Source organism: Parambassis ranga, chromosome 2 (genome assembly GCF_900634625.1).
Source record: "Parambassis ranga chromosome 2, fParRan2.1, whole genome shotgun sequence".
Classification (NCBI taxonomy): Eukaryota; Metazoa; Chordata; class Actinopteri; family Ambassidae; genus Parambassis; species Parambassis ranga.
Window position 1 is genome coordinate 36077137 of NC_041023.1, and position 114736 is coordinate 36191872.

At 42.4% G+C, this 114736-nt stretch overlaps 7 protein-coding genes across 18 annotated transcripts; 4 read left to right on the forward strand and 3 right to left on the reverse strand.

The window, feature by feature from the left end:
* Positions 1–844: 844 nt before the first annotated feature.
* Positions 845–7436, reverse strand: LOC114427967 (ubiquitin-protein ligase E3A). 2 transcript variants are annotated; one of them, XM_028396228.1, is made up of 11 exons: positions 7172–7436; positions 6520–6564; positions 6089–6393; positions 4760–6012; positions 4528–4672; positions 4256–4461; positions 4014–4178; positions 3772–3927; positions 3604–3677; positions 3368–3511; positions 845–1381 (listed from the first exon to the last, which is right to left on the reverse strand). In XM_028396228.1, coding segments are annotated over exons 2-11 (2571 nt in total). In that variant the 5' UTR covers positions 6522–6564; positions 7172–7436; the 3' UTR covers positions 845–1260. The 2 variants fall into 2 exon arrangements, with proteins under 2 accessions (XP_028252029.1, XP_028252020.1); XM_028396219.1 differs by having other exon boundaries at positions 7120–7436.
* A 483-nt stretch (positions 7437–7919) lies between these two features.
* ddx4 (DEAD (Asp-Glu-Ala-Asp) box polypeptide 4) lies at positions 7920–14285 on the forward strand. 2 transcript variants are annotated; one of them, XM_028396242.1, is made up of 21 exons: positions 7920–8165; positions 8816–8873; positions 8991–9024; positions 9111–9161; positions 9264–9284; positions 9370–9432; positions 9517–9567; positions 9661–9702; positions 9774–9812; positions 9885–9920; positions 10016–10060; positions 10849–10991; positions 11068–11220; positions 11289–11443; positions 11536–11665; positions 11755–11921; positions 11990–12135; positions 12233–12332; positions 13158–13428; positions 13503–13610; positions 13688–14285. In XM_028396242.1, exons 2-21 carry the CDS (start codon positions 8853–8855, stop codon positions 13763–13765), a joined length of 1854 nt encoding a protein of 617 aa, XP_028252043.1. In that variant the 5' UTR covers positions 7920–8165; positions 8816–8852; the 3' UTR covers positions 13766–14285. The 2 variants fall into 2 exon arrangements, with proteins under 2 accessions (XP_028252043.1, XP_028252053.1); XM_028396252.1 differs by lacking the exon at positions 9774–9812.
* Positions 14286–14557: 272 nt separating this feature from the next.
* On the forward strand, positions 14558–16929 carry ccdc14 (coiled-coil domain containing 14). Of its 7 annotated transcripts, none has more exons than XM_028396278.1 (11): positions 14558–14693; positions 14761–14804; positions 14867–14939; positions 15042–15114; positions 15203–15292; positions 15382–15765; positions 15845–15968; positions 16043–16128; positions 16201–16336; positions 16405–16503; positions 16581–16929. In XM_028396278.1, exons 1-11 carry the CDS (start codon positions 14670–14672, stop codon positions 16849–16851), a joined length of 1404 nt encoding a protein of 467 aa, XP_028252079.1. In that variant the 5' UTR covers positions 14558–14669; the 3' UTR covers positions 16852–16929. The 7 variants fall into 7 exon arrangements, with proteins under 7 accessions (XP_028252079.1, XP_028252113.1, XP_028252064.1 ...); XM_028396312.1 differs by having other exon boundaries at positions 16405–16507; positions 16581–16800; XM_028396263.1 differs by having other exon boundaries at positions 16201–16507.
* A 34-nt stretch (positions 16930–16963) lies between these two features.
* Positions 16964–20163, reverse strand: LOC114428026 (ankyrin repeat domain-containing protein 10-like). Its single transcript, XM_028396337.1, has 6 exons — positions 19857–20163; positions 19266–19418; positions 19017–19108; positions 18083–18273; positions 17939–18007; positions 16964–17857 (listed from the first exon to the last, which is right to left on the reverse strand). The coding sequence occupies exons 1-6, from the start codon at positions 20058–20060 to the stop codon at positions 17547–17549; spliced, it is 1020 nt and encodes a 339-aa protein (XP_028252138.1). The 5' UTR covers positions 20061–20163; the 3' UTR covers positions 16964–17546.
* hsf2bp (heat shock transcription factor 2 binding protein) lies at positions 19789–22785 on the forward strand. The gene is made up of 11 exons (XM_028396327.1): positions 19789–19914; positions 19990–20062; positions 20396–20491; positions 21017–21152; positions 21237–21340; positions 21403–21552; positions 21621–21765; positions 21840–21951; positions 22029–22132; positions 22400–22599; positions 22721–22785. Exons 3-11 carry the CDS (start codon positions 20441–20443, stop codon positions 22748–22750), a joined length of 1032 nt encoding a protein of 343 aa, XP_028252128.1. The 5' UTR covers positions 19789–19914; positions 19990–20062; positions 20396–20440; the 3' UTR covers positions 22751–22785.
* Positions 22786–23476: 691 nt separating this feature from the next.
* cryaa (crystallin, alpha A) lies at positions 23477–38932 on the reverse strand. Of its 2 annotated transcripts, XM_028421183.1 has the most exons (4): positions 38792–38932; positions 25416–25601; positions 23870–23992; positions 23477–23779 (listed from the first exon to the last, which is right to left on the reverse strand). In XM_028421183.1, the coding sequence occupies exons 1-4, from the start codon at positions 38921–38923 to the stop codon at positions 23570–23572; spliced, it is 651 nt and encodes a 216-aa protein (XP_028276984.1). In that variant the 5' UTR covers positions 38924–38932; the 3' UTR covers positions 23477–23569. The 2 variants fall into 2 exon arrangements, with proteins under 2 accessions (XP_028276984.1, XP_028276993.1); XM_028421192.1 differs by lacking the exon at positions 38792–38932 and having other exon boundaries at positions 25416–25691.
* Positions 38933–40212: 1280 nt separating this feature from the next.
* Positions 40213–107945, forward strand: LOC114445865 (diacylglycerol kinase zeta-like). Of its 3 annotated transcripts, XM_028421147.1 has the most exons (38): positions 40213–40457; positions 48100–49115; positions 53644–53752; positions 53853–53948; positions 54553–54630; positions 54885–54947; positions 56061–56117; positions 56197–56265; positions 56363–56434; positions 56513–56629; positions 56710–56781; positions 59775–59873; positions 59967–60049; positions 60145–60205; positions 60739–60852; positions 60926–61063; positions 61137–61215; positions 61931–61986; positions 62069–62131; positions 62205–62278; positions 63600–63711; positions 63966–64052; positions 64151–64263; positions 64342–64442; positions 84454–84533; positions 84661–84705; positions 92631–92697; positions 94849–94889; positions 95668–95819; positions 96482–96535; positions 99827–99919; positions 99991–100044; positions 100929–100978; positions 103633–103673; positions 104167–104287; positions 104388–104424; positions 104998–105097; positions 106389–107945. In XM_028421147.1, exons 2-38 carry the CDS (start codon positions 48196–48198, stop codon positions 106503–106505), a joined length of 3885 nt encoding a protein of 1294 aa, XP_028276948.1. In that variant the 5' UTR covers positions 40213–40457; positions 48100–48195; the 3' UTR covers positions 106506–107945. The 3 variants fall into 3 exon arrangements, with proteins under 3 accessions (XP_028276948.1, XP_028276961.1, XP_028276971.1); XM_028421160.1 differs by lacking the exon at positions 84661–84705; XM_028421170.1 differs by lacking the exons at positions 54885–54947; positions 84661–84705.
* The last annotated feature ends 6791 nt before the right edge of the window (positions 107946–114736 follow it).

Genomic DNA, 114736 nt, shown 5'->3' on the forward strand with positions numbered 1-114736 from the left:
CCGGTGCTACAGTATATTCGCGTTTTTTTACTCAAGCGATCTTGAACGCAACGTGGATGTTGCGTGGGAAAATAACTATGTGAACGCAAAGATTTATGGGTAAAAAAAGCAAACACAAAAAACAAATCTGGCGAGAGGGGGTAAGGGGGAAGGAAGAGGAAGGAGAGGGTGAAATGGGGGAGATTTCACAGTCTTAAGACTTTTATTTTGAATTTTTTTTCCCATCCGACTTGTTGCCTTTAGATAAGACGGTCAGGGTGCATTGTGGGTGGTGGGGTTCACAGTCTTAAAACTTTTATTTCGAAAATCTTTTCCTATCTGATGCCATGTCGCCTTTAGATGACAGTCAGGATTCATTGTGGGTAGTGGGTGGGGCAGTTTACAGTCTTAAGACTTTTATTTTGAAAATCTTTTCCCATCCGACGCCTTGTCGCCTTTAGATAAGACAGTCAGGATGCATTGTGGGTGGCGGTGGGGGGGTTTCGGGGTTGGCACTAGAACACTCTCATCCTCCAAATCCAACAAGCGACTACTGATAATATAAATATACGGTTGTTTTGTTTTTTTTTTATTTAGAATCGTCAACACAACAGGAAGACAAGGAGGTAAATAATAATAAAAAAAGAAAAATCATCTCGGAAAACAATCGTGGCGACCGTGTGTCGGCCGGACAGAAACGAACATTCTGAAAATGTCTAAGTGCACTTTACACAGCTCATCATGACAAGTCTAACCTGCGGCATGCCCCCCACCCCCTTCCTCCCCCAAAACACACAAAAATTACAAAAAAAAAACTACAAATTCCAACGAGCGATGGCTGTGAGTGGAATGGTCCTTTTTTTTGTTGTTGTTGGGGATACAATAGTCTGTCACTCTAAAAACTACTCTCTTTATTTATGGGCTAATTCATTTTTAACCCCTTCCCCTCCATTGACAACAGGCAGACGTAAAAAAAAAAAAAAAAAAAAAAAAACCCTTCGAAATAAATAATACGGAAAAATGATTCTCTCTGTACACAGACAAAAAAAAGAAAGAAGGGGGCCTGGGGCTGCGGCACATTCACATTATGTGATCATGTGGATGCAAGGGGGGGGTCTCTCTCTGCTGCTCTCTATTGGAACCGTTTTTCGTCCTTGTTTATTATTGATGCGCTGTTCGTTTAAAACATAATCTGCTCTGTCGCTTGTTTTTTAGATTGTGTCTAATGAAGGAAGTCAGGAGGTTAGGGTGGATGGGGTTGGATGGAGGTGGGGCACGGGCTCAGAGCATGCCAAACCCTTTGGCATAGGTGATGGCTTTCAGCAGTCTCTCCCTCAGCTTCTCCTTGCTGCCGTACTCGGGCAGCAGCAGCACATTAAAGCAGGTGTGGGATGTCGGTAACCTGTGGGACAAGGACAGTAACACACACACACAATTCTTGCACATTTTTAACTTGAAACATGTTTTTTGGAGCAATCTCACAAGTCGGCCATTGTTTATATGGTATATGTGTGGTGCGTTCAATGACGATGGGAAATTTTGAGGTGCAAACGAAAGATCTATTAAAAACATTACTTTAAAACAAAACTGTATGTGACATGTGATGCATTTAAGGACCATTCGATCTTTTTTTTTTTAACGTCACCTTGCATTTTCTGTCACATGACCTGCAGGTCCCATGATTGTGATTTTTTTTCCAGATTCTTTTTAGTGTGTACAGTTTATTTTAAGCACATTTTTGAAGTATTTATTTTGTTTATTTAGAGAAATGTCATATATTATCACATTAAAAAAAATGCAGATCAGCCAAAAACTTGTTGAATTTTGTGACATGACCACTGGTCACATGATAGTGAATCATATTTTTCTAGTTGCATTAAAAAATGTGGAATATTTAGTTTTTTACAGAATCTTATTAGCGTGTACAGTTTATTCTTGGCACATTTTTAAAACCGATTTTTATCAGTTTACTCAAAATTTACAGTATACGTGGTGCATTTAAGGATGATGGAAAAATTCAAGTCTGACAATTCTACCAGTTTCTAAAGCTGATTATTATTTTAAGAAGCATGCATTGCAAAAAGAAGTGGTTAAATATTTTTTTAATCCACTAATATCAATTACAGTGGATATAAAAAGTCTACACACCCCTGTTGAAATCGCAGGTTTTCGTGATGTATAAACATGACAGCAAGAGAAATAATTTCACAACTTTTTCCACCTTTCATGTGACCTATAACCTGTACAACGCAATTGAACAACAAACTAAAACCTTTAAAGGGGAAAAATATAAAATAAAAACCTTACAATAACCTGGTTGCATAAATATGCACACCCCTAAACTAATACTTTGTTGCAGCACCTTTGGCTTTTATTACAGCACTCAGTGTTTTTGGGTAGGAGCCTATCAGTGTGGCACATCTTGATGTGGCAATATTTGCCCACTCTTCTTTGAAAAACTGCTCCAAATCTGACAGATTGTGATCTCCTCTGCACAGCCCTCTTCAGATTTAGATGTGCTTTGGGTCATTGTCGTGCTGAAAGATCTTCATCTTAAGCTTTCTAACAGAAGGTCGAAGGTTTTGTGCCAGCACTGACTGGTATTTAAAACTTTCATAATTCCCTCCACCCTGACTAAGGCCCCAGCTCCAGCTGAAGAAAATCAGCCCCAAAGCATGATGCTGCCACCACCATGCTTCACTGTAGGTATGGTGTTATTGTGGTGATGTGCAGTGTTGTTTTTGCACCAAAGATACCAATTATGTCAAAAAAGTTCAACCCTGGTCATCAGACCATAACACATTTCCCACATGCGTTTAGGAGACTGCAGCTCCTTCAGTGTTGCTTCGGCCTCTTGGCAGCCTCCCTGACTAGTTTTCTTCTCGTCTTATCATCAACTTTGGATGGATGTCCTGTTCTTGGTAATGTCACTGTTGTGCCATATTTTCTCCACTTGATGATGGCGGTCTTCACTGTGTTCCATGGTGTATTTAATTCATTGGAAATTCTTGTCACGAAAACCTGCCATTTTAACAGGGGTGTGTAGACTTTCTATATCCACTGTATGTGTATCACTTCATCAAAAGTGTCAGCAAAAATAATTTTTGTCACATGGCCTGCAGGTCACATGATAGTGAATCATAGTTTCCTAGTTGCATTGAAAAGTGCAAAATTATTTATTAAATTCTTGCAAAATTTTTTAAATGAAACATGCTTTTTTTTCGGAGCAATCTCACAATTCGGCCATTGTTTGTGTTGCATAAATATGGGACATTATGTGGTGAGAATGTCTAGACTAGAAAAATGTAAAATTTTTATTTTATTTTTTTAAACCAAACGGTTTACATTTACAGAACTGTATGTGACGTGATGCATTCAAGGACCTCACCTGTCTGTGTCGGGCCCGTTTTTGGCGATGATCATCTTCAGCTTGCCCAGCCCCCCTACGGGCGCTCTGTCGGTGCCGGTGGTGAACTGTAGGAAGAGGCGCTTCTGCTCTTCGCCAAACGAGTGCAATGTCTCCCAAAACTCCCTGCGGTACATTTATGATCATTATTAATATTAGGAAACCTGCTCGTTGCTAACGGCGATGGGGTTGTTTGTGATGTAAACACCCTCTCTTACTTGATAATTCTGGAATCTTTGTTATAACCGCCGTCGTATTCTGTCGTTTCTTCAAGTGCTAAAAAGTCCAGGTTCTGGTTTGGGGGGGGGGGGGGGGGGTACATTAATACATTAAATATGTAACAATAATTTCTGGTGACATTTTTAAATATTTTGCACAGCTCTCACCCTGCTTCCACAGATCAGGAGCTCTATTTCCTCTGGTCTGAACAGGTATTTGAGTGGCGACTCGTTGGTGACCATGTGAAAGCCTCTCCTGAAGGCTTTGAACTGCTTCTCAACACTTTTGTTCAGTATATACTCGGAATACTGTGCAACAAACTCCTGCTTGCACGCACACAAACACAACAAAGCAAGCACATTAGCAGCTGAACTGCTGAGTTTTCAACAGAACTACGAGTCCGACTCACCTTTCTGTTTTCATTTGTGACGGGAATCTTGTCCCCGTTTTCCCTTAAATCGTACATAAGCGGGTTCCCGAACAGATCCGTCTGGGAGATCTGAAAAGTGATCATCATGTCCTCCTCCACGCTGCCCTCATACTCCAACAGCTCCTTTAGACTCTGGTGCAAAACCTTTCCGCCAAAGAAACATTTGTTAGCATTAGCCGTCACATGTACTTTTCCAAGCATTTATTTGAATGCTAGCTTACCGGGTTAGCATCTGCTAAGTCCCTGAACGTTCCTTTCTTGCCCATTAGCTTCCTGTACACCACCATAGGGAAGTGGACATCCAGGATGCAGTTGTTGTAGATGGCCAGGCCTAGGACTATGCCGATGAGGGTGTACTGGCCCTCGTTTTCGAACGACGATGGGTTAAACCAAAACAATTTGGTTCGCTCGTCATATGTGAACATGCCTGGAGGAGGTAAAGCATATTAAGAGCACAACATTAACATAAATCCTAGTTATTGTACCGTCTTACCGATATCTGGGTTGAAGATCTCCTCCACCACCAGCTGAAAGAACTCTTTGGAAACACCTCCTTCATCAACGCCTTGCTCTCCTTCAAACTCCACATACAGCTGCTTCTTCAAGTCTGCGGGATTCTCCATCGCTATCATCTCCAGCTACGAGGAAATGACAAAAAACAATCAGTGTGATGGTTCCCAGAATAATAACGGGGCCCTTAAAGAGTGTGTTTAGGCTGCACGTACCCTGACCAGAGCGTCGTCGATGATGTGATCTCTGCGCACTTTGAGTCTAAGGTAAGGGTTGAGCTGCTGGCCCTGCACCAAGCTGTAGAGGACCGTGATCCGCCGCTCGCTGTACATGCGGATGCGGTTGTCGTAGTACAGGCCCAGGTTCTTGGTGACAGCGTTAAGGATGAATGGGCAGGTCATAAAGGAGAACTTGTTTTCGGTTTCGACCTTAAAGAATGTGTAGTCCTTGTCCATCTCTAAGACCTCGTTCAGAGGCTCGTTAACAAACTCCTCGAAGGGGACAAGCGGCCGCCGGCAATCGTTGGTACGGATTCCCAGCTCCGTCTCCAGTGGGTCCACCCGGGGGCCCTTCTTGTTCCGCCTCTCCTCGCCCAGGAGCTCCTGAAGTGTGAGATCGCTGGACTCCGGAATGGGCTCCTCATCCTCTTCCTCATTGTGCTCCACGTCCAGGTCGCCGCCCAGCACGTTTGCATAGTAGATGATCTTCAAGCACTTGGTGGACGCCACCACCGCGTCGTCGTCGTTGACCAGGTTGCGGCTGTTGAACTCGTTGCTGATCACCTTGTAGGTAATGAGCTGCTGGAAGGTCTCCACCATGCGCCGGATCTGCTCGGCACCGTAGCGCGACCACAGGCGCGCCAGCTTAGCTTGAGCTGCCAGCGGTAGTTTGCTCATGGCCTTACAAAACTGCGGGAGAGCGATCTCCAGGTACTCCGGACTGTGAAGGTTGCTGTTTTCCATCACTATAACAAATAGATTTAGGTAGTTTTGGTCTCGTGAATACACGTTGTGGTACGTCAGGTCACACTCTACGTTAGGTGACAGGTACACCAGTGCATTCAAGAAGGCAGCTTCTATCTTCTCATTAGACAGGAGGCGCCTGTAGACACGTCGCACAGCTTCAATGTCCACCGACACCTCATCGGGGGCCAGCTTCTGGACATCGTTCTCCCCCGATGAGCTCTCTCCGAGCCTCGATGATGAAGACGACGTGGGCGAGTCCTCCTCCATAGCGGTCGCAGAGCAGGCGGCTGCCTCCTTCTCGTCCTCATCTTTGTCTTCATCCTTACCTTGGAGGGACTTTAGCTCCTCCTTAGTGTGAGGTTTGGACCTCCGGAAGCTCTGCACCAGGCCCTCGGCGCTTGAGAAAACCCGGCCTATTACCCGGATCAGAGGGGAGTAATCCTCTTTCTCTCCACAGATGTCCAAGATTTCATACACCTTTTCCTCCGTCAGGTAATTTACATCTGCACACAGAATCAAAAGACACAGTTAGAATCAATAACATGCTAACTATTAGCGCAAACTATTAGCACGACCCACCTTTGAAATTGTCCCGTACGGAGTGGACATCTTTGTGGTTCATCTTACTGTTGCCACAGGCCGAGTTGCTGTTGGCGCTGCTCTCCAGGTAGGTGGATGCCGTGCCCTTTTTCGACGGGTGTGGGTCACACAGCTTGGCGTTAACCTTGTAGAGTTCCAGGGCTTTGACGGCCGCTGCGTTGTTATCCATGCGGTTGAAGCCCGCCGATGAGGCACACCATGAGTTGGAGCAAGACTCATTCCCGCAGCCCTCTGTTAACTGGTGGTAGTAGCGCTCTATTAGATGTTTGGCGGCTGCTCGCTTCCTGCGTTCAGAAAACGGAAAAGTATGCATATGACAGCCCGCAACAACATGAGCATATGGATGAATAACTGTTTAATAGGATCACATGACATAAAAACAGGAAGTGAAACTAAAGAGTTTGACTTACATTCGGCTTGCTTCTGGGTTTTCTACTTCAGGCTCCTCGTATTCTCTAGTTGAACAACAAACAAGCAGAGGTCACGATGTGCTGACATCATCACAACAACAACGCTGCATTAAAGCCTCTGGAGTGTATTCCCATTCACTTAATACTAAGAATATGACGTGCTAAAGCTAACATATACATCTCCTCCATTCACTGGGTTTGCATTAAGACAGCTAAATTTAAAGGGACAATAAAATATCTATACGTTGTTTATGTTTTAAATGTTATTTACGAAAGCCTTTAAACTATACAAGAGAAACGGGAATGAGCACAAGCAGCAGAAATGTCAGGGAGCACTCTGACGCTGACATGGCAAGCTAATGTAGCAATACTAGCTAGGCTGCTAGCCTTATTTTTTACGTAAACGTTATGTTTAAAAAGTTACGTACTGACACACAGCACATATTGTAAGTCATGCTTCCCGTGAACTTATATAGTGACTATAATAACAGCGTATTTGTATTAAACCAGACCCCATAAACGGCCAGCTAGCCTTGCTTAGCTCTGTCAGTGCCTATCACCCCCCCGGCAGCCCCGACTATTTCCTCATAACTCCCCCACCTATCGGATCCTCTCGCGGGGCTAGTTTCGGCCTGTGGTGGCGCACACTCACAGTCCTCCTTCTCGTCGGAATTCATACGAGACTTTATCCTCAGTTGTTTGTTATTCCGTTGCTTGTTTGTGGAATATTTCAAGTGCTCCGCGTGGTGTTTGCAACTTAAGCAGCGCGATCGTTCAAGTCTGTCCGGGAGGCGACGAAGGATTTTCTATTCAAAACTTCATTCACGGCCTTCCTACTGCAGGCTCTTTCCCCTGCTTGAGGTTCGCAGCCATCTTGACTTCACCATCAACCCACAGTCCCACAATGCATTGCGCTCTAGCTTCGAGACCTACAGGAATGGATCAAAACACTAGAGGGAACGGGATTATGTTATGTTACGTTAATTAATAGTAGTATATTGTTTACTGTTAATTTTCGTAGTGTAAATGTTTTCATGAAAAAGTTTGTGTGTATTTATCATTTTTATATAGTTTTTTTTCCTATCGTAACAACGCGGAAGAAAATGTATACTTTTATATCATACCATTTTTACGTCATAAACAATAGCAAACAAGGAAATAGAAGCGAAATTTAATTTGAACACTTTTTTTTAAAAAAAAAAGGTTTTTAACATTGGATTTATGGTTCGCACTTTAATATCTAATTAAATACATTATGTAACTAAAAATAACGATAAAAATGAAAAGGCACAGTTTTATAATACTAAACTTGTGCGCGTAAGGAAAAGTAGTCCCGCGGCAGTACAAAAACCCCTCTACTCATCACCGCCCGATATTTGATTTCAGTTTAACAGTTTACTAAAAACGTTTAAAGTTAATGCAGCGACAGATGTAGCAGGTCGATTTAAAGACTATATGATCCATATCTGACGGTATTGTATAATTATTCGTGACTTTTACTTGTCAAAGTTGACAAGGTGAGCGGGAAAATAGCGAAACTGGCAACCCAAACACGGCGCCTACGTGCGCACAGCACACCAGACTCTGGACTCTAGATGAAGGAGCAGAGCTACGCCACGAGGCAGATATCACCGCTTCGAATTTAGGTTCTTCTACTAAGTAACGCCATTATTCTGTTTACTCATGGTTTTTAATGACATCATTGGATATCCTATTTTAAAATACCGGACAGTGTATTCCCCCAATTATGTGTGTTTCATTTCAATTTACTGTTAATGTCGCGTAAGCTATGGCTAGCTAGCGGCACAGCTTGCCTCGCAAAGGCACAGCCGGTAGCATTAGCATTTGGACGCTGGGTTCACCTTCAAGGTCTTGGTTGTTGAGATAAATGACATAAAATATGTTATATATATATATATATACATATATATATATATATATATATATATATATATATAATATATATATATATATATATAAAAGGCTTTCGTGAGCATTTGTGGTTGTAAGCTAGGCGCCAAGTATGATGTGGGATTAGCCTAAAATGCTAGTATTACACCTTCAAAGCCAATGCTACTGTGAAGGTTAGCACTGACAAGTCCTAGGCAGTTGTCGTGAGTTTGTTAGCCGAGACCGGTACAGCAGAGTTGATGTGTTACGAGTAGGTCGTGGTGTGATAATGCTAATTTCAGCTAACGTTAGCATAAGAATGCAGATATCAAGTCATGCTAGCGCTTGCAAAATATCTTCTTCACAATATAATAAGTGTATTAAACGTCACTCGTGACACTTATAGGGTTCACGTTGTTTCGACTGCTTTCATCTGTCAGAAAATGGATGAGTGGGAAGAAGAGGTAAGAAGCTAACTTTTCATACCGCCATTTTTTAGCATGATTTATGGTGTACAGCACGTCTTGACACGGTTCCACACAGTTAAGTCACCTGACTTGTGTATTTCCTCATGTTTCCAGCCGAGTGCTGCAGTTACCTGCATCTCAAACGGAGGTATATTCTGAATAAATATTATTTATAGTGGTTTGGGTGTAGAAACTAGGACTAATCATTTTTTTCAATATTTTGTCTGCCCCCAGATCGTGGTGGAAGAGGCAGAGGAAGAGGGTTCAAAAGCTCATTTTCTTCAGGTGACCTCACAGTACATGTCATGTAACAAAATATATTGTTTCTATTTTATTATAGTGAATAATATGAACTAACCACAAAAAACACTTGGTATGTGCACTTAGGTGGTGACCAGAATGGAAATGGTAAGCACTAAGCAATGCTACATTGCAACTGCTGTCTCTCTGTTTTGTGTCTCTACTGATCCTGTGATGTTCTCATGCATCGTAGATGGGGAGAACAGCTTTTATACAGGGGAAGAGGGAGGCGGTTTCGGAGGGAGAGGACGCCGAGGTGCACTGGATTTGATCATCTGAACAGTAGAGCAGCAGTTTGTAGGCACTCATACCTGTGTGTGTGCGCGTGTGTGTTCCACAGGGGGTGGCAGAGGATTTGGCAGAACAGATCAGAGTGAAGCGAACAACAATGGCAAGTTTGTTTTTCTGACAGAAGGACATCCTTGATGCTTTGCGAACGTTGCGTTCGAATGCCTTCTGTTTTTTTTTTTTTTTTTTTTTACAGGGTTCAGAGGAGGCCGAGGTGGCAGAGGAGGTTTTGGAAAAGGTAGGAACAGATTGGATTTTTAGTAAGTAGGAATGTGAGTGGAAGGTGACGCTGATGCTTGGTTGTTGAAGGTGGATTTGAAGGAGGAAAAGGAGGAGGTTTCGGTGGAGGTACAGTGAATGAGCAAGCACAAAAGTTTGGGAAGTGTTACTGTTTGTAAATGTGTATTTTTGTCTTTGCAGGCTACCGTGGGGAAGACGAGGATGTTTTTAGTCAAGGTAAAGATAGCCTTTGAGGGACAGATAATAGATTTTCAGTGTGAATTTTTTTTTTTTTTGCAAGCAGTGTGACTAACATTGTGTATATACTCCAGTGGATGGAAAAGGTCAGGAGAAGAAGGACGAAAAGGACGGTGAGAGTAAGTATGTCTCCGTCAGAATATAGTCCCAAAATAGCTCAAGCTAGGAGACTGCCGCGTGTTAATCTGCATTTTCATTTGTGCTCGTTGTGAATACGCAGGTCACATGAAGTACTTTTTCGTTTTAATCAGGATGCTAGTTGAATAGAACATGTGTTCTCAGTAGCTGCGCACATGCCTGACTCCTGGACATGTGTCTGTATGAGGAGCGACAACACATCAGACAGTAATGCTTATGTCTCAGAACAGGTGACTGTTCTAAAGGAGGCCCTGTGAATTTACTATCACCTTTCTCAGATTAAAGGAGATTATACGCCCTTCTAATTTACTTGTAAATAGCCCACTAGGTTAATAAAAGATGTTTCTTATGATTAATATGCAACAGCTGAGCCAGTGAACAATTCATTTTCATGTTAAAGCAGCCTACATATTATATTTAATTTCTATTCACAATTGATTTTTTTATTCTAGCCTACATAAATGTCATTGTCTGTACTGTATCCCCAATGGTACAGCAAATCACTCATTAAGGAATATGACATGCAATTTTTATTTAGTAAACAATGTTTAGCTTTTAATCTTAGTGAAACTGAGGGAAATTTAGGCCCAGGAAAATCGCTGCTTATCAATTAATCGACCGATAAGGTCATTCAACTATTGAATAATGAATTAATTGATAATTTGCATCCCTAATTGGGATGAATAGAGTACTCTTTAAAAAAAAAAAAAAAAAAAAAAAAAGAGCTCAGGAACAGTCCACATTTTAAGTCCTTTTTTACCATGTGCAGGACCCAGAGTCACATATATTCCACCGACCTTGCCCGAAGATGAGGACTCCATCTTCTCCCACTACGAGTCCGGCATCAACTTTGACAAGTATGATGAGATCTTGGTGGATGTCAGCGGCACCAACCCCCCACTTGCTATCATGGTAATAAGTAAATCAATGAGCTTGTGTATACTTTTTAAAATCTGTTTGGAAAATTAATCAGACTCTTACCCCACAGACTTTTGAGGAGGCAGCTCTGTGCGAGACCCTTAAAAAGAATGTCAGCAAGTCCGGTTACGTGAAGCCGACTCCCGTGCAGAAGCATGGCATCCCCATCATCAGCGCCGGCCGGGACCTCATGGCCTGTGCCCAGACTGGATCTGGAAAAACGGTAAGATGCTGCAGATTTCACCCCCATGTCCTGCAGATTTGGTCATAGTGGAGTTTTTTTTCCTGCAGGCTGCGTTCCTGCTCCCAATCCTGCAGCAGCTGATGGCAGCTGGAGCGGCAGCCAGTTCCTTCAGTGAACTTCAGGAGCCTGAAGCAATCATAGTGGCTCCAACCAGAGAGCTCATCAATCAGATTTACATGGAGGCTCGGAAGTTTGCCCATGGGTGTGTCTTTTTTTTTTTTTTTTTTTTGGACTCCTAAATTAACCCATACATGCCTTCTGCTGGTGCTATAATCTTGGTCTCCTCTGTTGCAGGACGTGTGTGCGCCCAGTAGTGGTTTATGGTGGAGTCAGCACCGGATACCAAATCAGAGAGCTCTTAAAGGGGTGCAACGTGTTGTGTGGGACACCCGGGCGGTTGTTGGACGTGATCGGACGAGGAAAGGTGCTGTGACCATGCCATTTTTTTTTTCATCAGACTTGTACAGAGTTGAGGAGAAGGCTCACATGTTTGCATGGTTGTCTGCGCTGCAGGTCGGCCTGAACAAGGTGCGCTACTTGGTGCTGGACGAGGCCGACAGGATGTTAGACATGGGTTTTGAGCCTGACATGCGCCGCCTGGTAGGCTCCCCGGGAATGCCGGCCAGGGAGAACCGCCAGACCTTGTTGTTCAGCGCCACCTTCCCGGAGGACATCCAAAGGTCCGGCTACTTTATTTTACCCAGACAGCAGAGCTCACATTAACAGTTTTTATTCTATGTAATTGCAGGCTGGCAGCAGATTTCCTCAGGACAGACTATTTGTTCGTGGCTGTGGGTATTGTCGGTGGAGCCTGCAGCGATGTGGAGCAGACATTTATCCAAGTAGCCAAGTATGGCAAAAGGGAGCAGCTCATCGATGTCCTCAAGACCACTGGTACAACCTGAGCCTCAGTGTTTCCAGGCAACAGGAGTGGTTTTGCTTATTAAAGCACTCTGGTTTTTCTGGTTTTGATGACTGTTGTTTGTCGCAGGGTCCGAGCGCACCATGGTGTTCGTGGAGACCAAAAGGCAAGCTGATTTTATCGCTGCCTTCTTGTGCCAGGAGAAGGTTCCAACTACCAGCATCCATGGGTGAGTAATGTTTCCTGGAACCAACATCACACTTAAGGCTGTTCCATACTCCGCGAGACAAACAGCGGAGAACGCACTCCACGGGTGGTAAGAGATAAAAAAAAGGTCTTTTCCGCAGGAGGTACCATACTCCGCGAGACGCGTGTGTGCAGAACTCCTCATACGACCCGCCCACTAAACTATAAGGAAAGACTTTACTGAGTTTTTTAACACACCACAAGGACTTGTGCCATGGCAAGAGGGCATTATACAGAGAGGGTGCCTGCAACAGCGTGAGATGTCCGGCGATGAGTTGTGAAAATGCAACATTAAAAGTAACAATAGCAAAGATATACAGACATTGTTAACGAGCCTATTATGCCCGGGTATGTAGGAGTATATAGAATGGTAACAGTCACCATCTGGTATGTGTGAATGGCTGTCTGGAGTTATTGGTGACAAATCACCCTAACTTGCCTTTCTTTCTTTCTTTTATTGCTCATCATGCAAAACCGGTATGGTCTTATCTAAATCTGTTGAATCAGTGCTGTTTATACACCTACCTATATACCTGGAGAGGCTCTTGCGCTTCTCCACTTTCATCACGCCCACAATAAATTCCGACCAATCACAGCATGGTTGCCGCACAGCCTTGAAAGACAAAGTTCGGCCCGGACCCTGTGCACAGAAGTGCGGATCAGCGGGCGGTCAGAGACAAAAAATGACGTCATTTTGTGGGCGTAACGTCTGCAGGGGGGGGGAATGTCTTTGTCTCGCGGAGTATGGATCCAGCTTTAGCATTCACGTAGGTGATTATTTTTTTTTTTTATTGTGCTGTGTCGACAGTGACCGTGAGCAGCCAGAGCGAGAGAAAGCCCTGGCAGACTTCCGCTCCAGCAAATGTCCCGTCCTAGTGGCAACCTCCGTTGCTGCCCGCGGCCTGGACATCCCAGACGTGCAGCACGTGGTAAACTTTGACCTCCCCAACAACATCGATGAGTATGTGCACCGGATTGGGAGAACCGGCCGCTGCGGCAACACAGGGAGGGCGATATCTTTCTTCGACCCAGACGTTGACGGACAGTTGGCCCGCTCACTTGTCACCATTCTGTCCAAGGTAAGACTCCAGCATCTTTATTAACTTGAACTACATGTGACAAGACGCATAATTTTGTTTGGCTGATTTGACAGGCGCAGCAAGAGGTGCCCTCGTGGTTAGAGGAGTTTGCCTTCAGCAACCATGGTTCCATGGCCTTCAGCACCACCAAGAAGACTTTTACATCCACCGACTCCAGAAAGGTAACACGCTCTCCAATCGTCAGCTTTTTACACTTGTCCGTGTTTGTGCATCTCACGTCGTCCTGATGTGTCCGCAGGCTGGCTCCTTTCAAAGCGGCAATGGGAATGACCAGCCCGCACCTCAGCCAGCAGCAGAAGAGGAAGACTGGGGCTAGAAGGAGCAAATGAAACGGCACACCCACACTGCACTGATCCAAGTTGTTTTTTCTTTTTTTTATGTTTATCATGTATAATGTGGGTAAGATTTAAAAAAAGAAAAAAGGTTTGTTAAATAAGGCAAATTGGGCTTTCTGTAACCTAAGGTTAAGTTGAAGAATGTGTGTAAAGCGCACACAAGTTATATGTTTGCAAAATGGTGGCACAGCCAAAAGTAAACTGTTCAGATGTCTTGGTTTCTCATAGTTGTTTTTGTTGAAATAGTTACAATAACACAGACAGGTCCAGGAAGTAGTTGTGGGTATACTTAAGGGGCCAACACCTAATGAGCACATTGGAAATACAGTGTTTGCATTTTGTCTCTGGCAGCAGTGACACACACACACACCAAACCTGCAGATGATATACATGGCAATACAAGGCTGATCTGTAAATTCATCACCTGAGAAATGCTTATCAATATGTGTGATCACATGGGAAATGTGTTTAATTTAATATGTATCAATAAAGTTATTTTGATTGGACATGAGTAATGTACAGTGTTCGAAATATTTTTTTAAGTAGAAAAAAATATTTTTTTTATGTTTTTTCCTAGTATTTTTGAGAATTTACGCAAAGACAAATGAAACAAAATGTTTTAAAAACGTTTTTTTTTCCTCTAAAATAAGGCGATATGGTTTCCCCTTTGGTTGCGCTCGGCTCCTAGTACCGTAGTTGGTTTGTGCGCATAAGCGCGTGGTCACAAGATACAGGCTTTCCGCCAGTAGCAATTTTGATTGGCTGGCCGAAGCTTTCTCCGTTTCAAATCGTTTTCACCCGGAAGCTATGGACATTTAGCTAACACGAAGCTGCTGTAAACACTTAAAAAAAAACAGGCGCAGGTTTGTCCGGCAGACGATAAACATGAAAGGAAAAGTTAAGCGAAAGGTATGACTGGTGGTATGACACTTTCAAACACAAAAATAGAGACTTAAAGCTTTGTTTACCGCTCCAGGTGGTGTCGTCGGGGAGGCTAACTGGAGCAGTTGAAGCTAATCGGTGAGTACATCATCTTTAATATGGCAACTCGGTCAATGTATCTTACAGCTGTTGTATATTAGTGTAACTTTAGGTGCAGCAGCAGCCAGCACTGAACCGGCCTATTCTCTGTACTCCACAGACTCCGAGGATCAGGTAATGAAGTGAGTAGTAGGTTATTGTGTGATTTAAAATCCTTTGAATGGATTCACCTGCTTCCTATGACGTCAGCTTGTTTGTGTGTGTTCTTACCCTCAGGTCACCACGCTCCATAAAGGTCTGGACAGATGTGCTGTGCTGCTCAGTGGCATCCTCCAGGCAGAAAAAGCAGGTTGTTATGACAGCAGAGCAGCCTCTGTACAAACAGGAGGTGAAAAGTTAAGGTTTTAAAATATTAATATACGGTATGTTTTTGCTAGGTTCGCCAAGTTTTCCCAGGATGGTGAAAAGCGTGAAAAGTTCTGCCTCTCTAGGAAGGAACATTATTAAGGAACCGCCTACAAAGACGGGTAGATAGACACGTCCCCTCACAAACCAGAGGGCTGCTGGGAAAAAACCTGGATAATGTCTCTAATATACATCTGTCCTCCATCTTTAGCTCCAAACCACCAAAAGAGCTCCCCGTCAGCCACCGCGACTCCTGGAGTGAAGCTGCATCCGCCTCAGAAACAACCCCATGCTCTACCAGTGCAGGGTCCTTCGCGTGGCCTCTCCCGCACCGTGCCTCCACCCCAAACCTCCGTCCTTCTGTCTATGCACCAGACATCCTCTCTGCCACTGCATCACCCCAATAGCCCGAGGTCACAAACTAAGGCAGAGCGTGACGGAGAGCAAGAGGCTGTTCATGTGAGAGATGTCAAAATCCAAAGTCCAGAGGCCGACCGCAAGGGTGCACGTGGCGGGGAGGAAAGCGGCGTGGACGCCAGAGTAAAGATGGTTCAGTCTCTGCTGTCAGAGCTCAGGACTCTTATCACTGGACAAGGTAACCTCACAGTCTGTCTAAGTAGAAGTGACACATGGCTGAGGCTTCAACACTCACAGTTGAGTGTTTTTATGCGCAGGCAGCGTCACGGAGAAGCTGCTCAGTCACCTGGAACAAACTGTGTCCTCACCACAGACCAACATCCAGACTGAGTATGCACAAGAGCTATCATCGCTGCAGAGCGAGAACGCTCAGCTCCGCCGGTAACACACATACACACACAAAGACACATTTGCTATTTGCTCTTGTGTTAACCCTGTGTGTGTGTGTGTTCCAGGCGTGTGAAGATTCTGAACCAGCAATTAAAAGAGAGAGAAAAGGTGGAGAAACATCAAAACCTGGAAATACTCTGCACCTCAGATGGTACGTCTGTGACTATGTGGAAGGAAGTAGGTAAAAAAAGCTGACCAATAAGAATCCTGCATCTCTCCACAGCACTTAGTCTGCAGGAGGAGCTGTTCACGGCTCGATCCAGACTGCGGGAGCTCCAGGACGATCTCGCCGGACTACAGAAATCCCTTCAATACACGCAGAGCCAGCTGAGAGGCAGAGAATGCACTCTTGAAGAACGGTATGCAATTGTGCAGTGGTGGTGGATAGTGTGTGTTTGTCATGTGACGCAACGTTTTGTGCACCTAGGATTGGAGGCCACTCGAAGCAGGTTGATGAACAGCGAGCAAGAGAAGAGCGAGCCAGCTTCACTCAGCCAGCAAAGACCAGAGGAGATCAGAAACCTGAGCAGGTTGGCCTTTTTCTGCCAGGACGCACGCAGCAGATGATCGTTCAGCCTTTCACGTGTGTCTTCTGTGTCTCAGGCTTTTCCAGAGCTCATCGGTCCATTGTCCCAGCCACCGCCAGCGCGGACAGGATCCTCCATCAAATCCTGGCATCACAACTCAGCCAGAGGTAGAGTTTAACTCCACGCTGTCCCAGTGCGATGTGGAGTCAATGTGCTCCGATTGGAGCATGAGGTCAGAGTCCAGCTTCAACACCAGAGACGAGGCTGCTTTCAGGGACAGCCTGGCAGCTCTGGACGCCAGCATAGCCAGTCTGCAGAAGACTATTCGACTGGAAGTGAGGAGGTGAAGCAGTGGCCTGTATTAGCAACTTTTTTTAAACTGTAAAGCTATGTTTAAGATCTGAATAAAGTGCTTTAATATATAATTTGGAGACATGTTTATTAAAATACAGGACACTATTTGTATGAAAATGTAAAACGGGTTTTATTAAAGCCAGAACGGTAGAAAAGCGGCTGTCAAGAAGGCACACATTCCCACACACCTGACATAGTGTTTACAAAATGTCATCTAGCACATTTACAATAACAAGAAGACTTCATGAAATGTACAGTACAGCTCTGATTTTAAGACATTCACCTTTTCTAAAACAAATAAATAAACACTTTCCCTTTGGTAGATCGAGGCTGGCAGGATTTCTAAGAAGCTTTTAAGGTGTGTAGTATGGATGGAGTGTTTGTGTGTGTGGACAAACTACAGTGGTGCTAACAGCTAGGAGTTAAACAGTAAATAAATCTTAGTGCAAAGAAAACTGACTTTTTTTTGTTATCGCACATGCTGCATTCAAGTACCATCAGAAATATACATTTTCTTTATGTGATCATTCGTAAAGTCATACTCTTTCAAGAAGGTAACAGAATATGGCAATAAGAACATTTAATTACACTATGTTTTTTTGTGGTAGGGACTTTGAATGTATTATTTCCCCAGATGTCAGTGAAGCGTGAAAGGTGGTGTGAAGGCACGTGACAGAGAGTCCCTTCCCTACGAGCCGTGGTAGAGGTGGATGGCGCTGGCCACAGCCTGCTTGTATCTGTGCTCAGCTTGGATGCTGCTGCTGTATTCCAGCTGGCTGCTTTCGCTTAGCTCTTCCGCCGTGTCTCCAAACCCGTGGTAGTGTCCGTAACGCAAGGAGTCGCTGCAGTCAGCCCACCATGCCGGCCGGTGGGAGACATAGCTGCTGGGGCTGCCGGTCAAATGCAGCGAGCCACACATGTCGGCCGAGGAGCGCTGATTGGCTGGAGGGGAGGACTGGGCAGCAGAGGGGAGCGTGCCATAAGGTCTGCGTGAGTCATCTGCTTTTCAAAATAAAAGTCAAATTTACTCATGAGCAGATCACACAAAAAATTAATATAAGCTGGAATAAAGAAACTCACCTGAGCTGAGCTCTGTGTTCATGCTCTCCGCCTCTTCACATGCACTGTTTTGCAGCTGCACCATCGCACCTGCAGGAGGAGATGTTTAGATTTTTCACGGCGTTTCAGGGGCCTTGTGTTTCTTACCGTGTGTGTCTTTCTTACCGTCAGCTCTCCTGGCTTTCTTCATGTGACCACTGTCCATGGCAACCAGCTGCCTCTTCCTGCTGAGCAGCCCCTGATTGCTACCGATCTGCTGCAGGTGTTGCTGGGCATCGGAGATGAAGCCGACGCAGCCATGGAAGCCGTGAGCGAAGGCCAGATCCGCCGCCGTCTGCCCGCTGGCGTTCCTTAAGCTGTGCAACAAGGTGAGAAGTGAGACTACTTCTTGTGTCTGACGAAAAAAAAAAGTATGACCAGTCTGACAAGCTACGCATGCAGGCTTATACATGACTATCATCATCATCAGTGCTTTCTTAGCATTGAAACCAATCACTGGAAATACCTCGCCAGTCTGCCAGATGCAGAAGCTGTAGGAAGCGATAGTGAGCACTCATTCATTGATCCCTCTTTCTGGCATTACTCGTGAAAATCATGTTCATATTTCAATAGCTGGAAAACACGAGAACGGTGCAGGGTGTTTGTCTGTGCCGGCTTCAAACACTGCCTTCCTCATTCCTAGGCTGAAAAGCTCATGAAGATGTGTCGGTGACTCAAATTTTTGAAGCCAGATTCAGTCATACTTAAGTGTAGTATCAATATTTGGCCACTTGTGGGCAGTGGTGTCGTAATATAGATCATTTAGGTGAAGTACAATGTTTACATGTTTGCTTATATTGTTGTGTAGCTACATTCCAGGTGTATTATAGTCTTAGCTGATGTGTAGTGTGTTTAAAAGCCAGAAGTTGTGTGGGAAATTTGTGATACAATCCTGTTTCCTTCTCAATCTGACTTCCAAAATATTATTTCCTGGCAGAAATTGTTTGATTATATATAAATACAATGTGTGCCACATGATCACATGAGCTTTTCGCCACAATAAATCTACACTGTATACAATTTGAGTCACTTGCCACATAAAGGCTGCAGTATAACTCACTGTGGCTTAGCACCCGCTATCAGGAGGACCTGAATACACTCCAAACTACCTGACCGGGCTGCCTTATGGATGGGAGCCTCACCAACAAAGTCCTAAAAACACAAAGAGTAGGTAAAGTTCATAATTATTATATTCAATGTGCTTTTATTTTGAAGGTCTGAAAAAGGACGTTGGTTGTCTTAAGGCATATATGTAACCCAAAAGTCACAAAACACCTTAAACGCTTAACCAATCAGATTCCATATTGACCTGCGTGTTGACGTCAGCCCCGGCCTGCGTCAGCCACAGCACGCAGTGAGAGTGTCCCCCGAACGCTGCGGTGTGCGTCGGCGTCTGGTTGAACCGGCTGCTCGCCGCGTTCACTTCGCAACCAGCCTGCGCTAAATGCATCACACACTCCAGCTGTGGACACACAACACAAACACACAATAAAAATAAAGTAAATAGTACAGAGTACTGTTGTCATCTATTTTGACTTCGGAGTATCACGTTTAAAAATAACTTCCTTGTTTTTTTAGCTCGGATTTGGCGCCTGGTTGCTGATTGGCTGCGCTGGAACCAATAAACACGCCGCACACCGTTACTTTATTTATATATTTTTTTTTTCCGCCCATAAGAACTTTATACAGTAACGCCCATATATGACTGTAACCATAATAAACAACACAACACTAATAAAAGTATATGGTTTAATATTTGAAAACATTTTAAAATATCGGAAGTCTGACTGTACTTACTGTACTACGGTTAAAACGTATTAGGAGCACAAATAGCTAAAGTTAGCTTAACGCAATGCTTTGTAGCGGTGTGTGGCTAACTTTAGCAGGACTTTATCCTCACCTGTCCGTAGTGAGCAGCCCAGTGTAAAGGGGTCCATCCGTAGCAGGAGTCCTTAGCGGTAAGCAGATGAGCGTGGTTTGACATCTGGTCTTCTAACAGAGACGTCAAAGCTCCAACATCTCCATCCCGGCAGGCGCGGTGAACGGGAAACCGGCTCACAAACACCTCATCGCTGGACAAGTCGGTTTCCGCTCCTACAGACATGGGTAATATGATAGAAATAGTTTCCAGCCACTACAGGACAGAGTACAAAAAAGAGGTTTGAACACAAAGGAAGAGGAGGTAAGCTCCTCTGTGCGACCAGAGAAGCGTAAAAAACCCGGACTGGAGCATCTGGCAGCGGAGTCTCCTTGTATGTGTGCCGGTCTGGGCTAAAAACCGGTGCGGAAGTTCTGCTGCATCCGTCGCGTACTGTTAACTGTGTTGTGATGTGCTAGTCCGCGGATGTATATTTGATTGTATGCGGATGCATATTAGAGCGATTGTGGCTGTTTCTACGATAAACACTGAAAACACTGTGTTATTTTTGTTAATTACAGATAATTGCAATATCACAGAAGGATATTTAACAGAGCAACCAGAAGATGGCGGCGTTATCAGACGAAAAGCTTCTGCTTCACAGCCGCGGAGCTAAGGTGTGTGTCCAGGCAGCGCCAATCTAGCACTGCTAGCAAGAATGCTACAAAATATATAATAAACTGTGCTGTTATTTAGGTTGTCATGCACTGTTATGTTGTAATATTTATGTTTTTATGTTGCATGACATTATTACATGCCAGCAGTTGTAGCAATAGGAGGCTGAACATAGCTCATGTGTGATCTGAAAATGTCTAGCATGTTGTTAGCTTGCTGCTACTAGCCTGTCTTTGCTAGTATTTTGCATAGCAAGCTGTAGCTTAGCAAAACAGCACATAGGTAACTAGCGGTGTTTACTACCTGTGACGTTCGCTTGTTTACAATCAGCAAGCTAGCAGATTTAGGGGCTATTTAGAGGCTATATTATTTAGCAACAGGCTACAAGCTAACAGTCTTGTTGCAATGTGTACAAAAACACACAGGAGCACATTTTTTTTAAATTGTAGCATTTTTAGTGAAAGATTCTATTCACTGTACACAGAATTTTAAGCTAATTTAATGATTTGTCCATTTTTTTCTTCCAGGATGGCTTCGTCAGAGTGAGGAAACAAGATTTGGACAAATTAACCACAGAAGTCATGCAGCTCAGAGAATTCCTGCCCAGAGTTTTGAACGGGGATCTGATTGAAATCCTACAAAAAGCCAGAACAGCTCAGACAGGTATACTCCCCCATTCGTGTCCATTCTGTGTAACCCACAGACCTACATAGACATGTGAATGTGTGTGTGTGTGTGTGTGTGCAGTGAAGGAGCAGCTCTTGCAGGAACAGGAAGTGCTGCGACAGGAGTGCCTTCACCTTCAGTCCCGACTGGATACGGTGCAGAGCGAATGTCAGAAAGAGAGAGAGGTTAGAAAGCAATAAATTTCATACAAATAATAAAAATAATAATAATACACCTGTGCATGTAGGAGAAGCTGCTGTTACGTGAGAAGCTGTGGCAGAGTGGAGAAGAGCTGCAGCGGCAGGTGGACTTCTGTTCCGGTCTGGGATCTGCGGCCTGTGGTTTGCTGTGGAGCAGCTCAGCCCAGGAGGACGCAGTGATGCAGTGGTTGGCCGACGTGAGTAGGAACGAGTCAGATGTATAACATCTTAAGTTTATTTACAGTGTTTGATACTGTGTGTGTAGGGGAAGCTACAGTCCTTTCTCACAGTAGCTTCTCAGACTCTGGAAAGCTTTGTTATGTCTCTGGATGATGAGGTGAAAGGTCAAACCGAGGACCACAACTCCCATGAGCACCAGTTCGTGCTGGCTCTAGCGGGGACGATTGCCAGTGAGTTCCAACAGAAGTGAATATGATTCCTGCAGCACCTGAATGCAACATAAACCCACTTTTTCCCTCCTCAGACATAGCTGCAGTAACCTGGGGGCGGGACTTCCTGTCCACACATGCGCTGTTGAAAACTTTAATGACTCTCCTGCAGCTGATAAAGCCTGGCGTTTTCCCTAAACTGAAAGTGTATGCATGTATCCTGGTGCAGTAGTTACTATGTGCGTGCAGCAAGTGGCAGTATACTGATAGTTTTTATATTGCAGGTTGATGCTGATGGCTCTATATAATGTGAGCATCAGCATCAAAGGACTCAAGAGCATCAGTGAGAATCGAGGACTCGTGCCCCTCATCCAGACCCTACTGGATGGTAAGGATTATGAAACTGTAGGAATATTGGGGCGTAGGTCAAAGGTCACAGACCTCACAAAGCATGGTTATAGTTCAAGAACTGAATATGGATAAAATGGTGACTCTTTATATCCAAAATCATAATATCCTGCAGTTACTGGGACACTTTAACCTTTTAACCCTCGTAAAACAGAGCAGGGCTAAAGTTGTTTAACATATTTATGCAGGGGGAAAAAAGCAGAAACTGGCATTTAAAGGGTTTACCCTTTAAATCTCACGTCCGCAGATGGACAGTGGGAGGTGCACCTCCACTCCCTGCGTCTCCTGCAGTCGGTGTTGCTGGATGAGGAGGAGAAGGGCAACGCGCTTTCGCGGCTGGACAGCAAACTCGAGGCACGGGTCGGACGGCTCGCCTCCAGCGCGCAGCAGCCTAGCCTCAGGCTGACCGCCCAGCAGACCCTGGAGGACCTGCAGGCCCTCCAACAGGTAAGAAAAAAATGGCGGAAAAACCATTAGTATGAGTCAAAATAGCACATTTATGCAGAAATATGCATCACACTAACAGGAAGTGAGGTCTAATGGTGACCTTGGGTGTTTGTTTTTTTAGGGTCAGGGATGCAAACAGAGCAGCGCCTGATGTGGATCCTGTTCCTTAGCAACACCTTTTGTTTTTTTTTGTCCTGTTGTTTGTGTTTTGTGTGCAGAACAAGGAGCAAAAGGTAAAGATTTTCCTCAGAGTTGTAACATTGTCTAATACATTTGTTATGTGTTCACAAATGGTGCCTGCACACAGTTAATTTGAATTAAAGGTGTTTTTGAAGATAATTCAGTTGCAGATTTTTATGGTACATTACAGCATTCGCCGCTTTGATTTGAGTTGCACCGTAAAGACTAAATATGACTTTCTATGGCAATGAAAAAACGAATTCAGTCGCACCTTTTTATGGAACATTACGGTATTCACCATTTTGATTTGAATAAATATGACTTTTCATCGCAAATTTACAAAGAAAATAATTCAGTTGCACATTTTTATGGTACATTATGGTATTCGCTGTTTTGATTTGTGTTGCACCATATTATCGCAAACTTACTAAGAAAAGAAAAAATTTTTGCATATTTTTATGGTACATTGCGGTATTTACCGTAAAGAATCAATCCAGAGCCGAGTTGTGTTTTTTTTGAAGTGTTAGACCTTTATTAGATCTTTAGTGGACTTCTCAGTAATGAGCAGACTACAGAACAGCATATATGTGAAGACAAAGACATGACAGACCTCCATCTTAACCCCTAACCGCCAAACATCAACAAGGATGAAGCGCCACCTCCACAATGATACTACTAATAATAATAATACGGCATTCTAAGAGGGGGGTGGGAACTACAGAAATGAAGCGAGATGAATCATCCAAGATGGCGGAGGGTCGATTCACCCCTGACCTCCAACCACACCCCCTTAAGAGGTGGCGGAGGCGTTGGTCTTGTCGTCACGAGCGACAGGGATGCTGCGCTCGCCACGTCCCGATTCGCTGACCCCGCCCACCTTTGGCCCGGTCAAAGTCAGCAGGCCGTCACCGGACAGGGTGCAGGTGATTGCTGATTGGTCAACGCTGGAGGGGAGGCGGTAGCGGCGACGGAACTCACGAGAAATGTAGCCGTGGTCATCCTATAATAATAAAAAAAAAAGACAAGACAGGAAGTGAGTATCTCTGTGGAACTGTGTGCCACCTGCTGGTCAGTGCCGGTAGGACCTCACCTGTCTCTCTCCGTGCTTCCCCTGGATCTCCACGCAGTCGTCCAGGACCTTCACGCTCAGGTCTTCAGGGGAAAAGTGCTTGACGTCCAGGTAGATGGTGAACTTGTCTCTGTCGGACCTCACCTGACCGGGGGGGGGGGGGGGGACGCAACACGACACAAACACCATCAGCACAATATAAATAGAAAATAATAGGAAATAAAAATGAACAATCGTCAGAAATTATGAAACATCTAAAAACAATCTAAAAAATTACATTAAAAATTATAAAAGTAAAAAATAAAAGCTGAAATTTTATTTTGAAAAAACATGAAAAATTGTCTTTTTTATTGTTCATGCACACATTTAGATAAAAAAACATAAAATAATTTTAAAAAATTATAAATAAAAATTTTTAATTAATAAATAAATTAATAAATAGTATGAAACAAATCAGAAAAATTACATTGAAACATGTATAAAAATACTATTTTATATGTAAAAAAATAACTAAATTTAATTGTGAAAAAATGAATGTATAAAAAGTGTATTTTTTATTGTTCATGAACACATTTAAGTTAAAATAAAATTTAATGAATACAAACAAATTTGACTGAAATTATACAAAAAAGGCTGGAAAATTACATTAAAAAAGTGTATTTTATAAGTAAAAATTAAAAACTGAAATTTTATTTTCAAAAACTTATAAAAAAATTCTATTTTTTATTGTTTATGTACACATTTAAATTAAAAAAATGATAAAATGAAAAATACAAATAAAATTCGCCCGACATGAAAAAAATTACAGTAACATATTTGAAATGATTAATGTTTTAGTGTAATTTTTAAAAAATGTATAATTTCAGGCGAGTTTTGTTTTATTTTTTTTAAATAATTTCAACAAAATCATTTTTTCATCATGTTTTTTCAGATTTTTTATGGTTTTTATTTTTTATATTTACTTAAAATATAAGTTTTATAATTTTTCATAAAATAAATAAAAAATACAAATTTGCCTGAAATTGTGAAAAAAAGTCTTAAAATGTTTATATAATTATATTTTATATAGTACAAAACATAAAAACTATGAAATGTAATCTGAAAACACTTATTATTAAAATTATTAAAGAAATTCAATACAAATTAATATAGTAGATTAATAAATTACAGGAATGTATTTTAATTATTAATTTTTAAAATTAATAAATTAATAAAATATTATTGTTTGTTTTATTGTTCACGCACATTTAAATAATAAAAATCATAAAATTAATAAGAAAAGAAAAAAAGAAAGAAAGAAAAGAAAAAAAATAATGGTACGTATTTTAAATATATTAATAAAAAAAATAAAATTATTTTAAAAAATTACAGGAACTTATTTTAAATATTTAAAAAAATATATTATATAGTTATATTTTTAAATATTTTTTGTGTATTTTTTTATTGTTCACACACATATTTTAGGTTACAAAAAAATCATTAAAACTCTGAAAAATTACATTAAATAATAATGAAAAAACTATGAAATGTAATTTTTCTTTTTTTTTTACAACGTTGTCATGATTACCTCAGAGACACCGGAGTTAGAAGACAGGAAGCTGCGGAACAGCGACTGCCTGTAGTATGGGCTGATGGTGGAGGAGGCAGCGGCACCATAGGGGAAGAGATCGTAGTCGAAGATGCCCTCTCCGAAAAGCTGGTCCAGGAGTCGGCTCGGGTAGACGGAGCCCAGGGCGCGTCTGAACCAGGGGTGCTGGATGGCAATATCCATGGTGTGGAGAGAGAGAGAGAGAGCAACGAGATGAATAAATGAATGGATGAATTTTCCCAGAGTGCTTTGCGGTTTTTTCCCCCGAGGCTCCACCAACCGCCCAGGCCCTCCTCTTTATATACAGAGGGGGGCTTTAGACAGCAAATCCCTCTGGAATGGCATTATGTCATGGTGGGGTCAGCAGAATCAGCTGGCGATGGTGGGGGGCAGGGGGGGCACCGCTAGCTCCGGACACCATGGCTGCCAAAACAAACCACCCAGAGCTGACCGAGAGACGATGAGGTCACACGGACACACACACATATCTCTTCTGTGACATTATCCCAGAAGGCAGCCAGGATTTATAGTATATTAGCCGTGTTATCTGATGTTAGCTGTTGACTTAGCAATGTTTTTGGATTTTAGCTAGTATATTAGCTGTGTTAGGTAGTGACAGCAATGTTTTTGGATTTTAGCTAGTATATTAGCTGTGTTATCAGATGTTAGCTGTCATAATGATGCCGTGTAGTCCTATTTAGCAAACAGGAAGTGCTGTTTAGCTAGTGTGTTAGCTGTGTTATCTGAAGCTAGCGGTTGATATAGCAATGTTTTGGGATTTTAGCTCGTGTATTAGCCATGTTAGCTAATGACTTAGCAATGTTTTTGGATTTTTGCTAGTATATTAGCTATGTTATCTGATGTTGCTGTCATAATGATGGCGTTTGTAGTCCTATTCAGCAAACAGGAAGTGCTGTTTAGCTAGTATATTAGCCGTGTTATCTAATGTTAGCTATTGACTTAGCAATAGCATGTTTGCGTCTCATTTCTTAAACGTTACTGTAAATATAAAAACTAGCTTCAAAAAATCCACTTTGTTGAAATTATTAAAGAAATTACAGAAATGTATTTTAAATATGTAATTAAAAAAGATGTATTTTTTGTGTGTGTTTTTTATTGTTCACACACACATTTAAGTAAAAAAATGAATTAAAAACAATAAAGTCGTAGAAGTAAGAAAAAATAAACTAAATATTTAATTTAATATAAAAACTGTGTATTTTTTTAATTGCACAAATTTAATTAATAAAAAATGAATACAAAAATAAATTTTTGCAAGAAAGTATGAAAACCTGAAAATTACATTAAAAATAATAACTATGAAATTTAATCTGAAAAAACATATTTTAAAAATAAAAATTTTGAGTAGAGTCTAAAAAATTGCATTAAAAAATATATTTTATAAGTAAAAATAAAAAATATGAAATTTTATCTGAAATTATTTTGTTGTAATTATTAAAAAAATAACCCCTCCATTGTAGGTTTACAGTAGATTAATACATTTTAAATATATAATTTAAAAAGTTATTTTTTGTGTATTTGTTGATTGTTCATGCACACATTTAAAATTAAAAAATTATATAAATTATATTTTATAAGTAAAAAAAGAAAGAATGAAATAAAATTTGAAAAAAGCTATAAAAAAATTACACTTTGTTGAAATGGTTAAAGAAATAATCCCTCTACTGTAGGTAATTAATTATAACAACTCAGAAATTATGAAAGTCTAGAAAATTATAAAAATAATATTTTAAAAGTAAAAATATAAACTATGAAAATTTTATTTTGATTTAACGTTACACAAATTAAACAAAAAATATACAATTTAATCTGAAAAATGTATTAAAAATAAATAAAAACTCGCCTGAAATTATGAAAAAAAAGAAAAATTATATTGAAAAAAATATAAAAATGATATTTTATAATATAAAATTATGAAAGTAATAATCCCTCCGCTGTAGGTGTGTGCCCTGTGTCTCGTTTGCCCTCTACTGGGCATGCTCAGAATGCACTGAGCCGGACTTTGTGGTTAACACTGAACCAGGAAGTGCGGCTAAGGGTCACTTCCCATGGCCGTTGTCTCATCTTAATTCATCTAATCCCACATGGATTTGGCCGACCGAGCACAGGGGGCTTAGCCGCTCTCTGTGCACCCGCCCCGCAGGCCAAGAGCAACTGGTCCAGGCAGCTGTCCCAGGGTCCCGGGGATGTTTTGGAGCTGTCCGCTGTTGCAGACTGGACATACATGAGATTTAGGCTGTCTGCGGTTCAGCACAGTCAGCAATTTTTTCATGTCACCTCCTTTGACACAGTCAGAAATCCAAAACACACCAACGCATACTAAAGGGTTAATGCAGTCTAGAAAGGTAAAACTTTATGCTAGCAAAAGAAAATATCAAAAAGAAAAGAATGTTAGCTTAACAAAGGAGACTGTTTGCTAAAACCTTATGCTAGCAAAAGAAAATATCAAAAAGAAAAGAATGTTAGCTTAACAAAGGAGAGTGTTTGCTAAAAAAATGTTAGCTTAACAAAGGAGTGTTAGCTAAAAATGTTAGTTTAACAAAGGAGTGTTACCTAAAACAATGTTAGCTTAACAAAGGTAGAGAAGATTGAAGCAAGGTGTCTGGACTTGTAGAGTTTTCTTGAAGATGTGCTCATCCAAGCAGCTTCATCAGTTCTAACTGTTTGGTGGGGAAACATGGTTTATATGTGGTTACAGACCTCAGTGGGTGGGTCTGGGTCAAACTAAAAAAAACAAAAAAACAATAGCACTAAATGTTTCAATACTATGATCTGGCTGACTAGGCCAGGTGTGTCTAACAACTATGAAACTGCCAGAGGGGGACTGGTTGACAGCCCTTTGTTCTTGCTGTGAGTATGCGCAAACTTCCTGGGAATGGATGGAATCACTGCATTGTATGTGGTAGAAAGATGATGTCTGAGGCCACCACCTCTGTTAAGGGAAGGTTTTTCCAGCTTAACATAGATGGCTTCCTTGACTCCTCTTTCAAACCACCTTTCCTCCCTGTCTAAAATGTGAACATTGTTGTCCTCAAAGGAGTGTCCTTTGTCTTTGAGGTGGAGGTGAACAGCTGAGTCTGGTCCTGAGGAGGTGGCTCTGCTGTGCTGAGCCATTCTTCTGTGGAGTGGTTGTTTAGTTTCTCCAATGTACAGATCAGAGCATTCCTCACTGCACTGGACTGCATATATCACATTGCTGTGTTTCTCCCTGGGAATCTTGTCCGTCGGGTGAACCAGTCTCTGTCTTAGTGTTGTCATTGGTTTGAAATGGACCAGGATGTCATGGTTGTTGAAGATCCTGCGGAGTTTCTCTGATACTCCTGACACATATGGAATGGAGATGTTCTTTCTCCGCCGGTTGTTGTCCTTCTTCATGTTGTTGGGGGGTCTTGTTTTTGTGGCTTTGATGAGTGCCCACTTGGGGTAGCCACAGGTTTGCAGGGCCTTCTTGATGTGGTGTTGCTCCTTCTTCTTCCCCTGAGCTGGTTGGTACAGTTTGTGCTCTGTGCTGCAGGGTCCTGATGACTCCCAGTTTGTGTTCCAGTGGGTGGTGTGAATCAAACAGCAGGTACTGGTCCATGTGTGGGTTTCCTGTACACTTCCACAATGAGGCTCCTGTCCTCCTCAATATGTACTGTGCAGTCCAAGAAGGCCAGATTGTTATCCCTGGTGCCCTCCCGAGTGAACTTGATGTTGTTATCCACTGCGTTGATGTGTTCTGTGAACCGTTCCACTTCATTGGTCTTGATTTTGACCCAGGTGTCATCCACATATCTAAACCAGTGGGGGTGGTTCCAGGAAAGGAACTCAGGGCTCTTCTCTCCACTTCTTCCATGTAGAGGTTGGCCACAATAGGAGACACATGTGATCCCATCGCACAGCTGTGCTTCTGTCTGTAAAAGTTTCCATTGTACTGGAAATAAGTGGTGGTCAGGCAGAGTTCCAGCAGGTCACAGATGTGGTCTGGCATGAGGTTGGTTCTCTCCTTGAGTGTGCTGTCTTGTGTGAGGCACATCCTTACCATCTCTGTGGCTTCTGATGTAGGGATGCAAGTGAACAAGGAGGTGACATCAAATGAGACCATGGTGTTGTCTGGGTCCATTCGGATCTTCTCCACCTTGTTCACAAAGTCCTGAGAGTTGTGGATGTGATGTGGTGTGTTACCTACCAGTGGTGTCAGGAGTTCAGCCAAGTGCTTAGCCACGTTGTATGTGACTGAGTTTGTGCTGCTGACGATTGGTCTGAGGGAGACTCCTTCCTTGTGTATCTTGGGGAGTCCATACAGGCGTGGAGTGGCTTCCCCAGGATACAGTCGGAAGTAGAGCTTGCTGTTGATGACTTTGGAGTGGTAGTCCTGTGTGTTGAGGACTACTGGGCATCTTCCTTTGTCTGCCGATAAGATGGTGATGTCCCGGTCCTTTTGTAGTGCAATCAGGGCCTTCCTTTCATCACTGGAGAGGTTGGATGGCGGTGCTTTAGTAGTGGAGAGTGTGGCTGTTGTTCAGCTTCTGTGTCTGTCAGGTTGTTGTTCTTGATGGCTGACTCTGTGGCTGCAGCTAACCTACACACATGGAGGAGGGAAGACCACTCACCGCCACAGTAGGACACCCAGGACAAATGGGTAAAGAACCTTTCAGATGGGATCACCTGTGTCTCCTATTGTGGCCAACTTCTACATGGAAAAAGTGGAGAGAAGAGCCCTGAGTTCCTTTCCTGGAACCACCCCCACCCACTGGTTTAGATATGTGGATGACACCTGGGTCATCCACATATCAGACAGACACAGAAGCTGAATCAAGACCAATGAAGTGGAACGGTTCACAGAACACATCAACGCAGTGGATAACAACATCAAGTTCACTCGGGAGGGCACCAGGGATAACAATCTGGCCTTCTTGGACTGCACAGTACATATTGAGGAGGACAGGAGCCTCATTGTGGAAGTGTACAGGAAACCCACACATGGACCAGTACCTGCTGTTTGATTCACACCACCCACTGGAACACAAACTGGGAGTCATCAGGACCCTGCAGCACAGAGCACAAACTGTACCAACCAGCTCAGGGGAAGAAGAAGGAGCAACACCACATCAAGAAGGCCCTGCAAACCTGTGGCTACCCCAAGTGGGCACTCATCAAAGCCACAAAAACAAGACCCCCCAACAACATGAAGAAGGACAACAACCGGCGGAGAAAGAACATCTCCATTCCATATGTGTCAGGAGTATCAGAGAAACTCCGCAGGATCTTCAACAACCATGACATCCTGGTCCATTTCAAACCAATGACAACACTAAGACAGAGACTGGTTCACCCGACGGACAAGATTCCCAGGGAGAAACACAGCAATGTGATATATGCAGTCCAGTGCAGTGAGGAATGCTCTGATCTGTACATTGGAGAAACTAAACAACCACTCCACAGAAGAATGGCTCAGCACAGCAGAGCCACCTCCTCAGGACCAGACTCAGCTGTTCACCTCCACCTCAAAGACAAAGGACACTCCTTTGAGGACAACAATGTTCACATTTTAGACAGGGAGGAAAGGTGGTTTGAAAGAGGAGTCAAGGAAGCCATCTATGTTAAGCTGGAAAAACCTTCCCTTAACAGAGGTGGTGGCCTCAGACATCATCTTTCTACCACATACAATGCAGTGATTCCATCCATTCCTAGGAAGTTTGCGCATACTCACAGCAAGAACAAAGGGCTGTCAACCTGTCCCCCTCTGGCAGTTTCATAGTCGTTAGCCAGTCGTTAGACACACCTGGCCCAGTCAGCCAGATCATCACAGGTAAGTATTGAAACATTTAGTGCTATTGTTTTTTTTAAGTTTGACCCAGACCCACCCACTGAGGTATGTAACCACATATAAACAATGTTTCCCCACCAAACAGAACTGATGAAGCTGCTTGGATGAGCAGCGAAACGTCTTCAAGAAAACTCTATAAGTCCAGACGCCTTGCTTCAATCTTCTCTACGTATGATGACCTGGATGACTGAGAATCTTCCTCAACATGTAGCTTAACAAAGGAAAGTGTTTGCTAAAAAAATGTTAGCTTAACAAAGGAGTGTTAGCTAAAACAATGTTAGCTTATCAATGGAAACTGTTCGCTATTATGTTAAAATAATAATGTAAAATATAATATCAGAGTGCTAAAACAGACATTAGCCCTGTTATCTGATGTTAGCTGTTGATATAGCAATGTTTTGGGATTTTAGCTCATATATTAGCCATGTTAGCTAGTGACTTAGCAATGTTTTTGGAATTTTGCTAGTATATTAGCTGTGTTATCTGATGTTAGCTGTCATGATGATGGCATTTGTAGTCCTATTTAGCAAACAGGAAGTGCTGTTCAGCTAGTATATTAGCCGTGTTATCTGATGTTAGCGGTCATGATGATGGCATTTGTAGTCCTATTTAGCGAACAGGAAGTGCTGTTTAGCTAGTAAATTAGCTGTGTTATCTGATGTTAGCTTTCATGATTATGGCATTTGTACTACTATTTAGCAACCAGGAAGTGCTGTTTAGCTAGTAAATTAGCTGTGTTATCTGATGTTAGCTGTCATAATGATGGCGTTTGTAGTCCTATTTAGCAAACAGGAAGTGCTGTTTAGCTAGTATATTAGCCGTGTTATCCGATGTTAGCTGTCATAATGATAGCGTTTGTAGTCCTATTTAGCAAACAGGAAGTGCTGTTTAGCTAGTATATTAGCAGTGTTATCCAATGTTAGCTGTCATGATGATGGCATTTGTAGTCCTATTTAGCAAACAGGAAGTGCTGTTTAGCTGGTAAATCACCCCATGTTATCTAATGTTAGCTGTTGATTTAGCTGTGTTTTTTGGATTTTAGCTAATATTTTAGCTTCTTGCTAGCTTCTAAAACTACTGTGGGGGTGGGGCCTTAGTTCTGCCGGCAATTCGCCACCTGATTGGTTCAACAGACTGACAAGTGATTGACAGCTCATTTAAACCAATTAGACACGTTCTCCTGAAAGCACCCTTTAGCTGTCTTTAATTGATGTTGTTTAATATAGAATATTATATATACATATTATATATTTAAAGTACTGAGCAGCCTAGTAAAATTATTATTATTGTGCTGGTTGACTATATTACAGTCACGTGGTAGAGATAATCTAATCACTACTGTTTAATCTGTAGGGGGCGGGCTTTATACTAAACAGACCAATCGCAAGCCGGATGTGAACATGCGTTTAAATGTATTGAGAGAGAGAGAGAGAGAGGGAGAGAGGGAGAGAGGCCCATCCAGCTCGGCTCTGCTGCGGGCTTTTGGAACGCAGAGCGCCGTTGGGACGCTCCGGGGATGTCACGGAGCCGGTGCTGCGTTTAAAGACGCACAGAAATAAGCAGCTTCGGGGGAGGCGGCGGCGGCGGCAACGTGGATCTTGTTAAATCGTAACGGAGAACATGATGATGATGACGGACTCCGATTCGCCGGTGGTGGTGGTGGTGGAGCGGCCTGCGCTGGAAGACGTGGACGAAGAGGAGGACGCGTTCGTGGAAGAGGAGAGGAGCTCCGAGCGGGCGCTGCAGGTGTGTGTGTAAAAAAACAATACAACAACGTCATCACTCTGACTCATTACTATTAAATATGAATTATGATTTAAGGAAAGGGATGAGGAGGAACGCCGGCTGTCCCACATGGAGGCAGAGTTTCTCCAGTTAAACTTCAGGAAGCAGGTGTCTTACAGGTAGGAATGCAGCCCCCACTTCCTGTTAACCAGTTCAACCACAAACTGACAGTGCGTGTGTGTGTGTGTGTGTGTGTGCGCGCGCGCGTCTCATGATGCGTTCACTGACTCTGACAGCGACAGTTGTTTTTGGATTTTATCTAGTATATTAATCATGTTATCTGATGTCTGCTATTGACTTAGCTATGTTTCCTTTTTACTTTAGCTAGTATAGTAGCCGTGTTAGTGACTAAGCTATGGTTTTTGTTTCTAGCTAGTGACTTAGCCATGTTTTTTGGATTTTAGCTAGTATATTGGCTGTGTTAGCTATCGACTTAGCTGTGTTTTTGAATGTTAGCTAGTGTATTAGCTGTGCGATCTGATGTTAGCTGTTGATTTAGCGATGTTTTATGGGTTTTAGCTAGCTAGTGACTTAGCTATGTTTGTTGGATTTTAGCAAGTATATTAGCCGTGTGATCTAGTGTTAGCTAGTGACTTAGCTGTGTTTTTGGATTTTAGCTAGTATATTAGCCGTGTTAGTTAGTGACTTAGCCATGTGCAACGGTTGGTCTGTAAAATATAATTTTTTAAATCACTTCATGTATTTAATGGTTACTTAACAAATTTTTTATATTTAAATTTTTATAACATATTATAAATTCATTATGATGATAATACTTCATTTTTAAATTAGTAAATAATTTTTGAAATAGTGAACTATTTTAAATTTGTATTAGTTTTTATTAGATTTCAGTTTTTTAAAAACTATATAAAATAATTATAGCTATTTATTAAGATAATGAATAAAATAATATAGCAAAAAACTATATTAAATAATTGTAGCTATGTTTTAAAATAGTAAATGAAATAAAATAGCAAAAAAATGATTAAAAAATAAATACATTTCATTAAATATAAACCCACTCTTCAGATATGACACGTGTGTTGTGGCACAGCACCCCCACCTCCTCAATTTGCTGCACATGTGTTACAGTAGTGCTCTAAATCTAGAAAAATTACTAAACTAGTAAATAAAATAAAATACTTAAAAAAAATGAAAAAATAATTATAACTATATTTAAAAAAAAATCAAAAAAATATAAAAAATAATTGCAGCTATATATTAAAATAATAAACAAATATATAAAATAATTTTAGATATATTTTAAAATAGTAAAAAATTAACAAAAAGTAATTATAGCTATATTTAAAAATAGTAAATGAAATTATTAATTAATAAATAAACATTCCCAGCAGCACGTGATGATCTTTGTTGGTAGCAGTAATCCTGCTGGTCCTGCTGGACCCGGCGTCAGATTACAGGTGTAACATTTCAGAGCGTTCTGTTCCATCATTTGTCAGAAAGGTCAGAACTGGCATCTTGTCTCACTGCCAGCATCATCTTAACAACATCTAGTACAGCCAGTAATCCAGATGGGATTATGTGTGTGTGTGTATGAGAAGCAGGATGGGGGATGGGGGGTGGGGGGGGTGCAGGCTGCTGCCATGCTCGTCAATTCTCCTGACTCAGACAGGTTATGTAAGGATCATCTGTAGAAGTGTGTGTGTGTGTCGTGAAGCAAGTACTATTGAACAGGAGGCTTTAAAGGAACACTGTGAGACACTGAATGCATCACGACTACGCCTCCGTCAGCAGAGAGATAAACGAAGGACATTCATCCTCTGGAAAAAAAAAAGAGATTAATTCTTTTAATTTTGGTAAGACTAAAATTTGGTAAGATGATACTCCACATAGAAAATGAATTAAAAAATTAAATTAAATTAAATATACTTACCATTTATATGTTGAGCAATAACATTAAAATATCAAAATAAATAAAAAAATAATAAACAATATTACAACATAAATAAAATAAAATACATTTTACTTACAATTTATGTTGAGCAGTAATATTAAAAGAGCTGATTAAAAATAAATAAATAATAATACATAATTAATAGCAATAAAATAAAATAAAACTAAATTAAATGTAATTACCATTTATATGTTTATCTATAATATTAAAAAAATTAATTACAAAAAATACAATTTCTTTACAATTTATATGTTGAGCAATATTAAAAGAGCTGATTTTAAAATATAATTTAAAAAAATATAAAAATTAATAGCAACAAAAATTAAATTAAATTAAATTACTATTTAGATGTTAAGCAATAATATTAAAAGAGCTGATTGAGAAATAAAAAACAAATTGAAAATATAAAATAAAATGTACTTACCATTTATATGTTGAGCAATAATATTAAAAAATAAATGACAAAAAATAAAAAAAATAATAGCAACTAAAATAAAATACAATAAAATAAAATCGTCCAAATATTTCCATTAATAAATATATGTAAAACAATGTGCAGAAACAAACTTGTATTAGTTATGATTGTGCAGCACAGAATGAACCGTCAGTGTGTTTGTGTGTGTGAGCTGTTAGTCTGCGGGGACAAACACAAGAAGTAGGTTAATCAATGAGCACTGATCACTGCTGCACCCCCACAGTTGGATAAGAGGGTCACTTAACCCTATGGCCCCGTTCACACTGGAGAACGTCATTCCAGCTAGAGTAGGATTGAGCCCAGACAGCCTTTAAGCTGGATGCATTCAGACCTATTTTCAAATCTGGCTAGCACACAGTTGTGTCCGCACTCAATCCGGCTTCATCCAGCGTGTTTGCTGTTCTCCAAACCACTAGGTGGCGCCTCGTAATATGGCTAATAATGTGGCTAGCCGGATTCACTAGCCACATTTGCGTTCACACCTGAGCCACATTTGAGCCAATCCTGCTAGATCCACCTCTCGAGGGTGGATCTAGCCGGCTTGAAATCAAACTGGATTCAGCCGGATTGGAGGTGTTCACACTCGGAAAAAAACACATCTGGATTGATCTGGATGCGGCCAAATCCTGCTTAAGCCACATTTTTTTCCCCAGTGTGAACGGGGCCTATGTGTACACGTTAGCATCGCTACGACGCCACATAAAATCGGAGTCCATCGCCAGGCAGAAAGTGGGTCAGCTGTGGGTGCCGAGGAGTTAAAAAAAATAAAGCGATCAGTGTGAGTGTGTGCGAGTCGTGCTGTCGAGCGCCTGCTTCATTTGTCATGGAAATAGAGAGAGAGAGAGTGGGCGGACGAGTGAGGGGGAAGAGACAGGAGAGGGAGAAGGTGTGTGTGTGTACGCTGTCTCTTTCTCTGTGGGAACACACTGTACCTGTCCTATATAGATGCTACATAAAAACATATAGATTAAGATTAAGATTAAGAAACCTTTATTAGTCCCACAATGGGGAAATTGCATTTTTGCAACGGCATACAGACAGCAAGGGATAAGTTAAGAAAAAGATATATACATTATAAAATAGACTACCAATAAAAAGATATATACATTATAAAATAGACTCAATCAAAAAACAGTTTACATATTAACAGTTGTTGCACAGGTGAGTGGAGGTAGAAGTGGTTTATAAACTGTACATAGTGCAACTAAATAAATAACAGTAAATAAAAGCACACTGTGGTGTGTGAGTATTGCACCTATCAGAAGTGTTTATTATAGAGTCTGACAGCAGCAGGAAGGAAAGACCTTCTGTATCTCTCCTTCACACACCGAGGGTGGAGCTGTCTCCCACTGAAGCTGCTCTGCAGTGCTGACAGGGTGTCCTGCAGGGGGTGGGACTCATTGTCCAGCATGGATGTCAGTTTTGCCAGGACCCTCCTGTCACCCACCTCCTGCACTGAGTCTAGAGAGCAGCCCAGGACAGAGCTGGACTTCCTGATGACTCTGTCCAGCTTCTTCCTCTCCCTCACAGTGATGCTGCTGTTCCAGCAGACCCAGGAGTGCCCCTTTCACTCCAAAAGACCGCAGTCTCCTCAGCAGGTAGAGCCTGCTCTGGCCCTTCCTGTACAGTGCGTCTGTGTTGTGAGTCCAGTCCAGTTTGTTGTTGAGGTGAACACCCAGGTACTTGTAAGAGTCCACCTGCTCAATGTCCATTCCCTGGATGTTCACCGGTGAGGGGGGGGCTGAGTGTCATCTGCAAAAGTCCACCACCATCTCCTTGGTTTTCCCTGCATTGATCAGGAGGTGGTTTCGCTGACACCAGTCCACAAAGTTCTGCGTCAGTCCTCTGTACTCCGCGTCGTCAACATCACTGATGAGACCAACAATCACAGTGTCATCAGAGAACTTCTGCAGCACACAGCCGTCAGTGTTGTGTCTGAAGTCCAACGTGTAGAGGGTGAAAAGGAAGGGGGCCAGGACAGTCCCCTGTGCTACAGGTAAGCAGGTCAGACACACAGTTCTGGGCTCTCACAAACTGTGGTCGGTTTGTGAGGTAGAAATAGGAAATAGAAATAGGACGAAATATAGGAGAAATATTTCTGCAGTAAGGGTTAATGATGAGGAATAATAACCATCTAGTCTGTAACTGTGTGATATGACCAGTCATAACTGTGCAGATGGCCTCACAGCTGATTCAAAGTCTGTTTGTCTTTCACTCTCTGGATGCATTCAGAGCTCCGGCCTCGGGTGATACAATAGGCAATATAACAGTGATGTCTCCCCGGCAACACCGACGCCAAGTCATTTTAGGCCAAACTCCACACGCTCCATTTGTTGTGTTGTTAGCAATAATATTAAAAGAATTGATTTAGAAAAAATATAAATAAAAGATTATAGCAACATTTAATTTAATTTAATTTAATTTAATTGTTGAGCAATAATAGTAAAAGAGCTGATTAAAACAAAAAAGTAATAGCAACTTAAATTAAATTAAATTAAATTATCATTTATATGCTGAGCAATAATATTAAGAGCTTATTTAAAAAAATAAATTAAAAAAATAAAAAATAATAGCAACAAAGACTAAATTAAATTAAATTACTATTTATATGTTGAGCAATAGTATTAAAAGAGCTGATTAAAAAATAAATAAAAAAATAATAATAGCAACAAAAACAAAATAAAATAAAATTTACTACTTATATGTTGAGCAATATTATTGAAAGAGCTGATTTAAAAAAAAAATGAACAAATTTATTTAGAAATTTAATAGCCGGCATGTCCTGTGCTTGTTACACAGCACCATCTTGTGGTCATTTTCAATACTTACACAGAGAATGCTTTTTGATTTTACAGCTGCTCAATACTCAAGGATAAAAATATAAAAATCTGCTTTTTAAACTGAACATAATATGTAATAAGGATAGAAAAAAAACGTCATGATTTAGCAACAGTAAGAAGAAGTCAGTAATTTCGGTCAGGCATGTGAGAGGGCAGCTCACAGCGAGGTCCTGATTGTTATTATCCCACTTCCTGGTTATGTAGCCGGGCGGGTATAGTAGTAGTAGTAGTAGTAGTAGAAGAAGGGATAAGTGTATGTGTGTGTAGGTGTGTGCTTCACACGGAGTGTAATTAAAACTAAAGAAGAAGAAGGAGGAGGAAGTGGAAATGCAAACTTAGTGAACAAAGAAGAAAAAGAAGAAGGAGGGGGAAGAACAAACTGCTCTAACACTGACAGCAATACTGCTGATTGGAGACAGAGAGGAATGCTGGGAAGGATTATCTCAACACTAATCTCTCTCTGTACACGCACACACACACACACACACACACACACACACACACACACACCTTGTGTGTCTTGTAAAGGACCTTTGGCATGTGGATTATTGACTTTGTAGCCTCTGCGAGGGCGGCCATGTTTGAAGTCCTTGAGTGTAGAATGAGTGGAGGACTCTCCGTTTGAGTGTGGAGTTGTGTCATCTTTAAAAGAAGAAGAAGAAGAAGAACAATGTGAGAAGAAGAATGGATTCTACAACAGGAAGTGATCTAGAGGAGGTTTCTCTGGAGGTTTGTGCACCTGAAGAAGAAGAAGGAAGAGGCGGAAGAGGGTCCAAGAACGCAAAAGGACGCAACAGAGACTTTAGCTCCGCCTCCTCTTCATCGCAGGATGAGGAGGAGGAGAGGCTGACGGGCTGCTCCAAGTCTTTCACCGGACTCAAGCTGTTCACCAGGAGGTAAGATTGTTGCTGCTGCTGCTGATGATGTAATGTCACGCTGTCGCCAGCAGGTGGGGCCATTGCGACACCCACATTTTGTGTGTGTGTGACTCAGTCTGTGTGTGTGTGTAACCTTGCCAGTGGGTCACTATAGTCATCATGTGGACAAGGGAGGGGGAACCATTCCCACGGCAATGGGAGGAGGGGGGGCTGCAGTTGCCATGCCGACAGAAACGATGACAACTGCGCCCCTACCTCCTGGGCTCGGCTAGACTCCCCACTAAACTGTCAGAGAGGGGACATAAGAGAGCGAAAGGCGCCAGCGGCTAGCTGCTAGCTGTTGAGCTAAAGTTGAACTATTATTAGCTCGCCACATGCTATCATGCTATTATGAGTAATAGAAAGGAAGTGATGGCTAACAAAGAAAGTTGTAGTGTAACATACCAAATATTATCCCATAATTAAAAAAAACTATTATATTGCAAAAAACAGATCTATAGATTTTTCCATCTGTGCAGCATGGCGGTGGTGGTATCATGGTTTGCGGTCATTGACGGAATAATGGTATTTTTAGATGTGATGTGGTGATGGTTTGAAGATATTTGTTTAGGAAAAAGAAACAAAAAATAGAGAAAAATCCCAACGATCCCAACTCCTTCCTAAGTCATTGTTGTGTGTCCTTGGGCAAGACACTTTACCTGCCTCCAGTGTACTCACTGGTGTGGCGCGTCTTGCTGGTCATTGTATGACACTGCTTGGTAGCAGCCTTAAACAATTTCCCTCTGGGATTACTAAAGAATCGAAAATAACATATACCAAAAAACCAACCAACCAAATAAATAACAAATAAATAAACATAAAAAAATGTGTTAAAATTCTATGGAAGCACACTAAATTTATTTGATGATAAAATTCCCAAAAATGTATGGAAAAAGAATAGAAAAAATAGATAATACCAGAATTAAATATTAATTCTGGTATTACTGTGACAGGAAGATGATGTCTCTCACCTCATTTTGTAATGCAATAATCTCTCTATCGTTTCCTCTCTCTCTCTCTCTCTCTGCGGCTGTCGTGTGTGTGCATTTGTGTGTCTGTGTACGTTCAAGATCAGACATATCAGCCTGTCAAGGAAGTAGACCCCGGTTATTTTTGATCAGCTTTCGCTGTCTCTCGGCCACACCTACCCCTCTCTCTCTCTCTCTCTCTCTCTCTCTCTCTTTCTCTCTCTCGCTCGCACACCACTCTGAGCTGAGAGGAAGCATGGATGGATAGTTTTTTCGTCTTCCTTTTAACAGGTCAGCTCCTGATTCTTTTATTTCTGAACATGTTTTAGCATCCAAGTTAATGTTTTATTAGCATTTTATGACTTAAAGTTGTAGCTCGGGGGGCTGATGCAGTGCTGCATTCTTCTTAGTCAGACATCAGACTTATTGCACAAATAAGGAAATGCAAGCTTGGAAGCAGGTGGAAATGGCACAAAAACTTAACTTGTTAGTTTAGCCGTCTGTGTGTGTGCGTGTGGACATCCTGTCCAAGAGACAGCTGGTAACATGGAAATTCCAGGAAGTAAAATGTTTGTATGAATAGCTGCTTTCTTTGGCTTCACACACACATACACACACACACACACACACACACACACATTAGAGGAAGCTGTTGTTTAGAAAAGCTGGATTAAGCTTCTGTGACATCACCATGCATGTTTTGGAGCCTTTAGGTGCCGCCATCTTGGTAGTAACTTGGTATTTTTTTGGCTTGAATGCCACAATAAAACCCATATTAGTGCCTCCTCCCATTTTAGTGGATGGGAAACGGACATAGCTTTATGGCTAGTTAGCTAGCTCGAAGGCTAAAAAGGGGGAGTAATAATGGGAACAGGAAGAATTGTCCAATTTTTTTGGTGGTCCTTGAATCCATCATGGCAGCGCCCGTAAGCGAGCTAATTCGGCGTTGTTTTTTTTTGTAGGAGCCTTGTCCATCTTTATTTACGTCTATGTTTAAAATAAAAAAATCAGATTTTTTGGTGGTCCTTGAATGCATCATATCGGGTTGTACAAACTGTGTACGACCAAATTTTAGTTTATTTTGGCACGTTAGACTGTATATAAAGTTGAAAGATGACAGCGAACCCATATTAGCGCCTCCTCCCATGTTAGTGATTGGGAAACAGACATAGCTTTATGGCTAGTTAGCTAGCTCGAAGGCTAAGAAAGGGGAGTAGGCAGCAAACAGAGCAGCGAAGGTACGCAGGAAGGGGTTCAAGATGGCGTTTCCAACATGGCTGCACCCTTAAGCAAGCTAATTCGCTAATAGCTTCGTCATCCATCTTTATTTACAGTCTATGATTTTTAAAAACATCATATCGGGAACAGATGGAATTGTCAGATTTTTTTTGGTGGTCCTTGAATGCATCATTGCATTGCTACGCACGGCTCAGACGAGGATTTGCTGTGTGAGCTCGCTTGCATGTTTGCATAGCGCTCCACTAATTTTTACATGTAAATATTTAACCCAATGCCACAGGGCACTGGATAGTGTCTCTCACACACACTTATAAAAACTCTTTAGTCTTTTTCCAAGAAGCTGCTCACCTGCTTATTCAAAACAGTTCTCTACAGATATATTTTCCAGTATCGACATGCAAATTTCTGTCCTCTGGGTGTGTGTGGTGATTGACAAGTCCATAGCCCGCGTAAGAGGATGGCGTCAGAGTCATTTCCTTATATAGGCATGGAATCAACTGAGCATGCTCAGACTCCTGCTGCTCTTTTCAGCACATTATACACATTAAACAGGCAGCTGTTATCATAATACAGCCACATCTAGGCTAGGAATTGTATTATTTAATCACATCTACTTTGAAGATTAGCTTAAATTCAGTGATTTTTTTGTATATAAAAAAATTGCAAAACTGTAAAAATGAAAAAATTCTGCACACTTTAATACAGCTGTGAAGCCATGGTTCACCTGTGACCAGCAGTTGCTTGGAAAAAATTTTTATATTTTTTTTTAAGAAATAGTTTTTATATATTATTATCATTATTATTATTATTATTTATGCTGCAATATTAAAAAAATTCTACACACTTTAACGGAAAGTTGAAAAAAATAATTTTCTAAAAAAAAACAATACAAAAAAGAAAAAAAAGAACAAGGAGCATGGAACAGTGAGCAAGTCAGCGATTTCTATGTATAAAAAAAATTGTAAAAATTCTGCACAACGCAGCTAGGCAGCCATGTGGTTCACCTGTGACCAGCAGTTGCTTGGAAAAAGCATTAAAAAAAAATTATAAAAACAATACGAGTGGAAAAATAGCTTTAGGGTTTTCAGAGGTATAAAGAAGCCTCCCTGTGCTGACATGCAAAATACACATCCTGAGTAATGTATCAACTATGCCTCACCTCCTCACCCCCCCCCCCCCCCCGTTGTGGAAAAGGATTAGCTATGCAGTTATATAAACACACGGTCAGAGTCAAAAGACATTTGTAGCGTAAATATCACACTTCTGATTATATATATGTACATATATATGGATAAAAGACCGGGCATTGAGCTGACCTCTGACCTTTGAGATGGATGCATTAATAGGCAGCGCTCTGTTGAGTGGGGATTAGCGAATAGCGGTGGGCTAATGATTGTCAGCGAGAGGATTTCCTGTTGACACACACACTTATCCTCCTCTTCTCATGATGTTCAGCTTTTTACAGTAAGATATCACGTGACACATTCTCTGTGTTTGTGAGAAAAAAAAGGAAAAAAAATTATTACTGTTAGTTGCCAGAATTGTCTAATTTTTTGTAATTTTTTTTTTTGTAAATTGTGGCTTATTTTAAGCGTAAGGTTTTGCAAGGCTGTTTATATTACACACGCTTTACCTTATATTTTGTAAACATTTTTCAAACTTAAAAACGTAAATTTACATGGTCACAATTTACAATAAAATACAGTAAATAAATAAAATATATATTAAATTAAAGCTGCAAGCAGCGATGATCGGGCCCTCGCACTCAGCGCGACCGCCCCCTCCCCGTCACGCCGTCCCTTCCCTGCCCCGATCCCCCTACGAGCTGCAGCGATTTTGCCAGTGGTGGGAAAAAGCCGGCAGACAGAAGCAGAGATGTGTCAGTGCAACAAATCTCTCAATATATGTAAAAATTGTTAGTGTGCAGTAACCTCCTCTTTACAGTAGGTGGCGCTGTCCACAGATGTCCACACGTGGTCGGGGTCGGGTCTGTATCACATGTAAAAAATTTGAGGATTTTAGGAGCATCCATGGTGGAGTTATATCAGTTGCAGTACCGTATGTGTCCACTGGGTGGAGCCAGACACCATGAGAATAGTGGAGACCCGTCTGTGCATCAAACCTCAAAAAACATTTGATTCATACATGAAAAATGTCCAGAAGCAGTTACTTCCGGTTTCCTGTAGGTGGCGCTGTGCAGGTGACTCATGAGCATGCAGACGTGTGGGGGGACGGACCGTTAGGACATGAAAAAAATTTGAGGACGCTAGGACGATGCACGGCGAAGTTATAAGCAGTTGATGTTTCATGGCGAACAGTCGCCACCGCCACGGGCAGCATGATACAGAAAACCACACAGGTGTCTCTGTGGGACGTCAAATCTGTGATCCTCATTTCGCTGTGTAATGACAGGGAAGGATTAAACAGAGTGCATGTCAGTGAAGAACATGGCACTTCCTGTCTCCACCACAAGGGAGCGCCATAGATCATGATGACATAGAGACGTTCAGGGAGGGGCTCTGACCATGTGCAGAAAGTTTGAAGCCGTTTGGAGCAAGTATGTAGGAGAGAGAGTTGTTCGTGTATAATTGGCGAAGTGACGCCACAGCGGCCACGCCCTTTAACCTAGAGAAAAGCTTTTGATAACTTTTGATCAGCATGGTCTCTAGGTGACAGCGACCGAATATGAAGTCAATCGGTCGAAATCCCTAGGAGGAGTTCGTCCGCATACCAAAGGTGGAAATCGCTGAAATTTGACCGCCTAAATCAAAATGGCTGACTTCCTGTGTGGTCTAGATCAATGGTGCAAGAGACTTTTATGTGCGCCTGGACGTGTTCTTTGTGTGTGCCGATTTTTGTGTTCCTACTCCAAAAAAACCCCTATGGAGAAGAGTATTTTAAAAATTCAAGGGGGCGCCATTGAGCCATTTTGCGCCGCCCACTTACGAGACCCCCATCAGTTGCTAGTACATGCCCCCGAGAATGTGTGTATGAATTTTCATGATCATAGAAGGTCGTTAAGGTCATTAAATACTCAAATGTAATCTCACGGCGAAGGATCGACAGTTGGCGCCCCGCCACACGGACACCATTGCACGCAGCTTCACGGCCTTCATAGTGTAGCTTCACCAACTAGTTGGGAAGGTTCTAGAGGTGAAATGAAGTTGATGCTGTCAACTATGTAGGAGCAGTACACGTCAGAGTAAAAAGAGGCCATTTCCTGTTACCAGCAGGGGGCGCCACGAGTAAGTAAGGGTTTCAACATATGGAGGTTTTCAGGGCGGAGCCCTCGTCATGCTCATAAAGTTTGAAGACGTTTGGATAAAGTATGCAGGCGTGAGAGCCGTTCAAAGTTACATGGCGAAATCATGAATCGTCGCCAGACTTTGGCGAGCCACAGAGGCCACGCCCTTTAAGTTAGAGAAAAGCTTTTGATAACTTTTGATCAGCAGGTCCTTTAGGTGACCTCCAGCAAATTTCAGGTCAATCGGGCTACAGCTCTAGGAGGAGTTCGCTCACATACCAATGGTGTAAATCGCCAAAATCGCCATTTTCCATCCAAGATGGCGGACTTCCTGTTGGGTTAAGGTCATGGTGTCAAGAGACTTTTTGGTGCGTCTTGGTATGATAAACATGTGTACCGATTTTCGTGCACCTACTCCAAATTAAGCCAAATGCGAGGGGTGTTTTGAAAATTTCAAGGGGGCGCTGTAGAGCCATTTTGCCCCGCCCCTTTGCAGCGACCACAAAATATCAAATTTTTCGCCACCCCTGATGAGTGTGCAAAGTTTCGTGAGTTTTCGTGCATGGCAAAGGGGTGAAAAATGCAGTTAAACAGGCAGGCAAATAATAATAATAAACACAGCAATTACAATAGGGCCTTCGCACCACTCGGTGCTCGGGCCCTAATTAAAGCTGCAAGCAGCGATGACGGGCCCTCGCAGCCCTTGCGGTCGCGGGACCAGCAGCCGCCGCCTCCCCTATCGTCCCACGACCTCTCTCCCAGCTGTACCGGCAGGAGCTGTGGTCTGCAGGGCAGAAGAGTACAGCAAAACACACATGTACAAAAGACAGGTCCTCCGGCCAGTAGGTGGCGCAGTGACCGTAGCATGTCAGCATGTCAATCTGTGCAGCGTCCGATGTCCGAAACAGTAAAGTTTCATCCACATAGGATGAAGTGTGAGGGAGATACAGCCAAAAATACATGTATTTCCTGTGCGTTGGCGAAGGGTCAGCTTTGTGGCGGCACCACGGCCAGACCGTGTGACGAAGTGCTGCGTTTTTGACAACTTTTGGTCCCTAATGCCTTAAGAGTAAGCAGACCAAGTTTCAGGCCGATTGGAGAAATCCTCTAGGAGGAGTTCGTAAAAGTGCGGGGAGTGAAAAATGCAAAATGGCGCAGGTATTGTAAAATGCCGGACTTCCTGTGCGTTTTAGAGGATACCTCCAAGAGACTTTTTTTCTTGTCTAGAGGTGATACATATGCGTACCAATTTTCATGTCTGTAGGTCAAACAGGGAAGCAGATCTCATTCAAGGGGTGCTACTGAGCCATGTGGCCACGCCCAAATATGACGATGAGGTGATATGAAAAGGTGTACAGGGGCTGATGTCATAATAGAGTAAGAGGCAGGTAGGATGAACAAATCAAGAAACACAGCAGCTTTCTCTATGGTGGCGAAGGGTCACCTTTGTGGCGAGGCCCCGCCCACACGGTGTAACATCGAGCTGCGTTTTTGATAACTTTTGCTCAGCCATGTCTTTAAAATCAGGTGACAAAATCTCAGGTCTGTCAGAGTATTTCCCTAGGAGGAGGAGTTCAAATACGAGGTGTGGAAAATGGATATCGGACTGAACACAATTCATACCGCCAGTAGGTGGCGCTATGAGAGTTTCTGGTCATTAGCATATCAATCTGTTCAGAATGACAGGCTCAGCATGCCTGATTTTTCTCATCCACATTGGATGAAGTATGTGGGAGATACAGCCACAAACACATCCATTTCGTGTGCGTTGGCGAAGGGTCAACTTCCTGGTGGCGCCACGGTCAGACCGTGTGAGGAAGTGCTGCGTTTTTGATAACTTTTGGTCCCTGACCCCTTAACGGCAAGCACACCAATTTTCAGCCGTATCAAGCAATTCCCCTAGGAGGAGTTCGCGAAAATGCAGGGTGTGCAAATTGGAACATGGCGTGGTTTTTCCAAGATGGCCGACGCCCTGTAGGGGGTGGAATTTTATTTCCAAAGGCATGTTTCCTGGCATGAGGCGATACATCAGCGTACCAATTTTCATGGTTGTAGCTGTTACGCTGAATATTTTCAAATTCCAGGGGGCGCTGTAGAGCCATTTTGCAAGTCACTGTCGTGGCGACAGTTTCAGATCGCCATTTTTCGCGAACCAGACCTGTGTGCCAAATTTGGTGAGTTTTTGAGCACGTTCAGGGGGTCAAATTTGCGTCGAATGACGCGGAAGAAAAAAAGAGAATAATAAACGCTTGCATTTCAATAGGGCTCTTGCACCATTCGGTGCTCGGGCCCTAATAATACCAGCAATTACAATAGGGCCTTCGCACCACTCGGTGCTCGGGCCCTAATAAACACAGCAATTACAATAGGGCCTTCGTACCACTCGGTGCTCAGGCCCTAAATATAAATGTATAGTGAAACCTTCAGTAAGATTAACTGCTTTTTATACATGGACAGACCCAGTGGTCAAATGAACTGCACTTTTTTATGGTAATAGACTGCTGTAAAAAGCTACGTTTATGCACAAAACATCGTTATTCCGTAGCGTTGATGTCATTCGGTTGTTGAATGTGGGGGGGCGACTGCCAGATATGGTGTCAACAAACGGTTGCGATGGACAGATAAACTTTGGTACGACGTCAAGTTTGATGCATTTAGAGTCGGGTAGGGTCTGCTAGGGTCGTAGCAGCCGTCATAGTGTGAGATATTTTATCTTGGGTTCATCTTTGGTCGCAAGACGCCATCAACGGCCATCCTTGAACCCGTCACAGTGCGACCAAAGATATCTCAACAATGCAGCCTTGATCGACGGTCATCTTTCGTCTTATAGTAGCTTATAGTATAGTAGCTTGTCTCTGTATAGGTCAACAATGTGACAAAGGCTACAAAATCTGCCCCTCAAAGTGTCTCCACAGAACCAATCTGACCCTTGGACACATGTAGTTGACCCCTGCCATAAGTGATTGCAGTTGAAGTGTGTTTGCAGCAGGAACACAGCATGCATACATGCACACATTTGACCTTTTCTGTCTTCACCCCCTAACCTTCCTTTGTTTTTTTGTCTTCATTCATCTCTGCCTAAACTTCCTGTATAGGTAACGCTTTAGTATTCTTGACTGAGGCTTGCCAGAGACCACATTTCCTTTAAGCAGTCCCACGCAGTGACATGACATTTTCCCACAGCAGATTGTCTCGCTCGCTGGTGTGGAGCGAAGCTACAGAGTTGTCTTCCACAGAGCATTCTCACTTTACCTTTTTTTTTTTTAGCTTCTGCTTGGGTCAGCATAAATTGATACTTGCAGTGTCACCCGAAACCCTATTTATACCCTATGACTTTGAAGAAAACAGCACTGCATCTATAGTCTGTTGATCCAATGAAACATCTGGTCACGTTCTTGTTGATGTCTATGTATGAGTTTATTAACAGAGCAAGCCTGTTTGCCCCTTCAGTGATGAAGTAATGAGGTCGACTAGTGGGTGCAGTAGCCGGACCGTCATCTGGGAGGGAACCCGTCTGCTTGCAGCAACATTTTATTTCACGTTGCAATGATGGATTCCTTCTTCTATCATCATTTTGGTCGACGGCAAAAGCACCAGAAACAGGTGGTGGCGCATCAGCCCGGCCCGGCCGTCCAAGCCAGCAAAGCCAGAAGGCGCTCCAGCATCGGCCTGCCCTCTGTTACACTAGTGCAATCCAGACGCTCCTCCGTCGGCCTACCTCCGGTCGGCGCGGACCAGTGCAGGCGGCCAAGCGCTGGCTTGCTGGTAGCTAGTGGGCAACGGCGGCAGTCCATTATAGAAGTGACGAACACCATTGAAGGTGAGGTCAAGAGAGGAAGAGGGGCCTTTCAGAATGACCCTCTATATGCCAGACGGTCTTCCGGTACAGTCTCCTGCATACACCGCGGGCTAGCAGTGCGGTACAGACGTCTTTCTAAAGTAAAATCCATTGAACCTCACCTGCTTGGGTCGTCCATGTTGCTCGCAAGCGTCATCCAGATGGGGGGAGGGGCTAAAGAGGAAGAAGAAGAGGAGGATTTTTCCCAGTGTTCCAGCTCCAAGTCCGAGGAGAGCAGCGAAGAAGAAGGGTGGAACATCAGAGGTGCGAAAGAAGAAGGGAGCATGTCTACGAATCTAATGCGGGCGGTCATCATGGAAAACATCAAAGTCCGCCCCCTTCCCCGCGCCCCCCGTTGCCTGAGACGCAACTCATCCCACCTGGAGATAGGGATTTATGGTCGGTACAACCAACGAAGGTCCAGTCACAAACCCATCCAGATTTCCGTGACGAGCCCCAATGTGAGCAAGCTGGCTTTGGCAGGCCTGAACTCCGGCGGCGGCGGGGGGTCGACAGACGCCATGAAGGATGTGGCGACACTCCACAAGAGCAGTTCGTCATTGCTGGATGGACAAGAGGGAACTATATATTATGACCCCTTTCTGGATACGTGGGAGAGCTTCCTGTCGTATGTAGCACGCACACACACAGACACACAAGGAAGTTGTGTTTCCCTAATTTTATGGGTCATTTATGTCCTGCAGAAGTACTCAAAATGTTAATCTGATGCTAACCCCTTTAACCCTACTGTTTTCATGTTAGACTTTTTACCTTAAATCCTGTATAAAAAGGTCATTTTAAAACAGGATTTTCTTAATCTAAGAGGCAGATATGTAGTGCACAACCGACTACCACTGCTTTAAAAATTAGGGGTCCATCTTTCTCACGGCAAAACGCAAAGCTGCATGCAAAATAACACAGCAGCAACACAGATCAGCCGTTTTCTATATATAGAAATGGCTTGTTCAGGGTCTGTTTTTACAGTTTTATTTGTTTAAAGTCATGGTCTCATATTTGCTGCTGGAGATCAACAATTTATGTGTGTGTGTGTGTGTAGTGCAGAGTAGTGTAGTGTGTGTACACTGTCAAACGGCCTCCACATTTTACCTCCGGTGTACGTGAATGCCGTGCCGCGCGCTGTGCACCCCCCGCCCCCGACAGTCAAATAAATTACAGGCAAAGACAGGTGTGCTGCAGCTACAGCCCCACTCATAGATGCCACAAGTGCGCAACAATCCTGCAGAAACAAAACAGAAACACAGTCCCGATGTGTTTCTGTTTGTTTTTTAAATTTTATCATGTTAAGAGTGTTAATTGTGCAGTATTTATGTTAGAAGTTACACATGGTAATAAAAACAAAACACTTGTCCAGTAAACTGAAAACCTGCCGGTCATGTTTTCCGTTGCCAAGTTTTTTTAATGGAAACAATTAAAATTAAAGCTGCAAGCAGCGATGATCGGGCCCTCACACTCAGCGTGGCCGCCCCCTCCCCATCACGCCGTCTCTTCTCTCCCCTACTCCCCCCCACGTGCTGCAGCGATTTGGCCAGCGGTGGGAAAAAGCGGCAGACAGAAGCAGAGACATGTCAGAGCAACAAATCTGTCAATATGTGTAAAAAATGTTAGTATGCAGTAACCTCCTGTTTGGGTCTGTATCACATGTAAAAAATTTGAGGATTTTAGGAGCATCCGTGGTGGAGTTATACCAGTTGTAGTACCCTATGTGTCCACTGGGTGGAGCCAGACACCATGAGAATAGTGGAGACCTGTCTGTGCTTCAAACCTCCAAAAACATTTGATTCATACATAAAAATTGTCAAAAAGAAGTTACTTCTGGTTTCCTGTAGGTGGCGCTGTTCAGGTGACTCATACGCATGCAGACGTGTCCGGGGATGGACCGTTATGACATGAAAAAAATTTGAGGACGTTAGGACGATGCACAGCGAAGTTATAAGCAGTTGATGTTTCATGGCGAAGGTTCGACAGTCGCCACCCCTACGGGCAGCCTCATACAGGAAACCACACAGGTGTCTCTGTGGGACTTCAAATCTGTGATCCTCATTTGGCTGTGTAATGACGGGGATGAATTAAACAGTGTGAGAGAAGTGCATGTCAGTGTAGAACATGGCACTTCCTGTCTCCACCACAAGGGAGTGCTATGAGCGACACAGATCATGATCACATAGAGACATTCAGGGAGGGGCTCTGACCACGTGCAGAAAGTTTGAAGCCATTTGGAGCAAGTATGTAGGAAAGAGAGCTGTTCGTGTATGTATGGCGAAGTGACTCCACAGCGGCCACGCCCTTTAACGTAGAGAAAAGCTTTTGATAACTTTTGATCAGCATGGTCTCTAGGTGACAGCGACCGAATATGAAGTCAATCGGTCAAAATCCCTAGGAGGAGTTTGTTCGCATACCAAAGGTGGAAATCGCTGAAATTTGACCGCCAAAATCAAAATGGCCGACTTCCTGTGTGGTCTAGATCAATGGTGCAAGAGACTTCTATGTGTGTCTGGACGTCTTCTGTGTGTGTGCCGATTTTTATCTTCCTACTCCAAAAAAAACCCTATGGAGAGGGGTATTTTAAAAATTCAAGGGGGCGCCATTGAGCCATTTTGCCCCGCCCACTTACGAGACCCCCATCAGTTGCTAGGACACGCCCCTGAGAACGTGTGTATGAATTTTTATGATCCTAGAAGGTTGTTAAGGTCATTAAAAACTCAAACGTAATCTCACGGCGAAGGATCGACAGTCGCCGCGCCGCCACACAGACGCCATTGCACGCAGCCTCAAGGCCTTCATAGTGTAGCTTCACCTACTAGTTGTGAAGGTTCTAGAGCTGAAGCAAAGTTGATGGTGCCAATTATGTAGGAGCAGTACACGTCAGAGTAAAAAGAGGTCATTTCCTGTTACCAGCAGGGGGCGCCAGGAGTAAGGCAGGATTTCGACATATGGAGGCGTTCAGGGTGGCGCCCTCATTATGCTCATAAAGTTTGAAGATGTTTGGTTAAAGTATGCGTGCATGAGAGCCATTCGAAATGTCATGGCAAAATCATGAATCATCGCCAGATTTTGGCGAGCCACAGAGGCCACGCCCTTTAAGTTAGAGAAAAGCTTTTGATAAGTTTTGATCAGCAGGTCCTTTAGGTGACCTCCAGTAAATTTCAAGTCAATCAGGCGAAATCCCTAGGAGGAGTTCGTCCGCATACCAATGGTGTAAATCGCCAAAATCGCCATTTTCCATCCAAGATGGCGGACTTCCTGTTGGGTTGAGGTCATGGTGTCAAGAGACTTTTTGGTGCGTCTTGGTATGATAAACGTGTACTGATTTTTCTGCAGCTACATCTAACGAATTTTTTTAATTGATACCCTATCAATTAAAAAAATTCGTTGTAGAGACATTCGCTGTAGAGACATTTTGCCCAGCCCATTTGCAACGACCCCAAAATATTAAATTTTCCGCCACCCCTGATGAGTGTGCAAAGTTTGGTGAGTTTTCATGCATGGCAAAGGGGTAAAGGGGTGAAAATGGGCGTTTAATTGTTCAAATAATAATAATAACACTTACAAATACAATATGGCCTTCGCACCACTCGGTGCTCGGGCCCTAATTACAAATACAATAGGGCATTTGCACCACTCCGTGCTCGGGCTCTAAAAACATTACAATTACAATAGGGCCTTCGCACCACTCGGTGCTGGGGCCCTAATAATACCAGCAATTACAATAGGGCCTTCACACCACTCGGTGCTCGGCCTCTAATTATAAATGTAGGCTCGGACAGTGGCACCAAACTGTTGGCTTGTGCCTACTCCGTTCAGAAAATAAATACCATCTCAGCTCTGGCTCGTCAAGCGCAGCAGTGTTCTTCTAAGGGACCAGGTCACAGGTGCGACTACAGCTCTCTCTCTCTCCCTCTCTCCCTCTCTCCCTCTCTCTCTCTTGTTCGCGTCATGTTCATTAACTTTATCAAAGGTCTCCAAAAGTAAAATATATGATACTACTGAAGTGAAACTGAAGATTCAACCACACAAGGCATCAAATAAAATATGTTTAATATTTGATCCTTATCTTCTATATAAGTACATTGCATTTTTTTTATTGACGGTATTAAAAATGATACCATTGCTACCTGTGCTCCCCGCTGGTATACCTTAATACCGCCCAACCTTAGTGTAGTGTGCATTAAATCACACATGACAAACATGATCTGTCACACACGTCATTATCGGCACATGTCAGCAAGTTATACCTATGCTCAGTGTGTCCCCCAGTAGATATAGCATAATCTGTATTCTGTGTGCATATTAAAAGTGTGTGTGTGGTGTGGCTTTTAGTCTGCACCCACAGTTGTAGTTTAGTGAGACACTTCATTATAGAAAAAGCTTCATATTCTCTGCAATTTATATATATATATATATAAAATATATATTTGTGTGCGTTACACATGTATACATACACATCGATAGCTACCGTTTGTTGACTATAACGACTATATGTTCTGGCTGCCGGATACATTTCATTGGCCAATCAGAATTGATTGCACACACACTTCTTACACAGCTTACACAAAAGTTATTGAAATTTCAAGAACACAATCCTTTTTGCAGATCAGAACCATGTCCATAACAACGGTTTTGTTCTACATAGCAAAGGTCTGTTTATCACACATAACACACTGCACAGACAGAATGAAGTATTTTACATAGTTCTCCTGCTAATCATAATGCTGCTCGCTAATGTTTATACAATTTCTGTCCCTATAGAAACGGTCTGTTCTTCACCAGCCAATCAGAATTGAGCGTTTAATAAAGTCACCCCCACTTATTAAACATCTAGTTGCTTGTTTTAACCTATATCCGTTGGTCTGTTCTGCATAGCAATGGTCTGTTCTCATAGCAACGGTCTGTTCTGCATAGCAACAGTCTGTTTGGCCAATCAGAACAAGGAATACTTGCAATACCATTGCCCAGAAACACTTGTCCATAGCAACGGTCTGTTCTACACAGCAACGGTGTGTTCTTCAGAAATAATTGACCACAGCACGCTGTGAATATTGATAATACTGATGATGGGATGTGCATGGTGTGTGTGTGTGTATTTTTATTAGCAAACAGAATACAAGAACAGCTTTCTGTCTCTCTTGTCTTTCCAGGAAAGCAATAGCTAAGTCTGGCCTGCACCAACTGCCCTGTCAGCCCAGTACGTCGTCTCTAGGCAGGACTGACCCTGAAGCAAATATCCGCAGTACTGTGGACTGGACTGTAAGTCTGTGTATTGTGTATATACGACAAAGATGTGCTTTGACCAAGCCTGTTTCAAGTAACAGTCACATTGAAACTTCCTGTATGTGTGTTTCTGCAGGAGTCCGCCGTGTATGGCGACCACATCTGGTTCGAGACTAATGTATCCGGCGATTACTGCTATGTGGGAGAACAACATTGTATCGCCAGAGCACTGGTTAGTATGTGATTTTCTTTGATTTAAGATCGGGAAGTTAGCAATTGAGATGTAACAAGCTCTCTGATGGGTTGTAGGGACACACCTGCTCTATGTTATCAATTACATGCTAATTGCTTTGTGCATACATGTTAGAAATTGCAAGATATTGCATCTAGTGAGCGCATGCTAAGTTCAATTAGCATTGGCTGCTTCGGTTAGCATCATTTAGGACTGCTTTAAAGGCCACTGCAGTGACAATGTCAAAGCATGGATGAATGATTACTTTCAGTTTGTTTGTTTAGCAATGCTTAGCTGTGTTAGCATCGGCTCCTCTTTTAGCTTACTGAGCTAAACACAGCAACCAACCTCGTTGTACAAATATTTAGCTCAGTAAGCTAAACATTTGTAGCTCCGTAAGCTAAATATTTATACATACAATATTCAACATTTATTATTGTGACTCAATACTGCACTCGGTGGGTCACCCCCCACCACCACCATCTTTGTTTGTCTGTGTGTAAGGTCAGAACAGCAGTGATCTTATTTAAATGCAACAAAAATAATACATCACATCACTTATTTTTATTTTTTGTTGTAATATTGTGTTGTTTTTTTTGTGTAGCAAAAGTCTGTCAGCCGCCGGAAGTGCGCCGCCTGCAAGATAGTCGCTCACACCATCTGTATAGAACAACTGGAAAAGGTAATTTAATCTAATCTAATCCAAGATACATGTGTGAGTCCTCATAAGACATTAAAAAAGGTGGTGAGGACAAGATTATTAAAGGATGTTTAAAGCGTCAGGGGACAAAAGGTGATTTTGGGATGGATAAAGCAGGATTAAACTTTCAGTCCTCAAGACTGAGGATTACTTTAAATCCTTGGTCATGATGGAAATCTAAATCTTGCTTTTCAGCTTTTTATTATTTATTATTGTCCTTCCTGTCTGACCTGCAGTTCCCCAGCTCTAAAGCCATTCTCTTGGATGCTACCCTGCCTCTCAGTGAGCCCAACTTTAGAGTGAGACACACATTTTTTCCCCCTCTCCTCTCTCTCTAACCTCACTCTGGATGGAATTACACAAACCGGGGAAGGGGACTCACTAAAGGTGCTAATATGGGTAAATGGTGTATGAATGACTCGGTGGTGGTAGTCGGAGAGGCCGTCAGTCTCCCCCCTGAGGTGTGGCTACATTTGTAGTCTACCCCCGCCATACAAGACCAATGCATTATTTAATAATAATGCATTAAATAATGCAATATTGTTATTTTTTAGCACTTTTAGCATTGTTAGTATTGCGTTTCCATGGCAACCAACCTCAGTTTTGTGACGAACAAGGAAGCAGTGTTGCCACAGCAACCGACCTCATGGTTGTGTAATGAACTAGGAAGAGGCCTAGCCATGGAAACCGACCTCATGGTTATATAGTAAACAAGGAAGCAACGTTGCCACGACAACCAACCTTCGGGTCAGACGCCATCAGGTAACGCCGATCGATAGTTTATTGCTCCGGCAACTGCCACGGCAACTGACCTCATCGTTGTAGTGAACGGAACGGGAGGAACGAGGAAGCGGCGTTGCCACAGCAGAATTTTGAGCTCAAAATTCGTACAACAATGAGGTTGGTTGCTGGGGCATAGTAGTAGTAGTATTCCGTCATGGAAACCACCGGAGCCGTCGATGCCATTTCCTTATTCACTCTACCTATGCCACGGCACATATCAGTTAAGACCTTTTTAGCAGAAACTATATGTATATTGTGATTGGCATGTTGAAGGTGGTAGCCAATCACAACACAGAAAAATGATCCTACAAGCTCCTCCCCCTTTTCTCTTCTCCTTAATTTGATGGAAGTACACAAATCAATATTAACAATCTATTCCCAGGATCATGGACACACACTCTCATCATTTTAATGAGCCATTCAAGTACCAATAATAATGACGTAAATAACAGTTATGAGTGTGTAATTGCAATAAAACGTTTAAAAAAATGTCCTTCAATTACACTGAACCATCTGTATATTTTTCCTTTTCTGGTGTTCTGACATTTAGAGATCTCTTGATTTAAAGGGTTAACAGTGTGTCTCTGAGCTCATTTATTTACACCTTTCTTCCTCCCGCTCTCCTCTAGATTAACTTCAGATGTAAACCGTCTTTCAGAGAGTTGTGCTGTCGGAACATTCGGGAGGTGAGTCCTCTTAAGAAAGAGGCGGTCATATTTGTAGTCTTTTCAAAGTGCTTTAACTCAGTGCCATTTTTCTGTTCAGCCCATCGTGGTGCGTCATCACTGGGTGCATCGCAGGCGGCAAGAAGGCAAATGTAAACAATGTGGGAAGGTTGGTAGCGTTTTAATTTTTTCTTCACTTTTTATAGCGTCGGTTTTTATAGCGTCCAATCAGCTTTATTAATCAACGTTTTTATTTATTTGTGCAGGGTTTCCAGCAGAAGTTCGCCTTTCACAGTAAAGAGATCGTTGCCATCAGCTGCTCCTGGTGCAAACAGGCCGTGAGTGCACATTTTTCGCACGTTTTTTCGCAAGCTCTTCAACGATCATAATGCTTTTTTTTCTCTCTCTCTCTTTAGTACCACAACAAAGTTTCCTGCTTCATGCTGCAGCAAATTGAGGAGGCTTGTCCAATGGGAGCTCACGCTGCCCTCATAGTGCCGCACACATGGATCATTCGGGTCAGGCGCCATCAGGTAACGCTGATCAATCGATCATTTATGAATTAGCATTAGCAATCGGGACGCTCTATATCTATCTTTTCTGTCTCCGGCAGTCATCTTTGAAGTCCAGTAAGAAGAAGAAGAGAACATCGTTCAAGAGGAAGAGCAGCAAGAAAGGAGCTGAGGTTTGGACAAGCTAGCTAATGTGCTAGCCTGATAGCAAGCAAATGTGAGCCTCTAGTGGCCCACATCTAGATCACTTCATATTGGTGGAGATGTGATCTGGCCCACTTGTGGCTCAGGTGTGAACCACTCAAGTAAATAGACCCCGTTCACACTGGAGAAAGTCAATCCAGTTTAGAGTCGGATTGAATCCGAATAGCCTTTAAGCTGGATACATTCAGACTTATTTTCAAATCTGCGCTCAATCCAGCTTAACCCGGCTTCTTTGAAAATAAACTCGGGGCAAAGCTGTCGTAGTTCGACAGATGTCCACACATGACTTTTGTATGCGACCCGGACACTGTCCCAGAAGACCGGGAAGTATCACGTAGCTAGCGGGATTCTAGCTAGCCGCATTGTTGTACAAATTTTTACTTAGCTTACTGAGTGAAACATTTGTACAACAATGAGGGCAGTTGCTGTGGCAACAAATGAGAAAGCGGTGTTGCCACAACAACCCACCTCATTCGGGTCAGACGCCACTCAGAAAAAAACTGGATATATCCGGATACAGCCCGAATCCATTTCCCGTGTGTGAACAGGGTCTAATAAGTGGGCCACATAAGGGGGTAAATGGGGTAGAATTCAATTCAATTCATTTTTATTTATATAGCGCATTTTACAATTTTGTCTCAAAGCGCTTCACAGAAACTCAGAGCGTGAGACCCAGAGCCTGAACCCCCTTAAGAGCACTGTGGCAAGGAAAAACTCCCTTTAAGTGGAAGAAACCTTGAGCAGGACCCATCTACTTAAGACCAGTCCTGCTGCTAGTCGGCCGGGTAGAGGAGGAGAAGAAGAGGGAGACAGGACAAAGAGGATGGAGAGAGAGAGAGAGAGAGAGAGGAGCAAACATGCAGCAAACATGATACAGTACAGAGCAAACATGACAAGCAAGATGAAACAGTGATTATATTATAATGTATATCTATATATATTGTCAGTCCATAAGTAGTAATAGTAATTTGATAGTAATCAAAGCAAAGATGAGCAGCAGGGGCTGAAGTCAATGAGCACAGGAGAGTTCAGGGGCTGAACTGCAGGTCAGCATGCAGGTCTTGAGACCTGCAAACAGAGAGCGAGAGAGCAAGAGCGAGGCACAAAACTACGAGGAAGACAGTAAACATAGATTATGAGACGATATTACCAGTATGAGCCAGACTAAGGAGAGTAGAGGAGAGTTCAGAGGGTGAGAGGGAAACTGCTCAGTGGATCATGTTTGTGCCCCCCGACAACGTAGGCCTAGAGCAGCATAGCTGTGCTAAAAGTTAAGTTTTTATTAGCCCTATGACACCTGTTATACCTGTGGCTGAGGCGACTGTAACTATACCTACCAGCTCTACACACTAGGTCTAAGGCTAACTATACACCTTACTAAACAGAAAAGTTTTAAGTCTAGTTTTAAAGGTGGAGGCAGTGTCTGCCTCTCGGACCCAGATTAGTAACTGGTTCCATAGTAGCGGTGCCTGGTAGCTAAAAGCTCGTCCTCCCATTCTACTTTTATGAATCCTAGGAACTACAAGTAAACCTGCACTCAGAGATCTGAGTGTCCTATTAGGAACATATGGTACAATCAAGTTCTGCAGATACAATGGAGCAAGTCCATGAAGAGCCTTGTAGGTTAGAAGAAGGATCTTGAAGTGTATTCTTGAGTCCACTGGGAGCCAGTGAAGAGATGCTAGAACAGGAGAGATATGATCCCTTTGGCTGCTTCCTGTCAGAACTCTAGCCGCGGCGTTCTGTATCAGCTGCAGACTGTTGATGGAGTAATGTGGACATCCAGACAATAAAGAGTTGCAGTAGTCCAGTCTTGAAGTGACAAAAGCATGGATGAGCTTTTCAGCATCACTCTGAGAGAGGATGCTGCTGATCTTAGCAATATTACGCAGGTGAAAGAAAGCGGTCTTGGAGACCTGTTTAATATGAGAGACAAACGACATGTCTTGATCAAAGTTAACTCCGAGGTTCCTCACAGTCGTACTGGAGGCCAAAGTAATTCCATCCAGAGAGAAAGTATTATCTGATTATCATCCAGTCCTTTATGTCCTTTAGACATGCCTGTAGTCTGACTTGCAGGTGGTCATTTAGCTGACTTACAACAGCTCTTTCAAGTATTTTAGAAATAAAGGTGAGGTTGGAGATCGGTCTGTAGTTTCCTAAGACGTCCGGGTCCAGTGAAGGTTTTTTAAGTATCAGAATGATCACAGCAGTTTTAAAAGCCTGCGGTACATATCCTGTTTCCAGAGACAGGTTGATTTGTCCTAATATAGAGTCTCCGATCAGAGGAATAGCATCCTTGAGGATCCGTGATGGAATCGGATCCAAAAGAGGTAGTAGGTTTAGACTTGCTTATGCTGGTGGTCAGCTCAGGGAGGCCGATGGGCACAAAGCAGTCCAGAGTTAGATCAGGATCTGTTTCCAGAAGTAGCGGTGTATCCTCAGCGTATACAGAGAGATTGTGGTTGCTTAGTCCTCTAATAGTGGTAATTTTATCGGTGAAGAAGCTCATGAAGTCTTCACTACTAAGAGCTGCAGGAATGCGAGGCTCCAAAGAGCTGTGGCTCTTTGTCAGCCTGGCTACAGTGTTAAAGAGAAAGCGCGGGTTGTTCTTGTTTTCTTCTATTAGTGATGAATAGTAGGCTGTCCTAGCTTTACGAAGGGCCTTCTTATACGTTGGCAAACCGTCTCTCCAGGCCCTCTGGGAGTCATCTGATTCAGAGGACTGCCACTTCCTCTCCATCCTTCATGTAATCCGTTTCAGTGATCGGATATTTGAGTTGTACCATGGAGCTAGCCTCTTCTGATTTGTAGTTTTCTTCTTCAGTGGAGCAATGTTGTTTAAGACTGAGTGTAATGTGTCTGCAGTGTTGTTGACAAAGCAGTCCATTTCTGCAGGAGTAATATTTAAGTTGGTACCCCCATCACCATAGAAGTAGGTAACGTTCTCTTTGTCTGACAGGAAGGACGGCAGTTTAAGCCATTCATAATCCGACCCATCCCAAGTCCGCTGATGAAACCGCTGCTTGTGTTCGTCAACCCTAAAAGTGGAGGAAATCAGGTATCCGCAACCCTCGACCACATCCATCCCTACAAATGCAATCTACATTGTGTTTAGTTCCGGCAACCCTGTTTCTTTCTCTTTATCTGAAAGGGCACTAAGATCCTACAGTCCTTCATGTGGTATCTGAACCCAAGACAGGTGTTTGACCTGAGCCAAGGAGGACCAAAGGAAGGGTAGGACAAACACACACTAACATTGGTAAATATATACCATTGGTGCTAAATGCATGTTTGCCGAGACTGACCGAGAACGCCTCAAATTTTCTTAGCTTGGAACTCTATCGGAAAGTTCATAGCCTGAGAATCCTGGCCTGCGGAGGAGATGGCACTGTGAGGACTAACTTGCACTTTCACTTCCACACACACAAATTTGAGCATAATACTACCGCCACCATGCTTCACAAATGGGTATTTATTTTACTGAAAATGCATAAAAAAACACAGAATCAAAAACATTTGTCAAAAACAAAAAATTCTACATTAATCATAGCAACTATCAAGCCATGACTCATGCACATGTGACCATCAGTCATGTGAGAAAAAATCAGCGAATATTTAGTTGATCTACCACCACCATGCTTCACAAATGGGTATTTATTTCACTGGAAAATGCATTAAAAACACAAAATCTGACTTAAAAAAAAGAAAGTCAAAAACAAAAAATTCGACTTTTCGATACTAAAAGATGCCTAAAAAAACACAGAATCTGATTCTATAAAAAATTGTCAAAAACAAAAAATTCTACACGAAAAAAATATTTAGTTGATTGAGTGGAAAAAAATATTTCCTGTAATATTTACATATTATTCTATATATTTTTTTACAGTGTATAGCATTTTTTGTGTGTGTGTGCATTAACCCAGGTGGGCTGGATCCTGTCTTGTTTGGACGACCTGGCGATAAACCCTCAACCACCCGTAGCCGTGTTACCACTTGGGACAGGAAATGACCTCGCCAGGACTCTAAACTGGGGAGGGGTGGGTGTACAAACACTCGCACACACACACACACATTGCGTTGTGTATGTGATTCACCTTGCATGTATCCCAGGGTTACACCGACGAACCGTTGTCCAAGATCCTCTCCCACGTTGAGGATGGGACTGTTGTCCAGCTGGACAGGTGGAATCTACGGGTGGAACTGAATCCTGGTTGGGGAGCTGAACCGGATGAACAACAAGCCGATAAGGTCAGCGTGTGTGTTAAAATTCTGTGACTGATGATTGATCATGTGTTCATATCTTCCGTGTTTGTAATCTCAGCTTCCTCTAGATGTGTTCAACAATTACTTCAGCCTCGGATTTGATGCCCACGTGACTCTGGAGTTCCACGAGTCAAGAGGTACATCACCTAGTGGCGGATACATAAACATTAGCATTAGCATTGTTAGCATGGTATGTTGACCTGACTTGGGGAGGCCTTAAAGTTTCATTTCCAGCCAGATACAGTGGGTACGGAAAGTATTCAGACCCCCTTATATGTTTACTTTACTATATGTTTGATATATTTTGGGATTCTCATTACTTCCTGGTTTGTCCCACCCTCTGTTTTTCCATTGGCTGTTGGGAACACATGTTTGCAAGTTGGGGGGTGGGGGGGTCGGCGATCAAGTTCCCACTTGCAAACCGAGACCAAGCGTCAATCTCCGGGGGCTCAGACTTGAAGCCAATGTGGAAGTGTGGGGGGAAAAAAAGTTGTAGTTCACATCACAACCACTAGGGGTTAAGCTCCAAAAAAGTGAGTCAATCCCCATAGACTCCCATGTTAAAATGAGACTCCCATAATTATCCAACCACCGTCCGACCGCCTCAGACTTGTGATGGTGCAAACATGGCGACATCACAGAAGCTTCGTCCATCATTTTTAACTGTTAATGGTCCAGACTAGGCACACACCGACAGGGAATTGTGGGTAAAACAATCATATAGTGTGTCCCCAGCTTTAGATTTCACTGGTACAAATGCATGAAAACCATAATACTACCACCAGCATGCTTCAATTTAATAGGCTGTGGGGTTCAAAGGGTTAAATGTATGTGTTGATTTTGTTGTTCCAGAGGCTAACCCAGAGAAGTTTAACAGTCGATTCAGGAATAAGATGTTCTATGCTGGGGTGAGTGCACACAATACATCCGTGTGTGTGTGTGTGCTGGGTTTTTACTGACGTGTGTAACCCTTGTGTGTTCATGTGTCAGACGGCATTCTCAGATTTCCTGATGGGAAGCTCCAAAGACCTGTCCAAACACATCAAAGTGGTGGTGAGTAGCTGTCATTCAAAGCAGGTCAGTCATCCCGTGCCTCAATTCTTATCAGTTCTTTCACTCCGTCCAGTGCGATGGGACAGATTTGACGTCCAAAGTTCAGGACTTGAAGCTGCAGTGTCTGGTCTTCCTCAATATCCCCAGGTAGATATACTTTTTTTACATAAAGTATATTCCACCACATTTAGGATCATTAGTAATGCACTATAACATGCTGGTACTTTTGGCTTCAAGGAAATTGCAGTAAACATAAGTTCGAGACCAAAATGAAAGTTGATTGGATAACAGGTAACAGGACACAGGTTGGAACAATTAGGGCTTGTTTCTGTTACCATGGCAACCAAGTCAATGAAGGATAACCTCGTTGGGAACAGCTGTCTCTTGAGTTTGGCATGTGCACCATAAATATGTAAAAAAAAAAATAGAAGCCATATTTAATAGATGACTGATATTATTGGTCGCCATGGCAACAGATGCTGACTTTTCCATGCTAGAAAAAAGGAACTATCAATCATACAAATTTAAAAACATATTTTTACATAGAAACTAGCATAGTGGTGAAAAAAGTCTTTTAAACTCCTGCAAGGGAAAAAAACAAAAACCTTGGCAGCAGATCATAATAAGGTGTGTAAAATAAGTTTAATTATGCGTGACATGATATATTTTTATTATATATATATAATAAAAATAGTAATAATAAAAAATAAAATACATATTATGTTTCAAACTCTGATTGCACGAGGCATCTGTTGCCATGGCATGTAGTGTCCAGTGCTGTTGATGATGTATAAATAATAAAAAGGTAATTGAATGAATGAATAAATAAATAATTTTTATGTTTAGTTTTACAGTAATTAACCAATTAATTAACAATTAATAAAAAAAACATAAATAATAAAATGAAATAAAATACATTTTAGCGTTATTTTATTTATTAGTTTTTAATATATCATATATTATATATGTTTGTATATTTTATTGTATTTAAAAAATAATTTTATAATAAAATAAAATGCTATATATATATATATATATATATATATATATATATATATATATATATATATATATATATATATATATATATATATATATATATATATATATATATATATATATATATGTGAACAAGATGTAGCATGGGTTAACAGGATTAGAAGAATAAAAGCTGATTGGATAATGAGACACAAGTGGGAACAATTAAGGCTTAGCTCTACCAAAAATAAAACAGGAAGTAAAACAGCCAGGCCTGAAAGAGACGTTTGTTGACTCTCATGGGTTAATTAGCAAACACAACACCGGAGCACCAGAAGAGCTGGAAGAAGTGTCTGGTGAGAGGGAAGTTTGGGTGTCCCTGCTTAGACTGCTGCCCCCGCGACCCGGCCCCGGATAAGCGGTAGAAGATGGATGGATGGATGGATGGAACACCGGTAATAATGACAACGTGTTGCATTGTGTTGTTCAGGTATTGCGCAGGCACTACACCCTGGGGGAACCCCGGCGAACACCGCGACTTCGAGCCTCAGCGCCACGACGACGGGTGCATCGAGGTCATCGGGTTCACCATGACATCACTGGTATACTGTAAAAAAACAATAAGAAAAAAATACATTTTTTTTTATAGTTGTGTAATTATGTAGTTTGGCAACCACACGTGCCTTTATTGTAAAAACACCTACATGTTTTGTTTATAGTGTCGTCATGGCAACCAAGTTCTAATCATGTTGGCAGAAGCTACTGTCAATTTTCATTACGTTTGAGTGAGCCGCCATGTTTTTATTTGCAATTTAAGGAACATAGTTAAAGTGTGTGTGTCTCTGTGTGTGTGTAGGCAACGCTCCAGGTCGGAGGTCATGGCGAGCGGTTGAACCAGTGCAGAGAAGTCACCCTCACCACTACAAAACCTCTGCCAGTACAGGTACAAACACACACACACTGGAAAAACACTTGTCTTCATCAATCGATTGACACTTCGATTATTGATTGGCTGTTTTGTGCTGCTGTGTGTATCCTCAGGTGGATGGCGAACCGTGCAGACTCGCCCCCTCCGTCATTCACATCAGCCTAAGAAACCAGGCCAACATGGTTCAGAAAACCAAGAGGCGAACCTCACTGCCACACCTCAACGAGTGAGTTACACACACACACACATACAATCCAACACAACAATATATAATTAATATTTCATAATAATGCATGTGTCTCAGTCAGCAACCCGTCCCGGAGCGGCTGAGGATCAGAGTCAGCAGGATCAGTATGACTGACTATGAGACTCTGCACTATGACAAGGACAAACTACGGCAAGCATGTAAGGACACACACACACACATTGTGTCATCACCCTGGTAACACAATGGGATGTAAGCTAATGTTTGTCCCATGCTATCCACGGACCACAGACTGTATATACTCTATCTATAGTTGATGCGCCTGTGATATCATCCATCAACACTAAATGAATGTTGAGTGCAATGCATGATGGTACACGAGCCACCATCTTTTGTATGCTGCCGATGCAATACTGATGCAGAGCGTGATACACGGTCACCCAAATAGGATTTAATGACTTTACAACATGGTCAATACACTGTCAAAAGGGTGTGTATTTTTTAGGGATGTCCCGATTCGATCACGTGATCGGAAATCAGGCCCGATTACGTGATTTCAGACTCAACCGGAATCGGATGTTGCCTCCCGATCAGGACTCGGATATGTATTTATTAGGGCTCTCAAAGTTAACACCTTCTGTGCAGGGTGGCTCTGTGTCCTGTAGTGTAGGGGTATGACAGTTGCTTTTGGTGCGAGAGCTCGATGAGCTGCTGCGTGTCTGAAATCACCTAGCGTGGCACTCTGGACACGCGCACGCACACACACACGTTTTGCTGCATCGAGTGACTTGCTATTTGCCGTCTTTATCGAGAATCTTGAAAGTATCAGATCGTGACTCGGTATCGGCAGATATCAAAATCAAATGACTCGGACTCGGACTCGAGGGCAAAAAAACCTGATTGGGACATCCCTAGTATTTTTATTATTATATATTTTAAATATTATTAAATATTTTAATATAGTTTAATATATCTTGTTTGAATTAAAAAAAACATTTAGTAGAGATTTTTACATTTTTTGTGGTTAGATTTTTTAATAATAATAATAATTATTATTATTATTATTATTATATCATTTTTGTATATTTTAAGCAATAATCAGGTGACAAAAATATGATTTTCTTTAAAAATAATATTTCTATATATTTTCTATTTTTTATATTATATGATATACTTTATTATATTTAGTAGAGATTGTTACATTTTTTGTGGTTGGATTTTTTAATATTTATTTTTTAGTTTTTTATCTCATACAATAATCAGGTGACATTTGCCGGATTATTTCTAAATTGAAATTGCAGAAGTTAACAAATTTATACTATACTAATAAATAAATAATATTTCAATATTTTTTGTGGTTGGATTTTTTTAATAATATAAAAATTATATTTGTGACATTTGCACTAAGGATTTTTTAAAGTTAAAAAAGGCAATATAATAAAAATGTTAAGGAATAATATTTCTTTATATTTTTAAAAAATTTAGATTATATATCATACTTTTTTTACAGTTTTTTGTGGTTGGACTTGGTAATAATAATATATTTTATTATTATTTTTTACATTTTAAGCAATAATCAGAGGTGACATTTGCACTAAAGATTTTTTAAGCATAATTCTAAAAAGTAAAAAAGGAAATAATAAATATAAATAATAAAAATATTAAAAATATAATATTTCTATATATTTTATTTTGTTATTATTTTTATTATTTCATATTATACTTTATTATACTTAGTGGATTTTTTTTACATTTTTGTGGTGGGATTTATAAATAATAATAATAATGATATTGTTTACATGTTAAGCAATAAACAGGTGACATTTTCACTAAAAATTTTTAAATTAATTTAAAAAACGTTAACAAAAGGCAATATAAAACGTACAATTGCTATATATTTTTAATGTTTTTTTATTTTGTATGATATTATATTTAGTAGAGATTTTTACATTTTTTGTGGTTGGATTTTTAAAATAAAATAATAATAATAACAATATTATTTTTATTATTATTATTTTTATTATTTTAAGCAATAATCAGTTGACATTTGCACTAAGGATTTAAAAAAAAATTTAATTTTAAAAAGTTGACGAAAGGCAATATATTAAAAATTAAAGCTGCAAGCAGCGATGATGGGCCCTCGCAGCCCTTGTGGTCCGCGGGACCAGCAGCCGCCACCTCCCCTATCGTCCCACGACCTCTCTCCCAGCTGTACCGGCACAAGCTGTGGTCTGCAGGGCAGAAGAGTACAGCAAAACACACATGTACAAAAGACAGGTCCTCCGGCCAGTAGGTGGCACAGTGACTGTAGCATATCAGCATGTCAATCTGTGCAGTGTCCACACGTGGTCGGGGTTGGGTCTGTATCACATGTAAAAAATTTGAGGATTTTAGGAGCATCCTTGTTGGAGTTATATCAGCTGCAGTACCCTATGTGTCCACTGGGTGGAGCCAGACCCCATGAGAATAGTGGAGACCTGTCTGTGCTTCAAACCTCCAAAAACATTTGAGTCATACATGAAAATTGTCCAGAAGCAGTTACTTCCGATTTCCTGTAGGTGGCGCTGTGCAGGTGACTCATGAGCATGCAGACGTGTTGGGGGATGGACCGTTAGGACATGAAAAACATTTGAGGACATTAGGACGATGCACAGCGAAGTTATAAGCAGTTGATGTTTCATGGCGAAGGTTCAACAGTCGCCACCGCCATGGGCAGCCTGATACAGGAAACCAAACAGGTGTCTCTGTAGGACTTCAAATCTGTGATCCTCATTTGGCTGTGTAATGACAGGGAAGGATTAAACAGTGTCAGTGAAGAACATGGCATTTCCTGTCTCCACCACAAGGGAGCGCCATGAGCGGCACAGATCATGATGACATAGAGACGTTCAGGGAGGGGCTCTGACCACGTGCAGAAAGTTTGAAGCCGTTTGGAGCAAGTATGTAGGAGAGAGAGCTGTTCGTGTATGAATGGCGAAGTGACTCCACAGCGGCCACGCCCTTTAACTTAGAGAAAAGCTTTTGATAACTTTTGATCAGCATGGTCTCTAGGTGACAGCGACCGAATATGAAGTCAATTAGTCGAAATCCCTAGGAGGAGTTCATCCACATACCAAAGGTGGAAATTGCTGAAATTTGACTGCCAAAATCAAAATGGCTGACTTCCTGTGCGGTGTTGTGGAAACTTTTCTGCTCTGGTGAAAAATGAAATAGAGACTTCTGCCGGCCGACAAGGATTTATTCCTTTGCAAAGAAGGTCAATCAAAAACACTCTAGCGGTCAGAATGAATGAAAGACCCCGAACATGGGGAACATGTCGCAGTTATAGCTGCATCAGCCTCCCCCCTCCTAATCAAGTCACACCCTCTTCTAGCTGGTCACAGACCCACTGTCTCCTGGTTATACTTTGAAGTTTTGAGTTGGCTTCCTGGAGTGTGAGATGTTAATTCACATCTTAATGATATTTTCCTGGAGTCCCATAGGTCACGGAGCCATTTGTCTCCTGATCGCACCTTGAGGCTGACCTCCTGTAGTGTGGGATACAGCTGAGGGATTTGGATACAGTATCTCCTCCTGGAGTCTGTTGTGTGTTGGAAGGGCCTAGCCATCAACATGGAATGGCAAAAGGTGGGGGAACTGTCACATTGGTGAGAAACAATAGGTGGGGTGCTGCAGGGAAGTGAGCTCAAAGATTAAGGGAGGCTATGATATACAGGGACAGGCACAGATGTTTCAGGGAATTAACAACAAGGATTAAAGATTAAAGTAACAACAAATATTTAGGATAGACTGCATATACAGAGATCAAAATTTCCATCACAGCGGTCTAGATCAATGGTGCAAGAGACTTTTATGTGCGTCTGAATGTGTTCTGTGTGTGTGCAGATTTTTGTTTTTCCACTCCAAAAAAACCCCTACAAAGAGGGGTGCCAAGGGGGCGCCATTGAGCCAATTTGCCCCACCCACTTACGCAACCCCCATCAGTTGCTGGGAACGTGTGTATGAATTTTCATGATCATAGAAGGTCGTTAAGGTCATTAAAATCTCAAACGTAATCTCACGGCGAATGGTCGGCAGTCGCCGTGCCGCCACACAGACACCATTGCACGCAGTTTCACGGCCTTCATAGTGTAGCTTCACCAACTAGTTGGGAAGGTTCTAGAGGTGAAATGAAGTTGATGCTGTCAACTATGTAGGAGCAGTACAAGTCAGAGTAAAAAGAGGTCATTTCCTGTTACCAGCAGGGGGCGCCACGTGTAAGTCAGTATTTCAACATATGGAGACATTCAGGGCGGAGCCCTCATCATGCTCATAAAGTTTGAAGACGTTTGGATAAAGTATGCGAGCGTGAGAGCCATTCGAATTTTCATGGCGAAATCATGAATCATTGCCAGAGTTTGGCGAGCCACAGAGGCCACGCCCTTTAAGTTAGAAGAAAGCTTTTGATAACTTTTGATCAGCAGGTCCTTTAGGTGACCTCCAGCAAATTTCAAGTCAATCGGGTGAAATCTCTAGGAGGAGTTCGTCCGCATACATAAGAGACTTTTTGGTGCGTCTTGGTATGATAAACATGTGTACCGATTTTCGTGCACCTACTCCAAACTAAGCCAAATGCGAGGGATGTTTTGAAAATTTCAAGGGGGCGCTGTAGAGCCATTTTGCCCCGCCCTTTTGCAGCAACCCCTGATGAGTGTGCAAAGTTTGGTGAGTTGTCATGCATGGGAATGGGGTGAAAATGCAGTGTAAAGTGGTACAATTAATAATAATAAGAATAAGGATAAACATTACAGTTACAATAGGGCCTTCGCACCACTCGGTGCTCGGGCCCTAATAAACATTACAATTACAATAGGGCCTTCGCAACACTCGGTGCTCGGGCCCTAATTAAAGCTGCAAGCAGCGATGGCGGGCCCTCGCAGCCCTTGCGGTCCGCGGGACCAGCAGCCGCCGCCTCCCCTATCGTCCCACGACACCTCTCCCAGCTGTACCGGCACGGCAGGGCTGAAAAGTACAGCAAAACACACATGTACAAAAGACAGGTCCTCTGGCCAGTAGGTGGCGCAGTGACTGTAGCATATCAGCATGTCAATCTGTGCAGTGTCCGATGTTCAGCATGACTGTAAAGTTTCATCCACATAGGATGAAGTATGTGGGAGACACAGCCAAAAATACATCTATTTCCTGTGCGTTGGCGAAGGGTCAAATTTGTGGTGGGGCCACGGCCAGACCGTGTGACGAAGTGCTGCGTTTTTGACAACTTTTGGTCCCTACTGCCTTAAGGGTAAGCAGGTGGATTGGAGAAATCCTCCAGGAGGAGTTCGTAAAAGTGCGGGGAGTGAAAACTGCAAAATGGCGCAGGTTTTTCAAAATGGCGGACTTCCTGTGCGTTTTAGAGGATACCTCCAAGAGACTTTTTGTCTTGTGTAGAGGCGATACATATGCGTACCAATTTTCGTGTCTGTAGGTCAAAAGGGGAAGCAGATCTCATTCCAGGGGGCGCTGCTGAGCCATGTGGCCAGGCCCACATATGACGATGAGGTGATATGAAAAGTTGCACAGGGGCTGATGTCATGATAGAGTAAGAGGCAGGTGGGATGAACAAGTCAAGAAACACAGAAGCTTTCTCTACGGTGGCGAAGGGTCACCTTTGTGGCGATGCCCCGCCCACATGGTGTAACATCGAGCTGCGTTTTTGATAACTTTTGCTCAGCCATGTCTTCAGAAGCAGGTGAAAAAATCTCAGGTCCATCAGAGTATTTCCCTAGGAGGAGTTTTTTCAAATAGGAGGTGTGGAATTTGTATAATCAGCCTGAACACAATTCATACCGCCAGTAGATGGCGCTATGAGAGTTTGTGGTCATTAGCATATCAATCTGTTCAGAATGACAGGCTCAGCGTGCCTGATTTTTGTCATTTACATTGGATGAAGTATGTTGGAGATACAGCCACAAACACATCCATTTCCTGTGCGTTGGCAAAGGGTCAACTTCGTGGAGGCGCCACAGCCAGAACGTATGACGAAGTGCCGCGTTTTTGATAACTTTTGGTCCTTAAGCCCTTAAGGGCGAGTGCACCAATTTTCAGCCGTATCAAGCAAATCCACTAGGAGGAGTTCGCAAAACTGCAGGGTGTGGAAATTTGAAGAAGGCGTGGTTTTTGCAAAATGGCGGACTTCTTGTTCTTGTACATGGTGGAATTTTCGCTCAAGAGGGTTTTTTTGCTTGTCATGAGGCGATACATCAGTGTACCGAGTCTGAAGTCTGTAGCACTTGCGGTGAATATTATCACACTTTAGGGGGCGCTGCAGAGTCATGTGGCCACGCCCGCCAATAGCGACATTGTCAAGTTGCGATTTTCGTCGGGGGACAATTTTGTGCCAAATTTGGTGAGTTTTTGAGCACGTTCAGGGGGTCAAAATTGCGATACCGGAGCCAGACCAAGAATAACAAATAGTAAACGCTTGCATTTCAATAGGGCTCTTGCACCATTCGGTGCTCGGGCCCTAATAAGAATAATAAACACTACAATTACAATAGGGCCTTCGCACCACTCGGTGCTCGGGCCCTAATAATAAACGCATGCATTTCCATAGGGCTCTTGCCCCATTCGGTGCTCGGGCCCTAATAACACTTACAATTACAATAGGGCCTTCGCACCACTCGGTGTTCGGGCACTAATAATAATAATAAGAAACGCTTGCATTTCAATAGGGCTCTTGCACCATTCGGTGCTCGGGCCCTAATAATAAAACATAATATTTCTATATATTTTATTTTTTTTAATTTTATATGATATTATAGTTAGTTAAAATGTTGGATTTGGTAGTTGGATTTTTTAAATAATGATAATAATAATAAAAATTTTAAGCAATAATCAGGTGACATTTGCACTAAGGAAAAAGTTTTTAAAAAGACAATATAATAAAAATAATAAAAGATAGTTTTTCTAAATATTTTAACGTTTTTATAACATAATTTATTATGTTCAGTAGGTTTTTTTAACATTTTCTGTAGTTGGATTTTATTATTATTATTATTATTTTTATTAATAGCAATAATAATAATAGGTTTTTAATTTTTTTACATTATTATTTTTATTACATTACAGTACTAGAAAAGGGCATTTCCTGAAGAAAATGTAAGTTTGATTGCTGCAGCTAAAGCATTGCTTTGAATGCTTATGTGAAGGATTGCTCTAAATTGCAACGTAGCAACGGCAATCAAACTAATTACATAATCAAAAGTGACATTTGCACAATTATTTTTATGTTATGTTATGTTGTTATATATATATATATATATATATATATATATATATATATATATATATATATATATATGTGATATATATATTATATATATATATATATATATATAATATGTTGCCACTGGGTGGCACTGTTATCTTTCACAAAGTTTGGTTGTAAAGAGATGTAATGCAAATGCAGTTGTGGTGGTATGTACCCTGGGATTAGGACTATGCATGTTTTGTTCCAGATGGGGATGCTCCACCCTAAACAGAGAATAACACACACTGCTTAGTGCTTGTATGGATTGTTATGCGCATAGGATCAGTAAAAATAACATGCACATGCACGCCAGAGCCATTAGTCACTCTCTTTGAAAATGATCCAGATCACTCAGCTAATATGTTGCTACAAATTAAACAGCTTTGGTTAGCTTAAATCTGTCAGATTCTTAGTGGAGCTCTGTTGGGGAAGCTCCTCGCTTCAGTTGTTTAGCATCAATGAGAGGTGTGTGTGTGGGTTTAAGAGCTCCTCACTCTGATTTGATGGCTCTTCCATCACAATGGGCTGTGTGATGTTTAGCCAGCGGCGATGGCGGTGGCAGACTGGTCTGGATCGCTTTGTTGTTTCTAAATCGGCCTCACCGATGGCCGGCAGCTGTTAGAATAAGTCACACTGATGCCGGCTTGGTGCTGCCAAGGTGAAAAATCGTCAATAGTCATGTTATGTTTTTACAGTGCGTTGCCAAAATAAAAGCACCCTCAGACAACACAGCGGTTTACTAAAGTTTGGTATTTCTGCTATTATTATTCTTTTATTTACTATTATATTAAAAAAATATTAAATATTTTTTATTTTAATATGTTTTTGAAAAAAAAAATTGTGACATGTCCACTGGCATTATCAGTACAGATGTCTCTATTTATGGCTTAAATGTGTTAAATTAAGATTTATTATATACTTTATTATATTTAGTAGAGATTTTTACATTTTTTCATAATAATAATAATAATTAAAGCTGCAAGCAGCGATGACGGGCCCTTGCAGCCCTTGCGGTCCGCAGGACCAGCAGCCGCCGCCTCTCCTATCGACCCACGACCTCTGGCCCAGCGTTGGGCCAGAGTATTTCCCTAGGAGGAGTTTTTTCAAATAGGAGGTGTGGAATTTGTATAATCAGCCTGAACAAAATTCATACCGCCAGTAGATGGCGCTATGAGAGTTTGTGGTCATTAATTCAATTCAATTTTCAATTCAATTCAGTTTTATTTATATAGCGCATATTACAATCAGACATTGTCTCAAAGCGCTTCACAGGAACCCCCCTAAGAGCACTGTGGCAAGGAAAAACTCCCTTTAAGAGGAAGAAACCTTGAGCAGGACCCGTCAACTTAAGGGGGAACCAGTCCTGCTGCTAGTCAGAGAGGATGAGGGAGAGAGAGAGAGAGAGAGAGAGAGAGGATGAAGGAGAAAGAGAGAGAGGGAGAGAGGAGCAAACATGATACAAACATGATACAGTACAGAGCAAACATGACAGCAAGATGAAACAGTGATTATATTGTAATAGATATCTATATATATCGTCGGTCCATAAGTAGGAATAGTAATTTGATAGTAAAGATGAGCAGCAGGGGCTAGTGAAGTCGATGAGCACAGGAGAGACTGCAGGTCAGTATGCAGGTCTTGAGACCTGCAAAGAGAGAGAGCGAGAGCGAGGCACAGAACTACAAGGACAGTTAACACAGATTATGAGACGATATTACCCAGTATGATCCAGACTAAGGAGAGTGGAGGAGAGGTCAGAGGGTGTTCAGAGGATCGTGTTTGTGCCCCCCGACAACGTAGAGCAAGAGAGACTTCACGGGCCGGACTGCAGGTCATCATCCAGGTCTTGAGACCAGTGTGAGCCAGACTAAGGAGAGAAAAGGAGAGGTTAGAGGGTGAGAGGGAAACTGCTCAGTGGATCATGTTTGTGCCCCCCGACAACGTAGGCCTAGAGCAGCATAGCTGTGCTACACACTAGGTCTAAGGCTAACTGTACGCCTTACTAAACAGAAAAGTTTTAAGTCTAGTCTTAAAGGTGGAGGCAGTGTCTGCCTCTCGGACCCAGATTGGTAACTGGTTCCATAATAGCGGTGCCTGATAGCTGAAAGCTCGTCCTCCCATTCTACTTCTATGAATCCTAGGAACTACTAGTAAACCTGCACTCAGAGATCTGAGTGTCCTATTAGGAACATATGGTACAATCAGGTCCTGCAGATACAATGGAGCAAGTCCATGAAGAGCCTTGTAGGTTAGAAGAAGGATCTTGAAGTGTATTCTTGAGTCCACTGGGAGCCAGTGAAGAGACGCTAGGACAGGAGAGATATGATCCCTTTGGCTGCTTCCTGTCAGAACTCTAGCTGCTGCGTTCTGGATCAGCTGCAGACTGTTGATGGAGTAATGTGGACATCCTGACAATAAAGAGTTGCAGTAGTCCAGTCTTGAAGTGACAAAAGCATGGATGAGCTTTTCAGCATCACTCTGAGAGAGGATGCTCCTGATCTTAGTAATATTACGCAGGTGAAAGAAAGCGGTCCTGGAGACCTGCTTAATATGAGAGACAAACGACATGTCTTGATCAAAGATAACTCCAAGGTTCCTCACAGTCGTACTGGAGGCCAGAGTAATTCCATCCAGGGAGAAAGTATTATCTGATAAACTAGTTCTGAGATGTTTCGGTCCAAAAACAATGACCTCAGTCTTGTCCGAGTTTAATAGTAAAAAGTTGGAGGACATCCAGTCCTTTATGTCCTTTAGACACGCCTGTAGTCTGACTAGCGGCTCCGTTTCTTCAGGCTTCATGGATAAATACAGCTGGGTATCATCAGCATAACAATGAAAGTTTATGCCGTGCTTCTGGATGATGTATCCTAGAGGGAGCATGTAGAGGGTGAACAGGATCGGTCCGAGCACAGAACCCTGTGGAACACCGTGGTTAACCCTTGTACCTGTGGAAGACACATCGTTAGTGTGAACAAAATGAAATCTGTCAGATAAATATGATTTAAACCAGCGCAGTGCTGTTCCTGTAATCCTGATCTCGTGTTCCAATCTGTGTAGCAGGATGCGATGGTCTACGGTGTCGAAGGCAGCACTGAGATCCAGTAGAACGAGTACAGAGACGAGACCCCGGTCCGATGCCATGAGGAGGTCATTGGTGACTTTAAGCAGTGCTGTTTCTGTGCTGTGATGGGCTCTGAAACCAGACTGGAAAGCATCAAACAGACTGTTACTACACAGGTGGTCGTTTAGCTGACTTACAACAGCTCTTTCAAGTAGTTTGGAGATAAAGGTGAGGTTGGAGATCGGTCTGTAGTTTCCTAGGACGTCCGGGTCCAGTGAAGGTTTTTTAAGTATCGGAATGATCACAGCAGTTTTAAAAGCCTGTGGTACATATCCTGTTTCCAGAGACAAGTTGATCTGTCCTAATATAGAGTCTCCGATCAGAGGAATAGCATCCTTGAGGAGCTGTGAAGGGATCGGATCCAGAAGACAGCATATCAATCAGAATGACAGGCTCAGCGTGCCTGATTTTTGTCATTTACATTGGATGAAGTATGTTGGAGATACAGCCACAAACACATCCATTTCCTGTGCGTTGGCAAAGGGTCAACTTCGTGGTGGTGCCACAGCCAGACCGTATGATGAAGTGCTGCGTTTTTGATAACTTTTGGTCCCTGACCCCTTAAGGGCGAGTGCACCAATTTTCAGCCGTATCAAGCAATTCCCCTAGGAGGGGTGTGCAAATTGGAACAAGGCGTGTTTTTTTCAAAATGGCGGACTTCCTGTACATGGTGGAATTTTACAAAGGCTTTTTTTCTTATCACTAGGCGATACATCAGTGTACTGAGTTTCAGGCGGAACGAGAAATACGTATAATAATAATAATAAACGCTTGCATTTCAATAGGGCTCTTGCACCATTCGGTGAATGAAGAATAATAATAATTAAAGCTGCAAGCAGCGATGATCGGGCCCTCGCACTCCGCGCAACCGCCCACTCCCCCTCACGCCGTCCCTTCCCTTCCCTGCTCCCCCCACGATCTACGGCGATTTTGCCAGCGGTGGGAAAAAAGCGGCAGAGAGAAGCAGAGACGTGTCAGAGCAACAAATGTGTCAATATATGTAGAAATTGTTAGTGTGCAGTAACCTTCTGTTTACAGTAGGTGGCGCTGTCCACAGATGTCCACACATGGTCGGGGTTGGGTCTGTATCACATGTAAAAAATTTGAGGATTTTAAGGCCCCGTTCACACTGGAGAAAGTCATTCCAGCTAGAGTAGGATTGAGCCCAGACAGCCTTTAAGCTGGATGCGTTCACACCTATTTTCAAATCTGGCTAGCACACAGTTGTGTCCGCACTCAATCCGGCTTCATCCAGCGTGTTTGCTGTTCTCCTAACCACTAGGTGGCGCCTCGTAATATGGCTAATAATGTGGCAAGCCGGATTCGCTAGCCACATTTGCGTTCATCATGATGACATAGAGACGTTCAGGGAGGGGCTGTGACCACGTGCAGAAAGTTTGAAGCCGTTTGGAGCAAGTATGTAGGAGAGAGAGCTGTTCGTGTATGAAGCGGCCACGCCCTTTAACTTAGAGAAAAGCTTTTGATAACTTTTGATCAGCATGGTCTCTAGGTGACAGCGACCGAATATGAAGTCAATCGGTCGAAATCCCTAGGAGGAGTTCGTCCACATACCAAAGGTGGAAATCGCTGAAATTTGACCGCCAAAATCAAAATGGCTGACTTCCTGTGTGGTCTAGATCAATGGTGCAAGAGACTTTTATGAGCGCCTGGACGTGTTCTGAGTGTGTGCCGATTTTTGTCTTCCTACTCCAAAAAACCCCTATGGAGAGGGGTGTTTAAAAAATTCAAGGGGGCGCCATTGAGCCAATTTGCCCCACCCACTTACGCAACCCCCATCAGTTGCTAGGACGCCCCCGTGAACGTGTGTATGAATTTTCATGATCATAGAAGGTCGTTAAGGTCATTAAAAACTCAAACGTAATCTCACGGCGAAGGATCGAGAGTCGGCACGCCGCCACACAGACACCATTGCACGCAGCTTCACGGCCTTCATAGTGTAGCTTCACCAACTAGTTGGGAAGGTTCTAGAGGTGAAATGAAGTTGATGCTGTCAACTATGTAGGAGCAGTACACGTCGGAGTAAAAAGAGGTCATTTCCTGTTACCAGCAGGGGGCGCCACGAGTAAGTCAGGGTTTCAACATATGGAGGCGTTCAGGGCGGAGCCCTCATCATGCTCATAAAGTTTAAAGACTTTTGGATAAAGTATGCAGGCGTGAGAGCCGTTCAAAGTTACATGGCGAAATCATGAATTGTCGCCAGACTTTGGCGAGCCACAGAGGCAGGAGCAGGTCCTTTAGGTGACCTCCAGCAAATTTCAGGTCAATCGGGCGACAGCTCTAGGAGGAGTTCGCTCACATACCAATGGTGTAAATCGCCAAAATCGCCATTTTCCATCCAAGATGGCGGACTTCCTGTTGGGTTAAGGTCATGGTGTCAAGAGACTTTTTGGTGCGTCTTGGTATGATAAACATGTGTACCGATTTTCGTGCACCTACGCCAAACTAAGCCAAATGCGAGGGGTGTTTTGAAAATTTCAAGGGGGCGTTGTAGAGCCATTTTGCCCCGCCCCTTTGCAGCGACCACAAAATATCAAATTTTTCGCCACCCCTGATGAGTGTGCAAAGTTTCGTGAGTTTTCGTGCATGGCAAAGGGGTGAAAAATGCAGTTAAACAGGCAGGCAAATAATAAGAATAATAATTAAAGCTGCAAGCAGCGATGATCGGGCCCTCGCACTCCGCGCGACCGCCCCCTCCCCGTCACACCGTCCCTTCCCACCCCCGTTCCCCCCACGAGCTGCGCCGATTTTGCCAGCGGTGGGAAGAAGCAGAGATGTGTCAGTGCAACAAATCTCTCAATATATGTAAAAATTGTTAGTGTGCAGTAACCTCCTCTTTACAGTAGGTGGCGCTGTCCACAGATGTCCACACAGGGTCGGGGTCGGGTCTGTATCACATGTAAAAAATTTGAGGATTTTAGGAGCATCCGTGGTGGAGTTATATCAGTTGCAGTACCGTATGTGTCCACTGGGTGGAGCCAGACACCATGAGAATAGTGGAGACCTGTCTGTGTATCAAACCTCAAAAAACATTTGATTCATACATGAAAAATGTCCAGAAGCAGTTACTTCCGGTTTCCTGTAGGTGGCGCTGTGCAGGTGACTCATGAGCATGCAGACGTGTGGGGGGACGGACCGTTAGGACATGAAAAAAATTTGAGGACGCTAGGACGATGCACGGCGAAGTTATAAGCAGTTGATGTTTCATGGCGAATGTTCAACAGTCGCCACCGCCACGGGCAGCACTATACAGAAAACCACACAGGTGTCTCTGTGGGACGTCAAATCTGTGATCCTCATTTCGCTGTGTAATGACAGAGAAGGATTAAACAGAGTGCATGTCAGTGAAGAACATGGCACTTCCTGTCTCCACCACAAGGGAGCGCCATAGATCATGATGACATAGAGACGTTCAGGGAGGGGCTCTGACCACGTGTAGAAAGTTTGAAGCCGTTTGGAGCAAGTATGTAGGAGAGAGAGCTGTTCGTGTGTGAATGGCGAAGTGACGCCACAGCGGCCACGCCCTTTAACTTAGAGAAAAGCTTTTGATAACTTTTGATCAGCATGGTCTCTAGGTGACAGTGACCGAATATGAAGTCAATCGGTCGAAATCCCTAGGAGGAGTTCGTCCGCATACCAAAGGTGGAAATCGCTGAAATTTGACCGCCTAAATCAAAATGGCTGACTTCCTGTGTGGTCTAGATCAATGGTGCAAGAGACATTTATGTGCGCCTGGACGTGTTCTGTGTGTGTGTCGATTTTTGTCTTCCTACTCCAAAAAAACCCCTATGGAGAGGAGTATTTTAAAAATTCAAGGGGGCGCCATTGAGCCATTTTGCCCCGCCCACTTACGAGACCCCCATCAGTTGCTAGTACATGCCCCCGAGAATGTGTGTATGAATTTTCATGATCCTAGAAGGTCGTTAAGGACATTAAATACTCAAACGTAATCTCATGGCGAAGGATCGACAGTTGGCGCCCCGCCACACGGACACCATTGCACGCAGCTTCACGGCCTTCATAGTTTAGCTTCACCAACTAGTTGGGAAGGTTCTAGAGGTGACATGAAATTGATGCTGTCAACTATGTAGGAGCAGTACATGTCAGAGTAAAAAGAGGCCATTTCCTGTTACCAGCAGGGGGCGCCACGAGTAAGTAAGGGTTTCAACATATGGAGGTGTTCAGGGCGGAGCCCTCGTCATGCTCATAAAGTTTGAAGACGTTTGGATAAAGTATGCAGGCGTGAGAGCCGTTCAAAGTTACATGGCGAAATCATGAATCGTCGCCAGACTTTGGCGAGCCACAGAGGCCACGCCCTGTAAGTTAGAGAAAAGCTTTTGATAACTTTTGATCAGCAGGTCCTTTAGGTGACCTCCAGCAAATTTCAGGTCAATCGGGCAACAGCTCTAGGAGGAGTTCGCTCACATACCAATGGTGTAAATTGCCAAAATCGCCATTTTCCATCCAAGATGGCGGACTTCCTGTTGGGTTAAGGTCATGGTGTCAAGAGACTTTTTGGTGCGTCTTGGTATGATAAACATGTGTACCGATTTTCGTGCACCTACTCCAAACTAAGCCAAATGCGAGGGGTGTTTTGAAAATTTCAAGGGGGCGCTGTAGAGCCATTTTGCCCCGCCCCTTTGCAGCGACCACAAAATATCAAATTTTTCGCCACCCCTGATGAGTGTGCAAAGTTTCGTGAGTTTTCGTGCATGGCAAAGGGGTGAAAAATGCAGTTAAACAGGCAGGCAAATAATAAGAATAATAATAATAAACACAGCAATTACAATAGGGCCTTCGCACCACTCGGTGCTCGGGCCCTAATAAACACAGCAATTACGATAGGGCCTTCGCACCACTCGGTGCTTGGGCCCTAATAATTAAAGCTGCAAGCAGCGATGATCGGGCCCTCGCACTCCGCGTGACCGTCCCCTCCCCGTCACGCCGTCCCTTCCCTCCTCTGCTCCCCCCACGAGCTGCGGCGATTTTGCCAGCGGTGGGAAAAAGCCGGCAGACAGAAGCAGAGATGTGTCAGTACAACAAATCTCTCAATATATGTAAAAATTGTTAGTGTGCAGTAACCTCCTCTTTACAGTAGGTGGCGCTGTCCACAGATGTCCACACGGGGTCGGGGTCGGGTCTGTATCACATGTAAAAAATTTTAGGATTTTAGGAGCATCCGTGGTGGAGTTATATCAGTTGCAGTACCGTATGTGTCCACTGGGTGGAGCCAGACACCATGAGAATAGTGGAGACCCGTCTGTGCATCAAACTTCAAAAAACAGTTGATTCATACATGAAAAATGTCCAGAAGCAGTTACTTCCGGTTTCCTGTAGGTGGCGCTGTGCAGGTGACTCATGAGCATGCAGACGTGTGGGGGGATGGACCGTTAGGACATGAAAAAAATTTGAGGACGCTAGGACGATGCACGGCGAAGTTATAAACAGTTGATGTTTCATGGCGAAGGTTCAACAGTCGCCACTGCCACGGGCAGCATGATACAGGAATCCACACAGTTGTCTCTGTGGGACTTCAAATCTGTGATCCTCATTTGGCTGTGTAATGACAGGGAAGGATTTAACAGAGTGCATGTCAGTGAAGAACATGGCACTTCCTGTTTCCACCACAAGGGAGCGCCATAGATCATGATGACATAGAGACGTTCAGGGAGGGGCTCTGACCACGTGCAGAAAGTTTGAAGCCGTTTGGAGCAAGTATGTAGGAGAGAGAGCTGTTCGTGTATGAATGGCGAAGTGACGCCACAGCGGCCACGCCCTTTAACTTAGAGAAAAGCTTTTGATAACTTTTGATCAGCATGGTCTCTAGGTGACAGCGACCGAATATGAAGTCAATCGGTCGAAATCCCTAGGAGGAGTTCGTCCGCATACCAAAGGTGGAAATCGCTGAAATTTGACCGCCTAAATCAAAATGGCTGACTTCCTGTGTGGTCTAGATCAATGGTGCAAGAGACTTTTATGTGCCTGGACGTGTTCTGTGTGTGTGCCGATTTTTGTCTTCCTACTCCAAAAAAACCCCTATGGAGAGGGGTATTTTAAAAATTCAAGGGGGCGCCATTGAGCCATTTTGCCCCGCCCACTTACGAGACCCCCATCAGTTGCTAGTACATGCCCCCGAGCATGTGTGTATGAATTTTCATGATCATAGAAGGTCGTTAAGGTCATTAAATACTCAAATGTAATCTCACGGCGAAGGATCGACAGTTGGCGCCCCGCCACACGGACACCATTGCACGCAGCTTCACGGCCTTCATAGTGTAGCTTCACCAACTAGTTGGGAAGGTTCTAGAGGTGAAATGAAATTGATGCTGTCAACTATGTAGGAGCAGTACACGTCAGAGTAAAAAGAGGCCATTTCCTGTTACCAGCAGGGGGCGCCACGAGTAAGTAAGGGTTTCAACATATGGAGGTGTTCAGGGCGGAGCCCTCGTCATGCTCATAAAGTTTGAAGACGTTTGGATAAAGTATGCAGGCGTGAGAGCCGTTCAAAGTTACATGGCGAAATCATGAATTGTCGCCAGACTTTGGCGAGCCACGGAGGCCACGCCCTGTAAGTTAGAGAAAAGCTTTTGATAACTTTTGATCAGCAGGTCCTTTAGGTGACCTCCAGCAAATTTCAGGTCAATCGGGCAACAGCTCTAGGAGGAGTTCGCTCACATACCAATGGTGTAAATCGCCAAAATCGCCATTTTCCATCCAAGATGGCGGACTTCCTGTTGGGTTAAGGTCATGGTGTCAAGAGACTTTTTGGTGCGTCTTGGTATGATAAACATGTGTACCGATTTTCGTGCACCTACTCCAAACTAAGCCAAATGCGAGGGGTGTTTTGAAAATTTCAAGGGGGCGCTGTAGAGCCATTTTGCCCCGCCCCTTTGCAGCGACCACAAAATCTCAAATTTTTCGCCACCCCTGATGAGTGTGCAAAGTTTCGTGAGTTTTCGTGCATGGCAAAGGGGTGAAAAATGCAGTTAAACAGGCAGGCAAATAATAAGAATAATTAAAGCTGCAAGCAGCGATGATCGGGCCCTCGCACTCCGCGCGACCGCCCCCTCCCTGTCACGCTGTCCTTTCCCTGCCCCGCTCCCCCTACGAGCTGCAGCGATTTTGCCAGCGGTGGGAAAAAGCCGGCAGACAGAAGCAGAGATGTGTCATTGCAACAAATCTGTCAATATATGTAAAAAATGTTAGTGTGCAGTAACCTCCCCTTTACAGTAGGTGGCACTGTCCACAGATGTCCACACATGGTCGGGTCGGGTCTGTATCACATGTAAAAGATTTGAGGATTTTAGGAGCATCCGTGGTGCAGTTGTAACAGCTGCAGTACCTTGTGTGTCCACTGGGTGGAGCCTAACACCATGAGAATAGTGGAGACCCGTCTGTGCATCAAACCTCAAAAAACATTTGATTCATACATGAAAAATGTCCAGAAGCAGTTACTTCCGGTTTCCTGTAGGTGGCGCTGTGCAGGTGACTCATGAGCATGCAGACGTGTGGGGGGACAGACCGTTAGGACATGAAAAAAATTTGAGGACGCTAGGACGATGCACGGCGAAGTTATAAGCAGTTGATGTTTCATGGCGAATGTTCAACAGTCGCCACCGCCACGGGCAGCATGATACAGAAAACCACACAGGTGTCTCTGTGGGACGTCAAATCTGTGATCCTCATTTCGCTGTGTAATGACAGGGAAGGATTAAACAGAGTGCATGTCAGTGAAGAACATGGCACTTCCTGTTTCCACCACAAGGGAGCGCCATAGATCATGATGACATAGAGACGTTAAGGGAGGGGTTCTGACCACGTGCAGAAAGTTTGAAGCCGTTTGGAGCAAGTATGTAGGAGAGAGAGCTGTTCGTGTATGAATGGCGAAGTGACGCCACAGCGGGCACGCCCTTTAACTTAGAGAAAAGCTTTTGATAACTTTTGATCAGCGTGGTATCTAGGTGACAGCGACCGAATATGAAGTCAATCGGTCGAAATCCCTAGGAGGAGTTCGTCCGCATACCGCATTTAAAATACTATATCAGGAGTCCTATTTAAAATACGGATTTATTGCAACAGGTGATTCTCACACACCAAGTCCGCTCTGAGCGATATGTGGCGACAGACTCGCAAATGAGGCAACGAAGCCTTCAAAACTGCGAGACCGAGCACCCTGCATTAAAAGACGAGCCATGGAAGAAAACATGAACAAGAACGACTGAAGCAATTAATGACGGCCAAAACAAAATTACGGAGTGGACTGGACATAAGAAACACACTTCGGGTGTCATGTCTCCCATTATCCCCAGATGGGACCGCCTCATTGCTGGGAAAGCTCAAAGGCTCCCACTAATTAAGCATAAGAGTAAGAGTCTGTTTATGCACTTTGTTTTTTTTTTTTTTTTTTTCTGTGCCGGTCCGTGAAAGTATTGTTTTACATGATACCGGTCCGTGGTGCAAAAAAGGTTGGGGACCGCTGGTCTAGATCAATGGTGCAAGAGACTTTTATGTGCGCCTGGACGTGTTCTGTGTGTGTGCCGATTTTTGTCTTCCTACTCCAAAAAAACCCCTATGGAGAGGGGTATTTTAAAAATTCAAGGGGGCGCCATTGAGCCATTTTGCCCCACCCACTTACGAGACCCCCATCAGTTGCTAGTACATGCCCCCGAGAATGTGTGTATGAATTTTCATGATCATAGAAGGTCGTTAAGGTCATTAAATACTCAAACGTAATCTCACGGCGAAGGATCGACAGTTGGCGCCCCGCCACACGGACACCATTGCACGCAGCTTCACAGCCTTCATAGTGTAGCTTCACCAACTAGTTGGGAAGGTTCTAGAGGTGAAATGAAGTTGATGCTGTCAACTATGTAGGAGCAGTACATGTCAGAGTAAAAAGAGGCCATTTCCTGTTACCAGCAGGGGGCGCCACGAGTAAGTAAGGGTTTCAACATATGGAGGTGTTCAGGGCGGAGCCCTCGTCATGCTCATAAAGTTTGAAGACGTTTGGATAAAGTATGCAGACGTGAGAGCTGTTCAAAGGTACATGGCGAAATCATGAATCGTCGCCAGACTTTGGCGAGCCACAGAGGCCACGCCCTGTAAGTTAGAGAAAAGCTTTTGATAACTTTTGATCAGCAGGTCCTTTAGGTGACCTCCAGCAAATTTCAGGTCAATCGGGCTACAGCTCTAGGAGGAGTTCGCTCACATACCAATGGTGTAAATCGCCAAAATCGCCATTTTCCATCCAAGATGGCGGACTTCCTGTTGGGTTAAGGTCATGGTGTCAAGAGACTTTTTGGTGCGTCTTGGTATGATAAACATGTGTACCGATTTTCGTGCACCTACTCCAAACTAAGCCAAATGCGAGGGGTGTTTTGAAAATTTCAAGGGGGCGCTGTAGAGCCATTTTGCCCCGCCCCTTTGCAGCGACCACAAAATATCAAATTTTTCGCCACCCCTGATGAGTGTGCAAAGTTTCGTGAGTTTTCGTGCATGGCAAAGGGGTGAAAAATGCAGTTAAACAGGCAGGCAAATAATAATAATAAACACAGCAATTACAATAGGGCCTTCGCACCACTCGGTGCTCGGGCCCTAATAATAATAATAATATAATTTTATATTTTAAGCAATAATCAGGTGACAAAAACACTGCCTATTAAATAAAGGGCCCACATGCTAATTTTTTACCATACGGAGATGAAGTGAGATCCAATTACCGAGCTCCGTTAAGCAGATTTTCAAAGTGCCATCGGATAATTGTCTTGCTCCACTGTATCCGCAGCCATTCCTCTGGGTCTGATCGTGGTTCCTGGTGACAGCGACTTGGAAACCTGCAGAGAACACATCCAACGCTTACAGGAGGTAAGAGAAGAGAGGTGGCGGCGGGAGGATGTTGGGTGTCAGTGCGGGCAGCGACACGAATCCAGACAAAAGTTGGAACAGAGCTAATTAAGCCATGTGTGTGATGCTCTACAGTTTTTATCTGTAGGACTTCTGCTCTGTCTACCCCTCCTTCAGATGTTTGGGACTGCAGGTTGGTAGCTGTTTGTAGTCTGTTCGGCTCAAGAGGCACATTAGGGTTTAACATTAGTTTTTTAGTCAAAAGTAAATGACCATTATTATTTTGGAAATGTGGTGCAATGGTAACCTGGTTGCTGTGTGTCCACATACTTTTGCCCCATATAACCTGGTTGCTGTGTGTCCACATACTTTTGCCCCATATATGCGCAAACTACCACAAACAAGTCATTTTGAATAGGGCGTTGGTGCCACCATCTTTGTAGTCCTGGTTGATATATACCCAAATATGGGCAAAAAAAGTGGGGGGGGGCTTTAGACCTTTGTCTTGCATGTCAGATGCTAAATATCACATCACGAGCTCTATCCAAAAGCCATTATGGAACATCTCCCTAATGGAGGCTAAAAAACCATTACTTTAACAGATAAATGATGGCGGCCATGTTACAGATTAGGTGTCTGGACTGGGCTATATTCAGTGCTGAGTAACTCATCATCCGAAATGAGCTAATTTATGCTCATTTGTGCATGTGTCTGTGTGTACACACATCGTGCCTCTGTGCGCAGACAGCAGCGGTGAATTGTAAACGCACAACCATGCAGACAGAAATGACATGCTGCCGTGCAAATAAGATAAATAACATGCTGCTGTTTAGTTTGTTTAATAAAAGAACAAGGTGTTCCTGTTCTATAGGAAAGGATATCTTAAATGGCTTCTGTTATGATCTGGTGCTATATAGAAATAAAAACAAAAATGAAATTGACTTGACCTGATATAATGATAGGGGAAACACTGAACTTATTCTTAAATATGGTAAATGTTGGATAATTAGGATATATATTTTGTGCTCATTAGGGCTGAATGATCTATCGTTTTAGACCGAAAATTGCGATCTCAGACAACGCGATTTTGAGATTTGAGTTTTTTGCACTGCTCCTAACTGAATCAGGTTTTGTTTTGTCAAATGCTACAGCTGAAAACGAAAAGAAAACAGAGGAACTGATCCCTAAAACGAACTCCACCTTTATGTTCGGTACTTTTTCTGCCGGCAGCAGCGGCGCGTCTTTTAAGCCTGTGTCTGTGTGTGTGCGCGCGACGTATGTCGCAGTGGAAGGGCCATGTGTATACGAATGTATTATAATGCTACGAGCATGTACGCACCCACCTCTCTGAACATTACCAGCTCATTATATTCAGGTTTGCTGCTGTTGTGCTGTCAGCAGCTCTTCTACGTGTGTGTGTTTGTAGGTGTAGTGGGAGGGCCGCATGTGTACATCAGATGCAGACAGAGGCAACAGCTAATGACGTCACCAAAACAATAATGCAGGCATTTGATGAAGAGGCTCCATATGAGGAATCTAATAAACGGTGGACAGAGGTGACAGCAGCAGCTCCGTTTTTCCTTAGATATGATTCCCATTAAAGTTTGATCATGTGTTCTAAATCACATTGAACTTTAAGAGTTTCTTAAGTCTCAATACTGTATTTATTGTTTAACCTTAGGAGGCACACTTCAGTCTGTTTAAATGAAATAAAATTAAAATAAAATTTTTGTTCTGTAATCGTTATTTAAATTAAAATTAAAATTAAATTAAAAAATGTTTATTGAAAACTAATACCGAGTGCACGTTATCAGAGTTTACTTTTAGATCTACTGATAGTTTTTGAGAAGTGACAGAGTAGGCTACCTGACGTAATTTACACAGAAACATGCAAATTAGTGTCAATGTAAAAACAAATCGTGATTGTGATTTTATCATTAAAGAATCCTGAATTTTTGCCATATCGCCCACCCCTAGGTATGATGTAAGTTTCTGTGATCTTTGCAAATGCTCATGTGCACTAAAACTTGATTTTAAAAAAATCGTGGATGAAATCGAAATTGCAATATTTGCCAGAAAAATCGCAATTCAATTTATTCCTAAAATCGTTCAGCTCATCTATGGTATTTCCAGAGTGGAAAGTAGAAAAAAACATGGTAAACCGAACCGAACCGAAAACCGTGACCTCAGAACCATGATACGAACCGAACCGTAGATTTAGTGAACTGTTCCACCCCTAATAAATATCTGATAATCCTAATCTGAAACCAGTTGGATTAAATCTCTGGAAAAAGTAGCAAAAAAATGCAACCAAAATAGCATCTTTGATCATCTTGAGCAGATTACGAGCAGCATCAGCTCTCTGACATGCACACATTAGTTTCCCTGAGTGTCTCAGTATCGTTGCATGATGCATGAAGTGTTGTCTTCTGCATGTGTCGCCGACAAGCGCAGTGATCAGTGTGTGTGTGTGGTGTTGTAAGGTTGTTTGTAGGTTGTTCTTTTGATCCTTAATGAATGAAAACTCTTATTTTGTTTTTGTGAGTTGATAATTAAAGGCGTCTCAGTGAGGCTGTAAAGAAGAAGACACATTAGTGTTCAACAAACTGACTTTTGTTCTGTCAAGAAGACAGAACAAAAGTCAGTATTAAAATCTTTTTTTAGATGCTGCAAACATTTTGTGTTAAATTCGAGACAAACAGAAGTACTTTTCATGCCTTCAAAGCCGAGACCTGTTGGACTGAGTCAAGATGTTCCTCTCCTGATTGCTTGCGTCATTGCACGTACGTTATAGATTATAGTATAATAGTATCATATTTGCGTCTCTGTTAGGTTCTTTAAGTCCACTTTCAGGACCTGCTGATGCTGTGGGCTCATGTTCATGCAGAAATATAGAAAACCTGGAGAGTTTGTACACTCGGAAGTACGATCGTCATATCCTCGCTGCAAGGAGCAGAGAGGAGAAGTACAAAATACCACCCCCTTGTCTGCTTCTATTCTCTCCCCATCCGACAGGTGGGTGGGTGGGGGGAGGGGGGTTCTCATGTCATGTACTCGCGTCCTTCACATGTCACAACGTTGCTTTTCATCTTTCCAGAGTAGGAATTCTGCGACCGGAATGATGCTTGGTAAATAGCAACACATCACAGCCAGGGAGGGAAAGGATTCAGATGGCGGTTGCTTGGGTGTACCGCCCCCCCCCCAACCTGCGTTCACAAAGTAAGGCCCCGTTCACACTGGAGAAATCCACCACCTCTCGAGGGTGGATCTAGCCGGCTTGAAATCAAACTGGATTCAGCTGGATTGGAGGTGTTCACACTCGGAAAAAAACACATCTGGATTGATCTGGATGCGGCCAAATCCTGCTTAAGCCACATTTTTTTCCCCAGTGTGAATGGGGCCTAAAAGAAAGGATCTTGAGTAGTGGTTAAAGGGAGCATTAGGCCCCGTTCACACTGGGGAAAAAAATGTGGCTTAAGCAGGATTTGGCCGCATCCAGATCAATCCAGATGTGTTTTTTTCCGAGTGTGAACACCTCCAATCCAGCTGAATCCAGTTTGATTTCAAGCCGGCTAGATCCACCCTCGAGAGGTGGATCTAGCAGGATTGGCTCAAATGTGGCTCAGGTGTGAACGCAAATGTGGCTAGCGAATCCGGCTTGCCACATTATTAGCCATATTACGAGGCGCCACCTAGTGGTTAGGAGAACAGCAAACACGCTGGATGAAGCCGGATTGAGTGCGGACACAACTGTGTGCTAGCCAGATTTGAAAATAGGTGTGAACGCATCCAGCTCAAAGGCTGTCTGGGCTCAATCCTACTCTAGCTGGAATGACTTTCTCCAGTGTGAACGGGGCCTTAGTGAAGTGGTTGGAAAGACAGGGAGGAGAGGAGGCCTTGTACATCTGCTGTTGATGTTAGCACCTTGGAGTGCCGAAGGTCATTCCTGTCAATAAACCAAGGGAGTTTTTAGTGTTTAGCTGCTAGCTGCTAGGTCCGACTTCACTCATTGAGTCATCATCGAACCATTTACACCCGGTCAACTGCACTTTTAGTACCTTAATGTTTCCAAAATGTCAGAGGGACATTTTATTTAATCATCAAAGTTTCATGGCCCGCCACAGCCACGTAGTGTGATAAAAACTTATCAGACTTCTTAATCCTCAACATATAAATAGCTGATAATCCTAATCTGAAACTAGTAGGATTAAATCTCTGGGAAAGGTAACAAAAAAACGTAACCAAAATAGCATCTTTGAGCCAAAATGGCCCATCAGGCCTGTAATGGGTGTACTTTCTAGCCCAGTTGGAGGCTTTAAGGATTAGCGCTGCACTGCAGTGCCTCAATGATTCAAAACAACATCTTGGAAAAATTGATTTAGCCACGTTATTTCGAGCGAAACGTGTCTCTTATTCAAGCTCCTTTGTGTTGTCCGCCGCTTACTTTGAGCTCAGCGCTATCTAAGGGTTAAAAGAATGAATGAAGAAGAGGAGTCAGTCAGTCAGCTTTTTTATCCACCGTTTGTAGGTTGTTGTTTTTTCTGTAAAAAAGCCTGCAGGCGTTTTTTTACTCAGCTCCAGTAAGCACCGCTGCTAAACCTGACAGCAGGATTAGATAACACAGAGAAGCACAGAGTGTAGGAGAGATGTTTACTTCAGCTGGGCTTTCTGTTACAGTTGCCATGAAAGGTTTGTAGTTTGAATGGAAAATAACTTTTCTTTGGCTTGTTCTTCTCCTGTCACATCTACGGGAAGGTGACTTTTTTTATAGCGTTCGGTCTCTGCAGTGCTGAAGTAGAAACTGTCAAACTGCATTGATTATATGTAAATGGGCCTGGAGTAAGACAAAAACTTGTTTGTAGACGATGTAAATGTCCAAATACGTAAAAATTTATAGCATTTACAGCCATTGGACAAAAATTATTTTGCAAAAACAAAATATTCTGCACTTCCTACTGCAGCTATTCAGCCATGATTGATGCACATGTGGCAAACAGTCACTTGTCAAAAAATTATTGGTTTACCTGCTGACTTAACTGTTAATGTGAAGTGATTTGTAATTCTAATTTGCATTTTATATCAGGTATATAAGAATCAAAATCTTCTGTTAGTGCACCGAACGTGCATCAATCATGGCTAAATGGTGCAGTAAGGAGTGCTGAATTTTTTTGTTTTTTTACAAAATTTTTAATCCCTTTTATTTGAAAGATTAGAATAAACATTCAGTCTATATTAAAGCGTATGTAAAAAAAATTAGAAGTAAAAGTGGTTTATAAGCAGGTAAGCCAAAAACTGTCTAACTGACTGTTAGCCGCATGTGCATCAATCATGGCTTCCTAGCTGTGGTGAGGAATGCAGAATTTTTTGTTTTTTGCAAATTAATTTTCTTTGCCCAATGGCTGTACAGAGGGCAGTTGTAGAGGCAAAAACTCGGGCCTGGGAGGAGTTCGGGGAGGCCATGGAGGAGGACTATCGGTCAGCCTCAAAGAGATTCTGGCAAACCGTCCGGCGCCTCAGGAGGGGGAAGCAGTACTCTGCCAACACTGTATTCAGTGGAGCTGTTGACCTCGACTGAGGGGGTGGTTGGACAGTGGAAAGAGTACTTTGAGGGTCTCCTCAATCCCACCAACACGCCTTCCATTATGGAAGCGGAGGCTGATGACTCAGTGGTGGACTCGTTTATCACCTGTGCTGAAGTTGCCGAGGTAGTCAAAAAGCTCAGCGGCGGCAAGGCACCGGGGGTGGATGAGATTCGCCCTGGGTACCTTAAGTCTCTGGATGTTGTGGGGCTGTCTTGGCTGACACGCCTCTGCAACATCGCGTGGCAATCGGGGGCAGTGCCGCTGGACTGGCAGACCGGGGTGGTGGTCCCTCTTTTTAAAAAGGGGGACCGGAGGGTGTGCTCCAACTACAGGGGGATCACACTCCTCAGCCTCCCTGGGAAAGTCTATGCCAGGGTACTGGAGAGGAGAATTAGGCCTATAGTCGAACCTCGGATTCAGGAAGAGCAATGTGGTCTTCGTCCTGGCCGCGGAACGCTGGACCAGCTCTATACCCTCCGCAGGGTGCTGGAGGGTTCGTGGGAGTTCGCCCAACCAGTACACATGTGTTTTGTGGATTTGGAGAAGGCGTTCGTCCGTGTCCCTCGCAGCATCTTGTGGGAGGTGCTCTGGGAGTATGGGGTCTGTGGTCCTCTGTTGAGGGCTGTTAGGTCCCTGTATGGCTGGAGCAGGAGTTTGGTACGCATTGCCTGCAGTAAGTCAGACCTGTTCCCGGTGCATGTTGGATTCCGGCAGGGCTGCCCTTTGTCACCGGTTCTGTTCATAATTTTTATGGACAGAATTTCTAGGCGCAGCGAGGAGGAGGGGATCTGGTTCGGGAACCATAGGATAGAATGCGATCGCGAATACAGGCGGCTGAAATGAGTTTCCTTCGAAGGGTGGCTGGGCGCTCCCTTAGAGATAGTGTGAGAAGCTCAGTCACCCGAGAGGAGCTCGAAGTAGAGCTGCTGCTCCTCCACATCGAGAGGAGCCAGCTGAGGTGGCTCGGGCATCTGGTTCGGATGCCTCCTGGACACCTCCCTGGGGAGGTGTTCTGGGCATGTCCCACTTGGAGGAGGCCCCGGGGAAGACCCAGGACGCGGTGGAGAGACTATGGCCCCGTTCACACTGGAGAAAGTCATTCCAGCTAGAGTAGGATTGAGCCCAGACAGCCTTTAAGCTGGATGCGTTCAGACCTATTTTCAAATCTGGCTAGCACACAGTTGTGTCCGCACTCAATCCGGCTTCATCCAGCGTGTTTGCTGTTCTCCAAACCACTAGGTGGCGCCTCGTAATATGGCTAATAATGTGGCTAGCCGGATTCGCTAGCCACATTTGCGTTCACACCTGAGCAACATTTGAGCCAATCCTGCTAGATCCACCTCTCGAGGGTGGATCTAGCCGGCTTGAAATCAAACTGGATTCAGCCAGATTGGAGGTGTTCACACTCGGAAAAAAACACATCTGGATTGATCTGGATGCGGCCAAATCCTGCTTAAGCCACATTTTTTTTCCCCAGTGTGAACGGGGCCTATGTCTCTCGGCTGGCCTGGGAACGCCTCGGGATTCCTCCAGCTCCTCTGGGGGAGTGTCTGGTGAGAGGGAAGTCTGGGTGTCCCTGGTTAGACTGCTGCCCCCGTGACCCAGCCCTGGATAAGCGGTTGAAGATGGATGGATGGATGGATGGATGGCTGTACATGTTATAGATTTTTGCATATTTGGACATTTACATCGTCTACAAAACAGTTTTTGACTTACATCAACTGTAGAATACCTTTAAATCATCCAAAAACAAGCATAATTTTTGATGCATGATTGTTAATCACACTCGGGTCATAGCTGCAGAAGGAAAAACAAAATGTTTTTGTTTTTTACATTATATTATTTGTGCAAAACGTTTATTTTTGGTAATTAAAAAAAAAATGTAACCATAAAGAATAAAGTAGTCAGTTGTATTTTCTGCTTATTTATATGAAAGCATAAGCTGAATTTTTGACGCATGACTGTTAATCACAAACACATAAACACAAAATATTACTCATGCAAAACGTTTATTTTTGGTAAATTTGTATTTGGTAAAGTGGTATTTTCCGTCAGACATGGTGCTTTCAATATATATATATATATATATATATATATATATATATATATATATATATATATATAGCAACTTTATGTGTGTTTCTACCCGTCAGAAATTTTTATCCAGTCGCCAATTAGTTCAGAATGCTGCCGCAAGAGTTTTGACAAGATCAAAAAAAAAGAAAGAAGAAACAGCAGGCACCATATTGCTAAGACTCCCCCGCACCTCCTCCAGGCTCCCTCTTCCCTGCTAGCCTCGGACTGAAAGTCTTTGTTTACAGAGCACTAAATGGTCTTTTATCTGTGAACTCCTGCCTCCCCCATATACCACACTGTCAGGCTCCCTCAGATCTGCAGACCAAAAGGCCGCCACCGTCTGTCTGCGGATCAAGGCCTAAATGTTCCAATTCTCCCTCCTACATTATTCTTAATTTATTCCTATTTTTTTTCTTCTTCATGGCCTTTTTTTACTTCCACTTATCTGTGTGTCTTTCAGGAGGATGCAGCCAAGCCAAAGACTGTCTCCTTGCAGAGATTGTCCCCAAAGTGGTGTTTCCTTGACTGTAAGTACATTACATTGTTAAAATAATAATAATAACTCCAACCTGCAGATATCAACTGAATTTGCTGAATTTTTGTCACGTGACTGTTGGTCACAAGTGAGTGAATCATAGCTTCTTAGCTGTGGAGGACTCAAAATTTTTTTGTTTTTAACAGATTTTAATTTTTTATGCTTTATTTTTATATAGTTTTTTAAATATACATTAAAATAAACACAGCATAAGCAGAAACATTAAATTAATTATTAGAAAAAAATAAAGAAAATAATTAATACATTAGAGATTTTACAAAAATCTACAACATTTTCTACAAAAATATTACGAATAATAAAAAGAAATAAAAAAAATTCCAGCTCTGCGTGCTATACAATGGTTAGAACCCAAAACAAAACCTGCAGATCAGCCCAAAACTGGATGAATTTTTGACACAAGAAGGTTGGTCACATGTAAGTCAAACATGCTGCAATCCTAGCTGCAGTGGGGAGTGCAAATGTTTTGATTTTGACAGAATTTTTTTTTAGTGCTGATGATTGATGATGTGATGATGTGTGCTGATTATTAGGGCCCGAGCACCGAATGGTGCAAGAGCCCTATTGCAATTCGAGAAATTATTATTATTATTATGATTCTCCCGCGTCTTTGGGCGCAATTTTGACCCCCTGCACGTGCACAAAAACTCACCAAACTTTACCCAAAATTGTCCCCCAACTAAAATTTTTACTTGCTACAGACTTGAGACTTGGTACACAGATGTATCGCCATGTGACAAGAACAAAAGCCTCTTGGACGAAAATTCCACGATGTACAGGAAGTCCGCCATTTTGAAAAAACCATGCCTTGTTCCACTTTGCACACCCCGCAGTTTTGCGAACTCATCCTAGGGGAATTGCTTGCTATGGCTGAAAATTGGTGCACTCGCCCTTAACGGCTTAGGGACCAAACGTTATCAAAAACGCAGCACTTCGTCATACGGTCTGGCTGTGGCGCCACCACGAAGTTGACCCTTCGCCAACGCACAGGAAATGGATGTGTTTGTGGCTGTATCTCCCACATACTTCACCCAATGTGGATGAAAAAAATCAGGCATGCTGAGCCTGCCATTCTGATTGATATGCTAATGACCACAAACTCTCATAGCGCCACCTACTGGCGGTCTGAATTGTGTTCAGGCTGATTATCCATGTTCCACACTTCCTATTTGAACGAACTCCTAGGGAAATACTCTGACAGACCTGAGATTTTGTCACATGGTTCTGAAGACATGGCTGAGCAAAAGTTATCAAAAACGCAGCTCGATGTTACACCGTGTGGGTGTCCGTGTGGGTGTCTTAAGAGCCTTAAGGGCTTAGGGACCAGAAGTTATCAAAAACGCAACACTTCGTCACACGGTCTGGCCGTGGCGCCACCACAAAGTTCACCCTTCGCCAGCGCACAGGAAATAGATGTATCTTTGGCTGTATCTCCCGCATACTTCATCCTATGTGGATGAAACTTTACGGTCATGCTGAACATCGGACACTGCACAGTTTGAGATGCTGATATGCTACAGTCACTGCGCCACCTACTGGCCGGAGGACCTGTCTTTTGCACATGTGTGTTTTGCTGTACTCTTCTGCCCTGCACACCACAGCTCATGCCGGTACAGCTGGGAGAGAGGTCGTGGGACGATAGGAGAGGCGGTGGTCGCTGGCCCCGCGGACCGCGAGGGCCCGTCATCGCTACTTGCAGCTTTAATTTTTGTTAAATCTTTATTTAAAAGATAAAGGATTTAATGGATTATATTGCGATGCATTAAAGGATCCTTGGAAAGTTTTATGATTCCTTCGGTTGTGCAAAATAAGTGATGAAATATGATACATTCATGCACTCACACAGACACACACCTCTCTTAGTGCTACTACTCATCATGCATGAGGCCGTTGCTAAGGCAACAGCAATAACACAATCCACCACAGCATCGTCCTTGTTCGGTGTCCGTTATTTCACCCCTCCCCCCAGTTCACGCTGCTTTTCTCTGTATAATTGCTGCCGGCACATATGCAGTTTAACAAGGATGAAAAGCTTGTTTGCTGGAACCATCTGCTTTAAATAAGCAACACTGGAAAAGTTTGTGTCACATATGTTTTTTTAAAGTGTTGCCTGTCTGTTTTGCAGCTACCACAGCCGATCGCTTCTACAGGATAGACGGAGCACAGGTAAGGCTGATTCGTCATGTGTGGATTTACAGTCAACAACGATTACAGTGGTTGAGGCTGTAAAATTCTGTTTTTGTTTGTTTTTGTTAAATTATTTATTAATAGTATGGTTCATTTTGAATAAAAAAATACATTTTTACAGTTTACAGTTTTATTTATTTATTTTTAAATTATTTACTTGATGTTTTAGTTACTTGCTATACTTTTAATCATAATAAAATAATAATAATATATTGTGTTTATTTCTATTTAATATTATTTATGCATTTCATTTTCATCTACTGTACTTTTATTTATTTATTTTTATTTACTTTTTTTTACTTGCTATACGTTTAATAATAATAAAAATAATGAACAAATATTTGTTCATTTTTTATTTATTATTTAGTTATTATGTTTTTTCTGATAATTAAATTAAAAAGATAATATAAAATTTAAAAAAATTACAGTCAGGGAGGCAACAATTAATTTGGACAATCGCCATTAAACATACATTGTGCATGATGATGTATATTTAATTATTAATAGTAAGTTTCGTATCAATACATTATTTATTTATTTATGTATTATTATTGTTTATGTATATTTTAATAATTATTTTATTTTTTTACTTACTTGCTATACTTTTAGCAATAATAAAAATAATAAAAATATGTAGTTACTTTTATTCATTTATTATTATAGTTTTTCTGATAATAAGATTATTGATAAAAATAAAATATAATAAAATACAAAAATTGAAAATCAGATTTTTTTTTTTATTTTTTCAATTTTTCAGGAACATCTCAACTATGTCTCAGAGATCTCCCAGGAAGAAATCTTCATCCTGGACCCCGAGCTGGTTGTCATGACGACGGTAGCCACCTCTCCCCTGGCCATGCCCGACCTGGTTAACCCTGCCTTATCCTCCGGCGTGATGTTGAAGAGCAGGTAGTGTAGATGCGTCTGTGTGTGTGTGTGTCAGCCACTGTGGAACTCAGTGTCCTGCTTGGAACAGTTGACATATAGAGGACATGATTGGGCCACCTAGACTAGTGATTATTGGACGGGCCACTCCACGTGTCACTTGTGTGACTGACTGTGTTCTTCCATGTATCCTAATAATAAGCATTGCTGCTCCCTGTTTATTTTAGTATGACTGTACATGGCCTCCAGCTCAAACAAAAACTTGCTGATTTTTTACTATGTAACACTTGGTCACATGTGAGTCACTCATAGCTTCCTAGATGCGGGATGAAGCGCAGAACTTTTTGTTTTTTTACAGAAGTTTATTTGTCCAAACATTTTATTTTTTCCATATTTGTTTTTATAAATAAAACTTCATCTACAAAACACTTTTTTTAGTAACATTCTGAATGATTGTTGGTCAGAAGTGAGTCACTCATGGCTTCCTAGCTGCGGGAAGAAGCGCAGAATTTTTGTTTTTTTACAGAATTTAATTTGTCTAATTTTTTTATTTTTTTTACATATTTTTTTGGAAATAAAACGTAATCTACAAACTTCAAAGTTTGTCACTAACACGCTGAATTTTTATCACATGATTGTTGGGCAGAAGTGAGTCAATTTTTTTGTTTTTTTGTTTTTTTACATAGTGACAACAGCTCAACTAGCGACATGTTCGACTACCCATCATCCTCAGTCCCTAGGTAAGAACACGAATGTGTGAAGAGTGCTACTATGATATTAGCTGTGTGTGTGTGTGGATAACACATTTTCCCTGCTTGCTCTTCCTCCGTATGAAATCCTTTTAACTATATTTACACAGACACGCTGGCACAGATTGAATTCTCACCTACAGGAACCTGTTAGAGCAGCTGTGTCTCTCCAGGCAGAGTGAGGGTGAGCGAGACTGTACACAGTCAACATGCATTTTTTTTATTCAGTAAATACAGTACAAACCCAGCTGCCGAGCTGGTTGCTTGTGGTGGGGGTGCACACAGAGAGCCTGGAGGTGCATTCATGCTCATTAGGGCTTATTTGTACACTTTTTTTAAACAATTTGTGTGCACTAATAAACCAACAAAGCATCCTTGTTGTTGTTGGTCTGTTGTCACCTTTCGATTATGTGTCTCTGGTCCCTTTGTTTGGCTGATTTTTGTTGTAAAAGCTACAATAAAATAGAAATAAAATGACAATAAATGTGAGTAAAGTAGAGCTAAAAAACACTAAAAGCAAGCATGAAAAACTACAAAACTAACAAAAAACTACAAAACCCAAAAAGAAAAAATGCAAAACCACAAAAGGAGCCAAGAAAAATGACAGAATGATGCAAGGAAAATTACAAAAGAGGATCCTAAAACAACTAGCCTAGAAAAGCAAGCATGAAAAACTACTAAAAGAGGCAAGAAAAACTACAAACAAGGGACAAAAAACTACAAAACCCAGAAAAAAAACTACAAAACTACAAAATTACATGAAACTACAAAACTATAACAGGAGCCAAGAGACATTACAAGAAAAGACACAAGAGGAGCTAAGAAAAACTAGAACCACTCCAACTTTGAGAGCCTGGCGTGCGGAAACGATCCGGAATTAGAAAATTCTGAATACAAGTTTGATAGAGCAGCATCTAATGAGTGTTTTAAGACTAAAATGGAGTCTGTAGCTTGAAATACATAGAGATACATTTGGCAGAAGACACCGAAATTGCTTAATATTTGAAAAACTATAATTTTTAAAAAAAAAAACTTGAAGTTGACCCGGAATGTCCTGTGTGAGATGAACATTTTGATAGTTGAATGGCTGAAATCGGTCAATGTATGCTGAAGATATGCTGCGCCAAATAACTTACGGAAGAATAAAAAAGAAGAAGAAGAAGAAGAAAGAGGGTGAATAACAAGAGTTTGATTGCCTAGCAACGACAATCAAACTAAAAAAACTACAAAAACTGACAAAAGAACTACAAGAACTGACAAAAAACTACAATAACTAAAAAAACTCACAACAATTACAAAATCCAGCAAGAAAAACTACAAAAACTGACAAAAACTACAAAACCAGCAAGACAAACTACAATTAAAGCTGCAAGCAGCGATGACGGGCCCTCGCAGGGGTGTTTTGAAAATTTTGAAAATTTCAAGGGGGCGCTGTAGAGCCATTTTGCCCCGCCCCTTTGCAGCGACCACAAAACATTAATTTTTCGCCACCCCTGATGAGTGTGCAAAGTTTCGTGAGTTTTCGTGCATGGCAAAGGGGCGAAAAATGCAGTTAAACAGGCAGGCAAATAAGAATAATAAACACAGCAATTACAATAGGGCCTTCGCACCACTCTGTGCTCGGGCCCTAATAAGAATAATAAACACTACAATTACAATAGGGCCTTCGCACCACTCGGTGCTCGGGCCCTAACTACTAAAAAAGGAAAAAACAGGCAAGAAATATTATAAAAAGAAAAACTACATATACAGATTTGAACTACAAAACCAGGCAAGGAAACTACAAAAATGTACATAGGCACCTGCAACTGGTCTACGTCAGTATGCTGACAGCACCACTGTATTCATTAGCAACAGGAAGTAGTGCCTGATCAGGTGATGTTTTTCAAAATGGTGTTCAGAACTTCGCATAACTTCAATGCTAATTCAGGATCAGTTAGTCACATGATCAGTTGTTCCACTGTATGGTTTTAACCCACACAAATGGGACCACCATTTAACTCATTAGCATCAGCGCTTTTCAGTACCATTTAGCTAATGAATGGTTGTCATTAATACAAACATGAGTGGGCTAACGAGAGCTAACGCTAACAGGAGCCTCCACCGAGTGTTTACTCTGCCGCTATAAAGATAAGCATACAAAGTACATTGTGAGCAACACAACCTTTGGCTATGTGTGCATGTGTGTATGTGTGTGTGTCGGCGGGGCCTGATTTGCAATGCTGAGTGCACCGAGTGGGAGGATGAGGAGGTGATGGATAAGACAGAGAGGAAGGGCACCAGAGATAGGTGGATGGAGAGAGAGAGAGAGAAATGTAATGCATGTCAGAGCGCTGCAAGAGTCACTCTCACACACACACACACACACACACACACACACACAACTCTCTCTCTCTCTTGCACAAACAGTGTGTAGCCCACGCACGGAGGGTCAGAGGTGAGCCGTTATTCCTCCCACCCATAATTACTCCTCACCTCTCTGTGTTTCTCTCTCTCTATCCCTCTCACCAAAAGACGCCCACATGCAAAACATTTTGTTTTGTTTTGTTTATTTTTTTTATAAATATTTTTTTTTGACCCCACCGCTTCACTTGCTGTCAGCTCTCAGGCGTGGAGCGAGCGATTTCTATGATATCAGGGCCTTTCCTAATGCGCTGTCCACCATATTGGATTGGAAGTGTTAGCATTAGCACTAGCTAACACTATTCTCACGCTCGCATTCACAGTCAAGTGCCAGAAATAACCAAAATCTCTGTGTTGCTAAAATTTACACTGTAAAAATGTTATTTTGAGCAGTGCAAACAAAAACAGTTAGTTTAGCAATGCTAAGCTAAATTGCTTCTGACACACACGACAATCTTGCCAAAGATAAACAATGTTTGTGTTGCTAAAATGTACACTGTAAAAAACTTATTTTGCGCAGTGCAAACAGAAAAGCACTTGGCTTAGCAATGCATAGCAATGCTAAGCTAGCTTCTTCTGACTCACACTACAGTCTTGCCAGAAATAAACTGTGTTGCAAAAATTTACACTGTAAAAAAAATGTTATTTTGCACAATGCAAACAAAAAAGCAGTTCGCTTAGCAATGCTAAACTATCGTCTTCTCCAACATACTACAATATTGCCAAAAATAAACATCTCTGTGTTGCTAAAATGTACACTGTAAAAAAAATCTGATATTGCATAATGCTAACAGAAAAGCAGTTAGCTTAGCAAAGCTAGCACTTTGACTAGCTTACATGCAATAATTACTGGCTTTTTCCACCTGTGTTCTCTTGCAGTTCTTCCCAGAGGCAAAGTGTGAACAGCGACAGCTCTGCAGCTGAAGCTTTAACAGGCTTTAACACGATGCCTGCAGTCAGCAAGCTTAGCCGGTGAGTGTGCACCGCATTCGCATTAGCATTTTGTTATTATTATGTCATTGTGTTATGTGTTTCTTCTGAAGGGCTGGTTGCATTCATCGTTCTAACACCACTGCTGCCGATTTCAACCTGAGAAAGTAAGTAAAACACTGAAAACGCTGCGCAATAGTGCTGTAGGGCACGACTAATTAATTCAGGCTGTTTCAGGCAAAAAAAATTTATACTATGCTAATGCTAAGCTAATGCTAATGGATGTTGATCGGTAAGTTCGGATTACATTTTATTATGACAGGAGAAGTTCTGTATGTGGACATTTCAGAAAACTTCTTTGGAAGGCCTCCTGTCCACATGGGGGCGCTCTGTAGATAATCCTGAATGTAAAGAGTGACATCACACAACCCCATGATGTTTAGGACGTCCTCCATTTTGATTGAAACCAGTTTCAGCTAGCAGGAAATCAGTCCTATCAGTTAGAAATACATATACAATCGGTTATAATTTGAACTGACCAATCAGTATCGATTAGCCAAATACTAACATATTTTAGCCAAAATTAGCCAAAAAGATAAAAAAAAAAGATGAGACGACTTCACTTCGGTTTAGACTTATGTTACTTCCTGGTTTTGAACTAGCATGATAAGAGCTAGCACCTAAAGAACAACAGCATGATAAGAACTAGCACCTGAAGAACTAGCATAACAAGAGCTAGCACCCGAAGAACAACAGCACGATAAGAGCTAGCACCCGAAGAACTAGCACCTGAAGAACTAGCATAAGAATTAGCACCTGAAGTAGTAGCATGATAAGAACTAACACCTGAAGAACAACAGCATGATAAGAACTAGCACCTGAAGAACTAGCATAACAAGAACTAGCACCTGAAGAACTAGCATAACAAGAACTAGCACCTGAAGAACTAGCATAATAAGAACTAGCACCCAAAGAACAACTAGCATCTGAAAAACTAGCATGTATAGCGTATGTGTGTGTGTGACAGTGACAACTCTCTGTTTTTCTTCAGACAGGAAAAAGGCCAAAAGACAAGCGAGACAGAAAAGCAGAAAGAAAAAGGTAACAACAACAACAAAAAAGCTGACAGGTCGACGTCTGACTTTAAAATTTCACATTACACACAGAAGCGATGTCGCACCTGACGTGTGTGTGCGCCCAAAGAAAGAGACACGAGGCAGCTTGTGTGTCTCCAGACGGCTTCTTGTATTTTTTTTTCCATCTCTGACACATATTTTCTCAACCTCTGTCTCCTCCGCACTCATTTGGCATGCTGGGAGGTGTGTGTGAGCCCGAGCCCTCTATTCTGTCAGCTTTTGCTGTGGTTTATAATTCACTCTGGGAACTTTCCACTTTGTGTGGTTTCCATGGGGCCTGTAAAAAGGTGACGGACCCCGCTAATTCTAAGGCTAATGATTAATGTGATCAGGATGTATATAAAATGTATTTCCATCGTCACTGACTTCAATAACAATAAAAAAACCTTCAATAAATTGCGTGGTCCATCCCCTTTAAAAGTCCCCTGGAAACATTTCCGCTCTTACCGAATCCACCATGTCATTTTTGTCAACTTGTGCGATTTCACCCTTTGGGGTGAAAGGGTTAACAGAGCCCCAAAATCTTGGAACTGTTCCACGCAGCTCCTCCACTCCCTCCTCCTTCTGTGTACCAAGGATTTACCGAGCATTTCGTCTCCTCACCTGGCTGTGTGTGTGTGAGAGAGGAGTCTTCTGTCAACAAATGCTATGCTAAAGCTAATGTTAAATAAGGATTAAAGCTTCTAAACACAATGCTCACATGCCGTAGGTACACAGGGAAAAAGATCCGGTTACTACTGTAAATCATTTTGTTCTCCAGCTGTGAGCAGATTAAATTTGTAAAAAATGACTGTGTGTGTTTATGCATGGAGAGACGTGTCACAAAAAAAACTAGCCACAAAAGCTAATTTCCCATAAGCATAAGGATGCTAAGATAAAAAAAAATGCAAAAAAACTAATGCTAAGCTAGCATTAACATATGATATAGCATATGCTATATATATCATTTGTTTTGCAGCTCTCATGCTAAGCTAGCAATGTTATATTATATGCTAAGCTAGCATTGTTAAAAACAGTGCTGCAAGCAAGAGCTGCAAGCCTGTTAGCATTTGTTTTGCTCATAATAATCTGTCTGACATGGCACAATTGAACTAGCCGCAACGCTGTGTTGGAATTACAATGCTAAGACTCATGCTAGCTAGCATTTTTGACATGACATAGCGTAAATATACCTTTTTAACATCATTTTATTATTAGCAACTCATAATAATATGTCTGACATGGTACAATTGAGCTAGCCGCAATGCTATATAATAAGCTAGTTTTTGGCTAATATTGTTAGCATTAGCGTACAGGGTGGCCCACAGCTATGACTTTGGCTACCGTCCAGCCGAAATAAACAAACAGCAGGAAAAAAAAGGTCTTAGCCAATGAGTGAGTCTGTTTTTTGAACCTTTAAACTCTGCCCAACAACAGCAGCAAAACACAGAATGTGATTGGATAAATCAAAAAGTAGTCGAAGAATAAACAAATAAATATAAATATGAACGTATTTTGAATGCTGAAGTGGTGTCCACACACACACACACACACTGAGAGAGAGGGAGCTCCCATAAGGTTCGGCCAGGTTGACTGCATCAAACTGAGAGGTTCAATGGAGCAAGTGACACCTGTGTGTGTGCTTTTTCCTACCCTCTCATGTTTTAGGACTTCTCTGAGTTTACTTAGATTTCCTCCTTGGGCTAAATTCATTTAATTCCTACATGTGTGTGTGTGTGTGTGTGTGTGTGTGTGTGAGAGAGAGAGAGAGAGTGCGAGCGAGCGAGTGTGTTGTTTTTGATTTGTCTTACAGCCACAAAAGCTCTTAGAGGTTTTTGAAGTCTGCTCTCGGACTCTCTCTCTCTCGCACCCCCCCTCACACACACACTAAGCCTAACATAACTGGATTAGGAGAGAGAGAGAGCGAGCGAGTATTGAGGTCAACCTAATAAACATTCATCTCACAACTCAGTTATACAGTAGCATGTGTTTCCACCAAATAGTGAGCTCGCAATGAGGATGATGGAGCTTTGTCGCTGCGCCGCATAGCTGCCAAATAGTGAGCTTGTGTCGAGGATGGAGCTTTGTCGCTGCTACAAAGCTCTATCATAGCTGCCAAATAGTGACCTTGCGATGAGAATGATGGAGCTTTGTTGCTGCCAAATAGTAAGCTCGCGATGAAGATGATAAAGCTTTGTCGCTTGCTCCGTGTAACTGCTCCGTGTAACTGCCAAATAGTGAGCTTGCGATCAGGATGGTGGAGCTTTGTCGCTGCTCCACGTTGCTGCCAAATAGTGAGCTTGTGATGAGGATGTGACGAGGGTGATGGAGCTTTGTCACTGCTCCGTGTAGCTGCCAATAGTGAGCTATGTGTGAGGATGCGACGAGGGTGATGGAGCTTTGTCGCTGCTCCGTGTAGCTTCCAATAGTGAGCTATGGATGAGGATGATGGAGCTTTGTCGCTACTCCGCGTAGCTGCCAAATAGCGAGCTTGTGATGACGATGATGAAGCTTTGTCGCTGCTCTGCGTAGCTGCCAAATAGTGAGCTAGTCACTCATCATCATAATAATATAAAACCAAAAAAATAATATAAAAATATAAAACCAATTTTTTTTCATCTTTCACTCTGCCACATTTAGAGATGGTGATCGAGTGTGTGAAGAGCAGGGATTTGAAGAAGGTAAGAACCAATCTGCACAGACTATTAGATTAGATTAGGAAAACACTTCCTGAATTTTTGTCATGTGAATGGTGCTCTCATGTGACTTAATCATAGCTCATAATTTACGGTGATATTTGTAGAATTTTTTTTTTTTTTCAGAATTTGTTTTAGTGCGAATGCTATATTTTTTGTAATATTTTGCAACATTTTTAATTAAAAAAACTAATTAAAAATGCACACTATCAGATTCGATTAGGAAAACACTTCCTGATTTTGACCGGTGGTCACACGTGACTCAATCATGGCACATAATTTGCGGTGAGCAGTGTAGAATCTTTTGTTTTTTACTGAGTTTTTTTAGAGCGAATTTTTTTTTTTACATTTTCAATTAAACTAGAATATTCATTCAGAATACTTGTAAAAAATTATGCATTAAGGGACCACCTGAAAGCTCAAACTCTGAAACAGAATGTTTCTGCTGTTTCTTTATCCACATTATTTGAAACATAAGCTGAAAGAGCTGCACAAGAAGGGGGCAGATCTTGCCGCGCTAGACCAATCGGGGTGCAGCCTGCTACACCACGCCGTCGATACAGGAAGTAAAGAGATTGTGCGCTACATCCTCGACAACGGTAATAATGACATTTTTTTAATGTACCGCTTTTTTGAATTGAATGTTTTTTGAATTGTGAACTTTTAAAAAATAATCTCTTCTCATGTGTGCGTTTTCAGCTCCCAGTGACCTGCTCGATGTCACAGAGAAGCTACAGTAAGTCGCCATGGTTAGATAATTTTAAACAAATGCTAAAGACTAATGCTAAGCTAGCATTTTTACATATGACATAGCATAGATATACTTTTTTAATATTTTGTTAGCTACTCATAATAATCTGTCTGACGTGGCACAATTGAGCTAGCCGCAATGCAGTGTTAGAGTTACAATGCTAAGACAATTTTTAAAATATGCTAAAAACTAATGCTAAGCTAGCATTTTTGACATATGACATAATCCTATTATTAGCTACTCATAATAATCCATCTGACATGGCACAACTGAGCTAGCCGCAATGCTGTGTTGCTGTGTTACAATGCTAAAAACGAATGCTAAGCTAGCATTGTTGACATATGACAACACAAATATACCTTTTATATACCATCCATCTGACATAGCACTAGCCGCAATACTGTGTTAAAAAAATGCTAAAAACGAATGCTAATGTTAAGGTTACCCACCTAGCGGCAGTCCAAATGAAAGCTCACTATATAAAGTCTGTTGTTCGCCCCTTGATGTCACTCCACTCTCTCCTTGTCTCTCTGCCTCCGTGATGATGATGACCACCAGCGGGGAAACAGTTCTTCATCGGGCTGCCTCCCTCTGTCACAGAACCATCTGCCACTATCTGGTGGAAGCAGGAGCCTCCCTGATGAAAACAGACCTGCAGGTAGGTTCAGCACTGTCACCCAGAATCCATGATGCTGCCACCACCATGCTTCACACATGGAATAAGGTTTTTTTTTACTAGTCATTGTAATGTAACAACTTCCAGTGTCTCCACACAAAAACCTTTTTTATTCTCATTTGAAGTAGTTTTTATATTTTACAGTACATAATTAAGATAACTGTACTAGTAAGAGTACTTTGGATATTTAGTTATTTTATTTTAACTTTTTGCAAAAGCTAATAACAGCTAAATGCTAACTCAGGGTGTTTCCCCAGCATCCCCCTCTCAGGCTTGTCCAGATTAGCTTTTAGACAGTGGACAGATTACGCTCAGATTATGAAACACATAATCTTGATGTTATCATGGGGGGGGGGGGGGGGGGGACTGTATGTCTCAAATATGCATCTTGTTTCCGTGGAGGCTTGGAGTGTGTAGAAAAAGCTCTTAACTCCACTGGCTGGACTCCGCAATGACCTAGATACAGAGAGAGAGAGAGAGAGAGAGAGAGAGAGAAACTAGAGAAGACTGATTTGGACGCCAGCTCTGAAGTACTTTGTTTTATCTAAATCTCTCTGAGCTATGTCTCTCTCCCAGCCTGTCCCTTTAAGCAGACATATGCCCCCCCACCCCACCCCACCCCACAACATTAGCAAAACCCCCCACTGTCCTCTCAAGGACATAAGTGGCCCATTGTTGTTGATTCCATTTTCGAATCTCTCATCATCTCATCGTCATCAGTCAAGAGCACGAGCCAATTAAAAGACGCTTCGTATCGTCTTGCCGGTCAGCCAATCATATGACAGAGCGCGTTTTAAACAAACAGCTGCAGGCCCCTGCTTCAGATGTTGGGCCGACCCGCTGCTGACTGGTTTTCAGGGGGGTTTTTTTTGTATCGACATCAAGCAGATGACTAAACCCCCCTCTCACTAACAAATGTATTATATTTTATATAATTTTTACAGTGTCCAAATTTTAGGACACTGTAAAAAATGTAAAAAAAATTCTGAAAATGCTATTCTTATTCTATTGTAATTTAGGTTTTACTTTACATAAAAAGATCAGAAACACTGTAAAAAATGTTTACAATCTGTAGTAATTAGAATTGTAATTGTTTTTAATTTTTTTTATTTTGGGACACTGTAAAAAATGTGCTAGTCTTATTCTATTTTAATTTAGAGGGACACTGTAAAAAATATAACATACAACTTGAATGCAGAAATCAGAATACAGTTTTTATTATTTTTTTACAGTGTCCAAATCCTCTGGTTCACTGTGTGTCTTCTTCTATCAGGGCGAGACTCCGAAGAACAGGGCCGAGAAGGCTCACGACACCGAACTGGCGGCGTACCTGGAGAACAGGCAGCATTACCAGATGATACAGAGAGAGGACCAGGAAACGGCTGTGTGACGCCAACTATTTTGGATTTTAGACTGATTTTAGACTCGGACTTGACGCACACGCAACCGGTTCCGGTTTACATTCCAGTAAAAGCTGTGTGCCAAATCTCATGCATTTACCAATGAGGGCTGACAGATGATGAGGCATTCCTTTTCTTTTTTCTTTTTTTTTTTTTTTTTGAAGTTGTAGTATTTCTGTGAACCCTAGATATTAACCCCCCCCCCCCCCCCCCCCCCCCCCCGCCCCAAACAACACCACCACCAAAACCTGCCGGCAGGTTTCAAATGCATGCTTATAAAATTATTGCCAAAAAATTACGCCGTCAATTGCAGCCATAAATTGTAAAAACCGAGAAGAATCATAGATTTTCCAACAGTCCTTGAATGCATCAAAGAACAGTCAACCAAATCCAACCTTATTCTTCATGTCTTGATTAAATATTCACCAAAAAATAAACCGTTAGCCGCAACAACATTCTGTTAAAAACAAAAAACTTTCCGCTTCGCTGCACAACTAGGACGCTATGTTTGACTCACATATAAGCAGTTAGTTAATGCTGGAAAACATTAACCAAATCTCCGCCAATTTTTTCTTTTTTTTCTTTTTTCTTATTATTTTTTTCTTTATTATTTACAAAAAATAAGCCATATGCAATAACAAAATTCTGTTAAAAACTAAAAATTTTCGACTTCGCTGCGCAACTAGGAAGCCATGGTTGACTAACATATAAGCAGCAATCATGTGACAGAAATTCCAAATTTGTTTCTAGACGGTGTAAAAAATCTGTCTTACCTCAGTCACGCCAATCAATCATGCATACTGTATTGAGTTATTATCGAATTCTTCTCGAATTCTTATTTATATGTTAGAAAATAATCAACTTGATGATTTTTCTAGTGCCTCTACTGAAGCGTTGAATGTCTGGGGCTGAAGCACGAGATCATGACATCATCTCGTGTTGAACAAACAATGATCACAATCAGACGCTAACGCTCATGTAAACATAGTCAGGTAGTCTTTATAAGCACAGCAGGAAACCTGTCGCCACTCATGTTCTTGTAGCTTTTTAAACAGATCTCGCCTCTATATTTATAAAAAAGATTAAAAAAAATCAGTTTTAATCATCGTTGAGATTTTGAGGGTGTACAGTAAATGAAAAAAATATACTTTGATTAGTTTTGCCTGTGAATATCAGTGTCTTTTGATGTCTTCGGGGTAGTGCGGCTTTGACTTGCATGTATTGCATCACAGTGATGTATGCTAAGTTAGATTGTTTTTTTATTTTAAATTACATCTATTGCCAATGTACTTTTTGTGTTTATTATGTTGTTTAATAGTACACAGTAGATTTAATTTTCTATCTGCATTTGTTTATTTGTTTTAAGATCTTTGTATAATTTGTTTTGGAGCGCAATATGAAGACAATAAAGAAGAAGATATGTTTGTGAATGTTCGTTTTGTTTTTTAAATTCTTACCAGGATGGATTTCTGTTAAATTAATAAAAAAAAAACAAATAAAAGAAAAAAAGCACTAAATAAAAAATAAAATAACAATAAATAAAAAATGAAATAAAATAACACTAAATAAAACATGAAAAAAAATTTAAATATAGTAACAATAAATAAAAAAATCAAAATATATAAAATTAAATAAAATAATAAAATAACACTAAATAAAAAAAACAACATAAAATAAATACAGAAAAATACCAAATAAAATTAAAGCTGCAAGCAGCGATGATCGTCACGCCGTCCCTTCCCGCCCCCTCCCTTCCCCCCACGAGCTGCGGCGATTTTGCCAGCGGTGGGGAAAAAAGCGGCAGAGAGAAGAAGAGATGTGTCAGAGCAACAAATCTGTCAATATATGTAAAAAATTTAATAACCTCCTGTTTACAGTAGGTGGCGCTGTCCACAGATGTCCACACATGGTCGGGGTTGGGTCTGTATTACATACACTCAACAAAAATATAAACGCAACACTTTTGTTTTTGCTCCCATGTTTCATGAGATGGACGTGAAGATCTAAACTTCATTCCAGATACACAATATTACCATTCCTCTCAAACATTGTTCACAAATCTGTCTAAATGTGTGATAGTGAGCACTTCTGCTTTGCTGAGATAATCCATCCCACCTCACAGGTGTGCCACATCAAGATGCTGATCTGACATCATGATTAGTGCACAGGTGTACCTTAAACTGCCCACAATAAAAGGCCACCCTGAAATGTGCATTTTGTTTCTGCTTTATTGGCGGTCTGGGGACTCAGAACCAGTCAGTATCTGGTGTGACCACCATTTGCCTCATGCAGTGCAACACATCTTCTTCGCATAGAGTTTATCAGATTGTCTATTGTGGCCTGTGGAATGATGGTCCACTCCTCTTCAATGGCTGTGCGAAGTTGCTGGATATTAGTCGGAACTGGTGCACGCTGTCGTATACGCCGGTCAAGCACATCCCAAACATGTTCAATGGGTGACATGTCCGGTGAGTATGCTGGCCATGCAAGAACTGGGACATTTTCAGCTTTCAAGAATTGTGTACAGATCCTTGCAACATGGGGCCGTGCATTATCTTGCTGGCCTCAGGATCTCATCACGGTATCTCTGTGCATTCAAAATGCCATCAATAAAATGCACCTGTGTTCTTCGTCCATAACAGATGCCTGCCCATACCATGACCCCACCACCACCATGGGCCACTCGATCCACAACATTGACATCAGCAAAGCGCTCACCCACACGACGCCACACACGCTGTCTGCCATCTGCCCTGAACAATGTAAACCAAGATTCATCCGTGAAGAGAACACCTCTCCAACGTGCTAGACGCCATCGAATGTGAGCATTTGCCCACTCAAGTCTGTTACGGCGACGATCTGGAGTCAGGTTAAGACCCCGATGAGGACGACGAGCATGCAGTTGAGCTTCCCTGAGATGGTTTCTGACAGTTTGTGCAGAAATTGTTTGGTTATGCAAACCAATTGTTTCAGCAGCTGTCTGAGTGGCTGGTCTCAGACGATCTCGGAGGTGAACCTGCTGGATGTGGAGGTGGTGGGCTGGTGTGGTTATTCGTGGTCTGCGGTTGTGAGGCCGGTTGGATGTACTGCCATATTCTCTGAAACGCCTTTGGAGACGGCTTATGGTGGAGAAATGAACATTCAATGCACGAGCAACAGATCTGGTTGACATTCCTGCTGTCAGCATGCCAATTGCACGCTCCCTCAATGCTTGTGGCATCTGTGGCATTTTGCTGTGAGACAAAACTGCACATTTCAGGGTGGCCTTTTATTGTGGGCAGTTTGAGGTACACCTGTGCACTAATCATGATGTCAGATCAGCATCTTGATGTGGCACACCTGTGAGGTGGGATGGATTATCTCAGCAAAGCAGAAGTGCTCACTATCACACATTTAGACAGATTTGTGAACAATGTTTGAGAGGAATGGTAATATTGTGTATCTGGAATGAAGTTTAGATCTTCAAGTCCATCTCATGAAACATGGGAGCAAAAACAAAAGTGTTGCGTTTATATTTTTGTTGAGTGTATAAAAAATTTGACGATTTTAGGAGCATCCTTGGTGGAGTTATACCAGCTGCAGTACCCTATGTGTCCACTGGGTGGAGCCAGACACCATGAGAATAGTGGAGACCTGTCTGTGCATCAAACCTCAAAAAACATTTGATTCATACATGAAAATTGTCAAGAAGCAGTTACTTCCGGTTTCCTGTAGGTGGCGCTGTGCAGGTGACTCATGAGCATGCAGACGTGTTGGGGGACGGACCCCCCAACACGTCTGCATGCTCATCAAAAATTTGATGACGTTAGGACGATGCACGGCGAAGTGATAAGCAATTGATGTTTCATGGCGAAACAGCCTGATACAGGAAAGCACACAGGTGTCTCTGTGGGACTTATTTTTTTTTTTCTGTGCCGGTAAGTGAAAATATTGTTTTACATGATACCGGTCCATGGAAAGCACACAGGTGTCTCTGTGGGACTTCAAGTCTGTGATCCTCATTTGGCTGTGGGCGGGGATTAAACAGTGAGATAAGTGCATGCCAGTGTAGAACATGGCACTTCCTGTCTCCACCACAAGGGAGCCCCATGAGCGGCACAGATCATGATGACATAGAGACGTTCAGGGAGGGGCTCTGACCACGTGCAGAAAATTTGAAGCCGTTTGGAGCAAGTATGTAGGAGAGAGAGCTGTTCGTGTATGAATGGCGAAGTGAGAGAAAAGCTTTTGATAACTTTTGATCAACAGGTCCTTTAGGTGACCTCCAGCAAATTTCAGGTCAATCGGGCGACAGCTCTAGGAGGAGTTCGCTCACATACCAATGGTGTAAATCGCCAAAATCGCCATTTTCCATCCAAGATGGCGGACTTCCTGTTGGGTTAAGGTCATGGTGTCAAGAGACTTTTTGGTGCGTCTTGCTATGATAAACATGTGTACCGATTTTCGTGCAGCTATGTGAAACTATGCCAAAGTGCAGGAGTTTTGAAAATTTCAAGGGGGCGCTGTAGAGCCATTTTGCCCCGCCCCTTTGCAGCGACCACAAAATATGAAATTTTTCCCCACCCCTGATGAGTGTGCAAAGTTTGGTGACTTTTGGGGCATGGCAAAGGGGCGAAAATGGGCGTTGAATTGTCCAAATAATAATAATAACACTTACAATTACAATAGGGCCTTCGCACCACTCGGTGCTCGGGCCCTAATACACACTTGCATTTCAATAGGGCTCTTGCACCATTCGGTGCTCGGGCCCTAATAATAAACGCTTGCATTTCAATAGGGCTCTTGCACCATTCGGTGCTTGGGCGAAATCCTGTAGGAGGAGTTCGTAAAAGTGCGGGGAGTGAAAACAACAAAATGGCGCAGTTTTTTCAAAATGGCGGACTTCCTGTGCATTTTAGAGGATACCTCCAAGAGACTTTTTTTCTTGTCTAGAGGTGATACATATGCGTACCAATTTTCATGTCTGTAGGTCAAACGGGGAAGCAGATCTCATTCCAGGGGGCGCTGCAGAGCCATGTGGCCACGCCCACATATGATGATGAGGTGATATGAAAAGGTGCACAGGGGCTGATGTCATGATAGAGTAAGAAGCAGGTAGGATGAACAAATCAAGAAACACAGAAGCTTTCTCTATGGTGGCGAAGGGTCACCTTTGTGGCGATGCCCCGCCCACACGGTGTAACATCGAGCTGCGTTTTTGATAACTTTTGCTCAGCCATGTGTTCAGAACCAGGTGACAAAATCACAGGTCTGACACAGTATTTCCCTAGGAGGAGTTCGTTCAAATACGAGGTGTGGAACATGGATAATCAGCCTGAACACAATTCATACCGCCAGTAGGTGGCGCTATGAGAGTTTGTGGTCATTAGCATATCAATCTGTTCAGAATGACAGGCTCAGCATGCCTGATTTTTTTCATCCACATCGGATGAAGTATGTGGGAGATACAGCAACAAACACATCCATTTCCTGTGCATTGGCGAAGGCTCAAATTAGCGGTGGTGCCACAGCCAGACCATATGACGAAGTGCTGCGTTTTTGATAACTTTTGGTCCCTGACCCCTTAAGGGCGAGTGTACCAATTTTCAGCCGTATCAAGCGATTCCCCTAGGAGGAGTTCGCAAAAGTGTAGGGTGTGCTAATTGGAACAAGGCATGGTTTTTTCAAAATGGCGGACTTCCTGTACATCGTGGAATTTTCGCCCAAGAGGCTTTTTTTCTTGTCATGAGGCGATACATCAGTGTACCGAGTCTTGTTAGGTGAAAGATTTTATTTTGTATGATGTTGTTATGTGGTGTGGGTCCACATATCTAGAGGTGTGTCCCTAACATGAAGTTTTCATTTCTGTATGCATATTACTGTAATGTGTTTATTAGTACTTATGTGTTAAGTAAGTTTTACAGAAGATCAAAGGAAGACAGGTATACTGAAGGTATTGAGAAGTGTGTAATTTCCCTACTTCTCATAGACTTTTGTAATTCATTTCCTTTGTTAGCTGTTCTTTGGAGACAGCTCTGGTTGATATCAAGCTAAGGTTGTAAATCTAGATCTTGATTGAAGTAATGTGTTCATCCCCTATGACCCCATTTTACGACCCACCCTTCCTGTGAGTTTGTTTTCCTGGTCACTTTCAGATTTGACCCACAGCTTATGAGATGTTAGGACTTAAAGTGAACTTACATGGGGGAAGAGGTGTAAGCTTTTATGGGGCGTCATAAAGTCACTCGTATGGTACAGTGATCATTCTCCTGGAGAACTTATCTTCAACTTAGGTTTACGACTGACAAAAGGGGACCCCCTGCTATTTCTTTCTGTTTTATCCTGACTCTAAGGTTTACCCATTACCAAATAAGGTAAACTAAATATCAGTTGAGCTGACCCCATTGGTGCAGAGTTAGGGAAGGACATGATTTTATGCGATCTCAAGATAGGATAAAAGGTGTTTACAAGAATGGCATATTGTTCTCTGGCTGTGAGGCCAGGCAACCACAGAGATCTCTGTTTGTGTGACCCAGAACTTGCTTCTTTACTGTTAATAATAATAAATTGTAATTTTGAGACCAGATATTGTCCACTTCTTCTTAATCAAAGAACCGGGGAAGATGAACGAAAGGATCCAGAAGATTTTACTTCCACAACAATTTGGTGTTTCCGCCCGGTTCGAAGAAGTGAGGGTCTAACAACATCCTGCCTGACTGAGTGACTACTGGCTAGCCAACAACAAACGAGGTAAGCAGAAACCTGTTTAATCAAATTCTGCATATTGGACACTCTAAATTAAGTAGTCACTGTGACTGGTATGGTGTTTTAAAGTTAAAATTGTATGAGGCAAATTGTGAGTCCACATAATTGAAGAATTATTCAAAAATTAAAATAAAATATTAAAATAAAAAGAGTAACACAAAAAATTTAAAAAAGTCATTGGGTTTTGCAGCCCCGACTATGTTTGGACGCGAGCATAGATAAGCTCGGTTGAAAGCCCGAGGGAATTTGATGACCCCTGAAAAGAAAGAATGGATTGGCAGTAATAGAATCAAAGTGTGTTAAATTAATGAAAAAGTAAAAAACTTGATGTAAAGATTGGGCATAACCAGAATAAAAGTGGATTGGCAAAAATAACGATTGATTGGCAATACGTTTAAAATGTTTTAAAAGATTGGCAATAAGTTTCAAATGTAGGCCTAAGTAAATTGAGAAAGCGCTGTATTATTGAGAGAAAGATAAACCGGTGATTTGTTTTGTCTTGTATTGTTTTGTCGTGGTTGTTTTATGTAGTCCGCACTGTCGGAGAACTATTGTGTTTAAAACTGATTCTGCGTCGGCAGAGAAGTGAGGTTGTGCAGAGTGTACGTGGGAAGTTGGTTGTGTGAGAGTGTGTCTAAGTGAAGGTGTGTGTCTCTGTTGCCAGAGTCACAGTGGGGGACAGAAGAAGGTACATAGGAAGTTAAATTTTAACGTATAGAAGGAATTTGTAAGTGGTAATCATGTCTAAATGGAAGACAATTGATGAACAGATGGGTAAGATGTTAAGCCGTTGTCGTGGACAGGCAGGTCCAGACAACAAGCAGAAGACAGCTGCTGAAATGCAAGCAGTGGTTTGTGAAGCGGTGACAGAACAGGGAGTGAAAGGAGATGATAAAAAGTTGCTAAAAAGTGTGATTGCAACAGTGGAGAATAAAGTTAAATTAGAGAGAGAGAGAAAGGAGGAGATTATTAGATCCTTAGTATTAGAGACAGTTGAGTTGAAGAAGGCAGTGAAGGCTGATGAGGAGAAACGTAAGATTCTATATCAGGCATATCTGTGCTGCATAGATGATGATTGTGAGGAGTCTGGTAGTACCACTGATATTAAACAGGAAGTAGAGAGCGAGGGAACTCAGGAGGCGGAGATACCACCTCCTTATTCACCCGCCTCCACAGTAGCCGCTGTCTTATCTCAGACCCCACCTCCTGGGATGTACCCCATCATGACTGTCCCTGATGGGAGGGGGCGAGTAACAGACAGACAGACAGGAGAGAACTTTAGTCAACTTGGTGCCCAGCAGCACTGGTATAGACAGGCAACAGAGAGGGGCTTCCCCTGTTGCTTCAGCAGGCCTGGAAAAATGACCCTGATTTACCAGGAAGTGACTCTGTTGCTTGGAAGAGACATGTTGTACACCATATGAATCTACACACTGACAAAGAGACACAACTATTAAAGCTGCAGTTAGCTCAAGCT

What these genes read in the sequence shown, in the direction of transcription:
- LOC114427967 (XM_028396219.1), bottom strand. Translation starts at nt 7,196, where the DNA reads ATGAATTCCGACGAGAAGGAGGACTGTGAGTGTGCGCCACCACAGGCC. An exon ending in GATCTTCAACCCAGATATCG is followed by an intron (nt 4,462 to 4,527) that starts GTAAGACGGTAC and finishes TACCTCCTCCAG; the next exon opens with GCATGTTCACATATGACGAG. An exon ending in TCCTGATCTGTGGAAGCAGG is followed by an intron (nt 3,678 to 3,771) that starts GTGAGAGCTGTG and finishes CCCCCAAACCAG; the next exon opens with AACCTGGACTTTTTAGCACT.
- ddx4 (XM_028396242.1), top strand. Translation starts at nt 8,853, where the DNA reads ATGGATGAGTGGGAAGAAGAG. An exon ending in ACGTGATCGGACGAGGAAAG is followed by an intron (nt 11,666 to 11,754) that starts GTGCTGTGACCA and finishes TCTGCGCTGCAG; the next exon opens with GTCGGCCTGAACAAGGTGCG. An exon ending in CATCCACCGACTCCAGAAAG is followed by an intron (nt 13,611 to 13,687) that starts GTAACACGCTCT and finishes ATGTGTCCGCAG; the next exon opens with GCTGGCTCCTTTCAAAGCGG.
- ccdc14 (XM_028396263.1), top strand. Translation starts at nt 14,670, where the DNA reads ATGAAAGGAAAAGTTAAGCGAAAG. An exon ending in AATACTCTGCACCTCAGATG is followed by an intron (nt 16,129 to 16,200) that starts GTACGTCTGTGA and finishes ATCTCTCCACAG; the next exon opens with CACTTAGTCTGCAGGAGGAG. An exon ending in GAGATCAGAAACCTGAGCAG is followed by an intron (nt 16,508 to 16,580) that starts GTTGGCCTTTTT and finishes TCTGTGTCTCAG; the next exon opens with GCTTTTCCAGAGCTCATCGG.
- LOC114428026 (XM_028396337.1), bottom strand. Translation starts at nt 20,060, where the DNA reads ATGTCTGTAGGAGCGGAAACCGACTTGTCCAGCGATGAGGTGTTTGTG. An exon ending in GGGCTGACGTCAACACGCAG is followed by an intron (nt 19,109 to 19,265) that starts GTCAATATGGAA and finishes TTGTGTTTTTAG; the next exon opens with GACTTTGTTGGTGAGGCTCC. An exon ending in GAACACAGAGCTCAGCTCAG is followed by an intron (nt 17,858 to 17,938) that starts GTGAGTTTCTTT and finishes TTTGAAAAGCAG; the next exon opens with ATGACTCACGCAGACCTTAT.
- hsf2bp (XM_028396327.1), top strand. Translation starts at nt 20,441, where the DNA reads ATGGCGGCGTTATCAGACGAAAAGCTTCTGCTTCACAGCCGCGGAGCT. An exon ending in GTTTTCCCTAAACTGAAAGT is followed by an intron (nt 21,952 to 22,028) that starts GTATGCATGTAT and finishes TTTATATTGCAG; the next exon opens with GTTGATGCTGATGGCTCTAT. An exon ending in ACCTGCAGGCCCTCCAACAG is followed by an intron (nt 22,600 to 22,720) that starts GTAAGAAAAAAA and finishes TTGTTTTTTTAG; the next exon opens with GGTCAGGGATGCAAACAGAG.
- cryaa (XM_028421183.1), bottom strand. Translation starts at nt 38,923, where the DNA reads ATGACACAACTCCACACTCAAACGGAGAGTCCTCCACTCATTCTACAC. An exon ending in TCCTTTACAAGACACACAAG is followed by an intron (nt 25,602 to 38,791) that starts GTGTGTGTGTGT and finishes ATTGCCATCCAG; the next exon opens with CACCCCTGGTTCAGACGCGC. An exon ending in GGAAGCACGGAGAGAGACAG is followed by an intron (nt 23,780 to 23,869) that starts GTGAGGTCCTAC and finishes TTATTATTATAG; the next exon opens with GATGACCACGGCTACATTTC.
- LOC114445865 (XM_028421147.1), top strand. Translation starts at nt 48,196, where the DNA reads ATGATGGATTCCTTCTTCTATCATCATTTTGGTCGACGGCAAAAGCAC. An exon ending in ATGAACAACAAGCCGATAAG is followed by an intron (nt 61,064 to 61,136) that starts GTCAGCGTGTGT and finishes TTGTAATCTCAG; the next exon opens with CTTCCTCTAGATGTGTTCAA. An exon ending in GGTTCACCATGACATCACTG is followed by an intron (nt 63,712 to 63,965) that starts GTATACTGTAAA and finishes GTGTGTGTGTAG; the next exon opens with GCAACGCTCCAGGTCGGAGG.